General features: G+C 42.8%; 1 protein-coding gene across 1 annotated transcript; it reads left to right on the plus strand.

The window, feature by feature from the left end:
- Window positions 1–9,144: 9,144 nt before the first annotated feature.
- Window positions 9,145–115,686, plus strand: STAC (SH3 and cysteine rich domain). The gene is made up of 11 exons (XM_022553798.2): window positions 9,145–9,426; window positions 45,287–45,563; window positions 69,923–70,023; window positions 71,548–71,629; window positions 72,709–72,824; window positions 76,019–76,097; window positions 83,880–83,944; window positions 85,281–85,369; window positions 101,466–101,517; window positions 101,612–101,749; window positions 109,613–115,686. The coding sequence occupies exons 1-11, from the start codon at window positions 9,316–9,318 to the stop codon at window positions 109,709–109,711; spliced, it is 1,209 nt and encodes a 402-aa protein (XP_022409506.1). The 5' UTR covers window positions 9,145–9,315; the 3' UTR covers window positions 109,712–115,686.
- The last annotated feature ends 28,493 nt before the right edge of the window (window positions 115,687–144,179 follow it).

Here is a 144,179-nt window from a genome sequence, read left to right on the forward strand (position 1 = left end):
AGCGCCAAGACCTTGTCAGCCACATGGCTTTGGAATATTTAGGTAGAATAGCAAGAAGTCTTCATCCTCGTGTATCAGGCACTGGGTGTTCACATCATCTCTAGAATGACCTTCTTCTGCTCCTTTTGGAAAACTGCAACTTTACCTTCCAATATTAACTTTTCTTTCCTTTGGTGAATCTTCCCCCTTCCTTCTCAGTGGAATTAGCTCTTTTTTCCCCTGGTTCCTGCGGCCTGCTCTTCATACACAGGATTACTCTTTGCCCCAGTTCTGCCTTCTTTTTGAAGCTGGATTTTTATTTGGGTCAGGGAATATGCTGGAACTAATAAAGTGCCTGGTACATAGCAGGTCTCAACAACTGTCGATAAATAAATCAGTGAATCAATTAAGGACTTCATTTATTTAGACATCTCTACCTTATTTTGTAATGATCTCAGATATCTTAAGCTGAATAATAATTCTTTACCCGCATGACCATGTAAGAGGTAGGAGCAAGAAGACATGGTGACTTACCAGATAAGGGGGTTAAAGAAAAGCAAGTGGTAAAATAGGGCAGATCTTATTTAAAACCTGGGTGTTTATCTCATTGTATACATTAGCAGGTCTAACTGCATTCTAAGGAACTCAGTGATTCCCCACAGTAGAGTTACTAGCCAGCCTGGGCTTCCTTAATGTCCTCAGCCATTACTTGGCAGACTTAGGTGTTGTAGCCACTTGCATTTAGAGGAGGAAACAGGGGAGTAAGATGCAAACAACAACCACCTCCAAAGGTTTGTTGAATAACAGCTCCATTGATACCGTCTCTCACTGTACCTTGCACCAAATAAGTTATCATTATGAACTGAGGAGGCAAAATTCCCATTTTTCTGGCCAACTCTGCAAGAATAAAGACAGATGAGGGACTTCCCTGGTGGCGCAGTGGTTAAGAATCCACCTGCCAATGCAGGGGACATGGGTTCAAACCCTGGTCTGGCAAGATCCCACATGCCGTGGAGCAACTAAGCCTGAGTGCCACAACTACTGAGCCTGCGCTCTAGAGCTGGGGAGCCACAACTACTGAAGCCCGCATGCTTTAACTACTGAAGCCTGCATGCCTAGAGCCCATGCTCCACAACAAGAGAAGCCCCGGTTCGCCGCAACTAGCGAAAGCCCGCGCACAGCAACGAAGACCCAACACAGCCAAGAACAAATAAATAAATAATTTAATAAAAGAAAAAAAGACAGATGAAACATAGGTATATTTCCTAAGTCCAGGCTCTGTGGGTAAGTTTGCCTTGGCTATGGAGGGAAGAAAATGGTGTTTAAGTCTTAAGGCCTGAGTCATCTTTTCCAGGCCAATTGTCAAGTGCCTGATGGATGGCTCAGGGCTGCCAAGTGAGTTATCAGAGGAACACAGAGGGTTACAGAAGGCAGAAGGACAAAGCAGTAATATAACCCCTCCCTGGAAAACATTGTAAAGAGCATTTTTGAGATTCATTTGTCCCCAGCATGAGTCTACAAGCTTTTAGAACATTGTTCAAAATAAGTGCAAAGCTGTATGGATAAACAGCAGGAGCTATTAGATGTTTATGCTGACGTTCCTGTTCTGTGTTTTGAACATCAGTCTTACTGCTTACTTCTAGGGGTGTCACTTAAGATACATCATGATTAATAGATGCTCAACATCACTAATCATTAGAGACATGCAAATCAAAACCACAATGAGGGATCACCTCACACTGGTCAAAATGGCCATCATCAAAAAATCTAGAAACAATAAATGCTGGAGAGGGTGGGGAGAAAAGGGAACCCTCGTGCACTGTTGGTGGGAATGTAAGTTGATACAGCTTCTGTGGAGAACAGTATGGATGATATGAACAGTATCCTTAAAAAACTAAAAATAGAACTACCATATGACCCAGCAATGCCACTACTGGGCACATACCCTGAGAAAACCATAATTCAAAAAGACACGTGCGCCCCAATGATCATTGCAGCACTCTTTACAATAGCCAGGACATGGATGCAACCTACGTGTCCATCAACAGATGAATGGATAAAAAAGATGTGGCACATATATACAATGGAGTATTACTCAGACATAAAAGGGAACAAAACTGAGTTATTTGTAATGAGGTGGATGGACCTAGAGTCTGTCAAACAGAATGAAGTAAATCAGAAAGAGAAAAACAAATACTGTATGCTAATGCACATATATGGAATCTAAAAAAAAAGGTACAGATGAACCTAGCGGCAGGGCAGGAATAAGGACGCAGACATAGAGAACGGACTGGAGGACACAGGGGAGAAGGGGAAGCTGGGATGAAGTGAGAGAGTGGCATGGACATATATACACTACCAAATGTAAAACCGATAGCTAGTGGGAAGCAGCTGCATAGCACAGGGAGATCAGCTCGGGGCTTTGTGTCCACCTAGAGGGGTGGGATAGGGAGGGTGGGAGGGAGGCTCAAGAGGGAGGAGGTATGGGTAGATATGTATACATATAGCTGATTCACTATGTTATACAGCAGAAACTAACATGACATTATAAAGCAATTATACTCTAATAAACATTTAAAATATATATATATACCAATATATGTATGTGCTTCTAGAAGGAGGCTTACCAAAATGCTAATAGTTATTACCAGTAGGTGGTGGAAGGTTCTTACTTTCTTCTCTATTCTTTTTGAATACTGCCTGAATAATGATAAAGCTATTGTTTTGGAAATGAACAGAAAACCTAACTCAAAGCTAATATATTTGACCAAAATCATATGACTAATAATAATATCAAAACCAGACATTTAATCCTCTAATACTTATAGAAATCCATTGAAATAGGGATTATTATACCATTTTGGACTCAAGGAAGCCAAGGCTGAGAGAGATCAAACCAATTGTCTAAGATCTCATTGCTTGTGAGCAGAGGAGCTGGGATGTTTGGAGTTCAAGTTCATGGCCTTTCCACTAAATGTAGAATAAAGATTAAAGTTGCTCTCTTCTCACTGAGATAATAACCAACTAGAAGCAGCCCACGCATGCCGTCTTTAGAGAAAAAGGCAGATCTTAACCAGAAAGCAGCTACGTGAGGCGTTGATCTTGTGCCCTTTTCTAGGCACCTCCAGTGGGAGACGATTCCAATGCAGCCAAACAGTGCTCTCCAAATATTATCTACTATTCGTGTTACTGTTGTTCTTGTTGATTGGTACTTAGAAAAAACAAGGTGAGGATGCTTCAGCTGGATCTCATTCACCTTGACAATATGAGTCTCCAAATTTAATGATTCACTTTGTAGCTGACGAGAGACCAGTCCAGAGTTGCTGTGAGGACTGCAGACAGGCGTTAACAGTTGCTCACAGTAGGGGTTGTTGTTGTGGTTGTTATTGTTTTGTTAGCTGTAAGACTTTGGACAAAGCCCTTGATTTCTCTGGGCTTGAAGGCAGGTGCATCAAACAAGGTAGCCAGAGGGTGAGGATTAATACTGGGATTCCTGGCCCTCCTTTACAGGCTGAATGCCTAGTTTGTCTTGACTTCTTGGCTATTCCTTTCAAAATGTAGATGTGGTTATTATTTACTCTTAAGGTAAAAGAATGGAGTGGGCAATGCTTCATTCTTTGAGGACTCTCCCCGTGTCTTTCATTATGCCTCTGGCTCTCAAATTGCATCATTCCTTCCCTTTAAGGCCTGTGGCCTCTTCACCAGATCTGGGTTCTGCCAATGTTTGGGGTTCAGCAGAGCAGAGCCAAAACTTGGCCCAGAGGCAGGATATATCTGAGTTCAAATCCCATGCTCACTGTGGGACCTAGGATAATTATCTTTATCTTGCTAAGGTTTTGTAGGGATTAAGTGAAATAACATATAGAGAATGTCTATAACATAGTAGGAGCCCAATATATGTTAGCCATTGTTATTATCAACAATCTAATTGCCAAACCCTATGCCCTTTTCATATGTCTCATTACCCATGATGACTCGGATGCATCAGACATGGAGAGCCACTCCTTTATTGAGACCCTCTCTCCTTTACCCTTGTCAGTTCTCCGCCCCCTGCATATTCTAATGATCCTCCTTTTTCCCTTTTCCTTGTTGTTTTTTTTTTGTACCCTTCATAGTTATGGCTGTTTTAGTCAAGTAGTCTTGATAGTATGTTTTTATTAAATGGCTCTAGAAGAAGCCAAAGTCCATAGAGTGAAAGTCTAATCTTTTTATCCAAACTTGGAGCAGAGCAATGGGAGAAGGCTGAAAGCATCATATACTCTTCTGCTCACCAGTGTTACTGCAAAAGGCAGTTGCATGTAGTCAGGAGGAGGGTTTTGGTCTCTTTACAAATGAATGAATGAGTAAATAAACCAGGAGAGGGAGCATCAAGTTCAAGTTTGTGAAGATACATTTCTGCACACCTCATACTTCTGCTGGCTTGATATTTAACCAGTAACCAGAGTGAAATGGACCATGAAGGGAAGCTACGAAAATCACAGGGTCCTGCCCCAGTCCCGAGACTTAGGATAATTATTTGCAACTTGAAGTTCCCAGCCTCCGATACAAATGAGGTCATCTTGACACCCATGGCTGAAATGTCACCACAGCTTCTAATGCAGGACCTCCAGTCTTCTGTGAGGTCTCTCCCCAGCATCACTGGGAGTCCTAAAGGGACATCTCACACAAAGCCATGAAAAAGTGCACTTCTGCTCAGGGATGTCAGCGCTTTATCAGGTGACCTCCGGGAATCACCATCCACTAACTCCAGTACATGGAGACCATCAGTCCTCTCCACTGTCCTCTGGGCATCACTGCCAATATATCAATGTCCCCTGAATACCAGGTCAGGGCCGGCTTTCATGACAACGTGGGATGACTCTCATCACTCCAGCACTTGGAATCAGGCATGGTCGCCTAGGTCCCAAGGTGGCAATGCCTGTGACCCAAGCCTCAAGGCATCCTACACAAATATAGTGCCATCTCCTTCTGCCAGCAGCCCTCTCCCCACAGACTGAGACAAAGCAGTATTCTGTCCACCTGCACTCCCATTCCCAGAGACAAGCTGTGGACCTAACATCCTTTGTGCAGACCCCTTACCTCCCCAAACCAATGAACTCCCCATTCACAGACAGCGTGACTCTCAGTTTAAGGTCCTCTCTTAAGCCAATAAAGACAAAATCCTCAATATCTAGGAGTTTGTTTGATTTTTAAATCATACTGTTTTCTAGAAGCATCCAGGGTCTTTCTCCATTCAGAGTGTGCAGGGCACAGGGAGTAACTAATGCCTAGGGCATGTCAAAACTCGGAAGCTACAAAAGCAGCCTCCTTTCATTAGCAGTTAGAGGCAGAGGAAACAAGATAAGCATGGCATGGTCCTGCCCTAGTGGAGCTCAGAGCCCATAGGAGGACAGGCCACTTCGTCATTTATTACTCAGGGAAGGATGGCATGAGAACACGGCATTGTTTTGGAAACCTAAATCAGACCAAAGGAGTCAAGGAAGGAGACTTCAAGAGTACTAAATGTTTGGAGATGTGTTTTGAAGAACAAAAGGAGTTAGCTAAATAACAAAACATGAGATGGAAAGGGATTTATGTGAAAGCAACACACGAGGAAAGGCTTGATTAGTTTTGGCAGCTACAGGTAATTCCACAATTTCCTAGGAAAGGTAGCTATTATTTATCAGACCAAGGATTTCTGTTACTAGGATGAGGGTGCAGTGAGGAGGAAGGATGTACTAGCTCCTTTAACATTTCCCTCAAGGGGACCATGTTTAAACTTAGGTTATTGGAGAATGACTAGCGTTAATCAAAGCTAAGCATTTACTAAAATGAAAGATGTCATCTTACAGCTGCTCTTCAATTCTTAAAAAAAAAATCCAAAGATGAAATATGTCTTGTTATAAGACACAATGCGCTTGCCCACCAAGACTGTAATTTTCCATGGACCCTGGGGGCTTTACTTTCTCAGGAAACCCCTCTCTGGTCCCACACTAGTTCAGACCCTGCATCTGTACACAGTCATTATGAGTCCTGTACTGTTCCTTATCACAGTTCATGAAAAATGTGTGTGTGTGTGCACACGTGTGTGTGATTTAATCTGTATCTTTCACCAGTTTCAAAGTTCCAGGAGAACAGTCTTTTTCTTTTAACTTTTATATTTTATATTGGAGTGTAGCCAATTAAGCACCTTTGCACAGCAAAGCACCTCAGCTGCACATATATATGTATCCATGCTCCCCCAGACTCCCCTCCCATCCAGGCTGCCACATAACTCCAGGAGAACAGTCTTAATCTCTGTTTTCTTTCTGCAGTATCATTAGTTTCTAGCACAATGTCTGGTACAAAATACATGCTTGATAAAGATGTGTTGATTCCGGGACTTGCCTGGTGGTGCAGTGGTCAAGAATCTGCCTGCCAGTGCCGGGGACACGGGTTCGAGCCCTGCTCCGGGAAGATCCCACATGCCATGGAGCAACTAAGCCCGAGTGCCACAACTACTAAGCCTGCGCTCTAGAGCCCTCAAGCCACAACTACGGAGCCCACGTGCCACAACTACTGAAGCCTGCGGCGCCTAGAACCCGTGCTGCACAGCAAAGAGAAAACACCTCAGTGAGAAGCCATGCACCGCAACGAAGAGTAGCCCCTGCTCGCCGCAACTAGAGAAAGCCCACGCGCAGCAACAAAGACCCAATGCAGCCAAAAATAAAAATAAATAAATAAAATGAAATGTATTAAAAAAAAAAAAAAGATGTGTTGATTCTGCTGCTCCTGCCATTGTGTGCTGTTACTGTTGTGACTTTGGCTGTTACAATTTCGACTCTATTGAGCAAGCAAGAACTGTGTTTTTTTGTTTGTTTTTTACATCTTTATTGGAGTATAATTGCTTCCAAAATTTATAAGCAGCTCATGCAGCTCAATAACAAAAAAACAAGCAACCCAATCCAAAAAGAATTGTGTTTTGAGGAGGAAAAAGCTGTAGTCATCAGGTTAGCCAGTATGGCCTGGTCGTATGAGAGGCTAAGGGTCACGGGGGTATTTAGAGCACTCAGAGCCAAGGGCCAAGTAAGAGGCTGTCACTTAGAACAGAAGCTTTCAACTGATGTCCAGGATGGAAAGAGTAATAGGTTTGTTTTTTCCAAAGGACATGAGCTAGGGCAAACATGCAGGACCAAATACATAATTCACAGGGTACAGTGCAAAATGAAAATGCAGGGCCTCTTGCTCAAAAAGTATCAAGAATTTCAAGATGGTGACAGAAGAGCATTAACCCAAGTGCAGGGCCCTGTGTGACTGCACAGGCTGCATACCCATTGTAATAGGGAAGGAAAACCTGATTCCATATTACATCTGTTCCTTTTCACTTCAACCTTTGTGTTCTGTTGTCTGCACTTAGTCATGCTGGCTCTGCACCTTTTGTAAAAGAATGTTGTCTATAGCCTGAAATATACAGCATAGCCTATTCTCTGACCTTTAAGAGTCCTTCCATATAGCAATAAAAAGTTGCAAAACAGAGAATAACAGTCGCCTTGTTAGAGGTTTACAGAAACATCCTGACCTATGTGGATAGCTGGAAGAACAAAGAATTCTTACACCAAGAAGTTCACAACTAACCACGCCCTTCCTTCATCTTGCCTTTAAAAGTGCTTTGCTGAAACCCTTGGAGGAGTTTGGGAGTTTGGAGGTTTGGGGCACGAACCACCTGTTTCCTTGCATGGCCCTTCAGTAAACCTTTCTCTGCTCCAAACTCCGATTTTCAGTTTGTTTGGCTTTACTGTGCATTGGGCACAAGAACTTGCATTTGCTAACACCGTGAAGCTGGCCTTGCAAACACTTATAGCCATTAAATAAAATCTGAACATAAGTTTGTAGTTTCCTGTTGGAAAATTAAGGAGTTTTGTATTTGGGGAGGGGGGAGCCTTTTAAATATCCAGATGTAGGACTTCCCTGGTGGCCCGGTGGTTAAGAATCAGCCTGCCAATACAGGGGATATGGGTTCGAGCCCTGGTCCGGGAAGATCCCACGTGCCGCGGAGCAACTAAGCCCGTGCGCCACAACTACTGAGCCCGCACTCTAGAGCCTGCAAGCCACAACAGTGGAACCCGCATGCCACAACTATGGAAGCCCGTGCGCCTAGAGCCCGTGCTTCGCAGCAAGAGAAGCCTCCTCTCGCCACAACTAGAGAAAGCCCATGCACAGCAACGAAGACCCAATGCAGCCAAAAGTAAATAAATAAAATAAATTTATTTTTTAAAAATCCAGATTGTATTTCCTTTCCCTGCACACTGAAGTTTTTCTTCAAAAGATACTGGATTCTTCTGCCCCTTTATCCCATGGGGCCATCTCTCTGTTTCCGAAAGACCTACTAAGGTGTAGGTACTGGTTTGCCCCTCTGTAAACAGCCCTGACATCCTTGCTATATTGCAACACCCATTTGCTCCTCAGCTATGAAGATTTGGCCTAGATTTAAGGCTCCACAGTCCAAAAAGCATGGATTTTGACGCCAAAATGGGTTCAGATCCCAGCTCCACCATTTACAGTTTAGCGACTTGGAGCAAATTACTGAGCCTCCCAGTTTTCTCATCTATAAATGCGACTGACAATACCTAGCCTAATAAGGTGACTCTGAGGATTAAATACGGTTAAAAGTGTGACGGCTTAGCACATAAATGCACAACAAAACTAGGACACATCCACATTTTGCAGTATCCCCCTGCTTTAGTCCAAAACTGAACCGAGGAAAAGAGGAGCGCCCTCAGGCCAGGGAACTCCAGCTCTGCTTCCTCCGTCACTGAACCCTATAAATAACTTGGCTAAGTCACCGGCTCCCTGAGAGTCGATGTTTCTCAGGGTACAGGAGGGAGTTGCTGCAGGTGGTCTCTCCAGCTGGATCATTCATTCGGGCGTTTGGTCTGAATTTTCCGTCTACTTCCTAAAGCATCTCCCCGACCGTGCTGTGCGCGCCCAGCCTCCCCGGAGGGCCTCCCGAAGGCGCTGCCCACTTCTGCCCCGCTGCTCCCCGCGGGGCCCCGCGCAGCCCCGCCCCGGAGCCACCTCCCGCCCCTCTTCTCCGGGGGGCGGGCCAGCCCGAGCCCAGTCACGACTGTGCGGTCCCCCGCGAGGTGGCCGCGGGCGCAGTGGGGCGGCGCGCTTTTCCCCTGCCCGCGGGGGTGCCGGGGAGGTGGGCAGGGCCGGGGCGGGGGCGAGGCCGAAGGAGGGCGCGTCGGCGCCTCGGCTAGGATGGGAGTCCCCGGCCTCCGGAGCTGAGCAAGCCGGCCCGCGGCGAGGAGGGCGCGCCGCAGGGAGGCTAGCCTCGCTCTTCCTCCGGGAGCCCAACACCTTTCCCGCGCCGCCAAGATGATCCCCCCGAGCGGCGCCCGAGAGGACGGCGTGGACGGGCTGCCCAAGGAGACGGCGAACGCCGAACAACCGCCCTCTCCTGCATCCACCGGCAGCCAGGAATCCAAGGTACCGCGCACGCTTGCCCCGAGAGGATACAAACTCACTCTCCTTCTCTCCTCTGTCCACCTTTGTTTCCTCCCTACTGGCGCTGGCGCCTGAGCCTGAGACGCGTCCCCAGTTCCTCTCAAGGACTGTACCTCTCTTGAGATTTGAATGTACGGCAGGACTCTCTGATAGCGATGCTGGACCACATCCCTGGAGACCCAGCTTTCTTGCCCACACAGCCCGGGGGCTTTGCGCAGGGCTTCCACCCAGCGAGCACCCGCAATTCAGTTGACTCCTGGTTCATATAGCTTTCTTGGGTGGTGGTGGCGGGGTTGTTCTGTGCTTTGAACCTGCATGCACCCAAAGCGCGTGCAAGTATTAGGTGGCTTCTGAAGGCTGAGGGACAAACAGCCGAGGGATACTCCTCCAGAAAAGCTGGGGCACTTGCGGACCAGCAGAGGTTTGCCTGTATCCCAAAGGTCTGAGACCCTTTGGTTAACAGGGCTCATCCCTAACCTCAGATACAGCTCATTTCAGAAAAACTAGGGAAATGACGCGTTCTCGGGAAAGTTGATGTTCCTCTTGTGGAAGTTAATCCTCGGACTTACACTTGCTTTCATAAGAGTTACACTGACATACACAAAACCAACCCCGCAGCACTTCTGTCGCTGGTACACTTCCTCTGAAACTCTCGTGGGTGCCAGGCACATGTTTGGAAATCTTGGAAGAGGATAAAGTAAAATGCGGCTGCTAGCTGTGCGATGCCAAATGGCATCTCAGCCGGGAGTGAAAACCATAAGATGGAGTTTGTAGTTCTATGGATTTTTTAAGGGCAGGACTCCTGGCTCTTTATCCAGATCTCCTTTTGTGTTCCCTGGATGTCTTTGGAATGTGGGGCAGTTCCTGTGTAGGAATGAAGGAAAGGAGGATGCCAGTCTGGAGGGCAGGTCAGATGGGGCAAAGAAGAGTCCCATCCTTATCTCCCTTCACACACATCCCTGGAAGCCTTTGACAAATCAGCAGGATCAAAAGCACAGCTAAGGGGCTCTCAGTTTAAGTGATGCTGCCCACTGTGTGTACCCCAGCCTTCAAAAGTTAGCCATCAGAGATGCTAATCCAAGACAAAGAGCTTTGCATTATTTTATTTTTTTGATAAATATCTGACCTGAAATATGTGTTAACTTTTCTAAAACGCAGTTGGAAATGGGGGCAAAACCCCACCTTCCAGAATCATTGTGAGGCATAGTAAGTACAGTGTAAGGACTGTACATCCCAGTACAGTGTAAGGACTTGATCCATGTTTACCCTTTTCCTTCCTGAGATAAGGAGATGGGATCCATCTCACCATAGATGATTCACTCCAAATCCATCTCACAACCCCTACACATGGACCGTTACCCCTCCGACCGGAAGTTTCTGGCTGTCTCATCATTGTCCATCATTGACCTTCATTCACCTAAGTGATATGGGGTAGTGGCCACTTCAAAGGTGATCTAGAATACTGTAAATGAATGCAGCTAAACTCAAGAGTGAAACTAGTATTCAACTTTTTGAATTGGGCCTGTTGCTCTGCAGTAGGTACGTTCTGGAAAGCGCTTAGGATTTGCTTATACAGAAGCACAGTTCAAACACACTGTATGGGCTTGCTATTTATAGATATCCTAATGTAAATTCTTTGGCAAAGCAAAACCTACGTATGTAATACCCGTCATTATCCACCAACTTATCTGGTTTATGGTTTTGGATCTGCACACGTCAGTTTTTCTCAAAGTGTATTTGTACATTCCTAAATTTGCTGTCATGGCTTAGGTGTTCTTAATCAGTGGAGATGGACTGTGGGGGGCCCGTGAACCCCAAGAAATTGAATGCAAAATGTTGTGCCTGAAGGTGAAATTTGAGGGGGGGGCATAGTGTTTTTGATACTCTCCAAGGGGCCCATGCTTCTAAAAAGGCCAAACTGCTGATGTGGAGGGGTTATGGTAAGGGAACATTAGGATGGCATGAAACAGGGGTAGTAGAGGCAGGCTCTACTTATTCTGCACCAGCAGTGCCACATTTTAAAGCTTATTGGCGTTAACAAGGATCCTCCACCTTGAGGATGAGCGTCTGGTAGGAGAATGTGGACATGTAGTCATCCCATCTTACTCTCCTCTGAAGTGGTTTGTTTGTCAAAATACCGTTTGGGACAGAATGGTTCAGCCCCTCTGGACAGTAAACTTTCTCAAGAAAGACTTTTAAAATTAGTTTTTTCTTTTATTTTATTAAAGCCTAGTTGACTTACTGTACTGTATTCGTTTCAGGTGTACAACCTAGCGATTCAGTGTCTTTATAGATTAGTCATCACGCAAAGTTATTATAATATTATTAACTACATTCCCTGTGCTGTACATTGCATCCCTGTGACTTACTTATTTTATAGCTAGTAGTTTGTACCTCTTAATCCCCTTCACCTCATTCACTCATTCCCCCCACCTCCCTCCCCTCTGGCAATCACTAGTTTATTCTCTGTATCTGTGAGTCTGTTTCTGTTTGGTTATATATGTTGATTTGTTTTGACTGTTAGGTTTCACTACACATTTTTAAAATAACTTTTTTCTCTCATGATAAGAGTAACAAATACTCTGTGGAAATTTGAAAAGTCCTGAAAAAAAGTTTTAAAAATTCCCCACTGGTCCAGTCCAGAGACACCTACTGATATCTTGATTGTATATTTGCCTCTTTTCATTGATTTTTTTTTATTTTTTTTTTTTGCGGTACGCGGGCCTCTCACTGTTGTGGCCTCTCCCGTTGCGGAGCACAGGCTCCGGATGCGCAGGCTCAGCGGCCATGGCTCACGGGCCCAGCCGCTCCGCGGCATGTGGGATCTTCCCGGACCGGGGCACGAACCTGTGTCCCCTGCATCGGCAGGCGGACCCTCAACCACTGCGTCACCAGGGAAGCCCTTCATTAATTTTTATATTTACACAGTTGAGAGAAAAATGGTGAGCATCTACTGAGTGTTTGGTCTGTCAGGCACAACTTGACCCTTCATAATAGCCCTGTGAGGGAGATTTTGCTATTATTTCTGTTTTATGGATAGGGAAGCGGAAACTCAGAAAGGTTAGGTGACTCCCCCACAATTGTATAGTTAGTTGAGTGACACAGCATGGACAGGGACCCAGGCAGCATGGCTCTGGAGGACAAGTTGTCAACCACCTGCAGCCGTCTCTCATGCCTGTGTACTGTTTTACATCCTGTACTGTTTCACCTAACATCCTAACCAAGTATTTTATATGCTACTAAAAGCCATTTGCAACCATATTTTGGTCTTCTCATCTTAAGAAATCTTTGAAAATAAATTGAGCCACATTATCATGAGAAATGATTAAAGCCCAGTTCTTATACAGCTTCTTTGCATTTGATTTTGCTACTCTTTCCCTAAAAGTATATTTACGGAAGTGATTAAATGGGAGATCACAGAACCATCTGGAAAACCGGGCCACAGCAAACCCTTTGGTCTAGAGGGTCCATTAGAGAAGAATGATAATGATTCAATGCCCTGAGCACATAAAATGTTTCCGGAAGTCCATTTCTGCAGATTCTTTGGAATGCTAAATCATAGAATATTAGAATTGGAAACACTGGAGATGATCTATTCTGGGTATTTGTAAAATTATAGTTAATTTTTATTGTGTAAATTTATTTTATTATGGAAAATTTCAACACAGAGAAAATACTATAAAGAACCATCATGTACCTAATCACCTGGCTTCACCAGTTATCAGTTCATGGACAATCTTGCTTCATCTGTTACCCCCAGCACTACCCCCACCCCTCCCCATGCACACTGGATCATTTTAAAGCAAGTTCCAGGCATCAAAGCATTTCATTCGTAAATATTTCCAGATGCATCTCTAAAGAATAAGGGCTCTTTTTGTAAACATGACTACAATCCCATTATCACATACTCCAGGTGTTTTAAATCAAGCGTCAGTATATTCTTTGGAGGTCCACAAGTTGTCTTTGGAATATCTGTGAACAACCAGAACTTTCAAAATTGCTTGTGTACATGTATATGTGCATTGTCTGGGGAAAGGATCCATAGTTTATACCAGCTCAATAAAGTGTTTATAGCCTTCAAAGTTTATTTAAATATCCCCTCCCTTTTATTTTCCTCTGTTGAGTAAATCGAGGCCCAGAGAGAGGTAGTGACTTGCCTAAGATCACACAGGTAGTTACTGCCAATAGCCTAAGGAAGGTCCCCGTCTTGGACCTTGGATACCCCAGCACAATTTCCTCAGAGTAAATTCCAGTAAGCGCAAGTCATAATCTAGTTTATGTGGTTTTGTTTTTCATAAAATTAGTCTAGTTGAAAGAGTTTGAAAGCCACTAATGAACCTCACCCCTGTATCTTTCCACTAACTATCCCAGAAAGACCACAATCTAATTTTTTTTCTAAGTGCTTGACAGAGACCATTGAATACTAAGAAAAATTTCATGTTTCAGCATCCCTTATTGCAATGAATGTCTTTTCATTGCATGTCTTTTCTCCTACTAATCTCCTACTTATTGACAACATAAAAATCTTACTAAGGTGTCACATGAAGTTTTGTATGGATGCCCTTTGCCATCGCTTATATGACACAAAGTCACATTTTGATGATATGAAGGGATTGTAGGTTTTGAGGTCAAATAAACAAGAGGTCAAATCTCTTCTTATCACTTGCCATCTTTGTGTCTATGGGCAAGCTGCCTAACCTCCCTGAGCCTCAGCTTCCTAAAATCTAGAATGGGGATGCTAATCCCCAATTGGCATGGCTTTTTGTAAAGCCTGAGAATAGGTAAAACACCCAATATGTTGAAAGCATTTGTAAGCATAGAGCGTTATTTACTTTCTCTTCCTGCTTCAAATTAGATGATTCTGTCACTGACCAATCACAAATGTCATCATTGGAAGAATTTCAATAATCAAAAATGACGTTCCCATAGTATAACTGAGTTTTCCTCCCTTTGCACTTTCAGTTATACTGTTGACTGCAGTGAGATTTCATCTTAGCTATGTTGCATCCCCAAGAAGATTAGCCATAGACTCACCAGCATGTGACTTTGATTTTGAAAGGTTGATATAAGCCATCTAGGGCACCACTGGAGCCATGGACCAAGGTGTCCCTTCATTCGTGGATGGTTCTCTCTGAATCTGGACCACCTTCTAAGCTGAGAAGCAATTCGTAACCATGAAGATGTGCCCTGCATCTCCCGGAAAGGTTTCTGTGTCCATCAACCAGCAACTATTTATTGACTGCCTACTTTGTGGCCAGCTCACCCATTACATATATATGAAGCTATTATTGATAAGGAATTTAACTTCTACTCAGGGGAGAAGAAAGAAAATGGAACCTTGGCCTTGCATTCAAATCCCCTGGAGAGTCCAGACCATAGGCTAGACCTATTAAATTGAAATCTGTAAGTGAAGGTCCCAGCAATCAGCACTTTTATAAAGCTTCCTTAGTGATTTCGTTGTACAGCCAAGTTTGAGAAACACTGGTCTAGACTAAAAGAATTACAGAATGTCAAAGAAAGCAAGATATTTTCCCTTCCAGCCAAGATACTTGGAATCATCTGTATTTACTTTCTCTTCTTCACTTCCCATTTATACTTCAATCCAAAGAAATGGTTCTGGCAAAAGTAACCTGCTGTTTCCTCCACATTGCCAAAGAATCTAAGCGTTGCTCAGATACAGCTGGATTTATAAGGTTGACTGTCCTTATTAAGTTGTTTTCATGATTATAAAAGTAATAAGCACTAAATGTAGAAAACTGGAAAGCACAGAATATATAAAAATTCATTTATCACACAATGACCTAGACATAAGGATGGTTAGGTTTTTTTGCTGTATTTCAGGTTTCCTTTAACACACACACACACACACACACGCGCGTGAAACAGAATTGAAATAATGTATACATAAATGCACATTGTGTTTTTTCTTCTACCTAATGTTGTACATAAACAGTTTTCTTGTATTCTTAGATAAGTATTAAATAAAGATGGTATATGTCATTGTACCATATCTATTTCGTCAGTCTCTTCTGATGGTACATTTAGATTCTTTCTCAGCTTTCAAGCTTTAAAAAAATATCAATATTTAAATGGGCTTCCTGATACATCAACATTTGAATATTTTTCTGATTCGTTTCATGGGAAGTAAAATTGCTAGGTCTGGATATAAACACTTCGAAGGTCTTTTATTCTCACTGACACAGTGCTCTCTAGAAAGATCTATCATAGCTTTTTTTTTAGAATTTTTATTTTTATTATTTATTTTATTTTTATTTATTGGCTGTGTTGGGTCTTCGTTGCTGCACATGGGCTTTCTCTAGTTGCAGCAAGTGGGGGGCTACTCTTCATTGCAGTGCACGGGCTTCTCATTGTGGTGGCTTCTATTGTTGTGGAGCATGGGCTTTAGGCACGCGGGCTTCAGTAGTTGTAGCTCACGGTCTCTAGAGCGCAGGCTCAGTAGTTGTGGTGCATGGGCTTAGTTGCTCCACAGCATGTGGGATCTTCCCAGACCAGGGCTCGAACCCACGTCCCCTGCATTGGCAGGCGGATCCTTAACCACTGCGCCACCAGGGAAGCCCTATCATAGCTTTTTTTCTTGTAAACTTTGAAATATAACATCATACCGAAAAGTGCACACAAGATTACAGATCAATGAATTTTCAAAAAATAAATTATTGATCAGTATGTAACCAAAACAAAAATCAAGAAATAGAATGTTATCAGCACCCCAGAATCTCCCTCATACCCTTTTCTGTCACTGCCTTCCCAAAGGTAAATAATATTTTGACTTCTAACAACATAAATTAACCTTCCTTTATATAAATGGAATCATACAGTGTGTACTCTTTTATGCTTGGCTTCTTTCACTTAGCATTATGTTGTGAGATTCATTTATACCATTGCATGTAGCAATAGTTTTCATTTTCATTGCTATATAGAATTCCACTGTGTGAATAGACCACTATTTAACCATTCTATTGATGGTGGACATTTGGATTGTTTCTTGATTTTGGCTGCTAGAAGTTATACCCCTTTGACCATCCTTATACATATTCCTTGTGGCACCTCTGTTGGGTGTATACCTAGGAGCAACATTGCTGGGCTGTAGGGTATACATAAGTTCAGTGTTAGTAGATATCGTCAACTTTCCAAAGCATCTGTACCAATTTGTGATCCCACCAACAATGTATAAGAGTTCCATCTGATCCTCATCCCACCAACATTTGGTATTGTCTATATTTCTCAGTTCAGCCATTCTCATAGGTGATTAGTGGTATTGTGCCGTGGTTTTAACTTGTATGTCCCCAATGACTAATGAATTAAGCAGTTTTTTTTTGTTTTGTTTTGTTTTGTTTTGGCCATGCCTCATGCGGGATCTTAGTTCCCTGACCAGGGATCAAACCCTTCTCCCCTGCATTGGGAGGGCAGAGTCTTAACCACTGGACTGCCAGGAAAGTCCCAAATTAAGCAGTTTTTATGCTTTGGGGCATTTGAATGTCTTCTTGTGAAGTAGTTATTCAAATCTTTTGTCTACTTTCCTATTAGCTTATATGTCATTTTTAAAAATTTATATGAATTCTTTACATATTCTAGATCCAAGTACTTTTAAAGATAAATGTGTTACAGATATCTTCTTCTATCCTGTGGCTTTTCTTTTCTTAACAGAAATTCTTATTGAATGTAGTCAAATTATTAATTTTCTCACTTATGGTTGTTAGTGCTTTTTGTGTTCTCCTTATGAAATCTTTGCCTACCCCAAAGGCATGAAAGTATTCTCCTAGTATTTCTTAGAAATGTTTTTGCTTAGCCTTTCACACATAAGTCTATAATCCATTTGAAATTGCTGTGGGTGTGAGGTAGGGGTCAAGATTCATTACGGCACTGCACTGCCACCTTTGCCATAAATTGGATGGCTATATTTTTGATTTATGTGGAGGTTGATGCTCTGCCCCATTGGTCTATTTGTCTGTCCTTGTACCAGCACAGCACTGTCTTAAATATAATGCCTTTATTAAAAGGTTTTGATATCTGGCAGAGTAAGACTTCTGGCTTTGCCTTGCTTTTTCAAAACTGCTTTGGTTATTTGGGGCCCTTGACATTTCCATTATGCATTTTAGAATCAGCTAATCAGTTTCCACAAAAACACCTGCTAGGGTTTTGACTGGGGTTGCGTTAAATCTACAAATCCATTTGGAGAGAATGGACATCCTCATATTAGTTCTTCCAGTAATAGAGTCCACTGTACAGAGATTGCTTCTACCAAGTGCCCCAAGGCATCATTACCTGAGAACCTAAATCTTTGTTACTTTTTTTCAGTTTGGGGATTCTCAGACCAAGTTGTGTTGTATAAGTTTAAGCCCCAAATCTATGTGAAGGCAGATCTGTGATTATGAATTCCCAAGGAAATATTTGTTTGTTTATTGTCCACCTTATGTCTATACTAAGATTTTCTTTCTCATCAACCTGAACTGGTGAGAAAGTTGTTTCTTGTTCATTCTTTCTTTTCAGATCTCCACTATATGTAGGCAGTAAAATTCAATCTCCCTAGGATTTTTTTTTGAGTTAAAATACACATAACATAAAATTTACCTTCTTACTAATTTTTAAATGGTTACATTTTAAGTGTAGTTTTCTGTGGCATTAAATATATTCATATTGTTGTATAACTGTCAGCATCTTTAGAACTTTTACATCTTCCCAAACTGAAGTTCTGTACCCATTAAACAGTTATTCCCCATCTCCTACTTTTTCCAGCTCCTGGCAACCACTACTTTCTGATTCTATGAATTTGACCAACTCTAGGTACCTCATATATGATGAATCATTTAATGTTTGTCCCTTTGTAAGTGGCTTATCTCACTCAACATAAATCTTCCAGGTCCATCCATGTTGTGGTATAAGTCAGAATTTCCTTCTTTTTTTAAGGCTGAACAATATTCCATTGTATGTATATACCACATTTCTTTATCGATTCATCCATCAGTGGACTATTGTGAATAATGCTGCTATGAACTCGGGTGTATATCTGTTCAAGTCCCTGCTTTCATTTCCTTTAGGTGTATAGCCAAAAGTGAGGTTGCTGGATTATATGGTAACTCTATCTTTAATCTTTTGAGGATTCACCATACTGTTTTTCACAATGGCTGTACCATTTTAGATTCCCACCAGGAATGAACAGGATTCCAATTTCTCTACGTCCTCACCAACACTAGTTATTTTCTGGGTTTTGTTTTATCCTAATGGGAGTGAGATACTATCTCATTGTGGCTTTTGTTTGCATTTCTCTACTGATTAGTGTTGTTGAGCATCATTTCATGTGCTTATTGGTCATTTGTATATCTTCTTTGGAGAAATGTCCATTCAAGGCCTTTGCCTGTTTTTTGAGTTGTTTTCTTTCTTGTTAGTTATTTTTGTTATTTTTAGATTTATAGCCTTTTATCAGCAAATTTGAAGGGCAAAGATATATTGAAATTTTTTATTGTTTTATTACATTTATTCACTAGAAAGTATTATTTTTATATTAAAATTTTTTTGTGAATTATATATTCATCTATTTTAATAGAGCATTTATTTCCTATTGATTTTTTTAAAATTCTTTATAAATATTAAAACCACAATCTTTCATATATGTTGCTAACATTTTCCCAGATTCAAATTTGTTTTTCAATTTTATTACATTTTCAACATGGAAGATTATTTTTTTATGTTGTTAAATGTCTCAAATTTATTTAGCTATGGCTTCTTTTTCCCATTTATATTTAGAAAGGTCTTCCCCACCCTGGGAGCAAATAAATATTAATCTGTGTGTTTCTCTAGCTCCTTATTATATACTTTTTACTTTTATCACTTTAATCCATCCGGAATTTATGTTGTTATGTGGTAAGGAAGAACTTTAATTTTTTCTGAATGAAAAAAACCACTTGTTGAACAATTCATTTTTACGCTGATTTGAAATGTTGGATCTATTATGTAATAAATGGTAATATGTACTAGGTTGTCTTTTACAGTCATCTGTTATATTCTAGTGATTTTGCATTTATTACTACACACTACTTTGACATTACAATTATAATGTTTTAATTACTGTAGCTTTATAATAGACTGATAACTGATAATAGAGGTACCTTCCTGGGAATTTATTTATTTAACTGCACTCACTGTTTTGATTTTCCATCAAGTTATAAATATAATATTTTGAGAAGAATTGCATGAAACTTTTAAGATCGTTTCAGCAAAATCTTTACATACAGTGGGATTTCTCATCCAGGAACATAGTATATATCTTTAGTTATTGAAACGTCTTTTATGCCACTCATAAACGCTTAGTAATTTTCTTCAAATACTTTTTGCCCAATCCTCTGTTAGCTTTCCTGGATATTTTATACTAGTTTTATATTAATTTTGTAATCTAAGGTCTTTTAGATTCCATTTCTTATTCATTAATAAAGAAGTACAGTGTTGCTTACTGATTCATTGTGGGCCCTGGAGTCAGAAGCAGCTGTGTTCAAATCCCAATGTACGGCTTTGGGATGCCACTTAATGAGCTTCCCTGTCCTTCACTTTCCTGAGCCTCACTGTTCTTTCTGTAAAATGAGCATACTAATGGTCTTTTGCAGCACTGTCATTAGGGTTAGGTTAATGAGTGTATCCTAAGTGCCTAACACAGTGCATGGCCCATAGTGAGTCAATGTTAGCTATTATTATTAGATTATCATAGTATCTACAAAAATAATTTTGCCTCTCTAACTATAATTATCTCTTTCGGGGGTTAGGGGAGTGGGGTAGGTAGGGACAGAATATTATTGCAGTAGATATCCCAAAATACAATAAGAATCAGTGGAGGTATTGGGCTAGTACCTAACTTTAAGTGCTACCTAAGTTTTGCTGTAAGTGTACATTGAGTATAGGTGTATATTGTATAGTGTTGGTACTAAGGGGTACTCTTAGATCTTTTGTATCTCAAGTTACTCTGCAAGCCACTTAAAATTTACACATTCAGCCTGAGAAACATCAGGTGGTACTTCGCAAAGTTAACTTTAAGACAAATCCATTTCCAACTAAATCATTTCTTAAGTCCTCCTTCTACACAAATTCCAGACTTCCCACTCTGTTTGCAATTAAACTGAGACAGTGTTTCTTATGTAAATTTGGGTAATGTTCTTAGCTTACTAAGACTTTCCACCAGGAATGGATGTGGAATTGTTTCAAATGACTTTTTGGCAAGTATCAAAGTAATCATGTGATTTTTTTTTTTTTTTTTTGTCCTTTGGCCTCTTTATGTGATGGATTATATTAATAGATAGCCTAAATTAAACTCTTCTTACATTCCTGGAAAAGGTCCCACTTGACCATGGGGATTTTCTTTTAATAAACTACTAGGTTTTCATTGCCAGTACTTTATTATTTTTACATCTATATACATAAGAAAGATTGTTCTCTGTCATTTTGTGTCCTTGGTCAGATATTATTTTTAAGGCTATGCCAAGTTTAAAAAAATTATTTGGGAAGATATACATGGATGTTTTCATTTGTTTCTTTTTGGTTTTTGTTCTGTGAATAGTTTGTAGAACCCAGATCTCCACTTTGAATGTTTGAAAAAAATGGGACAATATCTAAAACTGGCACCTATTTTAAAATAAAATTTGAAAACATTTTTGTATTTTTTATTCTATTCTCTTTTCCTAAACTGACATGAATCAGGTTTGTTAACTTGTATTTTGCCTGAAAATTATTCCTTTCATTTAAATCTTCGTAATATCTCTGGATGAGTTATTATAGGAGAGCCCTGGGACCTTCCTTCAATCTTATCTCATCCTCACTCTTTCTAGCAGGTTTCCTACGTGTTCTTATCTTATGAAATCCCTTTTTTTGTAGTTCTCTGTGTTTATATACCAGTGGTCCCTTAGATCTGGATTTGGAATCAGGAAAGTTAAATACCAGTGCTCACGTTTCCACCTTTATCTAGAGAGGTGCTCCCTCTTTGCTCCCTCCTTAAATCTCATTTTTTCCTTTGATTCCCTTTCTACTGCTGTAACAGTTCCTCACTAGTCCTGTTGGCCATCACATTCTCCTCCACCCATCATTCAAGGGTTGGTCTTCCCCAGCATTCTATTCTCAGCCCTCAGCCCTTCTCACTCTTCATAATCTCTCTGGGTCTTTCTGGGACATCTTACCTATTCTTTTTATTTCATCCACCAGCTGATAACACCCAAATCTGAAGCCAACACAGACATCATTCTTCTGAGCTCCAGACCAATATATCCCACTGCCTTTTGGGCAACCTGTCTTGATGCCCTCCATATATTTTAAATTCAACCTACCCTCAACTAAACTCATGGTTCTCAACTCAGATGCCAGCTCAGTTCTTGTGTGTTCTTCTTCTTGTGTTCTCATCCAGAGATGAGCATCATGCATGGAGTCAGCCAAGCCAGAAAACCAGAACTCATCCTCAGTGACCCCCAGGGGGCCTGAATAGAGAGGTTTTTGGACGCAGGTGGACAGGAGACAAGATGTCTGTCAGCCTTCAGAGGGTGCTTCATTTATCTGAAAATGAAACTTGGACCTGTTGTCTGTTCCTAATGGCCCCCGTAGCTGAAGTGTCAGTCAGCATGTTTTCCTCAGGTCTGGGAGCAGGTGTGACCACAGCATGAAGGACTGAGGTCAGGCACAAGAGAAAGAATAAAGAGGAGGGATCCAGAGCACCCTGGGCTCCCAGGAATGCCACTGCTACCTTGCCCTCCAAACTGACATGAGAGAGAGAGCAGTGAAAAGAGATCCTAGAGTGCTCTGTGCCCCGGTAAGACACCCACATTTCCTCTCTTCATCTCCAGCACTGTCAGTTTTATCAGAACAAGGTAACTCGGAAACCTTGGAAAAGATTCCCATGATACCCCTTTCCCTGGTATGTCAATCACCAGAAGAGCACAAGGCTGCAGAGCTCCCTTCCTTTCTCACAGTTTAATCTCCATACAGGTCTGCATATCTATCGTCAGCTCTGTCTGCCACCCTCCCCAGCGGTCGGTACTCTCTACTCTACCCTCTGGAATTTACTCTTCAGTAAATCCTCTCTCTCCTCAACGTCTCTGATGTGTCCTTCACTTCTGACTCTGACGCCCAGCCGTTCCCCTGCAGCCTCTCAAATGGTGGCTCTTTTCTCCCTCATCAGGCTTGGTAGTTGAGGAGGCTGCCTCACTACTGCTTCCAGACTCTGATCTCTCCTCCTCTAAAATGTATAGCTTTAAAATCCACACACTCAGTCTCTTCTACCCACTGCTAAAATCAGCAGTCACCTACCAACCCGAGTAGGTCTCTGCATTCTCCAGGCTCACTCTCACTCATTCCAACCCTACCCCTGTCATAAACATCGGTGATTTTCATATACTGCAGATGACTCTTCCAAATATCCTGACTTCATAAGTCCTTAAACTTTCCTCCTCCTAAGATCTTGTCTCCACTCTCTCCCACATTGCCACCCACTTCTGTGACCATTCCCAAGACTTTGCACAATGATTGCACCATCTTTCCAAGTGTAAGAAAGTACAGAGAAAACTTTTCAGGCGAGGATGCTCAGGAAAGGAGTCATTCCGGAGGGTCAACCCTTCCAGATAAAAGAGAACATGTCCTTTTATGTTCCAGGCATTTCCCTATTGAGAATTTTGCTTGCAAGGTTCACATCTCCGTACTTTCAAAAGCAGAATATGCCACATGAAATTTCATTCACGTATAATAGAGCTGCAAATGCTTTGTAAATTTCAAAGCAATTATATTGCTTTTGTAATTTCCTTTTCCTAATTATTCAGGATCACCATTTTAAACACTAGTTATTGAACTTTTCGCGTGCAGGAGAGTTTTCCTCTTGCACTAATGACTCCATACTGCTGTGCTGTCCTGCTTCTTGTGTCTGACTCTAACATTTTTCATACTCTTCCTACACAAAGACCATCCTCTCTCTGCAGGCTACTTTGAGTCTTCTAACATGCTTCTTTTCGTTTGCTTTTGTATTGGAAAATAAATCATCACACTAGTTGGAATTTCATGTTCCTTAAGAGGAAACAGAAACTGAACTCAATGGACTATCAGGGAAGTAAATAGAGGATTTTTGGGTTTCAGTGGTTTGATTTTACTTAGTGACTTTACCTAGTGATTGGTTCATCAGAACTTTTTGCTTACATTTTCTGGTTCTTAGCTGCATTTTCCATAATCAGTTGCTGAGTTCCTGATAGGTTTGATATTTCTTAATTCTTGTTTAAAGGACAAATTGATTAAGCTCAAGTTTCTGGTATCCATTTTTTTCATTAATCCATTTGTACTGGATCCTTCATGTGTTGATCAGTTTGCTGGTGTTCATCCCCAATGGATCTGACCTTCCAGTTAACATTTGAAAAGATAAACTCCAAAATAGGTTTCATTATTGTCAATTTCTATGGAGTGATTTTTTTCTAATTGCTATACCGGACTCTATCTGTTCTCCTCAGGTATATAGCCTGGAAGTACAGTAACATTATCAAAATAAATGTTCCATGAATATGTTGTGTGAGAGAAAAAAAAGAGCAAAAGGAAAAAAATCCAACTTACAAAATTAAAGCATGTGGTTTATGGCTCTTCAGATGAATGAAAGAGAGAACACGATGTACAATCAGGAGGCTTCATGTCAGACCACAACTTAGCCCACTGAAGCGTCTCAAATGTGCAGATTCTTAATCACTGAATGGTCTCTTTTCCAGAAGGAGTAACTTCAATCTGGTTCTGATAACCCAAGGGCTCTAGAATTTCATGAATTTTATGAACTTGTCTGAGAAAGCAGTGGTTTTATAGGTGATTTGTTTATTAGTCCTTGTGGTTAGAATTATTTTGGCAAAGTTCCATTTATAGACTGCCTATAGGGTGACTTTGGCAGACAACAGGAAGTAAAAAACCTGATACTCTAATTTGTAATAAATCATGGGGTTGAAGATGGGAGATATTTTAAGCTTGTATATCAGGAGCCAAGAGCAATATGCCAGGCCATCTAGCTTCATGGCAGGACACTTTCTGGTTCTTAATTGGACCTTCCCTTGTAAGTTTGTCCACAACCTGGTTGGACAGCTGCACAGAGAGCCTGAATCTCATTCTTAGAGCCCGTGCCCTTGGTTCCCAGGCTCTGGACAGCAGCTGTGGGGTAGACAGAGGCCCATGGGGAGAGCAACAGCTTTGACCTCATTCTCAGTGGTCAGAATCATCAAATCATATAGGTCCAACTTTGAGGAAGCCTATTTCCAACATGTAAAGTTGCTGTAGCTGCAGAAGGTACTGAGGTTTTTTTTTTTTTCCCCCTTCTCCTTCACCTTAAGTTGATATCTCTAAAAGAAAAGCACGAGGTTTCAGAAGCATGTAATTTATGGAGGGTGTACTCTCAGGAGAAACCTACAAGGAGGAAGGAAAGCAGGAAAGGACAGGAGATGGGGCTGATCAAGAATGTAGTCTCAGGTGGTCTTGGCCCGATCCACAGCGGGGCTCTGGGGCACAGACAGCCCCACAGGGTTGTTTCGGCCTTAAAGCAATAGGGCAGGACTGCTTTACTCTGTATCAATCAGTCTTTGACCCCAGGGGTCGGCGGAGGGGAAGGGAGACATTGCACAGTCTCCCAGGGGAGACAGTTTCCATTAGCTGAGGGCAATTCTGGGAACAAAGAATGATCTGCAAACCTAGGCATCTGGGAGGTGGGTGCAAGGGCCCCAGTAGAGAGGATCTGGGCAGGACACCAACAGCACCCACTACCTCGGGGTTCTACCTGCGCTGCTTCAGCTAGAGCAGTCATTCCCCTTTTCCATGCTCTACAGCTAGGAATTTTGCTAATTTTTTAGTCAGAAAAAGAGCGCTACATTTGAAAAAAGTTTGATAGACAGCCACCGTATGAAAGCATGTTAAGAGCTGTAGGCCATGGGAACTGGCTGCTTACCCCCTAATGCACCATTGCATCATACGGCAGAAGGAGGGTGAACGGGGGGGTCTGGGGGGAGAGGTGGTGGCCACGGCTGTTACCCAGTCTAAGCTTCTACTGCTCACCCCACGACAGGCCAGTAAATCGAGAGACAAGGCGTGTGTGCTTGGTTGTTGCAGACTTTTGGTGCTGGAAGATTCAGGTAATGTTGACGCTTGGTACAGAGACCACACTTTGAGTACTGCCACTGAGGTACCTTCATCCTTGTGGAAGCCATCCTCTTAATTTATTGCTGTGGCTGTAATTACATACAGATATTCTCTTGACTCAAGACGGTCTGCGTGTATGTAAGGGCTCAGGCCATAGCCTCTGTCACCCCACAAATGGCCAGAGTGAACTCAGCTGGCGAGGAGGGAAGCGCCAGGACCACGCTGGGTTGGCCCAGCCTCTCTCCCCCTCCCATAGCCCCTGCCTCCTTCCCCAGCTGTGAACTTGGATAAAGAAGGCAAAGGAGGTCTTCATATGGTTGAGACTAACTTTGCCCAAACAAACAACTTTTGGGGTTCATTTTGAAACAACCGGGAAATCAAACCTCTAAGAAGGTTGCTGTCCCTCCATTTGGAAGTCACGTTGGCTTGTGAAAAGCAGTCTCTATCCCCTCTGGAAATAAAGGAACAGATGGCCAACCGAAGGTTCAGGAAGGAGGCAGGGACACCTCCCAGCTGTGCATCTCCTTGGCAGGGGTTTCACGTTCGAGGACATACTCTAGTACGTGCACAGCATGAGCCTGCCTTTTCCGGCCTATTCCTAGAAGTTTTATTATTCTCCAAACATGCTCATTCCTTTAAAAGTCATTAACAGAAAGGCAGGAAGTTGCTTCACTTCCAGAACCTTGCAGAGAACTACCTTAAAGACCTGGATAGAAAATAGTAAGTGTGTCAAATCAGAGATGTAGTTACAAGTGCTGCAGGAAACCCAAGGAGCCCTGTGCCAGCTGCTTTGGGAACTTGGATAGAAATGGCACTGGGAGAGCTGAAGCCACAGACAGCCGGCCGTAAGATTCCGTAGCTGCTGCCTTCACGCATCTGGGACTCTACTTCGTCCCTGTCTACTGGGAAGACAAATACAGATCCTTCCATGTATTGTGTCACAGCAAGCAAAGCCAGCGGCATAATTTACAGATCTAGTGCAAAATGACAGTAAGAGCTCCTTGTTCAAACATTATTAAGAATCTCGACAGCAACAGCAGAGAAATAAACCAAACCCAGGGCTCTTCTCAGTGCAGGGCTTTGAGTGACCATACACAGGTGGTGACCCCATGAAGCTGGCCCTGCAGTGCGATCCCCACTACAGGGTTTGGCAGAGCCAGGGAAGGGGAAGGGAGAGGGGATGGACATTTCCCTAGGCCTTGCTGTGCAAGGTGATCCGTGTACATCATTCCATTTCTTCCTCATTTTACTGATGAGGAAACCACAAAGGTCAAGGCTAAGGAAAGCAAAGTGACTTCCCCTGGGGCATGTGACTGATACGAGTCTACACTGAAATTTGTACCCAGTTCTGGCTCTAAGTTCCCGTTGGTTGTTTGCTGGTTGGTTTGCTGCTTCTTTGATTTACCTTTTCCACATCTACATTCCAAAAGCAGTAACGGCTTGTAGGGAAAGCACTATATCTGTTTTCAAATTTTATTCCCTTATGAGGCTAAAGAAAGGGTAAATATTCAAAAACTATTTTTAGTGAATAAAAGGATTAATACATTCTCCGGGTCCTGGTTCAGTAGCAACAACAACAACAATAATAGGGGAAACACAGGAAGAGAGGATGAAGGAAAGGAAGAGGATGGAGGGAGGGGAAGAGCGAGTATGAAAAGAGGAGAAAGAGGACAGAGGAAGGACTGGTCACTACATACCACTCTCCAGGCCTTATTTTATTTAACCTGCACAGAGCCTTCCCAAACAGCTCTTGTTTTTGTGCCCACCTTAGAGATGAGAAGCCAGACGCTTACAGCCGTTGGTTAACTCTCCTGAGCCTCCCCACTCTGTGCATAGCTGAGGCTGGGTGCTGAAGGCTGCTCGCTCTCGCTCTTCTCTAAGGAAAGCCGTGCAGGTTGTGTCCCGTGTCGGGCTGAGTCGCACCGTCCGTCCAGTGGTAGGTATAGTGCTCCCCTCCAGTGAGGCACAGCGAAATCACTGTAGTGCAGAGAGTAAGAGCAGGTGCCATGTACTGAGTCCCTGTCACCCAGGTACTTTGAATCCAGTTTCTAATCCTTACAACAGTCCCTTTGTGGTAGGTTAATATTTGATCCAAACAACAGGTGAGCAAATTGAGGCTGAGGCGGCGGTAACTCGTCCAGGTGAATGGTCAGCCTTATTTCAAAGATCGTTGAAGACTCGTCATTCAGATCTAGAGCAGGGGTAGGTATTTAATTGCCTTTCCTCGCAAAATCGCATTGATATAACAGATAACGTAGGTTAAAAGATTATGTCAATGACGGTGGTAGAACAAGAAATGATACCATCAGCAGGCCAGAATTTGTGAGGAAATTGTGGAAGATATGAAGCAGAGAGCATTGAAGTAATGGAGAAAGCAGATAAGAGAAAACTTGTCCAGAGCAGATTCTGGAGTTAATAGTTACAGCCATGAGAGCAGATGTTCCCAGCAGAGCTCAGGAGATCCCCCCACCAAGCTGAGACTTAGCAGATGCAAAGAGCAAGGGTGGTCTCGGCAGTTACCCACCCAGAGGCTCTGTCATTCTTCCTCATTCCCCAAGGATGCCAAGAGCTAGAAGTATACGCTCCTGCTGGAGGCTAACACCTCTGGACTTATGTCTAAACAACCTAAAACATTAGCCTAGGAAGTCACCCAGAATGGATTCAGGGGCCAGACAGAGGAGAAGAGCCCAAGATAACTCCTGACTTCAAAAACTGTAACTCCAAGAAAATAATAGACAGAAGGCAGCTCTACCCAGGAATAAAATATATGAAAGCATTCAACTCTCAAAGTAAAACCCTCCATATGTTGGGATTTGTGGGAGCCTCCGTCCTGCCTTTTCGATCCCCACCCAGATATCCTAAAGCAGAGGCTGCCTGAGCCTTCCCAACTCAGATGGATTCAGGGAGTGATGTACTCAGAGCCTTACCTGCAGAGGAAGCTCATCCCAGCTACCTGTGTGATCAAGCTAGTTTTTCACCCATAAATAAGAACAGACAACAAAAGCATAGGTAAGAAGGACGAGTAAGCACAACTAAATAAACTAACCGAGGGAAATGAGAGATAACACAAGGATTATGACTAAAATAACTTTTTTTTATTGAAGTATAGTTGATTTATAATGTTTTAATTTCTTCTGCATAGCAAGGTGATTCAGTTATACATATATATACATTCTTTTTTTATATATTCTTTTCCATTATGATTTGTCACAGGATATTGAATATAGTTCCCTGTGCTATACAGTGGGACCTTGTTGTTTATCCACTCTCTATATAATAGTTTGCATCTGCTAACCCCAAACTCCCAACCCATCCCTCCCCCACCCCTCCTCCCCCTTGGCAACCACAAGTCTGTTCTCTATGTCTGTGAGTCTGTTTCTGTTTTGTAAATAGGTTTGTGTCGTATTTTAGATGCCACATGTAAGTGATATCATATGGTATTTATCTTTCTCTTTCTGACTTCCTTCACTTAGTACCATCATCTCTAGGTCCATCCATGTTGCTGCAAATGGCATTATTACAGCTGAGCAATATTCCATTGTATATCTGTACTGTATCTTCTTTATCCATTCATCTGTCGATGGACATTTAGGTTGTTTCCATGTCTTGGCTCTTGTGAGTAGTGCTGCTATGACCATAGGGGTGCATGTATCTTTTGGAATTAGATTTTTGTCCAGATATATGCCCCGGAGTGGGATTGCTGGATCATACGGCAACTCTATAAAATTACTTTCTAATTGGTATCTTCAGAGAGATTCAAGAAGTATTGTGACAGTATCAAAAGAATTCGTTTCTATTTTTTTTAAAAAAAGGGACAACCAATGCTAGGAATGAATTTTTGGAAAAAATAAGATTTCCAAAATCTAAAAAAAATTAATGCAAGGCCTGAAAAATACGACGAACAAATCTGAAGACTGCATCAGTAAAATGGAAGGTAAAGTAGGGTAATTTCCCAAAAGAGATAGGAAAGGAAAGATAATTTATAAGATAAAGGTCTGGAGATACTGAAAGTGGAAACGGGAAGCCAACAGGTCATCTCCACTAGGACAAAACAGCTGAAATGGAGGTCAGAAGATAATTAAAGAAACAAGTAGAAAAAAATTAAGGATTTTTTAAATATGAAAAATAAGTTAATAAAAAGTTAAGTAGAAAAATATTGGATTCAGAAATGTTCAAAATGAAAGCAATTTGTGAGCAATAAAAGTCAAATGTAAGTGTCAAGCAGTAAAAGCGAAAATATAAGAATGATATGAAAAGTAAAATTGAAAGAACTATACATACACAATTAGCAGAGTCATAATGACCTTTCTAAACTTCAGGAATAGAGAAAAATCCCTAGATGTCTCCAGAAATTAAAAAACAGGTGACCTTCTCATAATGAAAATGAGTCACATCAGGCTGAGTGAGTGTAAAAGTCAAAGGCACCATGGTTTCAGATTCTAAGGGAAGAGTACATTCAACTTGGAATCCAAAATCACGACATTGGGATGACTCTGGAAAAGAAAGTCATCATCTCTCTCGAAAGAGCATAGATACAAATTAAATACTGCATAAAGCATTCACAAAGCCATCAGTATATTAAAAAATGAATTTCTCATAACCAAGGAGAATGGACCCCCAAAAATCATGGGCAGCAAAACATTTAAAACGTATGTAATTCCCTACTTTGATTTAAAAAAAAAAGGAGAAAATTGCTTTGACTCCACTGTTGCAGAATCAATTGGAATTCCTGATTATCAAAAAGATTCCTGGTACACTAGGATGTGTTTACTTGCTAAAGACTATCCACCAGAAAACTGAAGCAAACACCCCAATGTAGCAGTGAATCATGAGTCCCCTTAAAGTGAGGAACAAGACAAGCTCACTCTTGCCTGTGTTACTCAACAATGCTCCAGAAATGCCAAGATGGGAAAATAAGCAAGAAGAATAAATAGTAAAATGAAGAGACAAAATTGCCATGACAAGCAGTTTGTATGAAAGTCTGTTTAAAATAATCACATGAAACTCTTAAGACTAATATAAGACAATTCTGTATGTGACAAGCTCAAAATACAAAATCCATTAATTTGCTTTACACCAGCAAAAACTATGACATACTGAAGAATATCTTTCACAAGAAGTATGTATGTGCAATGTGAAGAAACATGCCAACATTATGGAAAGCAAATAAGGAGACCTAAATTAGTGTAAAGGCATGACATTTTTTAGATAAGAACTAATACTGTAAAGATGTCAATCCACTCTAAATAAATACATAAACTCAAGTGAATTCTAATCATATAACAACAGCATGTTTTTTAAAAATGAAAACCAGCAAGTCCATTCCACCATCCTTCTTGGGGAATTAGTGGCAGTTCTCTAAGCCACAGCCTCTTCATTTGTAGTATTGGGATCATAATGAAACCTACTTCAAAGGGTAATTGTGACAATTAAATGCGTAACACGTGCAAAGCACTTACCACAATACCCAGCCCATAAGTTGCACGCACCAATATTAGTTTTTATTATATTACTCTTATTAAATGTACCTGTGCATGCAGATATACATATGATAATGTTTATTCGAGCAGTGCTTGCAATAGCTAAAATTAGGGCAGCCTCAAGTTTCCATCACTATTATAATGATTAAGTACAATGCACTATATCCATAGCAAGGAGAAATATTAATAAAATTAGTTATTTCTGTCTATAATCTGACATGGAAAAAGCAAATCACAGGACAAAATGTGCAGGATAATTTATGTATGTAAAAAGTATCAAAATAAATAGATGATGGAAATTTTTTACTTCTTTTAATTGAAGTGTTTATTGAAATAATTATAGATTCATATGCAATTGTAAGAAATAATACAGAGAGATCCCTTGTACATTACACCCAGTTTACTCCAGTGATAACATTTTGCTAAATTATAGCATAATATCATAAGCAACGTATTGACATTAATAAAATCCATCTATTTTATTCAGATTTCCCAAGTGTTACTTGTGCTCATTTTTTAAAATATATTTATCTATTTATTTATTTTTGGCTGCGTTGGGTCTTTGTTGCTGTGTGCAGGCTTTCTCTAGTTGCAGCGAGCAGGGGCTACTCTTTGTTGCGGTGCATGGGCTTCTCCTTGCGGTGGCTTCTCTTGTTGTGGAGTACAGGCTCTAGGCTCACAGGCTTAGTAGTTGTGGCTTGTAGGCTCTAGAGCACAGGCCCAGTAGTTGTGATGCACGGGCTTAGTTGGTCCATGGCATGTGGGATCTTCCCAGACCAGGGATCGAACCTGTGTCCCCTGCATTGGCAGGCGGATTCTTAACCACTGCACCACCAGGGAAGTCCCTACTTTTAATCATTTTTTTAAAATTTTTATTGGAGTATAGTTGATTTACAATGTTGTGTTAGTTTCAGGTGTACAGCAAAGTGAATCAGTTATACATATACATTTATCCACTCTTTTTCTTTTTAGATTCTTTTCCCATATAGGCCACTACAGAGTACTGAGTAGAGTTCCCTGTGGTATACAGCAGGTCCTTATTAGTTATCTATTTTATATATAGTAGTGTGTATATGTCAATCCCAGTCGCCCAGTTTATCCCTCCCCTCCTCATCCCATGGTAACCATAAGTTTGTTTTCTACATCTGTGACTCTACTTCTGTTTTGTAACTAAGTTCATTTGTACCCTTTTTTTTAGATTCCACATATAAGCAATATCATATATTTGTCATATACTGATTTGATGGAAATTTTTAAGTAAAACTATATGTGAGTAAATTCATAGAAATTCACTGGTGCCTGGAAATGGAATTTTGGATGAATGACAAATGAATTCATATGTAGATGAATGAATCACACGGACTTGGGTTTGATTCTTGGCTCTGCCATTCAAAAGCTGTGATCTTAGGTACATCGTTTAACCTCTCTAAGCTTCAAGTTCCTCATCAATACAATGGGATTTATATTACTTCTTTTTCAGGGTTGAGACAAACATTACATGAGGAAGCACGTATAGATTCCTATCACAGTACCTGGTATATACTATATGTTCACTTAAAAGAGAGCCATTAGGTCTATTCAAAAAGTCGTATGACATTTTACAGCTAAAAAAGGCTGGAATCCTATTTCCCTATTTGGGTAGACTATTGCTTATTTTATTAAAAAACAGCAACACCTTAGTACCTGCCAGAAATGCAAAAGGCCTTTCCTGCTGCATAAACGTGACAGACAGTCCCAGTGGTTCTCAAAGGTATCGTGCTTTAATTTCTGGCACAGATTCTAATTAATTGGAACAAGCCAGATCCCATAAACGAAAAGTGCTGTAACCTGGGGGTGACAACTGATAACTCATAGCTGTTCAGAATTCCATTTCAAGAGCGGGTACAGCCCCAGGAGACCGCCTCCATGACCAGATTTCCAGAGGAGACAGTCCCTGCGCATTTCCTGGGGCTTTTACTGCCTTTATATGAGCAGCCTTGTTAATGCCATTGTATTTATTTAGTTAAGGTAACACAACGCTATGAACCACCAAAGTTCAACGGCTTAACACAAAGAATACGTTTATTTCTCTCATCTGACAGTCCAAAGTGGGTGTATGACTTTCTGTTGCTGCATAATAAAATACCACAAATTTAGCACCTTAACACATCTATTTAACCTCACAGTTTCTGTGGGTCAGGAATCTAGGTACAGGTTAGTCGGCTCCTTTGCTTAGCATCTTCCGAGGGCGAAATTAAGGTGTCAGCCTGCTCTACCGTCTCATCTGAGGCTCGGGGTCCTCTTCCAAGCTCATGGGTTGTGAGAAGAATTCAGTTCCTTGCAGCTGCACGGCTGAGGTCCCCATTTCCTTGCCAGCTGCAGCCCAGGGATGCTGTCAGTAACTAGAAGCCACCTTGGTCCCAACTGGAAGCTTACTTCTTCTTCAAGCTTACTTCAACAGGACGGTCTCACTCCAGCCTGCCAAGATGGCGTTTTATACAACACGGTACAGTAATAACCCTGGAGTGATGATCCCATCACTCTTCTCATACAATGTAACCTAACCAAGGAAGTGACTATCCCGTCATATTCACAGATCCTTCCCATACTGTAGGGGAGGGCATAATGTGCTCTTGCTCCCCTGAGGCCTTATCTTCTTCTCCTGCCCCCTCCTTCCTCCTTCATTTCCTCCTCCTTCACCTACCGCTAGTTCAGTCGGTCTCCACCAGGGAGCGCCATACGTTTCCGAAACTCTGTTAGTTGCCTACCCGCAGAGCCATTTACTCCTTTCTCCTTCCTTATAAAATGCTAATACTGCTCTGGCGCCCACCCTTCTCTCTATCGCCCTGTTCTTCAGGAAACAGTGTTCTCAGCCCGTGCACCAAGAAGGTAAATCCTGACTGGTCTAAGTGGATCACTCTCCTTGCCAGTGATTGGTTTAGGAAGGACATGTGGTTACAGTTCTGGCCAATAAGAAGGGAAATCTGATGGTGAGCTTGAGAGAAAGGTTTTCCAGGCAGGCTGGTAAGAACAGGCATAAGGGGAGATGCCATCACCCTCCTGCTACTGAATATTTTGCAAACTGGCAGCCACTTTTTTTGACCATGAGGGAAACCAGCTTTAAGGCTGGGATGAAAAAGGCAAAGTAATCTGATAGAGAGAACCTGAGTCCTCTGTGATGTAATTCTGCTGCTGAAGTAGCCATCCCTAGTGACTCCTGCATTACGACCCCGTGTTATGTGAAGCAGTATCATTATGCTTAAGCCAGTTTGAATCTAGGTTTCCTAGCACTTGCAGTCGTAGGTACCTAAATGATTGTATGTGGCTGGGGGGATATCAATCTTAAATTGTGGCACCCACCCCAGAGCAGAGTGCATCAGTGTGAAATATTGTGGTTCCCTTGCTTTACATACTGTAGTTGGAAATATTAATGATGCTGATGAAGATAATGATAACAGCAGTTACACAGAGAGGAGTTAGCTCTGTCCAGGGAATGATGTCAAAGTTACCAGCATGAAATCTGCAAAATCCATTGCCCCTGATTTTACTGAATGGCATCTAGAAGGATATAAGTATAGATTTGACATGTTCCCTATAGTCTTCCAGATTCAGTGCTCCCCGGTTTGAAAATCCAGAGTAAATGTGCCAAGACAGACTTCAGAGGAGATGTTAATGATTTTGGCGTTAAGATCTTGAGTGAGTGCCTCTCTCCAATTCAAATCAAGGAAGCAGGGTGGTCCAAATCAGAATTTAGCTGGTTTATGCATATTGGGCCAACAGTATTGATTTTCCCAATATAAAATTCACTCTAAATGTTCTTCTTAATTTTGTTTGTTTGTTTGTTTTGCCAAAAACATGCATCCCAATAGTATGAATGATATAAACCATGTGGTCCTTGGCCCAGAAAACCAAGTGAACTCTTGGGGAATTGTGTCCATCAGAAGTTTAGTTGGCTAATAATGCCGAAAGCAATCCATCTGCTTCTACACAGTGACTATAATTTGAAAGGTATCTTGTAGCCACTCAATCCATTCACACACATCTGAAGGAAGAAATAGAGAAGGCAAGTCACGCATTAAGTTATCAAGGTAAAATACTCTAGGTAAATGGCTCCATAAAGCCAAACAGAATGAACATTCAACGGGCAGAATATGGAGAAATCTGTCAGCCTTCCATTTATATTTTACATAAATCCAATAAACAGATGAGGCAAAACTAGGGCATTTTGCAGAACTCGAGAGATTCGTTCATTTTTATCGAGTCACATTGCTTGGGATAGATTAGCAGTTAGTCTCTAACAAGAATGGAATTTTTTCTTTTCAAAGTATATGGAAATGAGAATGGAAGCCAAACATCATCTGGGGTGGTCTATTTTTAGAGAAAGTGATTTGCTAAGGGCATTTGTCATTCATTCAGGAGGACAGCCAGCCCTGAGCCATGGCAGGCATCAGTAGTAATAACCAGCTCTTGCAAGGAAAAGAAAATAATCCTTCCATTCTTGAAAATCATTAAAAAGGAATGTTATCAAGTCAAACGCAAGCAAGACAGGCAGCAAGGGAATGAGAAAATTTAAGGCATTTTCTGTATATATGCATGTATGTACCGTAAATGTAGATTTTCTAGTGTGTGTTTCTCAGTGCACAGGTGTGAAAGTGTGTGTTCAGTGGGTTACGCGTGTCTGTATTACATGTTTCTGTGAATGTAAGTGATAATAGCTAATATTAATTGGGTTTATTCTATGTCTCAGACTCTGTGCTAAAAGCTTTATGGAGATTATCTCTTTGCATTATCTCTACAGCCTGTGTTTTCCATTCATGAAGAGGTTAATAGAGCTATTAGAAATCAAAACCAGGCCTCAGACCCAGACAGCTTGACCATTTCAGGCAGTCAGCTCCCCAGAGCCCTCTGCCACTGGTTACATTCCCATGCTGCAGAACAGCCATGTTTATATGTGTCTTTGTGTATTTTTTGTTTGTTTTGGAGACAGTCTTAAAGGGGAGCAGTTCTCTCTATTATCTGCATTAAAATAGTATCGGTAGGTATATTTCTCACAAACACACCCATCTTCTTGGTAACATATTAATGGGTTCAGCAGCAAAATGAGTTTGAAAAGCTAAAACCTCAGAGTGTTTGTTTGGATCCCTGGTTGTTGTTTGTCTTCATCTTCAGACAGAGCCCACATAGTTCGTTCTGGTGCCTTGCATCTGGCCTCTGGCTGGTAAAAATCGGTGTGATGTTTGGGACTGGAAATTTAGGGGATTTGAACTCTCTTTATCCACATCTTTACATGGATCTCTAGTAGTCATCTCAAAATTAGCCCATCAAAAACAAATGCCCAGTATTCATCTCCTCTCCCCATCAGACATGCTTCTTCCCACTGTCCATCATCCCAGTAAATGGCCATTTCTCCAGTGGCAACTGCTCAGGACAAAAATCCTTGGATTCACCTTTGCCTTCTCTCTTTTCCTCACACACCACATCCAACTCACTAAGAAACCCTACTTCAGAATATGCCCAGAACGCACCATTTCTTACTATTTCCACTGCCATGGCCCTCGCTTAAGCCATCATCTGTCTATGAAAATGTTAGTCCTTTCTCCATGCATAAACCAGTGCAGTCCTTTACAGATACAGATCACTCAGTCAGGCAGTGACTTTCCATCACACTGAGAATAAATGCAAAGTCCTCCCCCAAGGCCTCTGAGGTCCTGCAGGACCAGCCTCTGCGTGTGTAACCTTATCTTTGTCCTCTGCCTCCTCAACTCCCTCTCGGTCTGTCCTAGTCACCGGTGCTCAAGCTCCTTGGTGTTCCTCAAACACACAGAACGTATTTCCAGCTCAGGCTGGGAGGATGACCAGGATGAAAAGGTGCTGGTGGGGATGTTCTAAAGTGGCCCTTAAAAGAAGTATCCAGGGGGCTTCCCTGGTGGCGCAATGGTTGAGAGTCCGCCTGCCGATGCAGGGGACACGGGTTCGTGCCCCGTTCCGGGAAGATCCCACATGCCGCAGAGCGGCTGGGCCCGTGAGCCACGGCCGCTGAGCCTGCGCGTCCGGAGCCTGTGCTCCGCAACGGGAGAGGCCACAACAGTGAGAGACCTGCGTACCGCAAAAAAAAAAAAAAAAAAAAGAAGTATCCAGGACAGCCAGGCAGTATTTGGCCAACAAAGTTGCACCCTCGTCATAGGAATTGAAACCATGGCAGCTACGCCCAGGAGAGTGTTCCTCCAGGGTGAGGTCTTTGAAAGGCAGTGATCAGAGGCCCCATATCTCCATTAAGCCAAGGGATGCGGCTTTGCAGGTGGCACACATGTACCTTGTGATGAGGCGACAAGGGCAGGGCACAAGCATGGATTTGGCAGTCTTGAGAAACCTGAATTTGATTCTGACTCCGCTGCTTACTGTCAGCATAACTGTGGGCAGACACTTACCCTTTCGGAGTCTTGTTCTCCTCTTAGTTCAGAATTTTGCAGTGATTTACTCTCCTGCAATAATAGTTTGGGTTTGTCAAAAATCTACATATACCCGTGGGAGGGTAGCATGTAAGTGCTGTACCAGTTAAGAATATCATCTGGACAGGGCTTCCCTGGTGGCGCAGTGGTTGAGAGTCCGCCTGCCGATGCAGGGGACGCTGGTTCATGCCCCGGTCCGGGAAGATCCCACATGCTGCGGAGCGGCTGGGCCCGTGAGCCATGGCCGCTGAGCCTGCGCGTCCAGAGCCTGTGCTCCGCAACGGGAGAGGCCACAGCAGTGAGAGCCCCGCGTACCGCAAAAAAAAAAAAAAAAAAAAAAAAAGAATATCAGCTGGACAAGTTAACGAAAATATTGGTTAAAGGGACCAAAAAATCCAACTTACAGTAATTTAAACAAGTATGGGTTGGTTTTTCTCACATAGTAAGAAGCCTAGAGATAAGAAGTTGCTGGCCTTGGTTTAGCTACTCAGCAAAGCCATCATGATCTTCCTTTTCTCTGCCACCTTGCCCTGTTGGCTTATGTCCCCATTGTCGTAGGATAGCAAGAGGGCTGCTGTAGCTCTAGACATCATGTCTGTGTTCAAGCCAAGAAGGAAAGAGAGAAAGGTAGGAGCAACCAAGTCTACCCTCTTTTATCAGGAAAGCAAAACTCTGGAGAAATCTACATTGGATGTACATTGCCTTGGCCAGAACTGTGTCATAAGCCATTTCCAGCCGTCAGGAAAGCTGGACACACTGCTGTTCCAAGAAAAAATGGAGGTTTTGTAAGGAAAAGAGAAGTAGGGACCGGAAGTTGGGTACACAGCTAACAGAGTCTGCCTTGGAGGGGGGTGGGGGCAAAAACAAAAAAAAGCAGAGTCCTACAAAAATAAAAAAGGTTGAGAACTGCTTTGGGAGTGATATAAAGTTGATTGAGACCGAATCCAATCTACAAGGAATTCACAAATTTAGGGTGGGAGACACATAAAAAGAGAGTGAATACGATACAAATTGAAATAAGAACTGGACCTGTGACGCAAGCATTATGTTATGGTACACTCAAGGAGCAATTACTTCTGATTGGAATGATGGAGGCGTCTTCATGGATCTATTTGAGCACTTCCTACGTACCAGGCATTTCAACACTAATTGCAAAGGTCTCCCCAGAGAACAAGACAGAAAACCTGCCTGCCTTCATGGAGTTCACATCTTAAGGACAGAGACAAGAAACACTTAAACAAATAAAATGAACTCCAATTGTGACAACCCTGACTTAGCAGGTGGCTTTCTCCAAGGGTGAGAGGGTGTTCCCAGACAGAGAGACAGCATGAACAGAGGCTCAGAGGCAGGAAAGTATATCCTCCTTGGTCACTTATGGCTGAAATTCCAAGTGAGGATGGAGGAACATGGTCAGCTTGGGCTGGCTGCAAATGCCTGGCTTGGTCAGAGTAAGCAGGAATGATTCTTGGCTTTATCACTTACAGTATGTCCTTTACCACTCTGACTCCCAGGACATCATCTACAAATTGGAATAATAGTCCCTCATAGAGCTGTAGGGTGGGTTTAATGGCACAGTGCCACACAGTAACTGCCTGATGAGGTGGATTGGAGGATTAAAGGAGATGATACACGTGAAGTTTTAGGAATAGTATGTGACACATCCGAAGGACTCAAATGTCAGCTGTAACTAATACCGTGCTTGTTGTCCTTGTTACTTCTCCTCCACAGAAATGAGGAAGTTAACACAAGCTGGCTTCCTCCTCCATCCTCCACCCCCTCACTACTTGTGTTTTGTTACTACAACTCGTGGTATTTTTATTACTGTTAAAACTAAATTACGTGTCATCTGTTCTAAATTACATGTAATCTGTTTCATTAAGTATTTATAACAGGTGAATTATCTTTGTGAACTGTGTATACCAGTCATTTTAACTTAACCATGTTGAAATTATTTCAAGCGCAAGTTCTTTTATGCCTCGAGTTTTCCATATTTTCCAGTGCTTTTGTTTTCTCTGCTCCTGAGTGGTCATTCGTCTGGGTTGAGAATACTTGGGTCATAACTTTGTCTTACATTGTTTCACATTGGAGAAGAGAAACTTGAAGTGAGTCTAAGGTTTCTTTCTTCATGGGTGACCCACTTTCCTGCCTGTGTGTTTGGATGTCCTCCTTTTCTTTTGACACCTTGACGCTCTGACAGGACACTTGAACTTGCTGGCAGGAAAAGAGATAGCTCTTTTCACCAGGCTGACCGGACACATGGTGGTTCCCTCATTGATGGGTTTGTCTTCTTCCCTCATTTAGCCCAGGAATTCTCTTTTATCTTTGAATAATGCTGCCGTTCCAGTCATTCTGAAGTCTTCTTCAGGATCCAGTTATTTCTTTATGTCTTCTCTGATGAGTTTCATCTTCTTGTATCTTTGTAATAAGTCCTGTGTTTTATGTGAGCTTCTCAAACATAACCCCACATCGTAGGATCACGTTTCTGCAGAGTGAGTCCTTGTTGCTTTTACCTTTCCTGTTTTAAATTTTACTGTGGTATTTACTGCTTGCTACAAATTCTTTTCTTAACTCTAGCGAATCCCTTCCTTTCTAACTGAGTTTGATCATCTCAGCTTTCGTATCTTATTTTTCAGAGATTATATGTTTCCAAGTGTATTGAAAGCACAGCGTGTATACAAAATTTACTTTTTATTCCAATAGTAAGCGTTTTCACAACTATGTTCTTCCTTTACCACCTGAGTGGTATAATACTTACTTATGTTTTAGAGGTTTTCACACACACCATATTATTGGTTTATGTTTTATGTTCTTTCATTTCTAAATGAAACGAGTTTTTCAAGATCTGGAATTTCTGCCTAAATATAGTGAGAAAAGTCGCCTTTGATCACTTTAGGAGTCAGGTAGATGTTGTTAGAGTCCTTGTATTATGTCTTGAGCTAGAAGGGAGGTCAATGTTAAGTACATATCATTAGTTGACTGAGACAGCAGCCTCAGGAATCACATAGAATAAGCAAATGGTACATCTTCAGTAAATGTCGGCCGTTAAGAGCAGCAGCAGCATTGATCAATTTTGACTCCATAGAATTTTAAATTCATCCTCCGCAAACGCGTTGGGTAAATAAAGTCAAAGATGAATGACAAACTGAGGGGAAAAGGAGAGGAAAGTTTTCATCTCACTTGGGGAGATACATGGGCAGATACTCATTTTGCAGTACTAAACTCAGTCTTGTGAGTGAAAAAAAAAGCATGGGAGATGTAACTCACTCTTTAATTGTGGTCTAATATTCCATCGAATGGGGTACTGGATTAATTAACTGTTTCTCTATGGATGAACATTTGATTGCTTCTAGTATTTTCTTGAGGCAGAGACCTGCATTTTTCCACCAAAATCCATTTTCATTTCTTCCTGGCTATACAAATGGCAGATGAAGTTTTTATAAATCTATAAAATATGTTCATAACAATAAAAAGATCTATAAACTACTAGATAATGATTACATTTTGAGCAGTTATTTTCTGCCCAGATAGCAGTTCATAGGTACCATTCCCTAATAAAACTAACCGGGGCTCCTTGGAGAAATGCTGGCTGCAAGACTGGAACAGGGAAAATATAAGATAAGCCTGGAGAACCCTGTAGTGTTAGCAAGTAAGGAAGTCTTCAGAAATAGTCAGGGCATGTGGAAAAGGACACAGATTCAAACCAAAAGGAGCTTCCAGTGACCAAACCTGGGACAATTAGAGTAACAAAATGATGGTAGTAGGAAATTGTAACTCAGAATAAAGCAAAGATCCATCAGTCCATACTAATAGAAACACATAATTAATAAATAGCTGAAGAGGAGGAGAATACGAATTAATTAATATAGAAGGATAATGGAAATAGACTATCACCATTAGGCAAACACCAGGTAATAAGTTTTGCAGGCAAGAATCATCGATGGATGTTGAAATTAGAGGACAAATGCATGATGAGAAACAGGATATTTACATCATCTCAAAGTAGTTCCCGTACATGAAACTCATTCATTACAAAGAGAAAAATAGTAACTTGACAGTGGAGCAGCCTGGCTAATATCACCTCAGCCCACTGACCAAAGTTAGTATCACCAGTAATAGGACATACTGATGTCAGGTACCTCCTAATGTGCTGCATTGAGAAGAACACATCACTTTTGTCCTGTTCTTACTGAAAATATATAACCTCAATCTAATAATGAGAAAACATCAGACAAACCCAAATTGAAGGACATTGTACAAAATACTGTTTTGTAAACCTCAAAAAGGTAGAGGTTATGAAAGACAAAAAAAGACTGAGGACCTAACATAGATCGAAGAGACTAAGGAAATGAAACTAAATGCAATATGGAACCCTGGATTGGATCCTGGACCAGAAAAAAAGGCATTATGGGACAACTGGAAAAATCTAATAAGATCCATAGATTAGTTAACAGTTTTATATCAGTGTCAGTTTCCTGGTTACAATCAATTTACTATATTGTACTATGTAAGACGTTAACATTAGGGGAAAGTGAGTGAACGTTACACGGGGATTCTACTATTTTGCAATCTTTGTATTACTAAAATTATTTGTAAATAACAAGTTCAAAAAAAAATAGGTCATGCAGTTTTCACTGTGTTGCTCTTTCATAGGTGAGCAATCCAGAGCCCTGCTGAATTGAAGAATTCAGAATAATTTTCTAACACCTAATAGCTAATGTTTAAAATCAGTAGTTTTTTTTCCCCTCATTTGGTGTAATCTAACTCTGGGGATTTTTCTTAATTATCTGAAAGAAGCAGATCTGTTGTTCATTTGACAAAAGAAACTGCCCTTAGCCCTTATCTTTAGCTAAATAGATTGTTAAAACCAGAGAAAGCATCAGATGGGGCTTTAAACAGAATTGGGATTCTATTTGCTGCTCTGATTCTCCAAGCTGCTATTAAAGCAAAAACCGTTTACTAGGTTTCTATAAATCCAACATGCAGCTTTAGAGGGGTTCTGCAGTGCTTTCAAAATGAAAAATCAAGGATCAGAAACAGTGTATGAAATACACAAAGGATTCAGCCTGTAACTTGACAATCCATTAGCCACTTTTTTCAACACCTAAGTAAGTTTTTCTTGAGTTAACAGAATAACAAAATAGCAGAACCAGGGTATGGAAAAGTCCCCAGATGTAGACTCAGATACTTATGTTCAAGTTCTTTTTTCTTTAATTGAAGTATAGTTGACTTACAATATTATATTAGATTCAGGTGTACAACATAGTGGTTCAATGTTTTTATAGATAATATTCCATATAAAGTTATAAAATATTGGCTATATTCCCTGTGCTGTATGTTACATCTATGCAACTTATTTATTTTATACCTAGTAGTTTGAACCTCTTACTATCCTACTATATATGTATATGTATGTGTGTGTGTGTGTGTGTATCTGAATCACTCGCCTCCTGTCTAAGTCTCTCTTCCTCCAGCATCAGTCCAATTTATAGCCAGAAGGACTTGACGTGCAGAAGGTGTGTTCTGCTCCTTTGCTGGTTCCAGGCCCTCACCTCTGTGGGGCTCAGTCTCACAGAGCGATTGCTTCATAGCCCCCTCGCAGTTAGCTTTGCTGGAGATGGAGAGTCCTCTTCAAAATAAGTGCTGTGCTCCCAAGGGCTCGTGACTCCCTTCCCCTGTATCAGTGAGGATGTGCTAGGTTACGGTTCGGTAACAAACACTCCAAGATAATCCAGGAACTCTTCCTTCCTGCTCCTTTGGCAGTTCCAGCCCCTCTGCTGGGTCTGGGCTGTAGGATGGAGGGAAAGGGACAAGAGTCTTGGCGGCCCACAGTTTCTGACCTGTTATGTAGGTTACTGCTGCTTCTCAGGCTAGCCCTTTCGGGCTGATGATGCTCCATTGCTGGTCTTAGTGGGGCTTCTCTAGAGGGCCCCTGCAGGGTGTTCCCCACCCCCGACGCCATACAGTTCCCTGAAGTAGAGCACTGGCTTCACATGGTCCCGGCCAACTTCAAATGGGCAACAAGGCACAATCCCACCACATGTTTGGAAGGTGGGGAGAACAGCACTGTATTGCTGTGTACACACGATAGATACTCAACTTAATGGTTCAAAACACCAGCCATCTTTTTAGTTGATGATTCTATGGGTTGACAGTTTGAGCGGGACTCAGCTGGGCAGTTCTACTGGTCTCATCTATGCTCCTTGATTCCCTGCAGGGAGCAGGGTGGCTCTGCTTCAGGGGTGTCACTCGAGTGATGGGGGCTTCTGGACTGTGTGTCTCTCATCGTCCTTCAGGCTATATCGGCTTTGTGCATATGGCAGTTTGGCAGGTTTCCAAGAGGGCAGACAGAAGCATACAGGGCATCTTGAGATTTGGGCTTGGAAGTGGCTTAAAGTTGCTCTGCCGCCTGCTGTTGGTCAAATTCCCCAAACCAACAAGATTTGAGGAACTCAGCTTTGATGGGAGGAGCTGCGAGGTCACCTTGTAAAGGGGCATGGGAAGGGGAAGGGTAGAGAACTGTGGCATCCACCCCAAGCAGTAAGACCACCACATCTTCCTGATCTTCTGTGGGAGAAGTTGGGGGGCTGATGGCTAGATTAGGTGGCTAGACTCGGCAAGGCCAGATCAAGACATCTTCTGTGTCCAGTAGGGGTGTCTGACCACACTTGATGGAGGTCTTTATTAGAATAGTGTGATGAGCACTTGTTTTGTCTACAGCTTTGGGGCTTAGACATTAATTCCAGGCAACACGCATGGATATTCAATCACAAAAGGAAAACTGCCTTAAAGGTGAAGTGACCTACTACAGGTCATGCAGCTGCTAAGTGGTTCATTTCTTTTATCTGGGGAGAGGGGAAACTATGCACTAAGGGCTGCTGATTAAAAAGCATGATAAATGCCAGAGACTTAAAAGGCCGCTGTGGCTGGGATGGGCAGAGCAAGGTGGACGGTGGTGTGAGCTGTCACTGGGATCCAGAATCTACCAGTCCCTGGAGCCCATGGCAAGGAGCTTTTCTTTAAATTTATAAAGAACAAAGGAAGCTCTGTGAAGGATTTTAAACAACAGGCTCACATTTTGTTTCCAAAAGACCCTTCCGGCTGCCATGTGAAAACTAGATTGGAGGTGCAGACTGGACCAAACCCAGTTAGGATTCCTCCAGCCCCATGTGGTGCCACTCCATGGTCCCAAAGGCAAAGGAGAAATGGTCTAGTTTGCCATGAGCAAAACCGAGAGGCAGGGCACAGGGAGGAGCAGAGAAAGTCAAATGGGTAATTTCACACCGTGCCCTCCTCAAACACACGCACGCGCACACGCATACGCACGCACACACACTGCTTCGGACCCAAGCAGGCTTGAGAAGTTCCGGCTTGTGTTCTGTGATACTTCAGCCAGATTAATTCCGAATCAGACAGCGGCCTCCTCGGCTTGGCTATGTGAACAGACAGATGGCTGCCAAGGGACCACAGCAGAGAAAGACCAGCAGAGACCCCAGCCTGAGGGACCCAGCCTTTGAGCCCAGGAGTTCATACAATTAATATTTCCAGCGATTCCAATTCAAAAGGCAAATGGTGTCCAAAGCAGTGGGATATTTTGACAACACATGGGTGGGAGGGCAGGGAGGCAGAGAGGAGGGGCAGGCGGTGGAATAGGGGCTGCTGACATCACCCATCCCCTCAGGGACATCTGTGAGCCTCTCCAGGGGCTGAGGAAGTCCGTAGGAACAGAGCAGTCCATGGAGCAGGCCTCAGCCCCACAGCAGGAGTCTGCACGATTGATCGTAAGTCTGTTCTGTCATTGCATTGCAGCTCCAGAAACTAAAACGATCACTTTCTTTCAAGACCAAGAGTTTACGGAGCAAAAGTGCTGACAACTTCTTCCAGCGAACCAACAGCGATGCGAAGCTGCAGGCAGACATGCTTTCGGAGGTCAGCCCCAGCTCCAGCCTGCTCCCTGCCCCCGGATGCCTGACGTCCACAGTCACCAGGGCCGGCCTGTACCCAGGCGGCGGCAAGGCCCACGCCTTTCAGGAGCACATCTTCAAGAAGCCCACTTTCTGTGATGTCTGCAACCACATGATCGTGGGTAAGCCGTCCCTCTGCCTCCTCCTCCAGGTCCTTGCATCCCTGCAAAGCCAGGTGAGAGGGGTGTACCTGAGTCCAGGTCCCCGTGGACAGACTCTGAGTCTGTCTGATATGCAGGAGGGTTGTTTGGGAGCGTTTGGGGTGACAGTGTGTGTCAACAGGTAAGGGAAGCAGGGCTGGGTGGAGGGAGACGCTGGGTTGTGGTACAGATGGAAGAAAGCTTCCAGCCGATCCCCAGGGAGCTCTCAAGCCCCGTACAGTCATCTCGCGTTGAGGCCAGAGGTCTGGGACTTTGTACCCCTGCATCACCTCTCACCGGGTACGGGCAGCCCCTGGGGAGGGGGCAAAATCTTTTTAGCTAAGGGCAGTTAAGGGAGAGGGAATCCGTGAGGCAATCAAGGTGCTGGGCAGTTGGGGGGATTCGAACGCCTCTGTTCTGCAGGGAGATCTGAGTGACCCATTGCAGGGTCCTCTCCAGTATGCGTGGCCGTGTCTATCTGGGGTCGCCTGGGCAGGGGGTCTGTGGCTTGCTGAGCTCCAGGTGAGTGACCGAGACAGGCAGCTGTGGAAGGCAGGAGACCTCAGGGAGGCACTGACCCAGGCAGGACAGGGGATTCGGTTGGAATGGTGATTACAATTCTGGACCCGGAAAGGACTCACTCCTGGTACCTCAGAGAAATGGTGATAGCCTGAGCGTCTTGCGGGTTGTGCCCAGATGAAGAGAATGACCTATAAAATGTCCCAGCTAGAAGGAAGACCTGAGCCATTGAGAGCCAGGCGCACAGAAATTCCGCAGTTAACGCTCTTCTGCCTGTCCCACGGTGGAAACCCAGTGACCAAACAGATGGAGGAAACCATAAAGGTACTTTGGGTGGAACTCAGAGTGAATTGAAACCCGTTGTTTCAAGAACAGCAGCCTGTCCTGGTGATTGACGGGCCACTGCAGAACAAGAGAGGAGGGGGAAGGAGACGCCCATGTGTGCTCTCAGGGAGCAGTTAGGATGTACCCACCCTAGGAGAAGTTGAAGGGCAGAAGGCTGGAATTAAGAGAGGAAATGAGGCTGGGAATCAAACGATGCAAGGCTGACCGAGATGGGGACTGTCCTCCTGAGACGGTGCTGATCCTGCAGATATGAAGCCAAGCAAGGCCTAGAGTGCCTGGACAGCCACTGAGAGGGTAACAGGTGTGAGAGACAGGCCTTCCCAAGTGGGGTCCCAATGCCAGGCCCACGCCATACCTCCTGCTCACTTATGGCCTGGATGCTGCAGCGCTGGGTTTGGCCGTGAAGGCTTCAGGGAAGAACACTTTAAGATCAAGAGCCTGTTTCCCAAGCTGGGAGCCAGGGCCCAGTGTGGCCCTGATATGTCGTTCATCTCACCTTCCAGCTCCTCAACCCTGAAACCCTTCCCAGCCCCCCGTTCCCCCTTCAGTACCCATTTCCCGTGGCCCAGCACCTCTTCTGGGTATGACAGTTGCCTCATGTCAGATTCCCTAGAAGCAGAGCCTGACATGGGGACTCAAGTGCACGTAATTTATTGAGAGGGTGCTCTCAGGACAAGAGGGAGAGAGGGAAGCGGATGGAGAAGGGGAGGAACTAAACTAGGAAGTGGTGTTAGGTGGATCTTGCGGGAGTCTGGAGCATGAATTTCACCAGTTGGTCCTTCCTTGAGGCCAGCCTTTGGTATCAGTGGGCTTCCCTCCTCCTCCCATGATGGAGGTCATTTCAAACCCCTGGGCAAAGTGGCTCATGTTCTGCCGATGGCAATTTTCGGAAGAAAGGGGCAGCTGTGAGCCACGAGCAGCCAGCACACATACCACCAGTGTTATTAGTGAGGTTTCGCTGCTATAACGAATTGCCACAAACTTGGTAGCTTCAAACCACACAGATTTATTACCTTATAGTTCTGGAGATCAGAAGTCCACAATGAGTCTCACTGGGGTAAAATCAAGGTGTCCGCAGAGCTGCATTCCTTTCTGGAGGCTCTAGGGGGGAATCCATGTTCTTGTCTTTTCCAGCTTCTAGAGGCTGCCCACACCTTGGCTTGTGACCCCTTTTTATCTTCAGTGCAATGAAGCGTGGCAGTGGCAGGTCACGTCTTTTTCACACCACCATCCCTTTGGTCCTGACTCTCCCCCTTTCCTAAAGATTCTTGAGATTACACTGGACCTACCTGGGTAAACCAGGATCACCTTCCCATATCAAGGTCACCTGATTAGCAGCCTTACTTCCATTTGCACCCTTGAGTTCCCCTTGCCACGTAACATAACTACTCACCAGTTCTGGGGATTAGGACATGGACATCTCTGGGAGGCCATTGTTCTGCCTGTACCTACCCAGTACGGGGTATCTGGGTAGGGCATCAGCAGTGTCCACCATGGCAATAGAAGAAAACCTTAGTTGAAGATCACAAGACTGGCCTCTGTGGATTCCTTTCCATGCTGTCTCTGATGCCAGTCATTTGATAGTTATATTCCAGCCGAAGGCTTTGTGATGTCACAGGGTGAGAGGCCATCTTACTTTGAAGCGGGCAGAGAGGTACCTTTCCATATGGTACACAGAATGGGGAGAGCGCGGACCCATGTTTTGCTCCTGGCTATTCCCATGGAAACAATTAGCCCCTTCCCTTCCCAGATGAAATGAGATGAGGGAGTGAGGACGGTAGAAAGACCATGCGTGTAGAACCAGACAGCCTGGATTAGAGCCCCGTGCAGCTGTGTGACCTCATGCCAGTGACTTGCCTTCTTTTAACCTGTGTCCTCATTTTATGCGGAGATGATAATACCACCCTCAGGGTTTTGTGTGGACTAATGAACTGGTAGAAGGGAAGTACCAGGCATCTAATAGACCTCAGCAGAGGAAGGGTATTGGAATTGATATCATTATCATTATTATTAAACAAGAAAATAGTCATTTTCCTAAGGAAGAGAAAGCTATTTAGAGGGTAAACCAAATTAGAGTAACAAAAAAATTTTTTGACACTTTATAGGCATAAATAATTTAAAAAATAATGTCATGGTAACAAAATAATTAGTCCCTCATCTACACAGCAGTGTTTTACATACACCTTAAAGATTGCCTCTGATTCTGCATTTCCCATTCTGTGAGGGATATGAACAAGCAAGCAGGTGTCTAGAAGAGAGTGATCAGAATGGTGAGTGGTGTGCCAAAATAAGATTGTGAGGAAACCCTGGGAGTTTGGTGTGGAAAAGACTTTGGATGTGCAACTGTGTTTTAAAATACCATATTGGAAAAGTCAAGAGACTTACTCTCTGTGCCTTTAGAGGGAAGGGTTGGGAGCAAGGGGTAAAGTTAAAAGACAAATTTCAGGGAGAATATAACCATTTAACTGAGGCATTTGACCGGTAATTGAAGGGCCTGCCTTATGAGTAGCGAGTAATTTAACTTCTCCCAGGCGTAGGTGGTCTTGAACATCTTCCCCTACTTAATTAACCGATATTCTTTGAAATGAGCCTCTGCTGCTTCCCAAAGAGACCAGTGTGTGTCATCATTGAACGTGGAAATATCAGTGGTTTCCAGTGTAACCGGGAAGGCAGGGTTCTGCGGTGTCCTTCACCCTTGGCCAAGACCCAGTTGGCGGGGGGAGGGTGTGTGTGGAGGGGTGTTTATTCAAAATGGGGAGCAGCATCAGCCACTTTTGCAACCATACACACAGGCCTGTCCTCATCCTCAGAAAACCATTCTCTATCCACACTGTCATTTTCTAGTCACTATTATTATTCATGTTCTTCCTTCTAACAGGCCACATTTAGGAAGAGTGCTTTGTGTCAGTCAAGGATTTCCAAAAAATCGCCGTATCACAACTACTCTAAAACTCCAGCGTGCTCAAAACAGCTTTCTTTTACTCTTACTCAGCATCTTCAGATCACCTGGGGTTTGGCTGATCCAAACTCAGCTCAATTATTGCGTCCTCTCTCTCTTCCTTATCTCTTACCCTTTCGTTGGACCCACGGGCTGCCCATGCCATGTCCTTCTAATGGCAAGGACAAGTGGAAGCATACAGAGTTTCCAGAGGGCCTTGGGTTGGAGGAACCCAACTGTCACTTCTGTGGGTACTCCACCGGGATGTGGGTCAAACCCATGTCCAGGGATGGAGAAGTGCACTCTGCCCCCAGTAGCAGGGATAGCAAAGCCACCTGCGAAGGACAGAGTGAAGAATGTTAATAATCCAGCCTACCACTGGGCTTAGGATGGCCTCTGCACTACGGAGCCTTTTTTGTCTGGGAGACACTACTAAGTCTTAGAGCTTAAACTACCTTCCGCGTCCATTCTGCATCTGGAAGTGATGCCTGGCATCTGACCATTACCATGGCAGGGAGGGGGTCTTATCATGTCTTGTGCTCAGAACTCTGAGGCAATTTGGCCTCCAACTTCATTTTTGTGTCTACCTACCTAGCTTCGGAATTTGATACATCATTTTCAATTTCCACACAGATTTCCACTGTCCTTTTCAAGGCAGTGCTATTCATAACCCTTAAATAGGTGATGATGAGTCTCTATTTTCAGTCTCATGACGAGTGTGAAAAGACCGACAGCCTGTGTCTTTTTAAAACAACTAATGGAAGTGAGTTCATCTCTGAGGAATGTCACAGTCATTACCCTAAAGAGGATTCCAGGTACATCTCAAGTACAGTGACAATTTTGAAAGATTCTGTTTTGAAAATCACACCCAAAAAAATGCTTTGTGTTAAAGAGAATTTCACTATACTTTTCTCTTCTCAGAATTAAATGTATAGTGTAACTGCCTTTTTAACATAAAAAGAAAGAGAAGAGAAAAAACAGTCAACAAGGCACACTGCTCTTTTCAAAGATGAAAACCAAGTAAACCAAATAGTAGGCTCCTTCAAGGAAAGGAGAAAGGGTATTAGAGAGGTGATGTGAGACCAGAGGGAACGAGGAGAGGGAAAGGGCAGAGGAAGGAGGCGAGGAGAGGAAGAGGAGTGAGGTAAAGCAGAGGCTGATGGACGTGATCCTTCCCGAAACACTGCCCAGGGCTTGTCATCTGTGATAGAGCACAGCTGATCTGCCCCTTTTTCTTTACTCTGCAAACCTAACCTCCTGTCTCTACATAATCACCTGAAGATTTGTATTCTTTTTTTTTTGCGGTATGCGGGCCTCTCACTGTTGTGGCCTCTCCCGTTGCAGAACACAGGCTCCGAACGCACAGGCTCAGCGGCCATGGCTCACGGGCCCAGCCGCTCCACAGCATGTGGGATCTTCCCGGACCGGGGCACGAACCCATGTCCCCTGCATCGGCAGGCAGACTCTCAACCACTGCGCCACCAGGGAAGCCCAAGATTTGTATTCTTTAAGCCTCAGCTCATCTTCATTTTCTAAATTCCGGGGAAAGACCCCCTGCTACTATCCCCTTAGAATGACATTCCAGAGAACATATTAAAGCAGGTTTTTTCTTCTCAACTGAGAACCAAAGGTTATGTAATGATGGCCAAGAAAAATCAAATCTCATTTGTGCAGTTTCTAGCTGATGGATATTTGTATAAAAATAAATGGAATCTGGCATCCTCGCTGTCTAGAATTTCTAAGTTGGAATGGACACTCAGAGTTGGGTTTACAGGGTCTCACATGTGTGCCTCGCCTAGCTGCCTAGGCCTTAAAGCTGGAAAGCTTAAACATTTGCCACCGGAAAGTGGCAGTAAAAGTAGACCAGGACCCCAGCCTCATTCCCTGCCCATCTCTTTCTAATTTCTTTAGCTCCTTCACTCCTCATTCCCTAGTGCCAGCATTGCCCTTGACCTTAGACCTGAGATTGCTCCTCCCCTGCTGACCCTGCCCTTAGGCCCCTTGGGTTAAGCAGGCACTATGGCATGCCCCCCGCCTCCAGGACATGGCTACCCTTTATGATCACCTCCTTTCCAGAAATGTGGTCACCTGTGCAAGCCAAAGATGATCAAGCCAGTCTTTCATGGAGACATGAGAGAAATAGGCAGGTGTGTTCACCAGCCCCAGTGCTGGATGCCCAAGCCTTTGGGTCAACAGGATTCAAGAGCCAGTCAGACTAGGAGAATCCTCTTGGACTTGCTTAGAAGAAAAATACTTCCTCCACCAAAACAATCCACTCTTGCCATCTTTAGGCCTTGGCAGTGGGAGTTAGGGTGGGCGACACGTCTTCACTGGGCACTCAGTACATGTATTCCATCTAGGGCACTGTGTCTTTACAATGAACTCTCTACAGTGACTCGTTTCAGGAGAGCGTTGAATTTCCTTGTGGTAATCTGCATCTCATTGGAATTGCAAAGACTCGAACAAGTCAGTATGTGCTATTAGCATAATGAACTCAGTGCATGAGTCCACTCTGTCAATTAAGGAGATTTTTCTAAGGGACTCCATTCTGACACCTTGTTTCCAAAACTTTTTTTTTTTGAATTTATTTTTTTGCTGTGTTGCGTCTTCATTTCTGTGTGAGGGCTTTCTCTAGTTGTGGCAAGCGGAGGCCGCTCTTCATGGTGGTGCCCGGGCCTCTCACTATCACGGCCTCTCTTGTTGCGGAGCACAGGCTCAGTAGTTGTGGCGCACAGGCCTAGTTGCTCCGCGGCATGTGGGATCCTCCCAGACCAGGGCTCGAACCCGTGTCCCCTGCATTAGCAGGCAGATTCTCAACCACTGCACCACCAGGGAAGCCCCCAAAACTATTTTTAAATTAGCTAAATGTTTTTAGTTGGCAGCCACTTAGAAGACACAGCATATTAAATGGGCACATATTTTCTAAACAAATATTTAGCAAAAAGGCTGGATTTTGTTGCCTAAAATGTCAAGTTTCCTCATACAGTCACTGCAGTCAAAGGATCATTTACTTTCTAACTGTCCGAGTAGCAGCCACTGGGGAAAACAGTAATGGCTTTGTCCTGGGTAAGAATCCCTAAAACAGGACAGAGTTAGAGATCCTAGTGAAAGTGGTTTATTATGGGGAGAGCCCTCAGGAGAAGGGGAATCAGAGAAACAGGACCAGGCAGGGGGAGGAGTCAAGCAAGGATGTGGTCTCAGCTGGAGCTGACGTCACATGATCCCACCCAGGGGGAGCTCTGGAACACAGATTTTATCATATCGCCAAGTAGCCCCACCTTGAGACCAGGGTGTTGGCCTTTGTATACTCCTGTCGCTCAGTCATTGGTCATGGCTGCCCCCCAGGGGACAGTGGGAGTGTGACATCCCAGACAAAGAGGATCCCATTTGGCTGAGAACAATTCTCTGAAAAAGAGCACCTGTGAGCCATTCGGAGCCAATACTCACAGTGTCAGTACGATAAGTAAAATCTAGGCGAGGCACTAACAGCATCAGTATCTCTGTAAACACACTTTAATGCTACAAGACGCAATATAAAAACATCCTCCACTAGGAATGAATTTGAAATGCAGATGGACCGTGACATTGTTGTACCCATAACACTGTGTTATCATTATAATGGATAATATAAGGAGAGGAAATATTACATTACACTGAGTCACGGAACTTTCTGCTATGCTTTTGTTTGACCATTAATTTAGTTGTTTCCTGACCTATTCGGACCTCATCCGATTGCTTGAAAAAGCCATAAACATTGAAACATGAACCACACCTTGAATGGAAATATTCACTCACCGTTGAAGCTGTTTCTTGGTGGAAAATGCCAAACAGAAATCAAGGGGAATATTAAAAAAAGCAAATGTAAAATCTATGTATTCTCAGGATGGAATTAAAACTCTTGAAATGCCATCAGTCATTTAGCTGGACAGTTGTTTTAGGAGCTGTGCAGCTTATAAATAAGAAAATACAAGTGCTCTCTAGAACCTTTTTCTTAAATTTCAGTTGTATATTTTCCTTTGGGCTGTGGTATGTGTCCATCATAAAATGTGGTACCTAGACCTCAGTGGTTTGCCCTATGGGATTGTTAATCTCTGGAGTCTTAATTGCTTACAAGTAGCAGTAAACTGCTACTTTTCTACTAGGGGACAAAAAGGCAACGTAGTTCCTGGACCAACAGAAGTAATTTCTTTGTATTCTTTGCTTATCTAGCCCCCTTGAGAGAATTGTGTTGCTTCTGGGGACAGGGTTTTAAGTGAAAGTAAATAAAACTGGAGCACACCCAGGGTAGGGAGATAGTGACCCTGCCGGCTGAGGAATGTTTACAGGAGGTGGCAATGCTTGGCTGGGAGAAGACTTTGGGGAACACAGTCATTGTCTTCAAATAGCTGAAGTGATCTCATCTGGAAGAGGGTTTAAACTTGCTCAGGGTCCCAGGTGCACATTGATGGATGATACAGTGAGGCAGAGTTCAAGATGCTAAAAGGAAGAGCTTCTAAAAGTATTCCCAGAAGTAGGCTTCGTAGATTTGGGGAGGGAGGATTTTCTATAGTAAAATATGTTTGGAAAATGCTGTACACTACACTCCCTTTGTATAATCACAGCACATGTTAGCATTTTGAAGTCCTGCTATCCTGAAGACAACCAGGTGTTATCAGTGGAGAACAGAGGCAGTGGAGCAAATGGGTGATAACGGAGTTCTCCCTCCTGAAGATTTTCTTTTCCCTAATTCCACTCGGCTGTCATTGAACACTATTTGGCATGTCTCTAATGGACACAATTTGGAAAGCCTTTACAGTGCCTGCAAAAGCAAGTTCATTAAAGAGTTATTAAGACTTCAGATCCCATGTTCTCAGAGAACATTGTACTCAGCACCTTTTAACTAAAGGCGCACAAAATACTTTTCAGCTAGCGTCTTCCATTAGTTTCCTGAAATTTTATGCCTGCTGCCATGTTTTTGTTGTTGTTGTTGTTGTTGTTTCGGTAAGCGGGCCTCTCACTGTTGTGGCCTCTCCCATTGCGGAGCACAGGCTCCGGACACGCAGGCTCAGCGGCCATGGCTCACGGGCCCAGCCGCTCCGCGGCATGTGGGATCTTCCCAGACCAGGGCACGAACCCGTGTCCCCTGCATTGGCAGGAGGACTCTCAACCACTGCGCTACCAGGGAAGCCCTGCCATGTATTTTAAGAAATACATTCTGTCTCATTTAAAATGACTTAAATGAAAAAGTAAACCACATTCCTTCCAGCAAAGATGGAGCAGAAATGGATGTTGGTAGGCTCCAAGGAAGGAGGTATGTTAGAGCCTCACACAGAGGTAGAAGCAGCTTCTGTCAGGGGCTAGTGTTATGCTCTGGGACCTCACATGGGACTGCATGGTATCACTTGACCTGCTGCCAAAACAGAAGACAGGAACATAGAAGTTGGAGAGGACTGCCCGTGTTACCAGATTGCTCAGCACGCTACCCTGCAATGGTCCTAATGTGTTTTGAGCCCATTGTCAGTGCCCCAGCGTTTTTGCTCTTCCTTCTGGAAGATCTGGGACACCCTTCCTTCCTGCCCCATTTCTCTATCCATGCCTGCACCAAATCAATTAAAAGGCTTTCTCCAGTTCCTGTGGTGACCACTTTCTCTAAACTTTCATGTCATTTCTCAAACAGCCTACCCCTTGAAGGAATGATCTGGTCTGATGCAGGTGCCTATTCCCACAGCAGCCAGCACAGCACCCACCGACATGTAGTGGGTATATTAAAAAGAGCAGTGAGTGAGTGGGAGAAAAATCGCCTGCCTTAAATACCAACCAACAGAAATAGAAGAACATGGAAAACTCCCTAATCCCTCTGCAAGCCATTCCCGTGGTGTGTCAAGTCTCCAGCCTGCCCAGAAGGAAGCTTGACACAGGAGGCCAATTTTCTCATCTGTCATCTTTCTCTGTATTTCTCCTTTGTGTTGCATATTTTCATGTAAAGCTACTCAGCGCACAAAGGGTCATTACATGGATTCCTTCATTGTGAATTATATCCATAGCCAAATAAAACAGCTTCCTATCCTGTTTAATACTTCTGTCATGAATCCCACTGTTACAATAATGCTTCCACCTTAGTTTTTTAATACTTGCCTGATATGCCTTTATCTACCTATAACTTTAAACCTTTTTTGTCATGTCATCTAAGTGCTTCTTTTGAAAATAAGCATAATTGGATTTTAGATTTCTTTTTTTTCCCAACCTAAATTTTTCTTCTTAAATGGAAGACGTTTATGCATTAGTATTCATTGTTATGAGTGAAATATTTGGCTTCCTTTTGTCTGGTACTATATGATTTCTATTCTGTGTTTCCTGTTTCCTTCCAGTTCGTGTATGTGTGTGTGTGTGTGTGTGTGTGTGTGTGCGCGCGTGTGTGTGACGTGTGATTTATATGTTCTTTTATAACCTCCACAGTTTGAAAGATATGTAATATATTCTTCTCCTAACAATTACCTCTGAGGTTTTCAAAAAGCACTCGTTATTCCACATTTTTCAAGTTATTAAAAAGTAAAATAAATATGGTAGTTTTATTCCTCTATTATTGCAGATAAGCTTATCCAACTTTTAATCCCAACTCCCATCGTGCCAGCAATAGTATTTCCACTTCTTGTTTTTGCGAATTAAGTACGGCACTCTTGTCAATCCATATTTTTATTGCTCTTCCAATGTTTTGCAATTCAGACATTTGAGAATAAATCTTAAGGTATACATACCTTTTATAACAAGATTTATACATTGATTTAGACATTTCCAGTTGTAACTGATTTTAGTATCTACCACCAGCTCTATTCTTACATAACATCTCCATTCTTCAGCTCTTATTTTTGTTTCTCAGTTGTTCAGTATATTTCCAGCAATATTTTTCAAGAGGATATGGTACCAAAGGCATAAGGAAGGACATTGCCATGGGCCCCCTTGCTTGGCTAATGCATCTCTTGCAGATTGGGGCAGAATGGTGAGCAGAGTCCAATCCGGGAATTCCCGCGGTTTCCACTTAATGTCCCTCAGCCTGTTCTGCGGCTTCGTCCCCTGTCCACTCTGCTCTCACTGAAGCCAGTTGCACACTCTTGCCTTTTACTTTAGTCCATGAAATCCAAAGATCTGAGAACTGCTGCTTTATGATAGTAATTAAATCATCTGTACTATGAGTTCTGACCTTCACTTCTTCTAATAAGGATTTTGATTGTGAAATTTTATTTTTTTGCTGTCCTGTATTCCCCACGCATTCTTCTAGGTTTTTTATTCCTTCTTTTTTTTTGGCCCTCTGAACCACTCGGCATGTGGGATCTTAGTTCCCCAACCAGGGATCAAACCCTCACCCCCTTCAATGGAAGTGTGGAGTCTTAACCACTGGACCACCAGGGAAGTCCCTATTCCTTATTTTGACTCCTTTATTGTAGTATCTGATTCTCTTGTATTTTATTGTGAACCAAAAGCAGACGCTGTCTATAGTTGTCTTCTGTTTAGTATAATATAATTCTTTAAAATGCATATTCCCTTACAACACTGTGAAAGGAGCAAAGGAGACAGGTGATTAATGCAGTCACTTAGACAAGGTGAATGGCAAATCTGATGGTGTAAACTCCTGAGGGCAGTGGCTGTGGTGTGTTGTGTTCACTGTAGCATCCTCAGCGCTAAGTCTGGCACCCATCCTGTAACAGGTGTTCAGTATGAATCTGTTGAATGAATAAATAGATAAATGATTGCTCAACCATTGATAACTATTATGAGAATTATGGTTATGATTATTTTTATTATACACAGAAAAATATTCACAATTAAGAAGGTAGAACTGGGGCTTCCCTGGTGGTGCACTGGTTGAGAGTCCGCCTGCCGATACAGGGGACACGGGTTCGTGCCGTGGTCCGGGAAGATCCCACGTGCCGCGGAGCGGCTGGGCCTGTGAGCCATGGCCGCTGAGCCTGCGCGTCCGGAGCCTGTGCTCCGCAACGGGAGAGGCCACAACAGTGAGAGGCCCGCGTACCGCAAAAAAAAAAAAAAAAAAAAAGAAGGGAGAACTGCAGGTAATCTCAACAGCCATGGATCCTTCAAACATTGAACACCAACTGTGTACCAGCCCGGTGCTGATGTCTAATACCTTCATAAATTCAAGAGAGGAGACTGAGAGGTACCAAAGGAGAAGAGACCAGAATTATCTAGAAACTGGAAGAAGTGAGGAGGAGCCCCTGACTCTTTCAAATGAAGACCTGCTGGGCCTCCTTCCATGCAGATGCTGTGGTGTCCACTGGGGAGGGTGGGTTTAACAGGCCTCGTGATGCTCTCGCTGGCCTTCCAAGGCCATCCCATCCCACACCCCCATCCAGAGCATCAGACTGGGATGTCCCAAAGCCACATCACTGATGGGAGAATATCTGAGTCCTGTTTGGGGGACTAGTTGGGGAAGTCGGGCACCCAAAGGAACTGCTAGAGGCTGGTTCATCTCAGTGATAGCCATACTTCCACATCTGTTCCTAAAGTTGTTTTTCTTAAGGTACACATCTGCTGACATTAGGAAGACACGGGCACTGCCTCCCACCCTGTCCTTAAACATGTCATGATTACTGAGAATACGAAGGGGACCAGGTGGTGACGAGAGAATCTTTATATGCATAAAAAATAAAATAAAGGGCTTCCCTGGTGGCGCAGTGGTTGAGAGTCCGCCTGCCGATGCAGGGGACGCGGGTTCGTGCCCCGGTCCGGGAGGATCCCGCGTGCCGCGGGGCGGCTGGGCCCGTGAGCCGTGGCCGCTGGGCCTGCGCGTCCGGCGCCTGTGCTCCGCAGCGGGAGAGGCCATAGCAGTGAGAGACCGGCGTACCGCAAAAATAAATAAATAAATAAAATTAAATTAAAATTTCCCAGCTTGTCAAACACTGCTGCTGTCCTATCAGTGTACGAAAGAAAATGAGGGACTTCATTCCTATGAACTGTTTATTTTACTAGTAACTGACCAAAGTCTTAAATGGCCAAATTTGAGGGGAAAATTGTGAAAAAAAAAAAAAAAGGTAGCCAAAGGGAAGAGACTGTCCCTCTTAAATTATTTTCCATCATGATGTTTGCAGGTGTTTTGGTGATTTCTTGAATCACAACATAGACATGATTTCCAGAGAAATGATGTTATCCGTGCCCCAAAGAAGAGATCTGTATTTTAGGAGCCTTTTAAAATCATACCTTAGTGGAAAGAAATGACAATACAGGAGGGTATTTCCACTGCATAAATAACTGGCCAGACAGGGGAGAATGATAATTCAAGGCAGTCTTTTGTTACATTTTTAGTCATTCTCCGAAGGTCCAGGTCACCAACTAGATGCTATTTAGTAATATCATAGCCAATAGGTTCTGAATATATATATTTCCGTGTTCTTCTGAGACCCTCTGTGCTTCATATATTTCCTCCTTGTCCCACCTACCAAGAAATGAAAAAGCTGCCTAGGACAGAAGGAAAGGAGGAGAAATCTATCAAGGTGGAATTGGGTGGACAGAAAGTAGGCAGTGAATTCTGGATACACTTTAAGCCTTTTCTAAACTTGTGGCTGCAAAACATTTTCCTGACTGTGATGTTGCTGATTTATGCCTTCCTGCTTGAGGTTAAGACCAAGCCATGGCAGACAAATGTAGAAAGGATCCATGATTAATTCCATGTTTGGAAGCTAGGGATCTCCTGGAATAGGCCATCTCCTGTTAAAAACAGGGGAGGCAGAGACCTGTTGGAAGATGCGTATCTTGTGCCTGCATTCAGCTGCCAGGGCAGAGAACACTCCACTGACCTAATTTAGAAAGGTCCCTTTGCTTGTGCAGCCCCAGGGATATCACATAAATGACAGAACTGGGCCAGTAGTAAAAAAAAAAAAAAAAAAAAATAGGACAGCCCTTTGTGTGTGTCTGGGGCTCAAAGCATCTGGCAGGTGTGTGTGTGTGTGTGTAAGGGAGACACCTGTACACTGTGACCCAGCTATTAAGGACAGAAGATGAGGGGAAGAGAAATACTAATGCATTTTCTTTGTAGTTGATCGAACATTGTCTGGTTGCTGAACCAGAAAAACACAGCATAGACTATTCTATCACATGCTAAGCTTACCTGGAAAGATCCATAAGCCTTTAGCTACCCCAACTCATCATCCCAACAACATGACAACAAGCAAGCACAGGAGTGCACACGTAGATACCTGCCAGCACATGTGCTCACCACACACACACTTTACCTCCAATCAGGGAAATGTGTGTTTCCATTGACACGGCAAGAACATGGCTTCAAGAGTTTACATCTGCATCATTCTGATCCCTTACAGTCTAAGATCCAAGCACTGTAATGCCATAAAGAGAAGTCACAAGAATGACTTACTATAACCGAGGCGGGACAGTGAACCAGCTTGACTCTGACCCGGAAGGACTGTATCACTTCACTTGAGATCAGCCTGATAGCCCTCTTTGAGAAGATGATGTCCAGGAACATTTTCTGAGCATCGATTTTCTCGTTTTAAAAATAGAAATAAAAATATCTCTCTGATAGATGTGGCATAAAGATTCAATGAGGCAGTGCCCAAAAGCAGTGGTGCCCACTTAGCAGTAAGGTTCAGGGCTCTTTGCTTGTCCCTGTCTTCCTGTCCTGCTGTCCCAGGGGGCATGTACTGGTGCTGGCCGGCCTCTTTCCCAAGCTCTGGTCTCTCACTTTAGCTACCGGAACTCTGCTGTTCAGATGCCTTGTGGATGCTGAAATGCCTACATCTTCCCACAGTGAAGCAAATCATCTCCTTCCCCCATAAAACCTGCCGCTTTACTGCTGGCCTCTCCTACTGGGGCACGTGGCACCTGCGTGCTCCCATCTACCTGGCCAGAACCTCAAGGCTGTCTTTGACTTCTCCCAGCCCCTCTCTCTAGAAACCCCACCCATGAGCAGTATACTCTTGTCAGTTCTACTTCTGTGACTTCTCCATGGCCAACTCCCTCCCCTCTTCCCACTGCTCCTGCCTCAGGCCGGGCTTCAGCACATCTCATGTGAACTGTTTCAAGAACTTCCTAAACTATGTTCTTTTATCCATCTCTACCGCCTCATCCCCTTGACACTGCTGCCAACCCTCCTCTGAAAGCAAACTGACATCGAATTACTGCTTTTCTCAGGAAAAATTACTGCTTTCCTCAACCTGATTGCCCAAAGAATTATACTCAAGCTCCCTAGCTTGATGCTTATTCTAAAACCTCCAGTAGCTGACAAAGGCAAAGAAGTAAGGGCTTTGTCCCATCAGATTTGTGGAAGTGGAACTTCGTTCACTGCCCTGACAGTCATCACAAGTGGCACTAGTGAGCATCTACAAGTGGATCATTGCAAACAAATTCAAAATACAGAACTGCAAGAGAGAGCCAGGAGAGAGGCAGAATGGGGCAGAGAGGTTGGGGGTGGGTGTTTGCATTCTGGCTCTGCACTTAGTAGATGGAGTGACCTTGGACAATTGATTTACCTTCTCTCAATCCCAATTTCTTTTTTTTTTTAATTTTTATTAAAATACAGTTTGTTGGGCTTCCCTGGTGGCGCAGTGGTTAAGAGTCCGCCTGCCGATGCAGGGGACACGGGTTCGTGCCCCGGTCTGGGAAGATCCCACATGCTGCGGAGCAGCTAGGCCTGTGAGCCATGGCCGCTGAGCCTGTGCGTCCGGAGCCTGTGCTCTGCAACGGGAGAGGCCACAACAGTGAGAGGCCCACGTACCGCAAAAAAAAAAAAAAAAATACAGTTTGTTTACAGTGTTGTGTTAGTTTCAGGTATACAGCAAAGGATTCAGTTATACATATATATAAATATATATTCTTTTTTACATTCTTTTCCATTATAGGTTATTACAAGTTATTGAATATAGTTCTCTGTGCTATACAGTAGGTCCTTGTTGGTTGTCTAGTTTATATATAGTGATGTATATATTTTAATCCCAAATTCCTAATTTATTCCTCTGCTGGCTCCCCTTTGGTAACCACAAATTTGCTTTCTATGTCTGTGAGTCTATTTCTGTTTTGTAAATAAGTTCATTTGTATCATTGTTTTAGATTCCACATATAAGTGATATCATATGATATTTGTCTTTCTCTGTCTGGCTTCCTTCACTGGGTCTGATCATCTCTAGGTCCATCCATGTTACTGCAAATGGCATTATTTCATTCTTTTTTATGGCTGAGTAATATTCCATTGTATATGTGTGTGTGTGTGTGTATATATATATATATATATATATATATATATATACCACATCTTCTTTATCCATTCATCTGTTGATGGACACTTAGGTTTTACTTCCATGTCTTGGCTATTGTAAATAGTGCTGCTATGAACGTAGGGGTACATGTGTCTTTTCCAATTATGTTTTTCTCTGTATATGTGCCCAGGAGTGGGATTGCAGGATCATATGGTAGCTCAACTTTTAGTTTTTTAAGGAACCTTCATACTGTTCTCCATAGCAGCTGTTACCAATTTACATTCCCACCAACAGTGTGGGAAGGTTACTTTTTCTCCACATCCTCTCCAGCATTTATTAATTGTAGAGTTTTTCATGATAGCCATTCTGATCAGCGTGAGGTGATACCTCATTGTAGTTTTGATTTGCATTTCTCTAATAATTAGCAATGTTGAGCATCTTTTAATCCCAGTGTCTTTCAAATGAGATTGAAAATAATAATACCTACTTCATGGAATTTACTGATAATTAAATACATTGATACAAATGAATGTTCTTTGTGTATTAAAAAACTCAAAAATTGTTCAGTACGATTAAAGCTATTTGTATGTATGAAAGGTTGAGATTAATAGCATGCCAAATTCCTCGGGAAGCACTTTGGAGATGGAGAGACGGGGTATAGCATAAATTGGCCAATCCATTCTTAGGAGAGCTGAGGATAAGTACAAATTCTTGAGCCCTAAGCTAGAAGAACAATTCTGAAGAAAGCAAATGAGACTGTGAAAACTGCAGACCTCAGAGAAGAGGAGAAGACAGAGAGCAGCAGAGATTATTACTGAGGTCAGGGGTATTCCAGATGGTCATGAGAAAGTGATCATTCAGGAAGACATGTCTCAAAACTTCAAGCCACACACATGTAACAAAAGGAAAGCTTGCTGGCCATGGTGTTAGGACGTGAAATGACCCAGAGGGCAAAGGCTATGGACTCCAAACACAAAGCCCTGAGCCAACCCAACTCCTGTTGCTATTTTTGAAGCCCCGTGTGGGTGAGGGGCGGGAGAAATAGGGAGAGTTTTTCCACTAGGAGTCAGAAACCGAAATAGGAAAGATCAACAGAAGCATTTATAAACAATGGATGCCATTAATTTTTTTAAGCTAGGAAGGAGTTGGAAAAGATGTAATGTGGCAGGGAGCGGGGAATATATTCAGGGAAAGATGGCCCGGGGGTCTTCAAACCATCTTGTTCAATTGAACTCATAGTAGGGGACAGATAGCATGGGTTATTTTTAATCAAGTTCTCATGAGTAGAGTTCAACTGTGATGGGAAAAATGTTCCCATTTTTTTCCCCTTTATCAGAAAACTTTCTAACTATTGAGTGATTTCCAAAGTTTGGGGCCAGTTTAAGCTGTATTGCTCGAATTCTGAAGCTCAAGTTCTTTCTAGTACACCACAGTATGAGGACAGGTCCAGACAGTTCCCAGCATCTGCTTTGAGGAGGGTTTGAGGAATCAGTAGCAGATGTGGAAGGAGTGATTCCCAGAATCAGCTTTCAGCCCCTTCCTAGGTCAGGCAGTCATCAGATGGAACAGTATTCTGGCCTGGGTTGTAGGGTCAACCGGGAGCTTGGAGAGTTCTGGGTCCCAACAAACCAGGATGCAGTCACATTGGAACATTGGCATGAAAAGCAAGACTGACCAGCTGGGAGCCCAGGGAGTAAAGATCTGCAGGTGACTAGAACCCGGTAGTCACACACGCCTCCAGGAGCCAGGGGCCACAAGAAGGAACCTCACTCCTTCCACAGCGTGAGTGGGGCAGAACCCCAGCATTCTCTCAGCCTGGGCACTTCTCTGGCCCAGGTCTGAGTAGGCTGGTCATTCCTCACGGACAGTAATGTTCTTTGTGCCAAGCCCTTTCCTGGCCACAGGGGTTCTAGAGGTGAATAAGCCATCACTCCAAGTCAAGGGCCTTTTGTGAAAGGTACCTGGGAACAGTAAGGGAACAGAGGAGAGTGTGGGTCCTGAGGTGGTGGAAGCAGGGAGAGTGTGTGTGCGCAGGAGGCTTTGGAAAATCCTTAAAAGGGCTTCAAGAAAATGGGAAGCTGTTTAGCACCTGAGCAAGAAAGGCAGAGGAGGCAATGTGAGCAGCGCTCAGGTGGCATGAGTCGGCCACCCTTGCCAGGAGCCACAAATGATCTGGTAAAACCAAGGAGTAGCTCAAGGTGGAGCATATTGAAAATGAAGCAAGGAGAGTCAGCAGAGGTCCCATCAGGGAGGGAATGCTAAGGAATTCTGTTTCATTCCTTGTGTTAGTGTTCATTGAAAGGCAAATGGTCCATGAATAATGCTAGCTGCATTATAATGCCGGTTTTTATCACCCATTGGAGGTTTTGTTATGGCCTTTAGTTTAAAAATACTAACTCTACCATCTTTACTACTGTTTTCATAGTCCCTAGCCCTTAAATGCCTCTGGTCTGCCCAGGCACTGAAAACACACCCTCCACTTTTGCTCTCATCTGTGGCTCTGAGGCCCTTCTGTGAGCCTGGCTTCTGGCCCTCCGAGGCTTTGCAGACTCTTGATGCAAGCGATCTCCTGATCCCTTGCAGTCTCCTCTCCCAGCCAAGGCCTGTACTGCCAGAGGCTGAGGGGAGTCCAGTAGCTAAACCGGTAAGAACAGGGGCCTGGAACATCTTTGAACTATCTCATCTATATTTACCTTTGAATCATTTATATATTTTTTATGTAATCCAAGAAATATTTATGAATCTATTTCTAGATATTCATATATATATAAAACATATATATTATTTATTTCTAGATTTTTTAAAGTTTTTTTTCCCAAATCATAGTAAGGTATCTTTCTTGTCTAATTTACATTAATTTTATCAAATAAATTGTAGGAGTTGATACCATGGTTGCACAATCTGGAAGCAAGTTAATTATCAGTAACAATGTTAACTATTGTTCACCGCTGATTAAGTACCGTACTATGATTACATTTCTTTTCTTACACATTTCTTTTTCTTATTTTTACCCATTCTCCATATTGTTCCTCTAGGTAAGTGATCTCAAGGGCAACAATTGTTTTATCTTTAACTCTGATACTATATGAAATTCAGCCAAAGGGTAAGCAATACCTCGATGGCAAAATCTTATCAAAATTAGTCTGGCCAATTGTTTTATAGATATCTGTAATCGATATCATTTCTTTTAAAAAGCCTGTCATCCAGTGTAGTTGATTCAGCCATTTGCATTGAGAAAACCCCTTCAATATTTTCTCCTAACATCTATATATAAACTTCTTCATTCACTGGAGCTTCAACACTTGGTTTTCTATGGAACTCTCACTTATCCATAGTGGTAAACGATACCAGGCTCATAAAATGGCTCAGTGCCCAACAGTTAATCAGTGTTGTATTGGTTTTCACTGATCCATTCCAAAATCCATCTCAATATCATAACTCACATTCTTAACAATTTTCAACTGTAACTCATAGAACTATCTTAGATTTATCCTAGAAGTTCATATCCCAGGGAAGAACTGATGGTTTCTGTGAAGATCTGGCCCCGTGTCTTCCCTATATCTCCATATTCCAAGGACCACATCATTCCAAGGGGCTGACTTGACCTGGTTTCCTGCAAGTACAACTTTGCTTTTTGTCACAGTAGTACATGAGACTAGTTTAAAGGTGGTACTGATGGTACTGAAAATACTACAGTGGAAACTGTCTCATCCTGTAACCCAGACTCGCTTCTGAAAGTCAACCACTTTCATCCTTTTTAATTGTTGCTTCTAGCATTCATTTCAATATTTCTAAATCCTGTGCTTCTACTACTATTTATTGATGAATCAAACATGTCTTGGCTTCCTGCTATAGAGGATGAGGATTCAGCTCTAACCCCTCCAGCAACCCCTGCTTGTTCACTTCTTCCTCACTCTCACTTTTCCCACAAGAGTCACATCACAGTCTGCTGCTCCCTTGCTCTGTCGTCTTCCCAAGTAGTTTTATCACAATTTTGTGTTAACTAGTCACTTTATACACTCTTATGACCATTGCTCACTTCTGATTCTAGTATTGTACCATGATTACATTTCTTTCCTTACACAGGTTTTACGTTGCTTCATACTGGAAGTTGCCTTTTTCATTTCCTTGACTTTTCATGCACCTATAATTGTTTTTTTTTATATACTCTCATATATCTGTCTAATGCCATATCTATTATGATATCCAAATCTAAAAAAGCTCTGTAAATGTTTAAGTTCCATTTTTTCCCAAGTCTACTGCCTCACTTCATCTGTGGCTCCTGTCTAGGGCTATTACTGTGTTGTCATATGGGCATATCACTTACCTCTCCTCTATGTTGTTCTTGCGTTGCACACTGAGTCTGATATTTTTTTCTTCCTTGATTTATTTCTTCATCTTTCTAAGGCACATTCTTCAGTAGTTTTCTAAGAAAGCGTGTGTGGAAAGTTAAATATTTTTAATTCCTGATGATCTGAATATGTGTTTATTCTGCCTTCATACTTGTTGGTAATTTGGCTGGGTATAAAATTCTAGGTTGGAAATTTTCTTCTTGCAGAATTTTGAAATTCCACGGTTTTTGAAGCTCCATGACCTTCTAGTTTCCAAGTTGCTATTGGGAAATCCAGTCTTCCTCTCTTCTGCTAAATTGCTTACCACACCTTCAGTTGCTATCTTCCAAATGTATGTATGTTGAACTTTCTTCTACTCTTGCCACTCCTCCCAGTAACTCTGTTATTTGGGCGTTTATACCATTTTTTTATTCTTGCTAATTTTAGTGGGGTTTTGGTATGAATAAGTGGGAAACTCATGTTGCCAGTCCACCATATTTACTCAAAATCCAGAGATATCTTTATTTTTCCAAGTGTGTAAACCCATGCCATCCCCTTTGCATATATTATGATGCTATTACTATTAGCAACCCTGAGAGTGGTTAGTACTATTCCCATTTGATGATGAGACAGCTGAAGCTCCAAGAATTTTAGTAGTTTTCTTAAGTTTAAAGAGCCCACATGAGACAGATTCAAATTTAAAATCATGTTTTTCCCACCCTACTGAGGCATAACGGTCACATTCAGTGATGCCTTTGTGATGGAGATCAGTGGTGATAAAACAAATTAGATTGTAGCTTCTCCATATCTTGCTACAGTAAACTAATGCCACTGCTGGGATGTAAATTATTCCTTTGAACTAGTCTCTGAGCCACAGAATACAAGCTTTCCTCTTCAATCACTTTTGTTATTCCATGGTAGAAATTGGAACACCTGAAACCAAATAATTGCAGGTGGTCTGACTCATACAGTGGAGTGTTTTAGAACAAGCAAGGAAAACTGAAATTATGGTGTTCAGGTCTGAAGGAAAATATACCTTAATATATAATGGCTCTATTTCAGAGTCCAGCACACAATGAAATAACTTTCCTCTTGGAAGCTTTTACTTACATTCTCACATAAGGCACAAAATAGCATTCTCTATTTGAAAACAAAAATTAAGTTACTGCCTTCAAAGTCCAGTCTTTTGAAGACATTGCAATTTTTCAGCTAAGTGGTTATTCTCAAAATGAAAAAGAGATTTTCCAACTAGTATTTATGAACAAGCACACATACCCAGGAATTTATGGTGTGTTTATATGTCACTTTGACTTTCTGTATTTATAACAGCAGACACACTTTGTGTTAAATGATGCCTTCGTGAAGGGAGTTTTCAGGTAATACCTCCTGAAGGGTTTCTAGGGCTTTGTCCAGTCAAGAGTTTTCCTGTTGCTTTTCTCAGCTGACTGTCAGGTTCTCATAGACCCTATTTTATCATCTCATTATCCTCAACTGCATCCCCATATAGGTTAAACAAGCCAAATAAAAGGAGGAAATGTTTGGGCCAAGCAGGGAAAGAGTGAAACTAAGCAGGACCTCCTCTGACCTGAGATAAGTCATTCTACTGCTTGGACCCTTAGGCTTCTCGTCTGTGAAATAAAATCATACACATACACCATTGTAAAGCAATTATACTCCAATAAAGATGTTAAAAAAATAATATAAAATAAAATAAAATCATACACATAGATGATCTCCAAGTCCTCTTTCAGCTCTTGAATGCCATTCCTACACCATCGATGAAATCAACTTCAATTAATTATCTAAATCAGTCACCACTGATTTCAGTATGTGTGTGACTGACTACAAAAGAATTCGTTCATTAATTTCTTTAATACGTATTTATTGGGCATCATACCCAGAGCTGGGTATACAGTGGCAAATGGACAGACTCAGTCCTTAGCCTCATTGAGTTCATAGTCCAGAGGAAAAGACAAAAACGAACTCTCAAATAAATAACAACTGTGATAAATCCTGTGAAAGATAACAACAGAGCACTGTGAAAAGACCAACAGGAAAAAAAGATAATTTAGAGGGGGGGAGGGGGAATGTTCCCAAGAAGGCCTCATTGAAGAAATGACAAGCAGCCCTAAGGATGAGGACAGTGAAACAAGTGAGGAGCTACAGACAAGCATTGCAGGCACACAGGGCAGCATGTGTAAAGACCCTGAGGGATTCAAGAGCTTGTGCATTTAAGGAACTTGAAGAAGGTCATGTGGCTAGACCCTGGTGAACAAGAGGGGTCGGCCTGAGACAAAGTTAGAAATGGGCTCCCACCAAATCATACAAAGTCTCGCCACCGTGGTGAGCATTTTGTGTAACATCAGAAAGGCAGGGAGAACCTACCGAGAGACCATTAAGTAGGAGGTTCCACACATAGTGGAGGAAGGCAAAAATGGATAAGGCAATTCAGTCAGGAATTGGTCCGGACAAGGCGTGGTGATGGTTTGGAGGAGGCAGTGGTGGAGAAGAGGGTGGATTTTATGTGTGTTGGGCTGTCCTCGCTTTGTGTCTGTGGTCAGCTATGATATATAGGGGAGACCTGTGACCTCATGTGTCACGGCATATGGACATATTAATTCCTACTGAGGGAAGCTCGTTGCCTTTCCAGCTGGTCTTCTTGGGCAGCATTCCACGTGATCCATGGAAAGTATTCACACATCCTTTTGCTGACAAGCTTTTAAGGTGCGGGCCTTGCCTATATGGCTGTTTCTCCTTGGTAGGCTGGCAGGACCACTGGTCACCCGTATCCCTCACCTACATGCTCCCATGGGTGTGGCCACAGCCATGTGTCCAAATCTCCTCAAAATCCCTCTCAGCAGGAGGAGACTGAGAAGAGAAGAAAGCACCTCCTTCTTCTCATTATGTAGAGAAGCATAGTTTTAGGGATAAAACTAATATTGTCTCAACAACTCTACAAAGAAATGCTCCCTCCAGCCTCCCACCTCCCTTCCACTTTTCCAATAGGCTTGATTTGCTTGGTCACCTAAGGGCTGTGAAATCCATTTTGGCGCCTCATTTTTAAGACCTGCTTGGAAGCCTGCCACCTCCTTTTCATAAGTCAGAGAAGATGGCACCTCTTGTCCTGTATCCTCTGTCCTGGACTCAGTGGAGACAGAAGACATCCCATTTTAACATCCTCTCTTCGCCTCCAGCCAGCCACTTTGTAAAACAACAAATGAGGTGCCCAGCACCACTCCTGTCTTCCTGAAGCTCCCACATCCCGCCCTCTGGTCTGTCCTCCCGATGCCTCTCCAGTGCTGCTGCCTTGGGCCTTGGTGCAGGCCAAGATTTTGGACACGGTGGCCAGGATGACTCTCTGCCTCCCCTCCCTCCTCTGCTTTCTTTCTTCTCACCTGTTATGGCATTGTGTCCCAGGACACTAAGTGACTCACTGCAGGGGTAGTTTCACTGCCCCCCACCTCCTCTTCCTTTTCCCCCAGGCAGGGGCTGGTGTCTGATTGAGCCCTCTATCCCCCACTTTAGACCATCATCAGCCCCACTTTCACACAGACCACGCTGTTCCCCCTTTATTGGTCATTTTCCAGAGAGTTTGCCCAATAGTTCAGACTGTGTGATGGGAATTCAGGTAAAAATGGGTAGAATTTCAGGACTTGGACTACTCAGCAAGATACACAGAAGAGCAGAAATGTGATCCATGTGAAGAGCAAAGAAAGTGGGATTTGCAAGCTTGAATTGAGTGAGCCATGGAGGCAGAGGAGGTTGAGATTGTCTGGAGGAATAAACAGGAAAGGGGTGGAAGGAAACCAGAGCTGATACTATGGGTAGAAAATATGGAAGAAGGTAAAAGAATCTACCATGATATTTTGTCCATTTTTAAATCTTCATATAAACATCACAGGAAAGACGAATTAGCTGGGTTATGGGAATGACCACTTTTTCAGTGATTTCATACAAGTCGCCAGGGAAGAGTAGGTTGTATCTAACCAAAGCTCACCATATATCTGACAGGAACCAATGCTAAGCATGGACTGCGCTGCAAGGCCTGTAAGATGAGTGTCCACCACAAGTGCATGGACGGCCTGGCACCCCAGCGGTGCATGGGCAAGCTGGTAAGGGCTTGTGCCCGGAGTGTGCCCCGGAACCACTGCTCAGGGCACCTGCCTGCCCGATGAGATCACTCCATTCAAAATATTTCGCGGCAGCACCCTGAGAACTGGACACCGGGAAGGTACCCCCCACGTCTCTGGCTGGACAACTTGGCTTCCTAGTTGGCATAATGATTGAGGAAGGAGGAGCTTTGTCAACTTAGGAGATGCATGTTGCACGTGTGGAAAGGGCTCAGTGTCCTTCATAGAGTGGCCAACTTGTCCTGGGTCGGCACTTTCCCAATTTTAGCATTGGGACTGTCCAAGTTTTGCAAGTAGAAAGCAGGCATCCCAGGAACCCCCTCGGCCCCAGCTTAATTGTCTGACAGCTCAGTGCGTATCAAGAATGGGATAGAGATGAACCACCCCACAGAAGTGGAGAGAGTAGTAAACATCTATACCACTGTAACAGATCATGGTGGCCAAACCAAGGGCTGGGGGCTCAGCCTGGCCCATTCTGGGCTGATTGTCGCATCTCAGGGGTGGACTTCAGTACTGGTGCCACACAATGATAAAAAAGCCACCCAGAACACTTTTGAGAATAGTTGAAACTAAGATGGCCAAAGAATTATAGAAGGGACCAAGAATGTCTACCCTAGACATACTTGGGGCATGACAGCTGTCTTCAGAAGAATTTAAGATCTGTCACACAGAATTCTGTCATCCTCTGTGGCTTCAGGGAAAAGGCCTAGGATCAGTAGGTTCCAAGTCTTAACCATCAGATATGATGTCACCAAAGACCTGCCTCCAGGATTAGTGAGAGTTCCTGCTATCCACATCCCCAGCAGTGTTCACAGGAGCATACCACTTGCTAGGAACATTGGAAGGGATTCTGGAATTCTAGTAGGGGTGGGACCCTTCAGTTCCCTTCTAACACTGGGGTACAGTAAGTCAGGATTCTTAGAGAGTTCATCTCCGTACTCTGATTGGCAGTGTCCTCTTCTCCAAAACCCCTGCCTCACGTGCTCCCCTCCTGTCCTCCCATGGTGATTCCCACAAGCCGAGGCAGAAACCATGAATGAGAGGTCAGAAAAGCAGAATGGAATCTAGAACACAAAGCTCTGCGTAGAGCTCATCAGACATACAAGGGACTTCAGGTCTACCTGTGAGGTCTGCTTGCCCATGCCCAGGCCTTTTAGTGATGTTAATAAATCACGTGGTGAAATAACACAGAATGGTTCGTTTGTATCCTGGGAAGTAATGAGGAGCCCAACATAAAGGAGGCTGCAATGTGCACCTGCAGAGGAGAAGTGGGACGGGGGAGGGCAGGGCTGGGGGCTTGCTTTCTGGAGGGAGTGGAGCTTGCTTATTGACACCTCTACCTCCCAACCCAACCCCAGGGATAAATTACAGGACATGTCAGCATCTTAAAGGGAGACAGGGAGGCACCCCTAGAGGAACCAACTGGTTTCATTTTTAGAGCTCTCGTGGGGTTTTCTTCATCTCATCAATAACTTTGAGCCCTTCTCTTTCTCATTCTGTCTCCAGCCAAAGGGGTTTCGGCGTTACTACAGCTCCCCCTTGCTCATTCATGAACAGTTTGGATGCATTAAAGAAGTTATGCCCATTGGTGAGTTGGGGCCCGGTGGGCTGAGCTGGGTTTGGAGCAGCAACGTCAGAGCTGATGGCTGCTCTTCTCCCAGGTCCCGGTGCTGCCATACCAGTGGGGGACCGGGGGGGTGGCATTCGTTTGGTGGCTAATTGGGTTATGGTTGTTTGTTTTGCTGGAGGGGAAACTTAAGGTGAACCAAATTCTCCAGAAATTTTTGTCCTCTCCCTGATGAAGCTTCAAAGAACCCATGTCCAAAGGCCATCAGCAGCATGGCAGAGTGGAAGGAGCATGGAGCCTGGCATCCCATAGACCTGGGTCACAGCCCAGCTCCTCCATTGACCAACTGTGTGTCTAAACAAGCTACTCAACCTGCTGGACCCTATACGATGAAAACAGCAATGGCTGCTTTTCATAATTTTTTGTAGAAAATAGATATACATTATAGACCAATGCTTGGAAGGAGCTTACTGAATATTGTTTATTCTTTAATGAGGAAAAGATGTCTTATATTTTTAGGTATTTCTGGCTTGAATATATTCCTCAACAATATCCTTCAGTTCCATGTCTTCTCCCTTTCTGAAAATCTCTACATTTATGTTTGCCCTTTGGTGGTGGCAGGGGGAGCAACTTTTAAACTAGAAATTTACAAACTGGAAAGTTTTTAATTAGAAATCCCAGGAAGCCTGGTAATGTCCAAGTCTTTCAAAAAGGTTGCCTCCTACTGCAAACTTTGTGTCACGAGACTTCGTACCCTGGTGAGCAGGGCCTTTCACTAGAGGAAATAAAGCTGGGAAGTAGAACCTTGGCACTGGAGTCCAGCGGGTGGATAACAAAGAGGAAAACCAGTCAATCAGCAAAGCTTTGGGAGCAGAGTGGGCTGAGTGCAGTGGAGGGACCTGGGAAATGGGCACAGGTCGTGGGGGGAGCATGCGAGGAAAGTTGACCACAAAAGCTCCATTTCCCCAGGGGTAAGAGGGTCTGTTGTGCAGGACCTACTTTTCGATGCCGTTAACCCAGGAGGTATGATAGGTGGTTGTCTGTCCCGACTGTGATATGAGGAAACCCTTCTCTCACGTGAGCTTTCTTTTCTGCTGCAGCCTGCGGCAATAAGGTGGACCCTGTCTATGAGACCCTCCGCTTCGGTACCTCCCTGGCCCAGAGAACAAAGAAGGGCAGCTCCGGCAGCGGCTCCAGTTCACCTCACGGAACCTCGGTAATTGTCCTCTTCCTCCCTTGGGCAGTGTGGAGTGCGGGTCCCACCTAAATGCATCAGGCGGGGGGAGTCTCTTGGGGGTCAGGCAGCCTTTAAAGGGAGCTCCAAGTGCCTTTGGGCCACTAAAGGTTAACCTTCTGGGGCCAACCCCCAGAGATCCTTTTACTTTCCTCCTAAAGACCACGCTCCTGGCCTCAGGCTCATTGACTCTCTCTCCCTCCCCCTCCCACCACTAGTAGCTTATCCGCTAACACATAGAAAGGTTCGACCCAAACAAGGGGCAGAAGCAGAGAAGTCCCAGCTGTGTCCAGTTCTCCTTCCAGCTACATCCCAGTTCAAGAATACAGCCATTTCTCACATCTTCTCAGTCCTCTCTCTCTAAGGCAAGATGCACCCTTTGATTTCTTTCACACAAACACTGCCGTCCCCGGAAGACGGGAGTGGCGTGGAGGCGGGGCGCTTCCCTCCATGGGACACACACCCTCCCAAGCACCTCTCTCCTATGTTTTACCTGATCTAAAATGAGTGTTGTGTGCGTCTCTGTGACCTGTGTCGTCATCCTCTCTCTGACTGTCCCAACCAAAATTTCTATGAATGCCCCAAGATGCCACACAACTCTGTAGCAGAGAGAAGGCTCCCCAGAGATGGGCCTGACCTGCCCGCATGAGCAGCAATGTCTGCTGCTGCGGTTCTGAGCTCTTGCTCATCACAGCAAGGAGACATCCTGAGAAACACTCCGCGGGAGACAGTGAACCTTTTCGCCTCCACGTTTGTGACTGATGCTATGAGCAGAAAGACCATCACAGGCATAAATAAGGGATGTCCATTCCGCTTTCGTGTCTAAAACAGCTTTATTTCTGGCAATATCTCGACCCTACAGACTGGTTTTAGGGGCAAAAAGCATAGTTTGTTCAATGTCAATAACATGTTCGTTCATCATAGCCCACTTATACTTCCTGGCGCTGGTTCCATCAGTAAATATTTCTTGAAATTTTGCTCTGTGAAGGCTTTGTTCTGAGAGCTGCAGGGAGACAATGAGAGCTGCAGGGAGACAAAGACAAATGAAATTGTACTTAAATATCTGTCACTTCACTCCTTCCCCAGAGTCCAAATTGCCTCAGTGGAAGCAAACAGAAACAATTGATTGCTACTTTAACATGACTCTGCTTCCTTCCTGCAGGGTCGGTAGTAATGAACTTCAGCGTCTTGCCATCCTGGCAGTATTGTTATATCCTAAAGCGAACATATTCCCACATAGCAAAGGTTTATTTTCTTCCAGGGCTGTAGAGGCATTTGCTTTACATTGTTGGGAAGTTGCTGCCTGGCTGTTTCTAAATCGTTAGGTTTCCTCTCATGTGCTTTCAAATGTTCTAGAATACAGAAGGCTTGATGGCTTTGGGAAGATCAGGAGAAACCACATTCGAAAACTTTCTAGGAGTTGGTTAGCTAGTTTAGGAATGATCTTCAGTTTTGTAAGATTATATTAACATAATAATAGCAACTTCTATTCAGAAATAGTGAGCTTCAGAGGAACAGGGTACAAGTGACTTAGAGACCCTGTGACATTTTTTTTTTCTTCTTTCTGATGTGTCATGAAAGGAAGAATGGCTGAAATAAATCTTAAAGTTAAATTGTAAGAAGAAATCAGTCTCAGGAAGGTGGTACTAAAGTGCTCTAGAGCTGATGGGGAGAGTTAGGAAGGCAAACTTGTTCCTCTCTAGTAAGATATAAATAAATTGTTTTACAAATATGACTCTCCTGTGAGGTCCCCTAAACTCCTCTTTTAAAGAGGTGAGAGATGCACAGATAGAAGTAGAGCATCTGACCCTTTGAAAGAGGCCATCTGTGGTGTAAATGTTTAATGACCAACGAGGGCTGGACCCTGATTTGTAGCATTTGCCAATTTCCATGGTGTAAATACTCCCACTGTGGCCAATTTCAAGCTACCAGTGTGATGACCCTAAAGGCTCTCACCAGCCCACGTGAGCTAGTCCAGCTATACTGCTGGGTGAAGCACAGTGCTTAAGAGATGAACCTAGAGAATGTTATGCTCAGTGAAATAAGTCAGACAGAGAAAGACAAGTACTGTCTGATATCACTTATATGTGGAATCTAAAATATAATACAAATGATGGATATGCAGAACAGAAACAGACTCACAGATGTAGAAAACAAATTTATGGTTCCAAAAGGGGAAAGGGAAGGGGAGAGGGACAAATTAGGCATATGGGATCAACAGATACAAACTACTATACATAAAATAGATAAGCTGTAAGGATTTACTGTATAGCACAGAGAATTATAGCCATTATCTTGAAATAAGTTTAATGGAGTATAATCTGCAAAGTACTGAATTATTATGCTGTGCATCTGAAATTAACATAATATTGTAAATCAACTATACTTTAAAAAAAAAAAAGAGCATGGGCTCTGGAGACAACACCAGGGGTTCAAACCCCAGCTCCACCACTTACGAGCTCTGAGACCTCAAGTTGAGTTCTTGATTGTCTCTGGGCTTCAGATTCCTATCTGAAAAATAGGCCTATCAGAGGATTACTGTGAAGCATAAATGAGATGATTCATATAAGGTATGTAAAAACAGCACGTGCTAGATGATTGGTAACAATTAGCTATTTAGAGTGCTGCTTTATTATTGTTGTTGTTATTTCTGTAACCTAAATTCTAACTATGACCTCTCTTATACACAAGAAAGGGCAGAATTTGTTATTACAAAAGCAATTACTTTTCGCAGCAATGGAAATGGCATTGAACTCACACCTAAGTCATGCACCCCTCAGTAGTGCATCTTGTTCTCTATAATTAATATTTAACACTCACCTAGAAAGAGCTGTAGTTCTACTGACCATTTTAAGTGACAGGATGTGAGCAGGAATTCTGATTTCTCTCTGTCTCTTCCTGGGAAGTAGCCTAACTGTGGCCTGTGCATATAGGCACTCGTTCACCTGTCATGTGCCAACCCCAGAGCCTGCTCTGGACACTGGGAGGGAGGGACAGTGCCCGAAAGAGAGCACACAGCCTCTCTGAAGTTAACCAAACAGACAGAAGAGCAATGATGCGATTCTTAAGACAGTGTCATGTAAATTCCACCTTCGCTCTTCTACTGGTATCACAATCTCTGCTCAGTCGGCCCCTGAAATGACATTGCTCATTCCACTCTGTTCCCTCTTTTCAAGATTTCAGATCTTGTCGAGGTTCCTGAAGAGGCTGACGGGCCAGCAGGCGTGTACGGCCTACGGAAACGTAGCAACAGCGGTAAGTGAGGGGTGTGGGGATCTAGCACCGCCCAGCACAAACGGGAATCACATCCGTCGTCCAGGTCAGCAGGCAGGCACACCTGACTTCCAGGCCCCTCTCTCTGCCAGCTCTGGAATTCAATCCGGGCAAGTGTTTGATATTCTGGAGGGAAACCGGGCATAATCACTGGTGGATTTCAGTGATTTGACTATAACATTCCCTAAGTTCTGTCTTTTGAGTTCTCATGCCGTAAGGACATAGAGGTCCTTCCAGGCCTTTCTGTTAACACGTCACTTCCCCCACTGACCTATACTGGATAACAAAGCATCCCAGAGAGAACCACTCCATGCTACACCGGAAGTACTCCAGGTGAGGGGTGGTGCCGGGGAGTGTGGGCCTCACCTGGGCTCCTTCCCAGCAGAGATAACTAAGACTCAAAGACTGATCTGCACAGTCTAGCCAGACATTCTTTATTAATATCGTTTAGCTTGCTAATAGCATAAGCCCTTCTTATAATAATTTCTAGAATACTTATTAGATGCTAACTACATGCTATTGCTTGCTAACATTGAGAAAGAACCTCCTCTTAAACCAGAACTTAAAGAAACATAACCAGCACCTTATGCCTGAATCTTGATGAGCCTCTTGATGTCAACAGCTACTTAATTTCCACTCATTTATCCAAAAACTATTTATGAAGTATTTACTACCAGCAGCAAAACTACATAGGTCACAAAGCTGTCCTCAGGTCACTCATAACCCAGCATGGTTGCAGGTCCTGACCTGCGTTGTTACCTTGGGCTGAATGCATTCTCCTGGCAGAAGTTATCCCTTGAAGCTCTAATACCCGCAGGTGAAGCACCACCTTGGACAGATTTTCCACTTGACTAAATGTCCCTGCCATTTCCAGACTGGAAGCAGGACTTCTACATCAAATACCCCATAGCTGCTTTGTCAGCTGCTGTCTTACAAGGTGTCACTTCACTTCCTTAGCTCTAGGAATCCATTCATTCTCTTCTCTAGTTAGGATGGGGCCTCTGCGATTCCCTCAGGCAGTGCCCCATGACCCTCCTTTCTAAATAAGCATCAGCGTCCATTAGGACCCCCTTTGCCAAGCCCACCCACAGTTGCTAAAGCACACTGCTAGGGTAAGAAGTCTTTGGCATCAAATGGGGAAAACACTACTTTCAGATGAGTGCAGACATCCGTCAGGCACTTAGCAGTGCCATTAGAAAGACAAATCAGAGAGTGTCAGCTGCCAGAGGACCTTGTGGCAGAGCAGTAACCCTGCAGGACCTCCCAGCCCACTTCTGTCCAGCATTGCAGATCCAGCAACTGAATTTGGTGAGCAGCCCTGGAGTTTGTCAGTATCTTAGGACCAAACTCACCAGAGGCTGGAATGTAAGCCAGAGCTGCATTTCAGTGCTGCAAGTCTGTCAGCTGTTCTGTCCCCTGAGTCTGAGTTCTGCCTGCCTTCTTCCCCTGACGCTTCTCACCAAATCGCAGGGGGCATCCTCATCATTAATCGCACTGGACGTATTTGGTCCTTGGCCCCTCCTTGTTGTGGAGGTAGATGCTGGACTTCACTTAGTGATCATGTGGTCTTCAAGAGATCTAGCCTCTCTCTGCTTCAGTCACCTCACCTCTAAAATGAGGATACTAATAACACAAATCCATAGGGTGTTGTGATCTTTAAATGAGATAACAAAGGTAAATACTATCTGTACACTGATGACTCTAAAACTTCATTCCTAGCATTAGGCCTCTTTGCTGCCTCTGGATGCCTGTAGCCTACTGGAAACGGCCATCTGAATGGAGAACAGGCATCTTCAAGTTAACACACCCAAATGGACTCTTGATTCCCTCACTCACCCCCCACCCCCGCCTACCGAAACCAGCTCTTCCTCAGTTGCTCCTGCTCTGTTGTAGGAACGCCATTTTACTAGATGATCAGGCCAAGACTTTTGGCATCAGCCTTGACACCCTTCTTCTCACACCTCTTATCCAGTCTGTTCGCAGATCTTATCTGCTGCTCTTCAAAATCACACCCAGCATGGGCCCACATCTTCCCTCTCTGCCTCCACCACCCTGGTCCAGATTTACGGATGCTGTCGCCCATTCCTCAGTAGCTGAGGTCTCTTTTTGCCCTGGGGATTTCTTCACTCAAAAATGGTCTTCTGGGCTTCCCTGGTGGCACAGTGGTTGAGAGTCCGCCTGCCGATGCAGAGGACACAGGTTCGTGCCCCAGTCCGGGAAGATCCCACATGCCGTGGAGCCGCTGGGCCCGTGAGCCATGGCCGCTGAGCCTGCGCGTCCGGAACCTGTGCTCTGCAACGGGAGAGGCCACAGCAGTGAGAGGCCCGCGTACCGCAAAAAAAAAAAAAAAAAAAAAAAATGGTCTTCTTAGGGTTTTATTATGTGAACAGCTGTATTTAGGGATCATCAATATGAAGCACCATTGCTATTAATGAAGTCATCGTCAGGTCATGAAGTGTCAGAGATGCAGCCTAGAGCCTCACTAATCCACATGTGGCCCGTGGACCAGCGGTCTGGGCAGAACTTGAGAGCCCATTAGAAATGCAGAATCTCAGGCTGCCCCAGACCTGAAAAATCAGAATTTCCATATGGACCTGTGATTCATATTCTTGTTAACGTTTGAGAAGCCGGATTAGAGGCCATTTAGTCTAACCCCTCTCCTCCAATATACACACACAAACAGGGACACACAGACATATACACACAACAAATACTGGATAGATAAGGAAATTGAGACGTGGAGTAATACACTCAAGGACACAAAGTTGATGATTTGCTGTCTCTTTCATGTTAAGGGGCATTTTCACAGTCTTATTCAAAGCAATCTGTTGAAAGAACTTAGTAAGGGATAAACCTCTAAAAAGCTTTGGAGATCTATTAACTATTCCTTTGATCAGCAGTAGCTTTCTTCATGTGCACTCTTAGAAGCAAGAGGGATTAATTATGCATCAGTTTGCTTCAAAACGTGTTCCTTTGATTTGGATTTAATGCTCTGTCCATGTAGTTTGAGAAACAACATAGAGAAAACACCCTGCTTATCTATAGTCCAAGCTCCCACTCGTCGTCTCACATTCTTGGCAAGGAGAGCCTCCGGTTCTGCTTTACCTGTTTCATGTATGTTCTAAAATGTACATAGGGCACACAGGTATTATTTCTGCCAGCCAGATGTTATGTCAAAATCCTTGAGAAATATTTCCAAGGCCACCTCAGAAGAAGGTACAATTCATACTCATGTCTTTAGTGCTAAGAGTGCAGTCTCTGCTTTCTCCCTTATATTATAAAAGCTCTTGGGCACGTCTGAGTGTTTCTGGTGGTTGTTTTCAACCCTATTCCTGGGTGCATCAGAAATATACATGGGCAAATTTGTTGGTCTTCACCTTTGGCTTAACTGCCAGAAACTCCACTGGAAGCAAGGTCATGAGCAGAGAGAGAATCATCTATCTAATACATAGCCTCAAAATGACAAAAACTCAAGGAGAAATTGACAGAACTATTAGGAAATTGGCATCGCGCTTCATAATGAGAGTTTTTAACACTCCTCTCAGTCACTGGCAAATCAGATAAACAAAAAGATTCAGTACAGACATGGAGGATCTGAGGACGCACTTGACAATCCAAATCTAACTGACTTTAAAAGGATGCTCCAAAAGAATATATAACTGAATCACTTGGCTGTACACCTGAAACTAACACAATATTGTAAACCAACTATACTTCAATTAAAAAATAAGATAATATAAAATTAAAAGGACACTCCATCTAACAAATTGGAAATTCACATTCTTCTTAAGAATGTATGGAACTATTATAAAAATTGCTGACACTTCCCTGACAGTCCAGTGGTTAAGACTCCGCACTTCCACTGCAGGGGGCATGGGTTCAATCCCTGGTCAGGGAACTAAGATCCTGTATGTCACACAATGCAACAAAAAAATAAATAAAAATTGCTCACCTACTGGACCATACTGCAAGTTTCACACATTTCACAGAATTAATATGATACAGAACACATCTTTCTGACTACAATGCAAACAAGATAGAAATCAATATTCAAAATATAACTAGGAAAACCCATACTTTAGGAAATTAAAAACATATTTTTAAAAAGCTCATATGTCAAAAAAAGAAGTCATAATGAAAATTGAAATATATTTAAAACTGAATAATAATGAAAACACTACCTATCACAACTTGTGGGATGAAGCAAAAATTGTGCCTTAGAGTATTTAGCGCTAAAATTATTCCACTAAAAAATAAAAGCTGAAAAGTAATAATCTAAGCATCATATACAAGAAGTCAGAAAAAGAAATAGAACAAACCCAAAGAATGCAGAAGGAAGTCATTAATAAAGACAAGAAGAAATTATTAAATGACACAGGTAGGTCAATAAATTCTAAGAACAGTTCTTTAAAAAAAATAATAATTTTTTAAGAATAAGAGAGAGAGAGAGATGAAGCAAAAAGTAATTAAAAAGGAGGAATGTAACAGAGGTTGACAAGAAAGAATCTTATGATGAACTTCATACCAATACATTTAAAACTTTTTAAATGGACAGATGCCAAGAAACTTATCAATGACCGAAGTCTGACTCAAGAGGAAACAGAAATACGTAGAGAACTTGACTTTGCTTCCAGTTATGGTGGAAACACTCAATATTTTAAGATTTTGCACAACAAAAATACCAGGCCCAGACAACTTTATCCCAGACAACTTTATAAATAAATTCTACCAAACATTTTTTTTAATAAATTTATTTATTTATTTATATTTGGCTGCTTTGGGTCTTCGTTGCTGCGCACAGGCTTTCTCTAGTTGCGGCGAGCTGGGGCTACTCTTCGTTGCGTTGCACAGGCTTCTCATTGTGGTGGCTTCTCTTGTTGCAGAGCACAGGCTCTAGGCACACGGGCGTTAGTAGTTCTGGCACGTGGGCTCAGTACTTGTGGCTCACTGGCTCTAGAGCGCAGGCTCAGTAGTTGTGGTGCACGGGCTTAGCGAGCCACAACTACTGAAGACCGCACACCTAGAGCCGGTGCTCGGCAACAAAGAGAAGCCACCGCAATGAGAAACCCGCACACGGTGACGAAGAGTAGCACCCGCTCGCCGCAACTAGAAAAAACCCACACACAGCAATGAAGACCCAATGCAGACAAAAATAAACAAATAAATTATTTTTAAAAAAACATTTGAGGAAGGTAAAATTTTCAGATTACATAAGCTCTTTCAGGACAACAGGAGGTGCACAGGAGGACGGGCAGCAGCATTCTCTAACTTAATTTATGGGACTGGTATAATACTGACCTCAAAATCAAAGGAAGACAGCATGAGACAAAATCGCTGGCTAGTCCCCCTCGTGAATATGGATGCAGAAATCTGAAATAAAATCATCTTAGTGCACTGAATCCAATAATGCATTTTAGAAAAGCAGTGCATAATTACCAAGTTGAACTTATTCTGGGGATGCAAATGTGAGTCAATGTCAAATAAGCTGATAATGTAACTTGTACATGACCAGGTTAAAGAAGAAAAACCAAATCATCATCTTGAGGCAGACATGGGCCTCCCAGGACTGCAAAGTAAAAAATAAAGACAGAATATAGAAAAGGGAAAGAGGAAAGCTCTTTGGGGACTAGCAAAAACTAAAGATTCATTTTGCATCTGTAACATTAGAAAATATGCCTGTGTAATGGACATAGATTTTGAGTTGTCCATGGGTGAAATCAACAGCCAAATAGATTTTGAGTTTGTCCATGGGTGAAATCAACAGCCAAATTATTTTTAATGAAATGAATTAAAAGTACCAAACATAAAAGGTGTCTGATACATTTTTTTGGTAAAATAGTTACCTTTCTTTATGCCTTTCCCCTCAAATCAAAGTCTTAGAAATAGCCAGAAGGAATGGTTTTTTTAAAAAACTCATTTTTTTTGGCAGTGTTCCAGTTCTGTTTGCAACCATATAGCTGAAAACACATTGGGAGTCACTTCAAATAATTTTCAGCATAGTTCACAAAATGATACACATTTTTGTGATGGCTAATGGATAGTCAATGAAAAGCTAAAATAATATGAAATTACAAAATTATAAGATCAGTCAAACTGAATATTGCATATGTACCTTATGTCATCCCCCTTTTAGATCAATCAAGAATTTTCTAAGATGCTCTTCCCATGTTTCCATTCAAACATTCAGTATTCTTTAAATGTATCCAGTTTTATACTTATGGAATCAAGTTATGCCAAGATTTCAGGTAATCACTTAAAACCAGAGAAGAGTGTTGCTCGTCTCTACTCTTAAAACCGGGAAGTTGTGTAGCCAAATATTGAGGCAGACAAGGCCCTTCATTTTCCATTTTCCTACAAAGCTAAGCGCCTCCGGTGACTGCATATTGGCTTCCTAGGGATAATGGAATTGCACCCACAGGCTCTGGAACTATAAACCATGGGCAACAGATGTTTGCTAAGCATCAGTACATTTACAGGGGCTCTTGTTCTGAAGTGTGTTTTCTACATCACAGTTATTGAGTTCATTTTAAGGACAGTGGAGATTGTCGATGCACTAAATGAAAGAGGATACAGAGCTTTCCGTGGTGTGTTTCTCTTCCTCTGCTGGTATCCTTGATCCTCTGAAGGAGGACCAAAGGGAAGACTAATGTGTTTTTTTGTTGTTGTTTTTTTGCGGTACGCGGGCCTCTCACTGTTGTGGCCTTTCCCGTTGCGGAGCACAGGCTCCAGACGCGCAGGCTCAGCGGCCATGGCTCACTGGCCTAGCCCCTCCGCAGCATGTGGGATCTTCCCAGACCGGGGCATGAACCCGTGTCCCCTGCATCGGCAGGCGGACTCTCAACCACTGCGCCACCAGGGAAGCCCTAATGTGTTATTTTTGAATGTCAAGTCATCTAAAATGTAGATTAATTTCAACACTACAACCCTATTGTATAGACTCGGGAACACTTGCTACCTTTTATTTTTATTTAAGGAAGATACATGATGTTGGTCTCTGAGATAATTGTGACTGATTGAACTAGCTAAGGCAGAGCCCCCCATACCCATCAGGGACCTCCCACAGCTGTGTGTGTGGACAGTGAAAACTCCTGCCCGTTGTAAGAAGCCTTTTTCTTCAGCGAAGGCCACAGAGTGGCTGCTTAAATGCAAAAGGCAGAGAATTATGTATTCTAAGAACAAACTAAATGAGAAACCACTATTTAATTTTCTTTCTCAACAGCAGCCCCAATGCATTGACAATAAGAGATTGAGAAAGTATTTTGAAGTTTAAAACTAAAGCTTTACTCTGCAAATGGAATGTAGAAATCATTAGGAAACTAGAGTCAAGATATTGAATAGAGATCAAAGAATCTGATACTTGAAAAACTGAATTCAAATGCAATTAATTTGGGCCATACCTCACCTACCGTCCCCTTAACAAATGATTTGATACATTTAACAAAGATTAATAAGATGGTTTCTGCTCCTGAGAAGAGCTCTGCCAAATGAGACCAAGCAATTCAGGAGGATGCGTGCTGGCCTGGAGGCCTGTATGAAGGTGTGGGCCTGCAGAGAGGGTGGTGCAGGATGCTCAAGGGAGACAGGGGGAGCATCACGTGGAAGATGACACGAGAGCTGGGTCACTGAGGATGAGGAAAAGGTGGGGAGAGGTCAAGTCGAAGGTATGGTGCTGGGAATAAATAAATAAAGCTACATCTTTCAAGCATGTTTCCAAAACATGGTGACTGGATTAATAAAGCTCCTGCTTTTTCTTGTCTCCTTCAGTGTTCACGTATCCAGAAAATGGCACTGACGATTTCAGAGACCAAGCAAAGAACATAAACCACCAGGTATTCATGGATGTCTTGGAAAACAGACCAGACAGGGTCCTTAGATCATTCTGTAGGTCACCACCCAAGTGGGTCATGAAATGGATTTAGGGGGGCCCAGACCAGCATTTTTAGAGAATAATGTAGCATAAGGTACATAGCGTAGACAGCATTGAGCAAAACAAATACTACAGTGCATCCAGGGTACAAAGGATAAGCATTATACTGTATGCTTTTGTTTCTGTTATGTATGTCACATACAAGTTGATATATGCTCTACAGTGTGTTAATTATATAATTATGTAATATATTATGACTATTTTAAAGTACATAAGTATATATTTATTACATTTTATGGTAATTTACATATGCAATTAGAACAGAATAATATTTCATAAAGTACTTGAGCTTTGGATAGCAGAGTGAATCACAAACAAAAAGAATGTAGTTGTGTACAACTTGTGTTTATGTTTTCTATATATGGCCTATATTTATTATATTATGCATTTAAATATATTATACAATTATGGATTACATATATAGTGTATACATATACAACATATAATATGTTACATATTATATAATTTTAAATTATGTATGTTATAAAGCATAAACATTTATATAGGATTAACATTTATGTAGTTAATAATAATAGCTAATGTTTACACAATACCTGTAAGACTCTTGTATAGTGTACAAATCGGGGACACAATGGAATCGACCTCACAGGGCTGTTGTGAGGTTTGAGTATGCTAATCCATGTACCATAATACCTGGCACACAGTAAGCCATCAAAAATGGTAGCTTTTATCATCTTTACTGCAAAGTTTCATAGCCAGTAGATGGTGATACCATAACATAAATTAAATCAGTCTAATGCCCAAATCTGTAATTTTTCCACAACATGAATGAACGAATTTCTGGATGAATATACCCAGATCCCTTTGATATGCTAGATACAGAATTGTAGGCTAACTGAAAAAAGTCTATTTTAGGAAATGGAAGTTGTTTACTACTATTCACATGTCTCCTGTCTATAGAGGGAATATTCTCTTGCCTGGACCCACCTTTCATGAACAACTATATCAAAGAAAAAAATTGATTTGAAGAAAATTGCAGTATTTCTGACAAAGAACTCTACATAAATGTTTTCAAATAGTTTGTGGTGAAATCAAACTCAGCCAGGAAATTAAAAATAAATCTATGTTTGGAACAAAGTATTTAATAACATTTAGGTATTTTAGCACTTAAGATCCATACACTGGAATTACATTTAACTTCTCCATTTCCTATTTTCTTTCTTCTCTCTATTTCTTCCTCCTTCCTTCTCTCACTTCTCTTTCATTTTCTCTTTCAGGGACCTCTTTCCAAAGACCAATTACAGATGAACACCTATGTTGCCTTGTACAAATTTATACCACAAGAGAATGAAGATCTGGAAATGAGGTAAAAATATTTTTAAAGGAAAAAAAGAATGAAAGAAAAATTTTAAGTCAGTATCGTTCCATATGAAAATATATAATTCAATCTGCGCTCCCTCCAAGTGTCTTAGAGCAACGATTGTCAAATGTTAGTGTGCAGGGCTGGTTAACACAGATCGCTGGACCTTATCCCGGGAGTTTGTGACTCAGCACGTCTGGGGTGGGGCTTGAGAATCTGTATTTCTAGCTGGTCTGCAAGTGGTGCTGATGCTGCTGGTCCAGGGACCACGCTTTAAGAAGTGCGGTTAGGGCTTCCCTGGTTGTGCAGTGGTTAAGAATCCGCCTGCCAATGCAGGGGACACGGGTTCGAGCCCTGGTCCAGGAAGATCCCACATGCCGCGGAGCAACTAAGCCCGTGCGCCACAACTACCGAGCCTGCGCTCTAGAGCCCACAAGCCACAGCTACTGAAGCCCGTGTGCCTATAGCCGTGCTCCGCAACAAGAGAAGCCACTGCAATGAGAAGCCCGTGCACCACAACAGAGAGTAGCCCCTGCTCGCTGCAACTAGAGAAAGCCCGCGCGCAGCAACAAAGACCCAACGCAGCCAAAAATAAATAAATAAAATTAATTAATTAATTAATTAATTTAAAAAGCAGTTAGCACATCGTCACCAGAGCTGCTGCTGGGAGTTCTCATGAAGCTTGAGCAACAGATGCACTTGGCATCCTGTGGGGTCCAACAGGGAACCAAAAATGTGTACTTAATGCCCAAATTAACACTGATTGACCAATCAAATTAAAACTCTTTGTTCACCCTGCTGGAGACTGGCAGCTCCTCCTGGCTCCTACCCGGAGCTACTTCTGTTTCAGGAACCATCCCACTTCATGGTAACTGAAACAGGAGGACAGGTGAGCCTCAGGGCCCTCATGAGGTCCTTCTCTGGACCACAGTCTCTTCGCGTTTCAGGGGTAGTGTGAGTGGAGTCAGTCCTGTGTTCACACCCTACTTGCTCTGTGACCTTAAGCAGTGTCTGAACATCTCATTACTCTGGTTTCCTTACTTATAAACGAATAATAATGACCTTTTCCCCTTAAGGCACTTGTGAGGGTGAAATGAATAAGGTTCCTAAAACATACAGCACCATCGTGGTAAACACTCAGGAACTGGTAGTCAGTAAGGTGTTTGCAATGTCGTGTTCACTGGCTTATCTCAAAGAAAAGAACTCACTCCTTCCCTCCATTTATGACCCAAAACACAAGTAATCTCAGGAGAAGGCTTTGGTGTTTTCCAGTCCTAGAGCAGGATACAAGGGGCTGCTTTTGTAGCCAAATGGGCCCTTAGAGATGGGTTCTCTCCTCTTCTGAAGAGCATGGAGAGAGAAATGAGTACAGAAGACCACTTAAATGTCACAGTATTAGGGAAATAGCCTCCATTTTTATGGCGGACTCCACTTGTCCGAATGCCGTGTAGGTCAAGTTATCAGTCACCGATCACCCCTGAAGATGACTCTGGAACGCCTTGTCTCCACCCTGGAGCTCTTTGAACGTTTCCGCATCTCAGGTCTGTGCCATTTCCCCGGCATGGTCCCTCTGGCTTCTGCCTGAATATAGTTCCTCCTCAGTGAAATCAGCCTTCTCTTCCACTTTCCCCAAAGCCCCTTAAAAGGAGAGAGCTACCAAAAACCTCCATTTAGACCCTGTTTCCTGGGGCCCATATGCCACCGGGGTCAATGCTGGCAGCTCAGCTGCCCCTCCTGGTGCATCACCCAGCGGGACTCCGTAGCAGATGTGGGTGTCCTGCAGGAGTCTGGGAACGCCCCCGCTCACACCCAAGGTCAGTTTTCATTATTCGTCTGTGGTCTGCTTCCAGTTGATTCTTGGACCTTTCCAGGGCAGAGTTCAGGCCTGGTTCCTAGCTCCTGAGATTCCTTCAGACAATTAGGTTATTGTACATCTGAATGTTCTCCATCCTTGAGGAAGAATCACCATGCTGGACTCACTGGCTGGAGTTGTAAACATTACCTAAACAGCCTGGCTTAGGTGCAGCAGGATGAGATGGCATTTGTCAGGTGAAGCCCTATTCCATCAAAGATACAGCAAACTCTGCTAGGCAGAGCCTGCCTAGAATTCATCGCTGAGGTGGTGCCTTGCCCTCAACTGACAGTCCACGTTAACCATCTCCTGATGAAGACAAGGGTGACTTATATTTACTTTGCAATAAATAGTATACTGGGTTCTTCTTGAGATTATCATTTGGGTGTCTAGAATTTAAAATTTAACAACTCCCCTTTATGCAGATCCCACAGTTTTGTATTAGAAGATTGTTCTGAAGTCGTCAGATGGAAAAAATAACTCCAGAGAAATCTAGACTATTACTGGGGTACTGAGGAGTAAAGTCTAGCTGCCTGGCGGTGGTCGTAAGTTTTTGTGCTTAGGTTAGTCGGTTACAGGCCTTTAAAAGTCAAGTTGTCTGGTCACGAATCAAACGTTTACAGTCTGCTTCGAGGCAGACCAGGACTGTTCACTCCCAGAAGTGAAATGTCTGCGTTACATAGACTGCAAGATTGGAGTGATAAATCATACTCATTTTTTTTGTAAAGAGATTGTAGGTTCCCATTTTAAAAGCCAAGCTCTTGATTTAGAATGTGTAAGGCAATGCTTCGGGGATTTAGTATCATTCCTTGAATGAACTGGTGCTTTGTGAATTATCTTTTTCTCCTTAAACCATGCGGTAGAAAAAATCCTTTTAACAAAATACCATTCTCATCTCTATTTTCTGACAATAGGGCATCTTACCTAACTTTCTGAACCTCTGTTTTCTCATCTTGAAAATAGTGATAATAAGCCCTGCCCTCATAGGATGGCTGTGATTAAATAAGATAACATAGTAGGAGCTTAATAATATTGGTTCCAGTCAGTTCTGTTCATACTCCAGAGGTAGGTGCTTCCTTTTCAGACTTAAGAAGTGAGAGAGAAAGAATGACATACGACATGGCTTCACCGAATGTTTAGGAATAAAGAGTGTGGGCATCACTTGACCTGGATTTAAGCCCTAGCCAAGCCACTCACTTAGCTGTGTGACCCCCATGAAGCCTGAGAAAGTTCCACAAGCCATCTGAGCCTCTGCTTCTACACTTGTGAAAGGAGATAATCATTGTGCCTGCCTTAGATCTGCTCATGACACTCAAATCTTTGTTTAAAACTCTCTAATGTCCTCCCACTTCCTTGGGTCAAGACCAGAATACTTACAGGGACCTCTGGGACCCGTACAGTCTCATCCCTGGTGACTTCTCTGCTTTGTCTTGCACCATTGTTCCCCTCACCTCTCTGCTCCATCTTCTGTTCCCCAAAAGGATCACACTCTCACCTGCCAAGGACTTTTTCTTCCTGCAGTCTGCTCCTCCTCTCGCCTCAGCCTCCTAGCCACGCACCACCACCACCATCACACACACACACACACACACACACACGCACGCACGCACACACACGCCTGCTTCCAGTTGACTGTTACGCACCCACTAGATCTCAGCTCCGATTTCTCTTCCTTGGTGCAGCCTTTCTTGATAAGCACAACCTGGGTGATGAGATCCTCTGTTACATACTTTCGTGACACCATATTTCTTTTCTTCCAAGTACTTATCTCATCTTGTATCTATTATTTCTTGAGTTACTTGGTTAACTTCTATCTCCCTTGTAAAGCCCAGGGGAATGAGTCTGTATCTGCGAACACTTCTGTCCCTGGAGTGTAGCACAGTTCTTGAAATATGGCAGATGCTTAATAAATATTTCATGAATGAATGGATGAGTATTGTGGAGATTAAATGAATGAACCAATGGCGTGCCTGGCATATACAATTAGTGGGCAAAGAAAGTCCATGATAACATAATGGAAACTATAAAAGAGGAAGCAAACCCAGCTCAGAGGGTTTAGCCAGGACCTGTTTCCTGGAGGAGATGGGCTTTGAGCCCAGGATGAATATGATTTGTCCAGAAGAAACTGTAGAAAAAGAGACCAAAAGTAGCCATAGGCGTATTCACAAAGAACAAGAGTTTAAGACAATTTGGCAGAAGCCCTGCTAAGCCAAATGCAGTTTGGGCATGGAGGAGTGAGCCTTAGAGAGGAGGAACCCAGAGTGCTACCCCCTTATTCTTAGGGCAGTGGTACTCCTCTTAGAATTTCTGTGGTCCCATCACTGGTCTCCAAACACTGTCTAAAGGCAGAAGCTTCACACAGTCAGCTTTGCTACAGTTTCAGGGCAAACTTCCTTCATAAATTCATCTGCTATTACCTCCCCAAATCTCTGGAGCTTTCAGATCATGATAATCTTCCCACCGTCATGGGCAGAGAGCAGGAGAGAACAAGGGCATAGGGCAGAAAGGAGCAGTGTCTTAAGAGTCACACCTGGGGCTGCCTTCCACCTCTGACACATGCTTGCTACATCAGTTTGAGCAAACTGTTTAATCTCTTGCAGCCTCCGTTTTCTCCTTCCTAGGGAGACAGAGTATTTAACGAGATAATGTAAAAAAAAACAGTGAGATTTCATGCCCAGGACAGAGTGAGGTGCACAATATATATATATATATATATATATTTTTTTTTTTTTTTTTTTTTTTTTCTGGCTGCGTTGGGTCTTCGTTGCTGCGCACAGGCTTTCTCTAGTTGCAGCGAGTGGGGGCTACTCTTCATTGCAGTGCACGGACTTTTCATTGCAGTGGCTTCTCTTGTTGCAGAGCACGGGCTCTAGGCACGTGGGCTTCAGTAGTTGTGGCACGCGGGCTTTCAGTAGTTGTGGCTCACAGGCTTTAGAGCACAGGCTCAGTAGTTGGGGTGCACGGGCTTAGTTGCTCCGTGGCATGGGGGATCCTCCCGGACCAGGGCTCGAACCTGTGTCCCCTGCACTGACAGGCGGCTTCTTAACCACTGCATCACCAGGGAAGCCCACACAATATATTTTAGATACCTTCTCTTCATAATTTGCATCATTTCACAGTATGTTTTATTTCCTGGTCTTCTGATCAATTACCCTAAAGATATATAGTAGAAAAAACACAGTTTAAGTTTCTGTCTCGCCTCTGAGCACATCCAAGGAGACTTTATCTAATTGGTCTGGTGATAAGGATGCTGTGACACCCTGTCCCTCATCTTCTGAGTAGGTTTTGTGGTTGCTGACATGACATGCTCTAGGTATGGAATTTCACCACTGATACACAAGTTGTGATGCCATCATGCAGGGCTCTCCAGACCGTTGCTGATGATTTGAGGCCTCATAACGTTAAAGAGGCACCCGGGTTCCTCTAAGTGTAATGAGTGTGTATAGTAGATAACTTTCTGTCATTAAGGGTCTTAGACAATTTCCACCAAAAACCCTTACTATCAGGTTTTTGAGGAGTCCTGAAAATTACACTTTATGGAATGCCAGCTTAATTCATGAGCAAAGCTTTTTAAAATGCTAGTTGAAATACAAACTGGAGAACCCCATTATAATCAGGACTGACTTCACTATCATGCTACACTGCCTTGTGAATTCACAAAGGTCATGTGTCAGTCATTCTGGCCAAGTGTGTATGCGTGTGACACATCACATATGCACATACACTCCCACACACTCACAGTCAGATACACACAAACTCACACACAGTCACACACTCACACACATACATGCGCACACTCAGATACACCTGCATTTTTACACACACATATTAGCAAAAGCTTGATAACCCATGCTTGGCCTTTTGATGAAAGTAAATCCTGCCCTCCACATTTACACTGTAACCAGCCTCATTACCCTCACTGCTTCTGGATTCAGAAGTCTGCAAAACATTCATAGAGATATCAGTTATTATTCACACCAATGCATCTTTTTAAAATCAATAAGAATAACTTTAGTGGCTTTGCCAAGTCGACATACCATTTAAATAATCAGCAGATGTAAAAAACTTTGAGTAAGCACAAACCCCTAAAACACGGTAGCGACTCTGAAATAAAAGATCTAGAATAAATAAAAGACTCTAAGGTTCAAATACATATTTTAGTGACCATGCCTAAATGGATTCCAAAGAATCCATTTTGGTTTTCCACATCTAAATCATTTTCATTTTTATTATTTGTCCCCAGACAGATTTATATGATAATGGCTGTGTTTCATAAGGGGGAAAAAAAGAGAGGAAAATAATTCTTATGGGCCGAGAGGGGGAATGAGGAAACTGCTGTTCGAATATTATTAAATATTAAGGGAGATACAAATTAATTGCCACTCCATGTGTGTGTGTCAGAACACCTAAATTTGGGGGCCTTAAAAGAAAAACATATCTTCTTTTGTAACTCCAAGTTAGATTCCTGATTTAGAGTCTTGAGTTGCCAGATTCTTTCTTAGAAGCGGTGAGTCCTGGATTTTTCCATGGGTAAGTCTGAACAAAGCCAAGCAACCCGTTGTCTCATTAGCTAATAGTCACAAGAACCTCTGGAGATGGGATGGCCTGAATTCACCTCTTCCTGATTTATTGAAAGCACCACTTAAAATCAGGTTAAAAGGGATTTTAACCCTTGTATGGCTGTTTCCAGGATTTGTTTCATCTACCCACCACTCATCACGTGGTGAATGAGCATGTACTCTCTGCAGGGTGAACAGTTCGCAGGCCCTGTTCTCAAAGAGTTCCAGTGGCCATAAGGCTGAGAGCCCTAGACAAGAAAGTACCTCCAATGTGAGGTCTTGTGGGCGGGGATGTAGTCCAGGATGCTGCTACTGCACCTCAAGAAGGCATTGAAGCATCACCTAGGAAGAATCAGTGCTTCCGACCACATCATCCCACTGCAGATAGGATTGTGACCCAAAACTTAAAAGGAAGAGAGAAAGAAAGCTAATATTTAGGGAGCATCTACTATGTATCAAGTTCTTTACAATACATCATTTCATTTAATCTTAAAAAAAAAAAAAGAAGGCATTGAAGCAGCCTTGGGAAGCCAGGGAAGGCTTTTCAAGGAGGTGACATCACAGCCTAGCCAAGGTTTCCAGATAGAGGGGACATGGGTGCCTGTGCGGCTTAGATAGTGAGCAGTCATTCTATTCTCTCTTTCCAGGGAGGAAAGGATAACGGAAGAATAAGTTAAACTATAGAACAAGAGAATTATTTTAAGAGGTGCCAAATGCGAGCCAATTGCAAACCCCATTACAAAAGAAGTGGAAATTCATCGCAGAAACATATTTAGATTCTTACCTTCCTCCCAGTCTAGCGAATGGACTAGGTGTCCAAGCATAGCAAATGGACACCTAGCTGTTTAGTTCATAGTCCAATGAGACAGTTTATGGTCCTTTACCCTTTTGAGGGGAGGGAGGGAGAACCAAGTCCAAGAACTCACAAGTAGAAAGTGGAGGCTCGGAGCAGTTACACAGGGAGGCTGATTCTCAGTCCACTTGTCTTTCTCCCACCCGAAACTTTCCATCCTACATTGACTGTGGTAGGTTTTCTCTCTGATAAGATTGACAATTTATATTAACCAACAGATTCAGATAATGCATTAATTTCTCCCATTTTGGCCACTCACATCACTGCTTATAAATCTATTTGGATTATTAAGCCTGTTTCAAAAGAACAGGAAGCTTGTGATCTATAGAGTGGGTTCATGAAAAGTCACTCCTGGTCAAGGACAATTTTTAAAAATTAAGATAAAATCACAGCTGTTATACAATTATAAAATGAGCACATGTCAGAAATTTAATTTGAATCATTAATGAATGAGAGAACCAGTACAAAGGAGAATTCACACAGCACCCATATATAGGCAATTAGGAGTGCTGATGTGAATTTACAAATAGATGCAAAACTGGTCGATATTCACAGTAGTAATTAACTACATTCTGCCAGACACAATTCACTTGCATTTCTATAGATAAGGATCATTTGCATTATTGCAGAGATGTGCAATAGCTCAAAGATATTGAAAGGGGGAGGTGACCCAGAAGGGCATACCACACAGGACACCAGATCAGTCATCGGTTTTGCCCATTTCAAAGCCTCCCAAATTGTCCCTGACAGCCCCTTGCATTCTTTCAACAAATCTGTGGGGTTATTCGAGCAAGTAGCATCTTACAGAGAAAATTATGGTTAGGATGGTTAAACCACGTGCTCCAATCCTTAAGAATCTCCTGGAGAAAGTTATTAAGATAGAGACTCCTGGCCTGCACCCAGGTCTAGAGAGTCAGATCCACTTGGAAATCTGTATGGTTAAGTATTTCTCTGGATTCTGATTACCTGCCAGATTTGAGAGCAACTGTGACCTATCGGACTCCTCCAAAGATGCGTAGTGTGCCAGTGGCCAACCCAAAATGCAGGTTTCCTGACCCTCAGCCAATGCTCAGTACACTGGCCTGCATTGGGGCTTTTTATTTGGTAATATGCTTCACTCTGTAAGGTTTTATAAACCCTCCATAAGAAAAGAAAAGGAGAGCCCTTGAGACAGGGTAAGACAAAACAAGACTCTCTTGATGTCTCGTTTCCATTCTCTAAGTACATTACTGCTTGGCAAATGCATCAACTTAATTAAAACTAAACGTAATTCTTATGTACCAATTTGATTTAAAAATCGTCTTCACAGTCACCAGGACATCAAAATGCAATTAAGGCTATTTGAGGAAAGTCTCTGGCGCATATTATGCTCTGATGCTGCGCTATGTCAAGAAACCCAGATCTTCCTGAATGTCACTAATGTGTTTAGAAGCCTCCCTCTCACTCAAATGCCTTTTTCAATTAGGTTCTGGAGAGCGTGATCCATGACAGTTCAGGAACATTTACCAAATCCCATCCAAATGGCCCTTTAGCTGAATGCTTTTTCTCTGAGCTGGTCTCTGGACTTGAGAAGGTGCAGGCAGTCTTATGGATGCCAGGCTTAAGACAAAATCAAACTACAGAGTTCAGGAGTTCCTTGTTACCGATCCATGTGCTGAGACTATAAAAGGCCCCAGACCAGGATTATAGAAATTGAGAAATGGGTCTAGTGAAAAATTAAGCAGTAGATCTAAAATTAATGGGGCAGTTTGGCTGGCCCCTTTTTTATTCCCCTTGTCTTGGTTTCTCCAGGAGATCTGTTTGGGCCCAGTGACCATGGTTGATGTAAACTAGATTTGGGGGTCCTTTTTGCCTAATGAATGGGAAAGTGTTAAGAAATTTTTTTAAAAATCCCCAAATAGTTGCAGAGTAAAATGGGCAATTCCAAGGAGTTTTCACAAAGTTTGGGTGGTACAAGAAGCAGCCGGATCTAGTGGAGTTAGTGGTGGAATCAAACCTGCCTATAAGTGGTAAAGTCTCTCTTGACCTTCTTACTTGTGTGAAAATGCTACTGGTCACGCCCACTTCATTCAGTGAACATTGCCGTCCCCTCCAGGCTGTGTGGGAGCCCCTCAACCCTTCCGTCATCTCCCCTGCAACCAGCCACCTGCGTGGTAGAATCCTCACTCCACCCCGGGCCCTGCCACACCTTTGTGGTCACTACCTGAGTCAAGGGGCAAAAGAGATGAGGGGTGGGGGCATAAAGAGAGGGAAACACTTTTCCAAAACTCTGAATCACATCAAACTTCAGTGTCGGAAGCCACTTAAGAGGTCAAAGGCTATCACATTAAGGAACTGTCCCTGCCAGAACCTAAGGGGACACTCATTTAAAAATACTGATTACTGGGGCTTCCCTGGTGGCACAGTGGTTGAGAGTCCGCCTGCCGGTGCAGGGGACACGGGTTCGTGCCCCGGTCCAGGAAGATCCCACATGCCGCGGAGCGGCTAGGCCCACGAGCTATGGCCGCTGAGCCTGCGCGTCCGGAGCCTGTGCCCCGCAACGGGAGAGGCCACAACAGAGAGAGGCCCGCATACCGCAAAAAAAAAAAAAAAAAGTACTGATTACTAAATCTCATTTCCCAGTGAAAAATTGCATTTTTAGGAGGAAATTAAAATTTTTAAGCCTTTATTGTATTATCAGCCACAGTGCTGAAGACTTCTGCATATGCATTCTCATTTAATTCACATAGCAATTTTGCCAAGTAAATGTAGTTCACTGTATAGAGATGGATATACAGATATAGATATAATGCATAGTTTGTAATTATGTAAATATAATTGAGGTAGCTGAGTCTCAGAGGCATGTATGTTTGCGATTTTTGTTTGGGGTCAATTCCACACATGTTTGTGCCCCTCGAGCATATTTCTTCTCAGTTAGCAATGGCACTATAAGTTACCAGTTTACATGTCTTTCCCCTTTGAGATCACCAACATCTTGATGGCAATAACTATGTCTTAACAACCATAATAGCCACCATCTCTTGTGGGCTTATCTAAACGTGCTTCACAAGTATTAACTCATTTAATCCTGAAAAAAATTGAGGTGGGTACAATTATTATCTTCACCTGACAGGTAAGAAAACTGATGCATAGAATAATCCTTTCATCTCTGTACCCTGAGTGCACGCCCAAGACCTAACGTGTCATAAGCATTCAAAAAATACTTGAATGCCATATAATTTCCTTCAGCTCAATAGACAAAGATGGAGGGATAAAGAAAGACAAATTTCCTTTGTTGTCCCAAATATTCAGTATATCCAAAACATTATGAAAGCAAAGAAGGCCCAGAGCATCCTGCCTTGTCCATGGGCTTCCCATAGGAGGGCCGAGCTGAGGTCTCAGGTTGTCTCAGACAGTGGAGAAGGTATTTCTTGGAAGCAGTGACCATCGGAAGGGTGTCAGTTATCTCCACCCCTAGGAATCTGTGCTCTATGTGGGGACTGGAGAGAGGCTGGATGGGGGGCCTCAGGACAGCTCACAACCCACCCTCCAGGAGCTCCCACCCATGAAAGACTCAACCATCTTCATAACACCTTGCAGAAGGGTTCCCTGTAGATGGCCAGGCTCGCTTGCATCATTCATACGCTCCACGTAAACTGTGCCCTCTGAGTCCCTGAAACCAGTTTACTTGATTGAGGGCGAGATGGGTTCTGTGTCCAAGTGGAAAATCGAGAAATGAGGGAGGCAGAGGACTTCTGGAAGTGACCCCAGATAGCAACCATCAGGCTCACATGCACATACACATAAACACACACACACACACACACACACACACACACAGAGAGAACTCTGTCCTCACCACGAAGCCATGATTCTGTAGTTAGCTTTGTTATTTTATTCCTGCTCCTATTGATAGCCCACAGTTCCCTCTTCATTTCAAGATGTTCCATGAATCAAGACATAACCAACCTGAAAATTTTCCTCTGGGTTTAAGACCAATTTTACTGAACAAACGAAAAGGCCAGCTGCAGTGTTCTGATCTGTCTGCTCCAAGTAGGAGGCTCATGCTTGTGTTGTGTCTGAAGAGCATTGTACTTTTTGTCAATGTATAAAATTCTGGGTTACAATACAGCAGAATTTTTACCTGAACTTAGGATGCTCTGATTGATTGAATTAAGCAAAAGTACGCTTTTTTCAGTATTTGGGAGCCTGATGAGTTCCTCTCCAAGATTTGGAAATATAGAGTTAAATTATAAAATCGATATATAATGGATCAGGAACATAAAGCCACCTGGAAGAGAGAAAATAGCTGCTAGACCAGAGCAGGACTTTCTTCTAACATGCCTGGAGTGTGATAATGTGAAATAAGAAAGAACTGTTTCATGGAAAGGGGCCTGGTCAGCCACAGAGGCATGAAACAGCTAGAGGCAGAGAGTCACGCGCTGGCAGTGTCCATCCTAGGACCAACCAAGGGAAGGAGAATTTTAAGCATTAGGCCTCCATTCCTCCAGGATCGATGGCAAGGCTCTTCCTATGTACAGCATGTAGGCAGAGTGTTGACTTAGTTCTTTGATGGCAGGACATGGCACTCTGACACCACAGGTAGGAGAAGAGAACTAAGTTGAGAACAGGTTAGAAGAGAACTCACAGTTGAGAGTAAAGGGCTGCCACACAGGGCCACACTGGCCGACCAGGGAGTCAGGGTAACAGCAGCTGGAGCTGTAGGGGCAGCTTATGTATGGTCAGCAGCTGGGATTAGTGAGGTTTCCCAGGCTTCCTGTGGGTTAGCTAATTTGAATAACTTCACAGGCTCCAGGGTGCAGAGGCTGTCCCTAGCTGTCTGGTACCTGGCCCCGGGGCATTTAGGGATGGGGCTGGTACATAGTGCCCCGGAGCATCCCAGCCTCATGAGGGAAGTGGTGTGGGTGTTGATTTAATCAGATGTTTAAGGAGGAACTGACCAATCTCTTGCCAGAGTTTCAAAACTGGTCAAGGCATATTTTTAAAAATAAATTAAAAATCTTATATTACACAGAGTGATTTTATCTTGCATGCCTACTCAGATCAACTGCCTGGAGCTCAGTGTGGGAAAGGATCTAAAGCAGCCTCAGTGGGGAAGAATGCTGGGAAGAGAAGAGAAAAATGCCAGGCAGAGGCAAGAGGGCAGTAGAAATCCCACAGGCCATATGTGTGCTTGCCCAGATGTTAGAGAGTTGTTGTCTTGGATTCAAGTGCCACCCTAGAGCAAGATCCTCCCCAAACTGAAAAAGAGACATTAGCTGTCTCTGCCTGATGACTAGAGTATTTAAATAATATCATTAGGGGTCCACTCTTATTCTTTATGACTGCATCCTGTTTATTTCCTTCATATATATTTATTAGTTATATATACACATTCTATATTTATTAAAAGTTTAATTATGCATTTGCTTGTTATCTATCATTCTCACTAGAATATTAGCTCCAGTGAGGACTTTACTCACCAAAGTATACCCAGTGCCTAGTAAAATCACTCTTTCAGAGTCAGTGTTCTGTAATATCTGTTGAATGAGTGGGTAAACAAAACAACAAATGATAAAGGGATGAATGTAATTCTCCTCACTTACCAAGGAATTTTAGATGCTGGCAGTGCTCTTTTATAGGAAAAGACAGAAACTCCATCACACTATCAGGATGTCTAGTCTTTCTCATAAAATTATAGCTTGTATTCCAATGAGTGCCTTATCCTAATGTGTGGTTTAGTTAACATAGGTCATGGGCTCAGGGACTGTCCACATCTGGGCACGGTGAAGACTGACTCTCTAGACCATAAAAATAGAAGCTGGATTCAGGCAGCACTGTTTTACACCCTTAGGAAAAGTCGCCTCTTCCAACCTTGATTCCCTACTTACAATTTCTACTGAACCATCAGCAAAGTCAATGTAGTTTAACATATGGTTTCTTAGGTTACTAGGCTAAATAAAATCTGCTGGAGCTAGAAGGACTTTTCTACATTGACTTTTATCCTTGCTGCTTAATTAAATCCCTCACCTGAGAAAAGAGTGATTTTCAGCCTTCTCACTTTCTGTGGCATCAGCATGATACTGTGACTGTTGAAATACCAAAATGCCCGTTGTGTTTAATGCTTCGGGTGCAACAAGCCTGTTATATTTGGAATCCCCTAAGAAGATAGATATTAACTGAAAATTGAAAATGACAGCAGAGGAGATTGAACCAGAATAGCAAAAGGAGCACACAAATCTACTTCCCTTCTTGTTCCAATCCCTTAAAATGTCAGAAAATATATTTTTTAAAGAATACATCCATCATAGTACTAGAAAATAAGAAATAACACTATCAGAGACCAAAAAATCTTAGGAGTTTCCTGGGAGACTACAGCAAATAGAGAACAAGGCAGATGACCAGAGACCAAAGGATGCTCAGGAAAAAAACAAGTTTAAATGTAAGAGCACAAAAGAGACACTGAATTCACAACAGGTTCATTAAAGAGCATGATGGTGTCTTGGTGACTGAATTGTATTAATGGCCCCAATTCTTCACCAACCCTGTATCCATACCCTTTGCCATGAGACTTTACAGTTCCTCTCACTGCAGAGTTTCTTTGCCCAATAAAATGAGGCAGAAATGAAAATGTGTCAGCTCTGAGCCTAGGCCATAGAGGTCTTATGTGTTTTTCACATTTCCATTTGCTGCCCTGGCAATGCCATGAAAGTCCCAACTGACCTTCTGGGGTATGAGAAACATGGAATAAGGCAAAATCACCCCAGTCATCCCAGCCAGCAGCCAACACCCAAGAATGTGAGTGAGTCTTTGAGGTTTGGGGGCTGTTTGTTACACAGCATTACCATAGCAATATATAACTGATACAGAGTCCCAACAGTGTTCATAACACCGTGTTACTACTTAGAATGAGAAATAGGCAGCAATGGTGTTTGACTCTAGAATTAAACCATTACCTGTACTCTAAAGAAAGGGAACCCTTGCCCAAGGAGGGCTCCTGTGTGGGCATGAAAGACTGAGAAAGAAAAAGAATTGTGTTGAGATAATTCTGGACCTCCAGAGCTTCTAGAGAGCAGGAGGGAAGGAAAAGATAGCTCTACTTGGAGGAAAATAATCTAACCTTCTCCCTCCCTGGGGTTAAGAAAGCCACCCTTGTTTTAGCCATTGGGGTGGTGGTAGGAGGCTCCAGACTGCTTGTCTGCTATACTCTCAAGCATCCAAAGATGAGATGCGTCGACTGACACACCCTGCTCTCTTAAGCAGAGCCTGAAATTGACCCGCATACATTGCAGATACAGATGTATGTGATAGCAGAGAAACTTGCCCAGCGATTCACACCCTCTGATTTCAGTCATGAATATAAAGAGACAGCCGAGAAACAGGTGTTGGAGAAAATACCTTGATAGGAAGGAGAAGTAAAGTAGTATGATAAAGAACAGGCTAACTAATCCTAGTGGAAACAAATCATTCAATAAAGGGGAGAAATATTGTTCTAAATATATAATAATATCCTCAGAAAGATCCATCATACTATTCCATCCATAACATAAAGTGACAAATGTTAAAAGGAAACTTTCAGAAAATAATACAGAATGCTTAGAAATTCAATTTTTTTTAAATTCTCAGTATTATAATAAATATTAGAAGAGACAAGCCCATTAAGCAATTAGGAAGATTAAATTGAGAAAAATTTTAGAACAGAGTTGTTCTTTTGGGGCGGGTAAGCGCTGTTATTGTTGTGTTTTTTGGCTGCATCGGGTCTTAGTTGCGGCATCCGGGATCTTTCCTTGCGGCACACAAGCTCTTCATTGCGGCGTGCGGGCTTCTCTCTAGTTGTGGCAGATTCTTTACCACTGGACCACCAGGGAAGTCCCAGAGTCTTTTTTTAAGACAGAAAATGTGTAAGAAAGACAAAAGATATAGATGATTGATCCAGCAGGTCCAACATGTGTTGCATAGAAATTCCAGGAAGAAAGAAGAGAGAAAAATGAATGGGAGAATACAGTGAAAAAAATAGACAAGATTTTCCCAAGTTGAAAAAGAGTACAATCTTCAGATTGTAAAAGTGTCATTAGGTGCAGAGAAGAAGGGATGAAAAGACACATACACACACACACACATACGTGGATGTGAAAATCCAATGAGAAGTGGCAAATAATCACCATATCTACAATAATTCCAAGAGCAAAAACATTATGTAATTCTTCAGTTAAACCAAGTAATTCTTGATGAAGGATATAACAGACACACACACACAAGTCTAAAACAAAATTCCAGATTATACCTACATAAAAGGTGGCAGACAAGGGAAGTGGAACTAAGTAAAAATGGTTTCAAGAAGGTACTGAGAAGACATAGCTGATAATAAAGATAATGTCTCATTCCAGATGTCATTAGTAAACAAAAGAAACAGCCAAATACATCTATATCTCTGTATAAATGTCAGTGCATGAAAAAGGGTCCAGAAGGAGGCACAGGAAACCACTCACAGTGGTCACCTCTGGGCAATGGGAGGAGGATTATGGGGCAGAATATGAAGAAACTCCAGTTTTCATATTTTAGACTTCCAAATTTTAGAGTTTTTTTCAATGCAAAGATGATCATCTATGTATAATATAAAAATAAGGCTAAAGAATATTTTTAAAATACAGCACAGAAATTACACTTGCTTTCAGTATCTAACAAAGCTACTTTCATGGGTGGGAAGAACAGGTAAAAGTCATGTTTATTTTAGTCCTATTTATTGTAGGATTATTTGTGTAAGTGAAAAGCTACCACTTCTGACTTTAAAGGACCATCTTTTTCTCTTTCACCCCCTCTACTTCCCCACCCAACTCATTCATTCATTCTTCATTTTAGGCCAGGAGACATGATTACTCTCCTAGAGGACTCCAATGAAGACTGGTGGAAAGTAAGTATTGCTTTTTCTTGAAGAAAAGTCATTTGGTAAATATAATCACAATGAATGCTACAATTGTGGATGCATGCCTCCTTTTTCCTTTCAGGGGAAAATTCAAGACAGGATTGGCTTCTTTCCAGCCAACTTTGTTCAGAGAGTACAACAAAATGAGAAGATTTTTAAATGTGTTAGAACCTTCATTGGGTGTAAGGAACAGGGGCAGATAACACTGAAAGAGAATCAGGTGAGTAAAGCACACAAACACATACCAAGTATGACCAAAACGGAGTAACTCTTTTTTTTTTTTTTTTTTGCGGCACGCGGGCCTCTCACCGTTGTAGCCTCTCCCGTTGCGGAGCACAGGCTCCGGACGCGCAGGCTCAGCAGCCATGGCTCACGGGCCCAGCCGCTCCGCGGCATGTGGGATCTTCCCAGACCGGGGCACGAACCCGCGTCCCCTGCATCAGCAGGCGGACTCTCAACCACTGCGCCACCAGGGAAGCCCCAGAGTAACTCACTTTGACAAATAGCAGTACATGTAAGTCTGAATGAGTGGAGTCACAAGCGAAGTATTCACTTTGAGAGAAGATACTTAGTCCAATGATATTAGTGTAGGAGGATCTAAACATGCAAAACCAAAGTGTTAGGAAGCTCACTTGCCTTCCCTGGGAACCAAACATATAGATTATATATTATTTATAGAGCTTATATACCTACATTTTTTTGAAGTTCTATACATGCCCTATAAATGAGGAAACAAAGGTTCATAGAGGTCAGGTACCTTGCTCAAGGGGCAAAAACTTGGTAAGTGGCCAGGCTGGAACTTAAAGATAGGTCTGCAAGCTTCAAGTCAGTGCCTTCCACTGAGCCATGTGCCCTGGACAATGTGGAACAAACAGAATGTAAAGTGCCTTTTGCATAGTTTGGTTCCCCAGGAAGCAAGTGTCCTCAGGGCAAGTGTCCTAGGACCAGAAGGGCCCTTGGAAACAAATTCTTCCTCATACAGAAGCCCTACTGAGTCATTCTTGATTCCAGGCAATGGAATCACCCTTATCAGACTGAGACCCCATCTCTAATGCCATAAACATCCCACAAAGAAAATGGGACATTTCCTAGCTGGATTCCACACCAGTGTTTCAAACTTCTCCAGGATTACCCACTGTATCCTTCCTGTTACAAAATCTGGAAAGTCTTTTGAATGAAATACATTCGGGAAGGATGTTCACCTTTATTGGCAAAGCATTATTACATAATTTTGCTAGCTTGTTTGATTTTTTTTCTCAGAATAATCTTTTGCTTCCCCATTTGAGATTAAACATTGTTTTACGTTATTAAAATACAAATCAGTGAAAACAGAAGGCAAGTTAAAATTTGCTTAAGTTGATCAATTTCCAGAAGCAGAACAGCTGCTCAAAGACTTCTACCAATCCCTTGGCCGTATTCCCCCCGAAAAAAAATTTTTCTGGGAATGAGCTCACATTCTCCACTCTCATGGTTGAACTGACAACCTGCCGGGGTGGGGGTGAGACAAACAACCCACCATCTTTAATTAGACACGCTCGAGACACAACACAGCATTTTGGCCTGAACCTGGAACCGCATGAATCTACCCATAATTGTTTAGGAAAGGGCTATAACCCTGATATTTGTCTAGCCTGGTATTTCTAAGGTATGGTCTTTGCACCATGTGAATCAGAATCACCTGGGAGCTTGCTGAAAATGCAGATTTCTTTTTTTTTTTTAAATTCATTTTATTTTTGGCTGTGTTGGGTCTTCGTTACTGCGCGCAGGCTTTCTCTAGTTGCGGCGAGCAGGGGCTACTCTTCGTTGCGGTGTGTGGACTTCTCATTGCAGTGGCTTCTCTTGTTGTGGAGCACAGGCTCTAGGCGCACGGGCTTCAGTAGTTGCAGCCCGCGGGCTCAGTAGTTGTGGCTCGCAGGCCCTAAAGCGCAGGCTCAGAAGTAGTGGTGCACAGGCTTAGTTGCTCCACGGCATGTGGGACCCTCCCAGTTCAGGGCTTGAACCCGTGTCCCCTACATTGGCAGGCGGATTCTTAACCACTGTGCCACCAGGGAAGTCCCTGAAAATGCAGATTTCTAACTCCATCCCACACCTGCTGAAGCAGAAACTTTCAGGGCAAAGGCAGGGAATCAGCCTTTTTTTACAGACGTCCCAGATGCTCCGATCAAAGCTAAGATTTGAGAATGACCTTCATTTCCATTTTTCACTTTTAAGCCCTATAGTAGTTCTTTGACAACTGAAGGCATTATTTTTTTTATTTTTTTGTGGTACTCAGGCCTCTCACTGTTGTGGCGTCTCCCGTTGTGGAGCACAGGCTCCAGATGCGCAGGCTCAGCGGACATGGTTCACAGGCCCAGCCGCTCTGCGGCATGTGGGAGTTTCCCGGACCGGGGCACAAACCCGTGTCCCCTGCATCGGCAGGCGGACTCTCAACCACTGCGCCACCAGGGAAGCCCTAAAGGCATTTTTATTTCCAATTACATATGGGTCAACAAAAAGCACTGAGATCTCTTTACTCCTATACAAATCTCTATTTTCGATCTTTGTCATCAATGTGGGTACCAATTTTTGGAAAATATCAGCCCCCTGAAAGAAAATTCCATTTAAAAAATCTATTATTGAGAAGAAATTTTAAATTTGTCTCCACTTTAGTGTCTCAAATTATTTTACGTGTAAAAGTTCAAAACATGCTTGTTGATTGAGGGGAGTCTAATGTAGTAGCAAAACACAGATTCCAGTATCATACAGAAATGGATCTGTATCCTGTGTGATTTTGACAAAGTCATCTCTGAAAGTCAATGTTCTCATCTGTAAAATTGGCATAGTAGCATCTGTCTCTTGACATGGAGGTGAAAGTTACATGTATCACCTGTGTAAAGCGTCAGCACAGTGCCTGACCACCGTGGGTGCTGAACGGGGTCATTACCCTTGCTGCCGTCATCATTCAGAGAAAAGCCTAACTGGGACATCCATCTACAGTGGCCAGTACCACCTAAAATTACCTAGTAAACATCAGAAAATAGCATGATATTTAAACTCTAAAAATATAAAGAGACAAATGGTCATTAGCAGGGAAGTAGAGGAAATTAAATCCTGAAAACAAATGTAATGCGTCTCTTTGATGAAATTTCTGCCTCTGGGGTTAATTTGTCTCACAATTATTACATTACTTTTTCACAGAACTTTTGCTGCAGATAGAATTAAGTTATCTTTTTGTTGTGAACACACCTAGAGTTTGCATTGACACGAGTATGTTTTCTTCATTTTTGAAATTTAAAAACTATCCTTATTAAATCAACTTAAACACCATAAAACTATGTTTTAATTCATCCATAGTTCTGTCATCCTTAGAGAACTATTTTGATTCTTGTGTTCTATAAAAGCTTTAAAGAAAAATGGATAAATCATTTTTAGATTAATAAAACTAAAATGCTTTTATTGTGGAGAAAATTTGGAAAATACCCTCAAAAATTACAAAGAAGAAAGTAAAGATCACAGGTAATTCAGCCATCAAGCAACTATCGACATAATTACTTTCATGTTATTTCCCACCAGACTTTTCTTCTAATTCTTATTTTGATATCATATTATATTTAGTTTCCCAACTTTTTTTAAAACTTAGTTACTTAATGTTTATCAAAACACATGGTTTGGGCTTCCCTGGTGGCACAGTGGTTGAGAGTCCGCCTGCCGATGCAGGGGACACGAGTTCGTGCCCCGGTCCAGGAAGATCCCACATTCCGCGGAGCGGCTGGGCCCGTGAGCCAGGGCCGCTGAGCCTGCGCATCCGGAGTCTGTGCTCTGCAGCGGGAGAGGCCACAGCGGTAAGAGGCCCGCGTACCGCAAAAAAAAAAAGAAAAACAAAAAGCATGGTTTAGCAGTTGTATAACATATCATCATGTAGATCAGAGGTTGGGAAACTATAACCAATGGATCAGTCTTGGCCCTGTTTTTGAAATACAGTTTATTAGAACACTGCTGCACTCATTCATCTATGTATTGCCTGCACCGCCTGCGGCTGCTTTCACACCGCAACAGCTGGGTTGAGTCATTGCAGTGGAGACCACGTGGCCTGCAAATGTTTCCTATTTAGTCCTTTACAGAAAAATTTTTCCAACCCCTAGTGTAGGTGTACAAGAATGTATTAAGTTTTCCTCTATGATTGGATATTCAGAGTTTTTAAAACTATTGTGGATAACTGCAATGAACACCTCTAAACCTAAATTGTTTTTTATAACTCTGATTACTTCTTTAGGATATGCTTTAGAATTTACAGGAAAACAGATAAACAATTTTTACAGTTCTTGATACATACTGCCAAATTGCCTCCCAAACATTTGTGCCAGTTTACACCCACATCAGCTGTTTATGAAAATATTCAGGTTACCACATCCTTGCCAGAACTGAACATTACTATTTCTTACATATTTGTATATCATGCAAAATGATATCTGTTGTTTTGATAAGTGAATAATATTTCATGTTAATCCTCATTTCCTGGATGCTTAGAGAGGTTGAAATTTTAACACATTTGTATTTCTTTTATGAATAATCTGTGTACTTTCTTGTTTTCTTACACTACTGAAAAAGTTTTCTATCCTTTAAAAATATTTACACCTGATCTATCATGTGTGGCCAACGATTCCCCCAGTTGGTCCTTTGCCTTTTGTTCTTAATGCTTCTTCCTTCAGGAACTTAATAATGCTTCAGTTGAATCATCTCTGTTTTATCATATTTCCCTTATGGTTTTAATCTCTTTATTGCTTCCCACTTTATCACTTCACTTCTTCCTAGGAGAATGTTTCAAGATAGTCCCGCACTTCACTTTAATTTTCTGAAGTTTGATTCAAGCTTTCATAACTTCTAACATTGATCTTAATTTAGTGTTTATTTCCTTGTAGTATTTTCTTCTCAAACAGCCCGCTTTCCTCTACAGCAGGTTTTCTTTAAGTTAAGTAGGTTCCCACGTAAACCTAATGTAATCACAGGGATCCTTATAAGAGGCAGACAGGAGGGTCCTAGTCAGAGGAGATGTGACAGTAGAAGTAGAGAGGAAGAAAGAGAGGGATTTGAAGATGCTGTGCTGCTGGCTTTGAAGATGCAGGAAGGGACCATGAGCCAAGGAATGCAGGTGGCCTCTAGAAGCTGAAGGTAAGGAAACAGATTCTCTCTTGGAGCCTGTGGAAGGAACACAGACCTAATGACACCCTGATTTGGGGACTCTGATCTCCAAGACTGTGAGATAATAAATTTGTGTTGTTTTAATCTACAAAATTTATGGTAATTTGTTATAGCCACCATAGGAAACAAATCCAGATTTGTTTGGATTTGTTTCCTATGTAAAAGCAAATTTGCAGATGTGATTTTATTGCAGGTTATGGACCACGTGACAGGGAGATAGCCTGGATTGTCTACATTGGCCAAATCTAATCATTTGTGCCCTTAAAAGCAGTGAAATGTAGCTGGCTGGAGAAAGGGAGATGCAGCAAAAGAGGGCAGAAGAGAGATGAGGCAGAAGGGCAGGTCAGAAAGAGATTAAGTGTGAGAAGGACTCAACCCACCCTTGTTGGATTTGAAGCTGTAGGAAGGGGCCACAAGTCAGGGAATTCAGGTGGCTTCTAGAAGCTGAGAATGACCCTTGGCTGACAGCCAGCAAGGAAACAGGGACCTCAGTCCTACAACTACAAGTAACTGAATTCGGCAACAACCTAAATGAGCCTGGAATTGGATTCTCTCCTAGAGAAATAGAAGAGAAAGAAAGGAATAGGACCCTACTGACTCCCTGATATTGGCCTTGTGAAACCCAGAGCAGAGAAAACTGGCCAAGCCCACCAGACATAGGATTTAGAGAACTGTGATATAATAGGTTGTGTTGTTGAAAGCCACTAATTTCTGGTAATTTATGACAGCAGAAGTGAACTAATACATATCTCAAGTCACAAAACTCCAATTGAGTCAACCGCAAAAGGTATATTTTACTCATATAAGATGTAAGGGCAGTTCTTGTATTCGTAATTCCGCAGCTTGATCCCATGATCGGAGAGGGATCTAGATTCCTCCACCCCTCTGTTCTGCTATGCTTGAAATGTTAGCCACCTCCCCTAGTGGTCACAGATGGCTGCAGCCACTCCAGGAATCCTTGCCAGAAAAAGAAAGAGATTTTCTTCCTAGTGCATCTCTTTTAAGAGGAAAGCAACTCTTCCCAGAAGTTTCCGAGCAGATATTCCATCCTGTTTCATTGGCTGGAACTGAGTCCCATGGGAACCACTAAGAATCATTAGCAAGGAGGGTAGAAACAGACTTGGACCAATTAGGATTTACCTGAGTCCTGCAGGGTTAAGGATAGACAACAGAACAGAAGTCCGGACTCTGCTGCATGGGAAGGGGGCAGTAATGACTGTTGATATCAACCAACAAGGCCTGCGTCATCTTTTAGGCTGGTAGATTTATCCTTGGTCCAGCAGCACAACTTGCTTCTGTCATCAGTTGAGCTCAGCTCCAAAGGTCTTATGGAAATTTCAGCTTCTGGAATGGCTGTCAGTCTGGGCGTTCAGTATTTTGACATTTCTTCCCCACCTCCAACTCCCTATCTTTTCACAGGTATTTTGAGGGGAAAACTGAGTCTAAGAATGCTAGGCAAAAAATCTTTTTAAATAAAATGACTGTTCTTCTGCTATAAGTGGCAGCATATTTAAATGTTAACGAGCTTGGAGGCAATGCAGGGGGAAACCTTAGACATTATTAGCATATGCGCTTCCGGAAGTGGGTTAGACTGAAGGACTTTAGCCAGATAGGACTAAAATGGAACTGAGCCAAGAGGGGCACTTAACCACCAGGTGGTAGATTTCTGAAACATGAATCAGATACCAGTCCATTGTGTGCCCCAAGCCTCAGGAGTCACAAATCAAGCTCTTTAAGTATCCTAATACTTAATCATAAAGCTCCTTATTCTGTGTAAAAGAAGAACCCGCTCTATTGGTTTCTGTTGGTGCCCTGCCTACATCCCCTTCACTAGGCATGTGCACCCATCTTCCAGTTGCTATGTCAGCGACTAACAACTCATAGCTGTCCCTTCTCCAGCGAATACCCCTTGGTGGAACAAAAGCTGCCTCACCAGAGTTACGCTCTCACTCCGCAGGTCAGCAGCCAGTGACCAAGGAGTAATGTGGGGTCCAAAATGCCAGACCCCTTGCTTGAAAGTGGGTCAATCCTATGACACAGTTAACGCTACGGCGCCCGCTGTGGGATCAGGCTGAGGTTCACCTCCAGCTGAGACCACACCCTTGCCAGCTCCTTCTCCTGCCCCATCCTGCTTCCCTCATGTTCCACCTCCCGAGGGCACTCCCACAGCAAGTCACTTGCACAGGGATTCCTGTCTCAGGCTCTGTTTCTAGGCAGTCCAACCAAAGACAAAACTCACCACCCTTGGAAGCAGGTTCAGCAGGAGAAACTCAGCACGCTGACAGCCCTTCAGAACTGCTTCTCATTTACAGCTGGCCACAGCCACCCTTACACGCCCTTCAATGGCCTGTTAGTGGTGAATGACAAAATGCCCAAATGGATTTTAACCACCTCCTTTTTTAAGTCCAGCATAGGTGGTCTTACTCTGGAATATGCAAGATGATAGCATCTATTTTCTTGTGACCAAGAATGAAATAGCTTCCTTTGACTTCCTGACATTATATGTATAAACTTCCAGGCATATGACAGGAGCCTGCTAAATGGTAGCCATTATTTTGGATTTTAAAATAATATATTGAGGACTCATTGCGTGCCACATGCTAGGCTCTGTGATAAGCATTATCTCATTCTGTCCTCATAGGGACTCTTCAGGGGGACACGGAATCATCAATCCTGCTTTACTGATCCTCATTCGTAAAGCTGAATCTCAGAAAACATTCAACGCCTGGACCCAGGATGCTGCTTAATTTCTTATCAAATATTTTTCTCACCGAGCCTCGGTTTCCCTAAACCAGTCTCCCTTTTCCAATTTGGTGTTCCACTGACTTCAACCAGCGGTGACTCAAGCCGCGGGTTCTAGCTTCTTTCCTATTGACACGTTTCTTTTTTTCTTCCTTTTTTCCAGATCTGTGTGACTTCTGAAGAAGAACAAGACGGCTTTATCAGAGTCCTCAGTGGAAAGAAGAGAGGTCTGGTTCCCTTCGACGTTCTAGAAAACATCTGATTGCTGGCCCCTCCTCCTTTTGCAGTCGGCAAACTCACCTCACACTGTGTTAACCCAGAGGGGCTGCCGCGCTGACCCGCCACCCAGGAAACAGTGAGACAAGACTCAAGAATCTGAGACTGTGGGGGAACAGCCACAAGGCAGGAGGCGCATCCCACAGCACATCCAGGCTGCCCAAAGATGGGGGTGAGGCTGAGAGAGTCGGCCAGCAGAGCCGAGTAACCACCGCCATCCCCCAGGACTCAATTCCCTCCCTGTCCATGTGGTGTCAGTTAACCCACTGGAGGATGCTCCAGTCTGTGGAGTGGCCCCAGTTGAGGCTCAGATCCACGTAGCCAAGTGTGATTCTGGTTCCAGACCTTTGTCCCCAGTACCGACCAATCAGCATCATCACATCTAAGCCCCCAACAGTCTCTCTGCAGAGCATCAGGAAGCCCTACTTCCTAGCCCCCAGTACTCCCCACAAGCCCCTCACTGTGATCGAGCTGTCTCTCTGGCCTCCGAATAAGTCCTGGTGGCCTGCGTTAGATGTGAAGGATAAGTTGATGTGGCACCAACTGCAAAGACATGATCTGCCCCAAAATTGCTGTCAGGCAGTCCCTCCGGCTACTCTAGTTACTGACAAAGGTGACGGAGGCAGGATACGAGACATGGAAGGAAACAGTGGGCCCAGTGGGGTAAGGTGGGGCAAAGAGCTCTTAGTTAAAAAAAAAAAAAAAAAAAAAAGAGCTCTTAGTTATTGATGATTATACAGCCCTTTCAATTATGAAGTCCTTTCCCCAAGGAGATGGAGCTGGGGAAGTGAATGTGGAAAAAAGTCTCCATGAGTGCTTCATCTTCATTTGACATCCTCTGTCTGGGGACGGTTTCCCCTCCTGCCATCCTGTAGGACTCCCTTTTGAAGGGAGTTTGAGCCCACCTTGCAGGGAACCAGAAACATGGAGGAGAACTAAAAACAGCATCTTAAGAGAAAAGTAGCCAAATAGGAATCCATTCTTCTTTAGGGCAGAATATTATGCCCCAGCAGATATAAAGTGGAAAATAATCCTTAATGCTTCATCCCTCTGAAAACAGAGGAACTTGGGGCCTATTTAGCATCAACTAGAGGAATCTCTGTTACTCTGTATTTGTACTAATGTTTACAAGAATGCAATATACTGTGATGCCTTCCTCCTCAAGCCTCCTCCTAGCATTCACATTTGCATCTTATCAGTCATTAATGCAGTTAAACTTCAATTCACAATGACCTTCGAATTAATGTCGGTTTGGTTTATTTTGTTACGGAGCAATAAAATCATTAGAACAATTGGTTTTTAAAAGACTTAAGTGGATGCATCCTGTGCATGTAAGCATTATTTCCCAAACCAAAGCATCATTAGTCTCCGTTTATTTCTTTTGTTACTGCTCAGTGTGAAGTTGGGAGCTGAGATGGGATGGCTGCTGGTTTCACAGTAGTTTGGATGCCTTACTCTCGTTTTAAAGCCAGCATCCTGGATTTCCTCCCTCTCTGATACAACATGCAAAACTGAGTGTACAGAATCAAGATGGATTCTTCGAGAGCCAGGGTGGATAACATGACTGCCATTCCATAAAATGGAACACCAGAATACAAACACTCTTTGCCTCTAATTCAATATTCCATTTAATAAAGACAACACAATGGCTGGAAAGAGCATAGAAAACATGTGTCCTGATCTCTTCTTTCTGTTGGAATATCCACTGAAGCTTTTGGGTACAGTTTTGTTACATCCTATGCAAATTTAATCTGCATTTTAAAAACTCAGTTTTGGGCTTCCCTGGTGGTGCAGTGGTTGAGAATCTGCCTGCTAATGCAGGGGACACGGGTTCGAGCCCTGGTCTGGGAGGATCCCATATGCTGCGGAACAACTAGGCCCGTGAGCCACGACTACTGAGCCTGAGCGTCTGGAGCCTGTGCTCCGCAACAAGAGAGGCCAAAATAGTGAGAGGCCCGTGCACCGCGATGAAGAGTGGCCCCCGCTTGCCACAACTAGAGAAAGCCCTCGCACAAGAAACGAAGACCCAACACAGCAAAAATCAATAAATTAATTTTTTTTAAAAAAATCAGTTTTCCTTTCAAAGTTGAACAGAAAGAGGCTACGGTAGCCAGTCTCCAAGGTGATCCCCTCAACGATCCCTGCTTCCTGACATTCTTGACTTTGTTTAGGCCCTTCCCACACTGAATCTGTGCTGGTCTTATGTGGCCAGTAGACTGCAGCAGAAGTGCTTCTCCATGATATCCGTGGCTAGGTGAAAAAAACTCCCTGAAGCTTCTGCCTTGATCTCTTGGAACACTCCCCCCTGGGAACCCTGAGCCGCCATGTAAGTTTATCTACGCTGAGGCCACAATGCTGGAGAGAAACCAGTGTGAGACCACACATTTCTGCAGCTGAGAACAACCCAGACATCACAGAGCAGCAATCATCTGGCTGAGCCATGCCCAAGTGTAAGATTTATGAGCAAGATAAATACGTTTTTTAAGTCTGGGAGTAATTTGTTACACAAAAATAGATAACTGGAACAGGGACTTTGTAATTTGAGCCAGCGTTAGAAAGGAGAAAAAAAACTTTTCTGCACAATGTGGCCCATAAGTTGTTGCAAACATCAAGTATTGGCAGGAGGTTAACCCTCCAAATGCAAGATGTCTAGTGCTCCTTAAAGATCTGGAGTCATGCAGATAATCAGAGAAAAAAACAAGATGTTCCTTACAGCACAGATTGCTATGGATGCTTATACACACACACACACACGCAAACACACATACACAGATTTTAGGAGCCATCACTCTGTTTCTCCTCCTGCCTGTCTGCGGAAACGGCAAGGACAAAGATTGCTATGACCTACCAGAGTCTTTTTTTTTTTTTTATCTTTATACAGCAGGTTCTTATTAGTTATCTGTTTTATACATATTAGTCTATATATGTCAATCCCAATCTCCCAGTCATCCCACTCCCCCCAACTTTCCCCCGTTGGTGTCCATGTTTGTTCTCTACATCTGTGTCTCTATTTCTGCCTTGCAAACCAGTTCCTTCTGTACCATTTTTCTAGATTCCACGTATGTGCATTAACATACGATATTTGTTTTTCTCTTTCTGACTTACTTCACTCTATATGACAGTCTCTAGATCCATCCACGTCTCTACAGATGACCCAATTTCGTTCCTTTTTGTGGCTGAGTAATATTCCATTGTATATATGTACCACGTCATTTTCCATTCGTCTGTCGATGGGCATTTACGTTACTTCCATGACCTGGCTATTGTAAATAGTGCTGCAATGAACATTGGGGTGCATGTGTCTTTTTGAATTATGTTTTTCTCTGGGTATATGCCCAGTAATGGAATTGCTGGATCATATGGGAATTCTATTTTTAGTTTTTTAAGGAACCTCCATACTGTTCTCCATAGTTGCTGTGTCAGTTTACATTCCCACTAACAGTGCAAGAGAGTTCCCTTTTCTCCACACCCTCTCCAGCATTTGTTGTTTGTAGATTTTCTGATGATGCCCATTCTAACTGGTGTGAGGTGATACCTCACTGTAGTTTTGATTTGCATTTCTCTAATAATTAGTGATGTTGAACAGCTTTTCATGTGCCCCTTGGCCATCTGTATGTCTTCTTTGGAGAAATGTCTATTTAGGTCTCCTGCCCATTTTTTGATTGGGTTTGTTTTTTTAACATTGAGCTGCATGAGCTATTTATATATTTTGGAGGTTAATTCTTTGTCCGTTGATTCATTTGCAAATGTTTTCTCCCATTCCAAGGGTTGTCTTTTCACCTTATTTACAGTTTCCTTTGCTGTGCAAAAGCTTTTAAGTTTCATTAGGTCTCATTTGTTTATTTTTGTTTTTATTTCCATTACTCTAGGAGGTGGGTCAAAAAATGATCTTGCTGTGATTTATATCAAAGAGTGTTCTTCCTATGTTTTCCTCTAAAAGTTTGGTAGTGTCCAGTCTTACATTTAGATCTTTAATCCATTTTGAGTTTATTTTTGTGTATGATGTTAGGGAGTGTTCTAATTTCATCCTTATACATGTAGCTGTCCATTTTTCCCAGCACCACTTATTAAAGAAACTGTCTTTTCTCCATTGTATATCCTTGCCTCCTTTGTCATAGATTAGTTTACCATAAGTGTGTGGGTTTATCTCTGGGCTTTCTATCCTGTTCCATTGATCTACATTTCTGTTTTTGTGCCAGTACCATATTGTCTTGATTACTATAGCTTTGTAGTGTAGTCTGAAGTCAGGGAGTCTGATTCCTCCAGCCCCGTTTCCCTCAAGATTGCTTTGGCTATTCAGGGTCTTTGCTTTGGCTATTCAGGGTCTTTTCTGTCTCCATACAAATTTTAAGATTTCTTTGTTCTAGTTCTGTAAAAAATGCCATTGGTAATTTGATAGGGATTGCATTGAACCTGTAGATTGCTTTGGGTAGTATAGTCATTTTCACAACATTGATTCTTCCAATGTAAGAACATGGTATATCTCTCCATCTGTTTGTCCCATCTTCAATTTCTTTCATCAGTGTCTTATAGTTTTCTGCATACAGGTCTTTTACCTCCTTAGGTAGGTTTATTCCTAGGTTCTCTTTGTTGCAGTGGTGAATGGGATTGTTTCATTAATTTCTCTTTCTGATCTTTCATTGTTAGTGTATAGGAAAGCAAGAAATTTCTGTGCATTAATTTTGTATCCTGCTACTTTACCAAATTCATTGATTAGCTCTAGTAGTTTTCTGGTGGCATCTTTAGGACTCTCTATGTATAGTATCATGTCATTTGCAAACAGTGACAGTTTTACTTCTTTTTCCAATTTGTATTCCTTTTATTTCTTTTTCTTCTCTGATTGCCATGGCTAGGAATTCCAAAGCTATGTTGAATAATAGTGGCAAGAGTGGACATCCTTGTCTTGTTCCTGATCTTAGAGGAAATGCTTTCAGTTTTTTTCTTGATGAGTCTAGCTAATGGTTGATCAATTTTGTTTATCTTCTCAAAGAACCAGCTTTTACTTTTATTGATCTTTGCTCTTGTTTTCTTTGTTTCTATTTCATTTATTTCTGCTCTGATCTTTATGATTTCTTTCCTTCTGCTAACTTTGGGTTTTGTTTGTTCTTCTTTCTCTAGTTCCTTTAGGTGCAAGCTTAGATTGTTTATTTTAGATTGTTCTTGTTTCTTGAGGTAGGATTGTATTGCTATAAACTTCCTTCTTAGAATTGCTTTTGCTGAATCCCATGGTTTTGGGTCATTGTATTTTCGCTATCATTTGTTTCTAGGTATTTTTTTATCTCCTCTTTGATTTCTTCAGTGATCTCTTGGTTATTTAGTAATGTATTGTTTAGCCTCCATGTGTTTGTGGGTTTTATGGTTTTTTCCCTGTAATTTATTTCTAATCTCATAGTGTTGTGGTCAGAAAAGATGATTGATGTGATTTCAGTTTTCTTTGATTTACTGAGGCTTGATTTGTGCCCCAAGATGTGATCTATCCTGGAGAATGTTCCGTGTGCACTTGAGAAGAAAGTGTAATCTGCTGTTTTCAGAAGGAATGTCCTATAAATATCAATTAAATCTCTATCTGGTCTACTGTGTCATTTAAAGCTTGTGTTTCCTTATTTATTTTCATTTTGGATGATCTGTCCATTGGTGTAAGTGAGGTGTTAAAGTCCCCCACTATTATTGTGTTACTGTCGATTTCCTTTTTTATAGCTGTTAGCATTTGCCTTATATATTGAGGTGCTCCTATGTTGGGTGCATATATATGTATAATTGTTATATATTCTTCTTGGATTGATCCCTTGATCGTTATGTAGTGTCCTGCATTGTCTCTTGTAAAATTCTTTATTTTAAAGTTCATTTTATCTGATATGAGAATTGCTACTCCAGCTTTCTTTTGATTTCCATTTGCATGGAATATCTTTTTCCATCCCCTCACTTTCAGTCTGTATGTGTCCCTAGGTCTGAAGTGGGTTTCTTGTAGACAGCATATATATGGGTCTTGTTTTTGTATCCATTCAGCAAGCCTGTGTCTTTCGGTTGGAGCATTTAATCCATTCACATTTAAGGTTGTTATCAATATGTATGTTCCTATGACCATTTTCTTAATTGTTTTGGGTTTGTTTCTGTAGGTCCTTTTCTTCTCTTGTGTTTCCTACTTAAAGAAGTTCCTTTAGCATTTGTTGTAGAGCTGGTTTGGTGGTGCTGAATTCTCTTAGCTTTTGCTTGTCTGTAAGGCTTTTGATTTCTCTGTTGAATCTGAATGAGATCCTTACCAGGTACAGTAATCTTGGATGTAGTTTCTTTCCTTTCATCACTTTAAATATATCGTGCCTCTCCCTTCTGGCTTGTAGAGCTTCTGCTGAGAAATCAGCTCTTAACCTTATGGGAGTTCCCTTTTATGTTATTTGTCATTTTTCCCTTGTTTTAATAATTTTTCTTTGTCTTTAATTTTTGTCAGTTTGATTACTATGTGTCTTGGGGTGTTTCTCCTAGGGTTCATCCTGCCTGGGACTCTCTGCACTTCCTGGACTTGGGTGGCTATTTCCTCTCCCATGTTAGGGAAATTTTCGACTATAATCTCTTCAAAAATTTTCTCGGGTCCTTTCTCTCTCTCTTCTCCTTCTGGGACCCCTATAATACGAATGTTGTTGCATTTAGTGTCGTCCCAGAGGTGTCTTAGGCTGTCTTCATTTCTTTTCATTCTTTTTTCTTTATTGTGTCTCGCAGCAGTGAATTCCACCATTCTGTCTTCCAGGTCACTTATCCGTTCTTCTGCCTCAGTTATTCTCCTATTGATTCCTTCTAGTGTAGTTTTCATTTCAGTTATTGTATTGTTCATCTCTGTTTGTTTGTTCTTTAATTCTTCTAGGTCTTTGTTAAACATTTCTTCCATCTTCTCGATCTTTGCCTCCATTCCTTTTCCAAGGTCCTGGATCATGTTCACTATCATTATTCTGAAATCTTTTTCTGGAAGGTTGCCACTTCATTTAGTTGATTTTCTGGGGTTTTATCTTGTTCCTTCATCTGGTACAGAGTCCTCTGCCTTTTCATTTTGTCTGTCTTCTTGTGAATGTGGTTTTTGTTCCCAGGCTGCAGGATTGTAGTTCTTCTTGCTTCTGCTGTCTGCCCTCTGGTGGGTGAGGCTATCTAAGAGGCTTGTGCAAGCTTCCTAATGGGAAGGGACTGGTGATGGATAGAGCTGGGTGTGCTCCGGTGGACAGAGCTCAGTAAAACTTTAATCCGCTTGTCTGCTGATGGTTGGGGCTGAGTTCGCTCCCTGTTGGTTGTTTGGCCTGAGGCGACCCAGCACTGGAAACTACATGCTCTTCGGTGGGGCTAATGGCGGACTCTAGGAGGGCTCACACCAAGGAGTACTTCCCAGAACATCTGCTGCCAGTGTCCTTGTCCCTATGGTGAGCCACAGCCGCCCTCTACCTCTGCAGGAGACCCTCCAACACTAGCAGGTAGGTCTGGTTCGGTCTTCTATGGGGGTCACTGCTCCTTCCCCTGTGTCCTGATGCGCACACTACACTTGTGTGACCTCTAAGAATGGGGTCTCTGTTTCCCCCAGTCCTGTCAAAGTCCTGCAGTCAAATCCTGCTAGCCTTCAAAGTCTGATTCTCTGAGAATTCCTCCTCCTGTTGCCAGACCCCCAGGTTGGGAAGCCTGATGTGGGGCTCAGAACCTTCACTCCAGTGGGTGGACTTCTGTGGTATAAGTGTTCTCCAGTCTGTGAGTCACCCACCCAGTGGTTATGGGATTTGATTTTATTGTGACTGTGCCCTTCCTACCATCTGATTGCAGCTTCTCCTTTGTCTTTGGATGTGGGGTATCTTTTTTGGTGAGTTCCAGTGTCTTCCTGTCGATGATTGTTCAGCAGTTAGTTGTGATTCTGGTGCTCTCACAAGAGGGAGTAAGCACATGTCCTTCTACTCCACCATCCTGAACCAATCTCAACCTACCAAAGTCTTGAAGGTTTCCACAACTCAAGAAATGGCTGGAAGAATGACCACAGTTTTGGAATAGGGATGAGATGAAGACCTCAGGAGACAGACCCAGGTGAGGGGACAGGAAAGGAGGGGAAAGTGCTAATATGAAGAAGAAAAAGGGGGCCTGGGGATATTCACAGTGTGAGGGAACAGCCTTGCATCCCCTTACCTCCCCCTGCCTCCAGCTAAGGGATGGCACACATCTAGCTAAACCACAGGCGCCGTGCCCAGCACTTCACCAGCAGTGCTGTAGGATTGGATTCCATCGTGGTGAATTTGAAATGAAGAACCGATTGAACCTTCCTCAGGGCTCCAGGGGGTGAAGAATAGAACTTCTTTCACCCTCCCATCACTAGCAGACATCTGAGGCACCTCTAACGTGGGCAGTGGGGCTGCAAAGAAAGCCCATATGTAGATGTCCAGCTGGCTACTAGCAGGATTGATTCCACAGACTGCTCCCCCCCACAGCTCTATACCACACACACACACACACACACACTCCTATCAGGATGAAGAGTCCAGCATCTGTATTACATATTGAAAGCAACTAGTGAGATGGTAGAAACTTTAATTTAGAGTTTGTCCTCTTTGCTATTAAAGAAAGAAAAATAAAATCAGTGGGAAGATCACAACACATGTAAATAGCCTGGTGCCGAGTATTGCTAAAAGGCAAAAAAAGAAAAGAAGCACCATGGAAGTCCAAAAGCTGGTCCAGATCACTGGCTGCTCCAAGGACAAAAGAGCCAGGAAGGAAACCTACTGTCAGCCCCAGCCTACAGACAGGCCCAGGTAGCTATGAAAAAGTGTTGTGTGCTCAAATAGAAACTTAGGTTTAAATAAAGTGATCTAGGACTATGGAATACCTATTAGCATCAAGTAGAACATTCCAAGGAATATAGTTTGGAAAGTTCTTCAGTAGAGAATTCTTATATAATATCGGGTCCACCTAATAGCCCCTTTCTTCCTACAATATCACTAAGATACCTATGAGGTATTGCAAAGGACAAAAGTGAGCAATCATAGTAAAAAATGAAGGCTGAAAGATAGTCTACTCTGGAATCTAAGTCAGCAGGGAGTAGAAGAAAGTGGGATCTGTGTCCCCAAGGGATGAAAAACTCACAAGGAAGAGTGGCTTTTTCATGTTCCGATAACTTTAGCAAATACTGACCAGCAGGGCGTAGGCTGGTGGTATAAATCTGAGAATAAAAGAAAGTTCAGCATCACCCAAAATAGCATCCCCAGGAAACTGAGTGAGCAGTTGCGTTCCACAGATTTATCACAGAACAAAAACCCTTACAAACAACTCGGACAAAAAATGACATCCTGTAACGACAGTTTGATGACATCCTGTAACGATCTCTCAGATTTTTCTCAGTTGCCATTCTGTTGTGTGCTTTGTATAACACCTGGTGTTTTTGACCCTTGGAATATGTTTTTTCCTTAGCTTCCAATAAGGAGTTTTAAATAGTCCTCAGTCTTCCTGTGGGTAATAGAAACTGTTAGTGGTACCTTGAAATTTTAACAAGTTAATAGCAATTTATTTTATAGTTCCTTTTTAAAAATGAGAACGTGGCAGATCTTTTTTTATCATCTCATCATCAAGATTAAACAGCTATTAAACATCTTCCATGTCTTCATGGAAGTCAGGATATACTGAAGTACTGAACATACACCCTGGAAAAGGAAAATACCTATGTCCAAGGAAAATGATCGGTCATCTTTAGATTTCCTACACTGGCCTCATTTACTCAGGTTCTCAGGTTACTCACCTGACCCCATGTTTTCTATGCATGGCAGTATTTTTGTTTGTCTACTACTACTTTTTTTTTTTTTTTTGCGGTACACGGGCCCCTCACTGTTGTGGCCTCTCCCGTTGCGGAGCACAGGCTCGGGACGCGCAGGCTCAGCGGCCACGGCTCACGGGCCCAGCAGCTCTGCGGCATGTGGGATCTTCCCGCACCAGGGCACGAACCCATCTCCCCTGCATCGGCAGGCGGACTCTCAACCACTGCGCCACCCTGGAAGCCCTACTACTCCTTTTAAACCAGCTCTTTGAAAATGTGCTTATTAGTTCATTTATTTTCATTCTTTATTAAGGTAAAAACTCATCCAGGGCAACAACTTTTCCTGAGTTCAGCTTTGACCATATTGTCATTCATTTTAAAATGCTCTGTAATTACAGTTTTGATTTTTCTCTCAAATTTTTTATTTTGTGTGTGTGTGTGTGTATGTATGTGTATGTGATTAAAACCATTTTCAGAAAATATGGTCCATCTGCTTCCTGCTCTGAGGAATTAATTGGATTTTTTTGTTGTTCTAATATGTGAATAGTCTTACTAATGTTCAATGGATGCTGGCAAAAATGAAAAGCTATGTCTGCAGTCTGTAAATCTCAATATGTGTCTACTAAATAAATGCTTAAAGCATTCAGGTCATCTATGTTCTCATTTATTTTTGCTAATGTGCTTTCTCAAAGACAAGGAAGTCAAGAGCAAGCAGCCGTGGGACTGAAATGAGAGACACCTTGCAAGGACTTCCAATCACTTCTTTAGTGCCGGCCCTTGGAGGAAGGAAATGCCAACCAGGGCTCTCCACCACAGCTTCCCCCTCTACATTTAGGATGAATCACCTAAGTCATTTCCTAAGTAAATGTTCTCTTTAGCTCCCTGGAGAAAACTGTAAAGAAGCTAGTTTTTTGTTTGTTTGTTTCTTTATTTTTTTGGCTGTGTCGGGTCTTAGCCGGGGCACACAGGCTTCTCTCTAGTTGTGGCATGTGGGCTCCAAGGCGTGCGGGCTCTGTAGTTTGCGGCACACAGGCTCTCTCGTTGAGGCACGCGAGCTCAGTAGTTGTGGCACGTGGGCTTAGTTGCCCCGCAGCATGTAGGATCTTAGTTCCCCAACCAGGGATGGAACCCGCATCCCCTGCATTGGAAGGTGGATTCTTTACCACTGGACCACCAGGGAAGTCCCAAGGAACCAGTTTTAAGAGAAGAGATTCTAAAAATATTCTTGGAAATTTTCAATATTGGTTCAGGGAGTTTTAAAAGAAAGAAAAATTACAGCAATCACTGTTGGATGAGAATCACATCACAGCTCCAGTTTGTGCCACCTACAAAACTAGTGGGTTTTTTTCAGAGTCAGCCCCAAAGCCAGAAACATCTTCCTACAGCATTGTTTTGATCCTGTTGCCTCCATGCTCAAAACCCTCTAGTGGCTTCCCAGGCTCTACAGAAGCAAGCCCAGCAAGTCCAGTGGCCCCAGACCAAGCTCAGCACCTCTGAAGCGGCATAACCCTGACCAGAACCACTTAGCTGGCATCTATCACTTCTTGCTTGACTGGTGGTAATTTTTTTACATTTATTTCAGCGAATATACCCTAAACTCCTTGAGGGTAGAATGCCAGGCTGGATTGCCTTGGAGAAGGATATCACTATCTTTGTGATAAGTTCGGAGTACCATGAGTATTGACATCATCAGGAAAATCCCCAGCCCGATCTGTCATGACCAGCACACCATCTATTAGCACATCCGTGTCATGGCAATAGACGACCATGACGTCTGCCGGTAACATGTTAAATCAGTCAGCAAAGCCCACCAGGTTAGAGATGAAATTCAGGACCTGGACTAGAGATTGGATTTTGTTCTGTCCTTGGCAGGGAATGCAGTTCCAGTCCCTGTCACAAAGTGAGGCAGATTCATCACCACCTCCAGAAAAACAACTTACAAAGCACTTGCTGACATGGCTCCACAAGGCCCTTTGTACACCTACCCCTTTCCATTTGTATTGCTTTTAGACACACCTCAGGTTGGGTGGAGGAATGGGGAAAAAGACTGGGAATTGTTTGCATTTTATTATTTTTAAATCTCAAGTTATGAGTGATGTTAAAAGTAAAATGTATTGAGTAAGCTCAGCTTACTCAGCTGACTGTTGATGTGAGTGAAATGCGTGCTTATTTGCTTACCAATGTCTTCTTTCCATGCTGAACACAAAAGGATTTTTATTATATTTCTAATTTGAAATTTGGATAATTACAGCAAATAGACTACTTTTGCAAAGTCACCTTTCCAACATACCGCAGACAAGAAGCAATGAGGGATTCTTGGTGATGATTTACTCTTGGAGAAATAGACATTACACTCCTGACCAAACAGCAGAAATGGAATGACCTGAAGTACCATGATTTTACTGCACAGGTAAGCTTTTTAAAATCATGCTTCTGGTTTCTCTTTAACATTTGTATTCTTCAGTTCCTTGGAGCTTCCTTCCCAGAACTGGATGTATTTGGCCTCCCCTTCACAAGGATTCAGCTGTTACTAGTTTTCCACTTAAACAATCTTTTTTTTTCTTTTTGGCTGTGCCACAAGGCTTACAGGATCTTAGTTCCCTAACCCGGGATTGAACCCTCACCCTCGGCAGTGAAAACACGGAGTCCTAACCACTGGACTGCCAGGGAATTCCCACACAATCTTTGTTTCAAGGAGTATAATCAGTTTCACAAATGCACAAGGATAGTGACATTATTTGCTTTTTTATAAGTCTAGGTATACTAATTTAATTATATCATACTAATATGGTTAATTAATATATTATGCCAATAAGAACTCATAATAATTGTGCACTCTAAAATATGATAGCTATAGTCCTTAAAAGGTTGTTTTATCTTTACTTTACCTATATTACCATTGCATCGCAAAAAGAGCATAAATAGCAAGTGCTTAATAATATAGCTGTTGACCCAGAAGGCAACTACTGGTGTTTGAAAATACAGTGAGAAGAGCATGGATTTTTTTAATACAACTTAGGTTAGAACCCTGATTTAGTTCCTTCCTAGCTTGTGGCCTTGGACAAATTACTAGACCTTTCTGAGCCTCAAAGATAATAATACCCACCTGGAAGAATTATTGAGAGAATTAAAGGAGATATTTATATGAGTGTATAGTGTAGTGGCTGGCACACAGAAGGCTCAACAATATTTACTGTTGTCCCCCAAGAGTGGTATTATCCTATTGCCGTGGTATTATCCTATATCGAGGCTGTTGCCCAATTGTAACCTGTTGACTCGAAGGATTCTATTCTACGGTAAATATTTTCGGAATATCTTTGTTCAGTATGTGAACAGTTAATAGTTAATAAACGGGCCTAGTATACACTGATCTCCTCTGATTCTCCACTTGTCTGGACACAGCTATAAACAGAACATGCCAAGGATTGGCCCACGCCCCTGTTGACTGACTGCAGCCTTCTTCAAGAGCTATGGGCAAAATTCTTTATGCTTATATGGTCCCTATGACTGAAACACAAAGCATTTTTCTGGAGATTAAATCAGGGCTTTCATATGACCCTGGTTAATAAATGTCAAGTCTCCAGTGTGAAACCTCAGAATATCCTTTTGAGGAAGGCGGTTGACAGCCTTATCTTCCATACAAATAAACTGAGGCATGGAGGGGATACATCAGAGGGCTTTTTACAGATTCTTCACTCTTGTTTACTTTCAGTTCATACGTGAAGACCAGTCAGTGCTTCACGGGAGCGCTCGGAGTGTCAACAGGGCTCCACAGCATGGTTGGGGTCTCTTGGAGAAAGCCCACCATTCTCCTAACATCGTTAGGAGTCTTATGGGACAGCATGGGGAGGGGTGGGTTGAGGCAGAGGGTGCTCTGATTGGGTAAACAGTCTGAGTTACTGATGTCACACAAGCAAGTAAGCCAGAACTCCAGAGGCTGAGGCACCAGTCGTGCAAAACACAGAGTTCCCCCTTCGAGCTGAGTTCCTCTGGCTACAGTCAGCCTCTTCTCAGAAGAAAAGGTGCTCAAGAAGGGCTAAGAAGGAAGGTCTTTGTGCGTCAGGAGGGGGAGAGTGCTCTGATATGCCGCAAGATGATGGAGGTCCAACTTGCCAGCTGGGGACAGTGTCGGCAACTATGACATCAAGAAGCAGAAAGATTTCCACCTCACAGAGTAACATCCTCCACCTCAAACGTGCACCTCCAGTGGATCCTTGGGGACCAACACCCTTCTTCCTGGTTTTCTCAGACCAGAAACCCCCTGCCTGTTTCTCCTCATAATTCAGCCACACCGCTAGTTAACATTTATTATCATACTACATGCCCAGTCTTTAACGTGCTGTGGGGGCTTTGTAGGCTTTGCACTGTGACCACATAGCTGAGCTGGAGCTACATCTCCCAGAAGGCCCTTCTCTGAGTGGTTCCACGTCAGTGTAGTCACAAGAGAAATTCTGCATGAGACTTGAAATGTGGAAGTGAAGCAGCCACCATATTTTTTACGCTTCAAAGGTCAGGATGAGGCACCAGGCACTATGGCAGCTGGCTCGTGTGGTCATGGTCAATTCCTCCAACTCTTGCTCTGTTTCCTCCTGCAGCTTCTCCACAGGCATCCATGACGTCTTGGTGAAGGGCACCAGCTTCTCCTGCATGTCAGCCATGGCACTGAGTTTTGCAGGTGGGGAGAGACAGACATGGGTCCCAGTTCACTCTCATGGGCTCCAGTTTGTCTTTGTTCTCAATCACACCCACTTTTCCTAGCTTACTGCTTAACCTAAATCTACTTTATAAACGAATACAAGGTTACATGTCAATTGAATCTCAATAAAACTTGGGGAAAAATATAAAGCTACTTAAAGCTTAACATTAGATGAAGAGACAACAGCCTGGCATAGATTCCTCCACCAGTTTCTACAATTGCAAAGTCCAATCCTTATAATAATTTTGTTTTCTATGTAATTTACAGCAGTTCTGCTTCTCTGATCGAACTCTGAGTGATACACATGTATTGTCACATTTAATCCTCACTAAAATCCTAGGAGATAGGCACTATTATTATTCCTATTTCACAGGTGAAGAACTTGAGAAACAAAGAGAACAGGAAGAGGCTCAGGCGTAGTTAGTCTGGCCTTATCCTGATCTACAGAGGGGCTACTTGTTTTTTTGTGTGTGTTTTTCTTTTCAACATCTTTATTGGAGTATAATTGCTTTACAATTGTGTGTTAGTTTCTGCTTTATAACAAAGTGAATCAGTTATACATATACACATGTTCCCATATCTCTTCCCTCTTGCGTCTCCCTCCCTCCCACCCTCCCTATCCCACCCCGCTAGATGGTCACAAACCACTGAGCTGATCTCCCTGTGCTATGCGGCTGCTTCCCACTAGCTATCTATTTTATGTTTGGTAGTGTATATATGTCCATGCCACTCTCTCACTTTGTCATGTTAGTCACTCCCGTAGCTCTTCAGGCCAGGTATCTTCCCTCAGCCCAGGACAATTTTCCAGCTGTGAAACATTAGCAGCCAACATTCAGGGAAGCTGGGAAGATGGTACACCAGCTCAATATAGGGGATCTAGGAGGGGCACCATGGTCCCTTTGTAGGGTACTATCTTGTTTGGCCTCATTTCTGTCCACCAAAACTCTGTAAGCAGCAATGCTGGCAAACCTTATTCCAGCATCTTCAGACTTCTGTAAGGCCCTTTGGGAAAAGTTAGCTCTTCTTCATGAAACTAGTCTCCAAAACCCCATTTCTGAAATGCATTCCAAAATAGAAACAACATCAGTAATGCAGTAGTATAAATTATTGCTATCAGATCAATCTTCAGTGTACTAGAGGATCACACTAGGACTTGTCACTGAGCACTGGGGATTAGGAAAAGGGAATCCAAGGGAAGAAGGGACTGGAGGACAGACCCTGGCAATTCCAAAATGAGTCTGACTATTATCAGAAAAATCACGTCTTCTGGATTCAGACATATCCAGTTATATTCCAAAGCCTGGAGAGTGTTTGATGCTCTCTGACAGTCTCCCCATTGGTTAAAATGCAATAATATGTGCCTTGCATATCTGTTGGAGGGGAAAATGTTTCAAAAGGCCCCTAATGCAGTGCTCATTGTGCACATAGCTCAATAAATGGTATTTTATTGCAAAGACATACATCTATGCTCCCCACTCTTACTCACTGAACTTCTTCATTCCCCAATTCCAAACAGATGGATTGGATTTATCCCCTGCAGAACCCAAACAAAAACCACAAACAGGGAATTCCCTGGTGGTCCAGTGGTTAGGACTCAGTGCTTTCACTGTCAGGGGCCTGGGTTCGATCCCTGGTGGGGGAACTAAGATCCCACAAGCCTCGTGGCGTGGCCAAAAACAAACAAACAGAACTCAAATACTAACCAAAAAAGCCATGGTCTAGAGCACAGCTAAGAAAAGTAGAGTTGCATTTTTATTGAGCAATTTTCTCTGTCTGAAACATTACAAGACACCAAGCACTGGGGGAAGGGGCAGGAAGACAACCCATATCCTTTGAGCTGTTTTGTAGATACTGAAACCCTCACCAGGTGGAAGAAGTTAACTATTCAATACATGATGATGACCAGACTGTAGCCATGACTTAAGCTGCCACAGTTCTGAGAACTGGCCTCAAATAAATGGGAACAAACTAAGCCTCGAACTGAAAACTAACTGTAATTAAAACAATCAAGATGATGCTGATCAGACCACCGCATGATCAATGTCAAGATGACTGTCAGAGCTGACTGTGCTGTTTCTGCATGTAGCCCTCTCCCTTCACCTATAAAAGCCCTTGCCCTATGCCTCTCCACTGCTGTGTTGCTAGCCTCTAACATAAAACAAACTTCCCTTTCCACCCACCTTGCCTCTTTATTGGCTTTTTTTTTTTTTGCGGTACGCAGGCCTCTCACTGTTGTGGCCTCTCCCATTGCGGAGCCCAGGCTCCAAACGCGCTGGCTCAGCGGCCATGGCTCACGGGCCCAGCCGCTCCGCGGCGTGTGGGATCTTTCCGGACCGGGGCACAAACCCGTGTCCCCTGCATCAGCAGGGGGACTCTCAACCACTGCGCCACCTGAGAAGCCCTCTTTATTGGCTTTTGAGCAGTAAGCAACTGGACCCACTTTCGCTAACAGATTTTTGGCTCCCAGCACGAGACTGCGCTCTCGCGATACCTGGCTTACAGTGGGTTGGGGGCGGTTCCTTCCCCACCAGCAGAGCCACCGCCATGACGTCGCGCCAGTATGGTTGCGAGGAGTTCGCTACTCCTGCGTCACTGGTCCCGGGAGGGGATTTGGGGGGACAGTCCTAGCAGCTGCCCAAACCATTCGTTTTGGGAACCCTCCCTGTTTCTCCCCTGTTCGGCACTGGCTGCCAACAAACGCTTTTCCTTGGTGCCACGGAAAGATGCCTCAGGACGAGCTGACGAGCTCCAAGACTGAGTAAGTCCACCGGTGCGCACCTGGCAAACTTTTCTTTTGAGCATGAGGGCTATCGGGGCATTTTGCCCGTTGGTTCTGACGTGTGTCTGATGTTGAGGAGCATTTGTGTTGGGAAGTGTTTGTTTGGGACTCCATATCCGTCCTCCTCTCATTGCATTTGTGACAGTTCTGTCTTCTCGTGTGTGAGTATGTAGTCCATTTGTGTGATTGGTATTCTTGCTGCCTTTTGTAAAATGGTAAATTCAGGTTCAATTCATTAAGAAAAATTTTGGCTATGAACCTATGGCTAAGAAGGGTTTTGTTTTTTTTTTAACATTGTGTGGTCAACAGTATTCGTCAGACTCCAGAGAAAACTGGTTATGATGTGTATCACTGCTGGCTTTAAGTTTTCTGCTTGAAGCACATGTACAATGTTTGTGTGACAACTGGGTATAATTGATAAAATGTGTAGCCTATAAAATATTTCCCTATCAGCATACCTCTGCATTTACTTGTTATGTCTGATTAGTTTTCCCCCCGATGTGAATGACTAAGCAAATATGTAAACAAAAAGTAGGCCTAGCCCCGAGGGACATGAATGGACCCAGAGCAGGCAGGAATCAGCTCAGCTTTGTGGCATGAGTACTGAAGAGTTTTGAGTAAACCAAGATGGTGCTAAGTTGTTGTCCTTTCCATTGTCTTCTGATAAGGATCACAAACTGCCAGCGGCCAACCCATTACTCCTTGTCGTCTAGTGTGAAGTAATCCTGGAGAATCTCTCCATCCCCCATCCAGACAATCCACACGGGCAACCACCATCTGATGAGTAGGGTCCCTCACGAGTCTTGTTCAACCCCATCCCCAGCATGGACAGGGAGGGATGGATACTGGAGACTATGAAGGCATGAATAGAAAATAGGGAACACACTTCTCCCACATCTTCTGTCTTGCCTATTGTTGGCCCTTTTGAATTTTACATTTACCCAACAAGACTCCAGGAAGCATCAGATGCTGTTTAAGGCTGCACAAGTCCACCACCCAGCAGGAACTTGGCCAAGGAGCCAATTCTGTTCTGCCTCCAGAGTTGTTTGGGAGAAAAGCAGTGGATGTAATAATTTACATTTGGATTTTTCTTTTATTTGTTTAGAATTTGGTGTCCCTTCCATTTCTCCTCCCTCTCTTTTCATCCCAGCTCCAATTAGAAAATTCCATTGTACAAAATTCCACTCCACAGGAACCTATATCAAATTTAGGAAGCCATTGGTTTTTAAAGAACCCTCATTTCAGGAGGGTAGGACAGAGCGTGCCATGTAATCAAAGGCAATTAGAAACATTCACGCCATTGTGAATATACATCCTTTGCATACACAATTATGAAGAATTGTTCAGAGAGCTTACACACTGTGGTGCTGGATGGTTTCCAGAAACACTTAAGGCATAAGAAGCACTTATTTGGGGCTTGCAAACATGAGTTTTGTTTGTGCTCTTATGCGTGTTTGGCAAATACAATGCAGGCTCTGCTTTCAGAACATTTGGCCCTAAATAAAAAGAAATGTGTCAGCAAATCCACCAAGAAGTACACTAAACCCAAAACTTCTGTTGGATCCAGAAGGAGGCTGAGGTAGAGTTTGTTTTCCAGCTAAAGGCAACATCTGGATGCAATCACCAAGAGTTCCGGCTGCTTTGGCCACATCTAGCAGAGATACAGAAAGCCTTACCAAAAGCCCAATGCATTCTTTGTGAAGCTTCCCAACACTTTTAGCACACCTGGGGTCAGTTAGGAAGGCAAGATGTCCATGTGAGCAGGATGAGCTCACCCCGTGCCTTTCAATGATCTCAGACATTTGCCATCTACCCCAGGACATGCAAAGTACACCTACATGCGTATTGGATTTCTTGGATGCGGCGGGAGAAGGGGAGGAGAAGAACATGTTTCTGTCATCTTTATATAGTAAATAAGTAATAAATAAAGACTACAGTCCATCTACTAGGGTGAAGTACAACTCCACTTACTGTGTGACTAAGCAGGTTATGTAATACCGGCCTCACTCTCCTTGTTGGTAAAACAAAAATAATAATAGTACCTGCCTCGTGAAGCTGTTGAAGACTGATAAGATGACAGATGTAAAATGGCCACACCAAGTAACTTCTCAAAGAATGTAGGCTAAAAGAATTAAATTATTTCATCATATTCTCTCTGTGTCTTCTCCAACTTCTATGCAGAAAAGTCTCCTCCATTAAAAAACTTAAAACTTGATCTACGATTCACCCTCACAACTGACCACATCTCCACTTCTTTATTTCTTTCTTTCTTTATTTGATGTGGACCATTTTTAAAGTCTTTATTGAATTTGTTACAATATTGCTTCTGTTTTATGTTTTGATTTGTTTGGCTGCGAGGCACGTGTGATCTTATCTCCCCAGCCAGGGATTGAACCCGCACCGCACTGCATTGGAAGGCGAAGTCTTAACCACTGGACTCCTGGGGAAGTCCCACCATCTCCACTTCTTTAAATGTCCAGTTCCTTGAAAGAGGAGTCTGCACGTGTGGTCCTGCCCTAAGTCTCATTCACGCTCACCACCTGCTCCCTCCCACACAATAAGTGATGAAGATCATTCATCAACAGCCCTTGCCACCTGACTTGGAGTGTTTCCCAGGCTCCCCCACTGACATGCTAGACACAGGACTGGAGTGGATCACTAGAATGTGGACAAACATGATATTTGCTACTTATGAGCAGAAACTTTGAATGTGCTCGCTTCCTTTACTTTGGCCTCTTGCATTCTTGTCTTCTTCCATGAGAACAGCATGGAAAAGAAAGGCTACTGCTTTAGCCTGAGTCCTGGAATGAGAAGATGCCTTGAGCCCAGGAAAGCCCTCCAGAATCGCAGCCAATTCGCAGGCTTCATTTCATTTCAGAAGGCAATAAACGTTTTATTCTGTTGAGACCTGGGTTCTTTGTTACTACAGCAAAAGCTGACGAATGCCTAGTATCTGCTCTCCTGCCGGCCTAGGCATCCCTACTATAATGATCAGTAAGGGATAATCTGCCCCTTCTTCATCAAACTCCCCCACTTCCTCCACCCACCACTCTGTATACATGAGTCTCCTGGGTTTGTCATGTTTGTAACTGCTGGCTCCCCTGGCCACCAATTATTGTCTCCTAGGTGGGTACCTGATCCAGTCTGCAGTGAGAGAAAAGCATGAAACGACCATACACACAGAAGCAGAATGAAAGGGAACCTCCAAGGGGACTTGAGCCAACGGTTAAAGTTGTTGTTTCTATTGCTAAATGTCCACATCCAGGAAAGACTTCCTGGCTTAAAGGGGTGAGGCCAAGAGGACTACACACACGGACAGGAAGCTGGAAAGGTCCTCTGTTCAGACAAGAGAGATTTACCATGAGCCTTGTGGAGGCAGGTGGACAGCAGGGTCAAGAGTCAGACAGAACAGGTTAGTGTTGAAGTGGTTTCAAGCCAAGACTTTCCATTCAAACATGGTATTGATCAAAAACTTGAGGGGCCATCCAGATTCCTTCGTACGATGAAGCTAAATCTAAAGGAAGAATTCAAGGGCCTGAGTAAAGCAGATGGGGAGGAGGATCAGCGTGGGGGGACAGTGGTCAGGCAGACCTGGGACTTCGGAGGGGAGATCGGAACACCAGGTTTCTGACAAGTCATCCCAAGAGTGTGAATAAGAGACTTTTCCACCCCCAACAGCAGCTTCTTAGAGCCAGCCTGTGGCTCAGCCTTCAATTTTTTTCCAGCATAGCAAGTCTAATCACAATCGGATGTGCTGTGACTTCCCAGACGCCACTCTGGGAGCTCACAGGAAGAGATTCCACAACAAACAGGAGTATTCTGGGCTTTAAGGGTAAAACGGCCCTTCACCCCACACCCCAACTGTGTATTATTGTTTTGTTCTTTTGTTTGTTTTTGTTTAAAGCATTTAAAAATTTGTTTTCTTTTTTTTAAATTTATTTATTTTTTGGCTGTGTTGGGTCTTCGTTGCTGCGCACGGGCTTCCTCTAGTTGCGGCAAGCAGGGGCTACTCTTCGTTGCAGTGAGTGGGCTTCTTATCGCGGTGGCTTCTCTTGTTGCAGAGCATGGGCTCTAGGCACACGGGCTTCACTAGTTGTGGCGCACGGGCTCAGTAGTTGTGGCGCATGGGCTTAGTTGCTCCATGGCATGTGGGATCCTCCCAGAACAGGGCTTGAACCCGTATCCCCTGCATTGGCAGGCGGATTCTTAACCACTGCGCCACCAGGGAAGTCCCCCAACTGTGTTTTAATTGTGGCAAGAAAGATCAGTCTGCACCAGTGAAGAAAAGGTCTCCACAAACACACCATCTTTCTCCTTTTACAAAGAGAGAGAGGTTAAAGCGGGTAGAGTACCCACCAATGCATACCCTTCCCAGTATATCACATCCAGAAACCTGTGGGGTTTGGGGGTTGAGGACTGGGGTGTTCTCTTGTTGGCTTGGTCCCTGCAGACTTATATGAGGCTGTGGGGCACTCATGATGGTTACAACCCCCAGATCACCTCCTTAGGCTCCCAGAGACCTGGGCTTACTGGGACTTGCACAGGGCAGGCTATGTTTGTCATGTAGGGATGACCTGGTGGGAGGGTGGGGAACCCTGACCAGCATCTGAGGAGCCAGCGAATAAAGGCAACGGTGAGTACAGCTGGTTAGGTTACAAATTATAAAGTATGGCAATAAAATAATAATAGCCAACACCACTTGGGTGCTAAGTGCTAGGCAGTGATCTAAACATGCACACAGAAGATTTATTTTATCCTCCTGGAGAATCAGGTTGGCAGAGGAGTAGGACATGGAACTCAACTCCTCCCACAAATACATCAAAAATACATCTACAGGGAATTCCCTGGCAGTCCAGTGGTTAGGACTCAGCGCTTTCACTGCCAGGGCCCAGGTTCAATTTCTGGTCGGGGACTAAGATCCTGCAAGGATGCGATGAGACCAAAAAAAAAAAAAAAAATCTACAAGTGAAACAATTTTCACAAAACACCTACTGAACACCAGCAAAAGACCTCAGGCATCTGAAAGGACAATCAAGATCTCCAATGTAACCCAGTAGGATGAAAGAAAAAAAAAAAAAAGAAGCAGGATGGGACCTGCACCCCTGGGAGGGAGCTGAAAAAGAGGAAAGGTCCCTGCACCCTGGGAGGCCCCCTCACTGGCAGGGAGATAAGCCAGGCCAGAAAGGGAGCTTCAGAGGAGAGTAAAACAACTGGTCTGTGGCATGCAGAGAGAGACCTGCACAGACAGCCGTGCCACCACCCTGTGTGCCCCAGCCTGAGATGCCCGTCCACTGGTGGGGGCGGGCGCCTGGGTGCTGGTGCCTTGGGGGCCCTGGGAGCAGATGCCAGTGGGTTGCCCACGTGCAGAGGTAGGGCTGAAAACACAGCTGAGCCTGGGGCCTCGCGACTTAGGAAGCAGGGCCGAAATCTCTCCCCGCAGCTGCACAAGCTGCAGACTTATACCTCTGCTGCCTTTGGCTTTCCAAAGGAACAACGAGTGCTCCCACAGCTGGGACGGGTCTGGCCTTAGCAGCTGTGGGCTTTTGTGAGCACGTGCACATGGGGGCCGGGCCGGGCCAGGGTCTGAGCTGCTTCCATAGCCCCCACAGTGGGTCCAGGGGCAGGAGGACCACGGTCCTGGGACCTGACTTTAGTGGATCTGTGCTGGTGGCCTTGTGAAAACAATGCCTCAGGGACACCAGGGCCAATTTCCGGCCTCCCCACGGTTGAGGCAGGGCTGAGGGCAGTGCCAACAACAGTGTACTTTGTGAGCCCACACAACGGGTGACAGGTGACACCACAGAGCACACTCACCAGTGAACAGCTCTAGCAGAGGAATACTCAGTGGCTCCTCTCCCAGTGGGAGCACGCCAATCCTACCTAGCTCACGCCACAGCTCAGAAATGGATCTGAGGGCTTCCACTCCAACAACTAGGGAGCAGACCCAGCCCCTGACAGGGCTGTGACAACCACAGAGCAAGGAGGAGATCCTGCTCAACATCCAGGGCAGGCTTTGGTCACCACAACACCAGTCACACCGCCTAGCAAGCAGATAACGGCCAGCACACACTGAGGAAAGAGGCGGCAGGCATCCATAGTAAAAACAGGCCTCACACCAAAAATCTGAAACCCATGCAGGCTACGCAGGAACACTCACACATATAAATATTCCTCCAAGACCACAGTAGATAATTGTTTCTCCTCAACTCATAGAGCAAGAGACATATAAGTAAAAATGAAGAAGCGGAGGAACCACTTCCATTAAAAGATCAAGAGAATTCCCTTGAAAGAACAAGCAAGGAAACAGACCTCTTCAGTCTAATTGACTCCAAGTTCAAAAAGGAGATAATGAGAACACTGAAGAAGTTAAGGACTATTGTTAGAAATGCAGATTACTATGAAAAGGAACTAGAAACTATAAAAAGGAACCAAGAAAAATCAGAAAGTTCATTTACAGAGACAAGAGCTGAGCTAAAAGCAATGAATAGCAGAGTAAATAATGCAGAAGAACGAATAAGTGAACTGGAAGATAGAATAATGGAAATCACCCAATCAGAACAGCAGACAGAAAGCCAAATGAAAAAAAAAAAAAATGAAAGCAACATAAGAGACCTATGGGATAATATAAAGCATGCCAACCTACACATAATAGGGATTCCAGAAGGGGAAGAAAGAGAAAAGGGGATTGAAAATCTATTTGAAGAAATTATGGCTGAAAATTTCCCAAACCTAAAGAAGGAAACAGATATCCAGATACAGGAAGCACAGAGGGTCCCAAACAGACCTACACCAAGATATATTATAATAAAAATGGAAAAGTTAAAGAGAGAATTATATAGGCAGCAAGAGAAAAACAAAGAGTTAATTACAAGGGAACCCCCATAATGCTATTAGCTGATTTCTCTACAAAAATGTTGCAGGCCAGAAGGGAGTGGCAAGATATTTTTAAAGTCCTGAAAGGGAAAAATCTGCAACCTAGGATACTCTACCCAGCAAGATTATCATTTAGAATAGGAGGAGAGAGAAAGAATTTCTCAGACAAGCAAAAACTAAAAGAATACAGAAATACTAAACTTATCCTAAAAGAAATATTGAAAGGTCTTCTCTAAATAGAAAAGGAGTAACAATCCATAGGAAAGAGAAAATCACAATTGGAAAGTAAATCATTTAAATAAGCCAGTACAGATTTAAAAAAATAAAATAAAAAAATTTCTGTGAAAGAACGATAATCACAATGACAGGAAAAGGATGAACACGAAACATGATGTAAAAGATGGCATCAGAATCATAAAGTGTGGGGGAGGAGGATAAGAAGATGTAGATTTTTTTCCCCTAGAATGTGTTTGAGCCTATATGACTACCAGTCTAAGAGAAGTAAATGTAGAAAGGGGTTAATATACTTGAAAAATAGGGTAAGCACAAATCAAAAACATACAATAGATTCACAAAAAACAAAAAGAACGTAAATAATACAAAAGAAAATCATCAAACCACAAAAGGAAAAACAAAAAGAAAAAAAAAGGGACAGAAGAAATACAAAATCAATGGGAAAACAAGGTTTTAAATGGCAGTAAATACATATAATCAGTAATTACCTTAAAAATCAATGGACTAAATGCTCCAATCAAAAGACATAGAGTGGCAGATTGGATTAAAAAAAAACAAGAGCCTACAATATGTTGCCTACAAGAGACCCGCTTTAGGGCAAAGGACACACATAGACTGAAAGTGAGGGGATGGAAAAAGATTTCATGAAACGGAAATGAAAAGAAAGCAGGGGTTGCAATACTCAGACAAAATAGACTTTAAAACAATGGCTATAAAGAAAGATAAAAAAGGACACTATATTTTATCCTCATAACATCCCCAAGAGATAGATGTTATTAAAAGTCCCATTTTACAGATGAGAAAACTGAAGCATGAGGCAGTTAAATTAACTTCTCTAAGATTAAGGGAGATTTGTTAAGGGAGATTTAAATTAAGGGAGACTTGTTAAAGGGAGTATGTAAAGATTTAGACACAGGAATGTTCTTACAGCACTATTTTTAATAAGGGAAATGTTTGCATAGTAACACTGTAGACAGATTTAAATGTCGATCATTAAGGAGTGGATTGGGACTTCCCTGGTTATCCAGTGATTGAGACTGCACGCTCCCAGTGCAGGGGGCCCGGGTTCGATCCCTGGTCAGAAAACTAGATCCCGCATGCCGCAACTAAGAACCCACATGCTGTAACTAAAAAGAGCCCGCATGCCGTAATGAAGATCTCACACGTGGCAATGAAGATCCCATGTGCCGCAACTAAGACTCGGTGCAGCCACCTAGCTAGCTAAATAAATAAATAAGGAATGGATTAAATAAATTACAATATACCTATACTACATTAAAAATGATCCTCTAAGTGTATGGTTTGGAAATGAAAATCTGTTTATTGTGTATTGTTCATTGAAAAATCAGGGCACAAAATAAATTAAGGCACAATCCCATATTTAGTAACTATAAATATATATGCATTTTTTTAAGTTTTGAAAGAATATGCATCCAGGTCTTATCAGTGATCTGCAGATTGTAAGGTTGTGGGTGCTTTTGGTCACTCCTTCATTTATGTAAATCTTCTAATAACAATACATTGCTTTTTTCATAAGAGAAGAGTTATATTAATTTTTTAAATAGTAAAGAAGACTGGAGGATTGTCTGAACATCAAGGTCAGGTCTATGGAGGACCATTAATTCCATGTACATCAACTGCAAGTCTCCTGGCGCTAGTGGAATTAGTGTAATCCAGCATTTCCCAAAAGTGTGTTGCTTAAAAAAAAGAAAGGAGCCTCATGATAAAATGAATTAGAAAACTCTGTCTACTTCTCTCAAAGATTCACAATGCATAAATTCTGTTAACAAAGAAAAGAAAGAAAGGAAAACCTATTTTACTTCGTGTAACCCAGCATTTTCCAGTCTTACTTCATCACAGAGCTCTTTTATACGTGATTCTTATTTTTGGTTCAGGAAATCCAAAAAAGAGGGGATATATGTATACGTATAGCTGATTCACTTTGCTGCACAGCAGAAACTAACACAACATTGTAAAGCAACTATACTCCAATAAAAATTAATTTAAAAAAAAAAAGAAATGCTCTCACATCTTGGAGGTGGTGCTATTATTTCTCCCTCTGCCCAGTGCTAATACTCTCCCATCTTTACAGGTGTTGTACCTAAGAAAATCCCCCAGAAAACCTCCTACATTGAAATCACCACTTCAGAGTCTGTTTCAGACAATGACATTTGAAAGGATTAAATAAAAAGAAGAAAAGATAGGTATAGGCAAGTTAGAAAAAATAAGAATCATGCTCATTTATTTTCATGTGCTTTAAAAGTCAAAAATTTTAGCGAAATAACTAACTTTTAAAATGCTATGAGAATAAACAACGTAGACTGATTACAAAAATAGATCAGGACTATTTTCTCAGTTTTCCCATAACTGAAGCTTTAGGTGATCTTACTGGGATTCATTGCGTTTCCTGTATTTATCTTATTTGTAGCTTTCCAGCATCTTTTGAACACCCTTCCTATACTTTGTTGATTTTCCACATTGTGAGACCCACCAATGCAAGATGGAAACCAGGGAACTTGCTTTCCTGGCCTTCCTTGCAGCTAGGACACAGGAAGTAAAACAGACAGCCCCGCAGATTTCCATGAGGAAAACAAGACATGGAAGGATGCAGCACAGAGTCCATTTTATTGGAAAGGGAGAGGGAGCTTGGGAGAGAAATATCAATCTTTTAGAAACTGTAACATCAGAGGATTTCACAGCAGTGTCTCAGGTCACTGTCCTTTTTTTTTTTTTAAGGCTAATTTCAATTATTATTTTTTAATTTTATTGAAGTATAGTTGATTTACAATGTTGGGTTAATTTCTGCTGTACAGCAAAGTGACTCAGTTATACATATATACATTCTTTTCCATTCTGGTTTATCACAGGATATTGAATATAGTTCCCTGTGGTATGCCATAGGACCTTCTTGTTTATCCTATATATAGTAGTTTGCATCTGCTAATCCCAAACTCCCAATTCTTAGGGAGTCTTCTTCACCCTCGTCACCCTTGGCAACCACAAGTGTGTTCTCTTTGTCTTTGAGTCACTTTCTGTTTCATAGAGATGTTCATTTGCGTCATATTTTAGATTTCACATATAGGTGATATGGTATTTGTCTTTCTCTTTCTGACTTACTTCACTTAGTATGATAATCTCTAGTTGCATCCATGTTGCTGCAAATGGCATTATTTTGTTCCTTTTTATGGCTGAGTAGTAGTCCATTGTATATATGCACCACATCTTCTTCATCCATTCATCTGTTGATGGACATTTAGGTTGCTTCCATGTCTTGGCTATTGTGAATAGTGCTGCTATGAACATAGGGGTGCATGTATCTTTTCGAATTATAGTTTTGTATGGGTATATGCCCAGGAGTGGGATTGCTGGATCATATGGCAACTCTATTTTCAGTTTTTTAAGGAACATCCATACTATTTTCCATAGTGGCTGCACTAATTTACATTCCCACCAACAGGCAGGTCACTGTCCTTGATGAGAGGTGTGGGGTGAGTGTCCAGTCATCATGGGACTGTACATGTGAGGAGTCCTAGAGAATGTAAGTTTGGTTTTCTTCCTGACTTCAGAGCCTCCACGCCTGATTCCCTGAGTATTCAATAACTTCTTTTTCTATTTAAGCTAGCTAGAATGGGTGAGCAATGCATGGTTCCAGAACCAGACGTTCAGACACACTTTAAGTCTCTAAAACCATTATGCTACCCATCCTCACAGGAGGAATGAAGGATGCTAGAGAGTAGGCAGGTTATTTTTTTCTGATATTCCAAATGTTAACTAGATGGTTATTCACTTTATTCCATCCACTTCATGTTCAACTTTGTATTTGGCTGGCCGAAGTTTATTTTGACTAGCAAGTCTAGATTGTCTAAGTGGCTAATTTCATGCTACACCAAAACCAACGAGTGGCCTTAAGCACTTTCCTTTCTTGGATTCTGTAACATATCATGTCTTAGTTTTCCTCCTACATAATCGGTTCCTTCTTTGCTTCTTTATGACTCTTCCTCCTCTATCCAAAATCTAAATGTTGGCATTCCTCAGGACTGGGTCTTTTCTTCTCTCCTTTTATCCTCATTTGATAAACTCAAGAGTCCTATAATTTTAAATAAGACCCTTACATAGGTGACAACTACCTTTACCTCCACTGAGTTTTAATCCTAATATACCACCAGAGGATGATCTAGGAGATATCTCAGACTTCACCTGTCCAAAATGGAATATCCAAATGGCATGTCTTCTGCTTGGTTGCTCACACCAAACACCTGGGAGCCACCATTTATTCACCTCCCCTGCCCGCTACTTCGTACATGATTCAGCAAACATTGAAAGAAACTGCTATAAGATACAAAAGAAATTTTTATAACGAATCTAATTTATGATCTCACTAAAGTACAAGAACATATCAACTCTATTTTTTAAATGTACAGTAAACGAGAAAAGCAACAGGCTAAAGTGTGGACTCAGGATAACAACTCACTGGAAAAAATGAAGAAGTCATTGAGAAGTCATGGCAAGGAATTAAAAACACAGGAATCAGAATTGAATTCTGTTTTGATGCTCATAAAAAAAAAAAACCCAGAATCAAAGCTACAGATATGTAACATAAGGAAAAGTATTCAACAGTAATAATAGTCCAGATTTATAATCCCAAATTAGAGTATCAAAGATCAGGAAATGGTATGGTGAGGGGGGAAATATAATCAAATCTTAATCCCAAGAATGACATAAGGACCTTGAGTCATTGAATTTAAAAATTGGAGAAAGAGATTAATGTTTCAGAAAAGTTGAACAATAAGAGCAAAACAAAGCTTGACATACACTTAGCAAGTGACTAAGAAAATAAAAAGGAAAGGAAATAGGTAGACAAGCAAGCAGAAAAGTAAGTTGTCAAAGGCTAAATATTTCTATTAGAAAACAAAAGACCTGAGGTAAATTCCCCTATCAAAAGGGGAGAATTCTCAGATTTGGTCAAAACGTAAACCCAGCTGCATCCTGCATAGACAGACTCCTAACTTAAAATGGTACAGAGATTTTAAAAGTGAAACTATGGACCAGAAAAAAATATTTAATAAAGAAAAAAAGCCCATGGCAGTAATATAAATATCAAATTAAACAGAATTAAAGGCATGAAAAGACTCCTTTTATAGGGTACAGTCTGTAATGAAAATTTTTTAAATTGCGAAACGTTATTTGTTAATAGCCTCAAGATTTACAAAACAAAAACTTGTTTTGTTTTATAAATTGCCATACCACCATTCTGGTGGCATGGCAATCGGGGTGCTGTACCAGCCACCCACATAACTCTCACCTTCCTCAGGATCTTTCTTTGTCATCTGATTGCATCCTGCAACCCCAAGAAAACAATCCTGGAAGAATAGAGGGGCACCAATAATCTGTTAGTCCCCAAAAAGGAAATCCCTGCATGCTCTAACAGCAGTAGATAATGGGCACTAGAGATTGTCACGAACTCCATTTATTTAAGAAAGAAAAAGACAGTGGAGGGAATTCCGTCGTGGTCCAGTGGTTAGGACTCTGCACTTTCACTGCCAAAGCCATGGGTTCAGTCCCTGGTTGGGGAACTAAGATCCCACAAGCCACGCTGCGTGGCCAAAAAAAAAAAAAAAAGACAGTGGATATTAAAAAAAAAAAAAAAATTCCATTTCCCCTGCCAAGAGACCCAGAATGAACTGGGCTAGGAATTATTCACCTCCACCTCCAAAGGGAATTCAGGCAGAAACTGCATGGATTTAGAGCAGGACCCAGGGCATCAAGTCCCACCCCTGACTAGTGGTAAAGACCAAATCAGAGACCCCCCCCTTATTCCAACAGCAAAAAGAAAAGGGGCAGTTTTTAAAAACTGGCATAAGTGAATGCTTACCAAAAACACAAACAAAATCCCATCATGTCCCCTGAAAAGGAAAAAGAAAGAAAAGCATGTGTCTCTGTGTGTGTGTGTTTATTTATCCTGAAAAAAATTAGGTCCCAGCCTCATTCTGCCAACACTGAAGCTTATCATCTTGGTATTCTTAAGATTCTGTGGATGGAACTAAATTAAAAAGACAGCCCTGGGAACTGAAACTCAGCTGTCTTTACTCTGATGAGCAAAAGGCAGTGGGTCAGATGATTTAAACACCATGATGCGATCCCTCCAATTTTCCCCTGGAGTGGGTGTCTCTTGGGAGCAGGACACAGGACAGGAAATGAGAGATGAAAGAGACAATAAATGAATTAATAAAAGAGAGACTGTGCAGGGAATCAAGATAATCACATGCTATAAACTGAGGAGTAGGTTTGTTCAGTCCAAGTCTCTATACCGAGGAGGAAAACAATGCTTCATGGAAAGCCAGGATAACATCTCTTGTCATCCTTACGACACTCTGAGATACACACACATTATCCTTATTTTGCAAGGGAGCAAGACAGGTAATCTTAAGCCAGGCACCCAGTAGAGCTCAAGTTCACTCCGTGGACAAGAGGGATTGAAACCCACCTGAGTTTAAGTCCACAGCCATATCTCAACCACGACACACTTTCTATCTCTGACGTTTATGCTGGAATGTGTTCTGTTGATATTTCCTTGCTTTAGTTGTGCAAGACCATGGTTATGCTATAGTAAAGGGCTTTCTCACAGGCTGAATACATTCCTGTATCTTAGTTAAATTCCCTTCATTCTAGAAGCAGACTGCATATATGTGTCTTTGGGAGCTAGAAGGTGCCTTTCTGGTTGAGACATTTTTGGTGGAGTCTGTATAAAACTACAGAAAAAAATATAGCTAAGACTCACATCTCTCAAAAAAAAATCTAGATAATTTAAGGGACTGTGTTAAAACTTTTACATTCTGGGCTTCCCTGGTGGCGCAGTGGTTGAGAGTCCGCCTGCCGATGCAGGGGACACGGGTTCATGCCCCGGTCCGGGAAGATCCCACATGCGGCAGAGCGGCTGGGCCCATGAGCCATGGCCACTGAGCCTGCGCGTCCGGAGCCTGTGCTGCGCAATGGGAGAGGCCACAACAGTGAGAGGCCCGCATACCGGAAAAAAAAAAAAACTTTTACATTCTACTTCATCTTGGTGTATAGAAACAGCTGCAGAAAGTCTACATACAAAGCCTTTGTCAAAAATCTTTACTATGTCTTCTTTCAACTAACCGTGATTCTTCCAAGACATTTGAAAAGTCTTTGGGAGAGCCACAATGAGCAAACCCCACCTCTCTCATAAATCACGCTATTGTTTAGTGATGCACCATCAAGACGGGCCCCATTTATCTCCCCAGAGCAAGCCTGGCAAGAATATGTTCAGAAAATATTGGTCATGTTATCTTTCCAAAAGATTAAGAGAAGGATTTGCTTACCTATAATGATTTATGGAACCGACAAGCAGGTGCACAAGTGTGGCCAGGAAATGCAAAAGAATAGACAGAACGGCTTAGAACAAAATTATGGTGTCAGGGCCGGAAGCTGATAGCTCCATTCTCTAATGGGACAAAAGAACTGGGATTCATAAATCACATTTGTCAAGAATAAATAAGAAGAGAACCAGACGAGGCCAGTGCCCCCTTGCTGTTTCTATCTTCATCATAATTTGTTGGCCTGCCCCGCCCTGCCTCTGTCAGAGATAAGGGCTTCTATTGCTTTCTTGCTATCTCCAGATTAGGTCTAAACAGCAATAAATAAGACACACTGGCTTCTGTTAGTGTGTCCTGCTCCTATCTGACTTGCCTGGTGACTGTTAAATGATTTTCCGTGGCTTGATGCTTTAACCAGTGAACGAGAGTGTCTGAGCAAGACCCCATGTCAACCCCATCCAGTGAACAAGCCTGAATTCCAGCTGCAGCTCTCCAGTACCTACCTGGGTGACTTTGGACAAGTTTTCTGTTTTCACTTCATTCATTTGCAACATAATTAAAAAATACATTACCCATTGGACTTTCCTGCTGGCGCAGTGGTTAAAAATCCACCTGCCAATGCAGGGGACATGGGTTCGAGCCCTGGTTCGTGAAGATCCCACATGCCGCGGAGCAAATAAGCCCATGTGCCACAACTGCTGAGCCCGCATGCCACAGCTACTGAAGCCTGCGCGCCTAGAGCCCATGCTCCGCAACAAGAGAAGCCACCGCAGTAAGAAGCCCGCGCACGACAACAAAGAGTAGCCCCCAACTCGCCGTAACTAGAGCAAGCCTGTGCGCAGCAACGAAGACCCAACGCAGCCAAAAAAAAAAAAAGGATCACCCATCAGTTTGAAAAGCTGAGAGAATAATCCAGTCAAACCAAAAGAAACCATATGAATTTATCCCAGTGCCCCAGATCCCACGACTATTTCATTGCCAAGCACATAGGGGGCTTGGGGAGCAGAAGGCAAATGTTTACAAAATTGACTGAAAGATGTCTCATATCTCTAAATGAAGAAATGCAATAGAAGTCTACAGGATTTGTCAGTCTTCTTAATTCTCAAGTCATATCTTTGAACTTGTAAAAAAGAATAGCTAACCATCTGCTGATTTAATTGACATTTTAGCACCAACTGAAACGTTCTGAAATAAAAATACTTTTTAACTTCCTAGTTTTTGCAGAACATTCCCTCCTTGTGTTTTATTGTGGCCCTAACTATAATTCAAAGACAAACAAACTTCAATACAATCCCCCTCCTACCCCCAGCAGTTCCTTGTGCTATTTCAAGCTCTAACTGCACCATGGGTAGCAGTTAGCATAAGCACCTCACCAGAAAACCTTTATTTTCATTCCCTAGAGAAGACAGCTAACCTCCAGGTGTTCTGTTCAATGGATAATGGGCATGCTGGGATTCGTACGCGCTGGTTTTTATCCATTTTGAAGCCTGAGCTTGGAACAACTACATTCTTAGACTGTTTGCAAGATTAAAATATGCAAGGTATAACTAGACCAGGTTCTTATCCCCGGCTTCCTCTCCCCAGCTTTCCTCCATTCATCGCCCACACCCCAACAAGGAGGCAGTACTGGGTGCCCCAACTCCTCACCCTCAAACTTCACTGCCCCCAGCTCCACCCCTGCCCAGACCTGTCCTGGCTCCTGACTCGCTGGCTTCCTCCCTCATGTCCAGATCTGTGCTCACCTCCTAGGCATTTGCCATCTGAAATTGGATTGACAGCACTATTCACAGGAAATAAGGTATAGCTAAGTGATTTATGTGTTTTGTCTTAATAAGACTCACAGACTCATAGTAGAAAAACCAATCCCCCGGAAGTATGTTGACAGAAATGGAAGAAGAGAGTTTAAAGCAGTTTCCACAAGCTCAGGATACTCATCTCCAATTTTTCATGTGGCCCTAGCGGGCATGACAACTTTGTGGCTCACACCACATGCAACTCATCACGAAGTTCACCACCAGACTGGTCTACACTCCATTAAAAGACAAAGCCGCTGGTCAGCACTTAGATGCAGCAGCAATGCGAAACTGCTGTCAGAACTCTATAAACGTGTGCTAACCATTTCCATACTCAACGTCCTCATGGGCCAGGCACAAAGAGTTGTCTGACTGTCACAGTCCTCAGACTATGTGTTGAGCAGCACTGGGTGCAGGACTGAAAACCCTGCCTGTTGGTACTCCATTCTGCAAAAACTCAAAGGAAACCTTTTTTAAACATCAGAGTTTCACTCCAGGGCCTGCGAAACGTTGGTATGTTGGGGGCAATTCATTTAACCGCCTAATGCCTCCAAAACCATGCAGATGGCAAAAACACTGACAGATGTCTGTGTCTTCAGTTTTAAAATTATGCCATTTCTATACAACATTAACTTTACGTTCATTTATAAGGAGTATGTTTTTGTTTGGAATTCTTGTAAATAATAATTGTCATTTTACATTCATAATGAAAGCAGCTTCAGTCAGACAAATCCAATTAACATGAACACACTGTGCTTTCACCAACAAAGAAAAGAGAGAGAAACCACAAGGACAAACTCCTGTGGCTCAGAGGAGGAACATGCCCCAGAGGAGGAACAGAGTGAATTCTAAAGACTCGTCTCAGTTTACGCCCGAACTCCTGAAGCCAGACCCACGGCTGGAAAGCTCCAGCATTGTTGTGACGACCCAGCTGATCTGTGGGTGTGTGGACTCAGTCCACACATGCAACACAGCCTCCCAC

This window comes from Delphinapterus leucas, chromosome 10 (genome assembly GCF_059928025.1).
Source record: "Delphinapterus leucas isolate spDelLeu-1000000601 "Yukka" chromosome 10, BTC_Dleu_Yukka2, whole genome shotgun sequence".
NCBI lineage: Eukaryota > Metazoa > Chordata > Mammalia > Artiodactyla > Monodontidae > Delphinapterus > Delphinapterus leucas.

Excerpts from the sequence above, each read along its gene's own strand:
- STAC (XM_022553798.2), top strand. The coding sequence starts at position 9,316 with ATGATCCCCCCGAGCGGCGCCCGAGAGGACGGCGTGGACGGGCTGCCC. Across the intron at positions 76,098-83,879 it reads ACGGAAACGTAGCAACAGCG|TGTTCACGTATCCAGAAAAT; the intron begins GTAAGTGAGGGG and ends TGTCTCCTTCAG. Across the intron at positions 101,750-109,612 it reads TAACACTGAAAGAGAATCAG|ATCTGTGTGACTTCTGAAGA; the intron begins GTGAGTAAAGCA and ends CCTTTTTTCCAG.